We start from the raw sequence: 125,119 nt of genomic DNA on the forward strand, positions 1-125,119 counted from the left end.
GCAAAACGAGCAAAAAATGAAGCGTCCGAAAAGTGGTATTTTTTGCCTTCTTTAGGTCCTGCCGGGACCCCTGATTAATGTGTGGTGGGTTTTGTCCACTTCCCGGACCAGGAAGGTGTCATTTAAACAATTTTAAAAAAGGCGAAAAATCGACAGCCGCGGACCTGAAAAACGGGCAAAAAACGAAGCGTCAGAAAAGTGGGATTTTTTGCCTTCTTTAGGTCCTGCCGGGACCCCTGATTAATGTGTGGTGGGTTTTGTCCACTTCCCGGACCAGGAAGGTGTCATTTAAACAACTTAAAAAAAAGGCAAAAAATCGACAGCCGCGGACCTGAAAAACGAGCAAAAAAACGAAGCGTCCGAAAAGTGGGATTTTTTGCCATCTTTAGGTCCTGCCGAAACCCCTGATTAATGTGTGGTGGGTTTTGTCCACTTCCCGGACCAGGAAGGTGTCATTTCAACAACTTAAAAAAAAAGGCGAAAAATCGACAGCCGCGGACCTGAAAAACGAGCAAAAAACGAAGCGTCAGAAAAGTGGGATTTTTTGCCTTCTTTAGGTCCAGCCGGGACCCCTGAGTAATGTGTGGTGGGTTTTGTCCACTTCCCGGACCAGGAAGGTGTCATTTAAACAACTTTAAAAAAAGGCAAAAAATCGACAGCCGCGGACCTGAAAAAAAATGAAGCGTCCGAAAAGTGGGATTTTTTGCCTTCTTTAGGTCCTGCCGGGACCCCTGAGTAATGTGTGGTGGGTTTTGTCCACTTCCCGGACCAGGAAGGTGTCATTTAAACAACTTAAAAAAAAGGCTAAAAATCGACAGCCGCGGACCTGAAAAACGGGCAAAAAACGAAGCGTCAGAAAAGTGGGATTTTTTCCTTCTTTAGGTCCTGCCGGGACCCCTGATTAATGTGTGGTGGGTTTTGTCCACTTCCCGGACCAGGAAGGTGTCATTTAAACAACTTTAAAAAAAAGGCAAAAAATCGACAGCCGCGGACCTGAAAAACGGGCAAAAAACCAAGCGTCAGAAAAGTGGGATTTTTTGCCTTCTTTAGGTCCTGTCGGGACCCCTGATTAATGTGTGGTGGGTTTTGTCCACTTCCCGGACCAGGAAGTTGTCTTTTCAACAACTTTAAAAAAAGGCGAAAAATCGACAGCCGCGGACCTGAAAAACGAGCAAAAAAACGAAGCGTCCGAAAAGTGGGATTTTTTGCCATCTTTAGGTCCTGCCGGGACCCCTGATTAATGTGTGGTGGGTTTTGTCCACTTCCCGGACCAGGAAGGTGTCATTTAAACAACTTAAAAAAAAAGGCGAAAAATCGACAGCCGCGGACCTGAAAAACGAGCAAAAAACGAAGCGTCCGAAAAGTGGGATTTTTTGCCTTCTTTAGGTCCTGCCGGGACCCCTGATTAATGTGTGGTGGGTTTTGTCCACTTCCCGGACCAGGAAGGTGTCTTTTCAACAACTTTTAAAAAAAGGCGAAAAATCGACAGCCGCGGACCTGAAAAACGGGCAAAAAACGAAGCGTCAGAAAAGTGGGATTTTTTGCCTTCTTTAGGTCCAGCCGGGACCCCTGAGTAATGTGTGGTGGGTTTTGTCCACTTCCCGGACCAGGAAGGTGTCATTTAAACAACTTAAAAAAAAGGCTAAAAATCGACAGCCGCGGACCTGAAAAACGGGCAAAAAACGAAGCGTCAGAAAAGTGGGATTTTTGCCTTCTTTAGGTCCTGCCGGGACCCCTGATTAATGTGTGGTGGGTTTTGTCCACTTCCCGGACCAGGAAGGTGTCATTTAAACAACTTTAAAAAAAAGGCAAAAAATCGACAGCCGCGGACCTGAAAAACGGGCAAAAAACCAAGCGTCAGAAAAGTGGGATTTTTTGCCTTCTTTAGGTCCTGTCGGGACCCCTGATTAATGTGTGGTGGGTTTTGTCCACTTCCCGGACCAGGAAGTTGTCTTTTCAACAACTTTAAAAAAAGGCGAAAAATCGACAGCCGCGGACCTGAAAAACGGGCAAAAAACGAAGCGTCAGAAAAGTGGGATTTTTTGCCTTCTTTAGGTCCTGCCGGGACCCCTGATTAATGTGTGGTGGGTTTTGTCCACTTCCCGGACCAGAAAGGTGTCATTTAAACAACTTTAAAAAAAGGCAAAAAATCGACAGCCGTGGACCTGAAAAACGGGCAAAAAACGAAGCGTCAGAAAAGTGGGAATTTTTGCCTTCTTTAGGTCCTGCCGGGACCCCTGATTAATGTGTGGTGGGTTTTGTCCACTTCCCGGACCAGGAAGGTGTCTTTTCAACAACTTTAAAAAAAGGCGAAAAATCGACAGCCGCGGACCTGAAAAACGGGCAAAAAACGAAGCGTCAGAAAAGTGGGATTTTTTGCCTTCTTTAGGTCCAGCCGGGACCCCTGAGTAATGTGTGGTGGGTTTTGACCACTTCCCGAACCAGGAAGGTGTCATTTAAACAACTTAAAAAAAAGGCAAAAAATCGACAGCCGCGGACCTGAAAAACGGGCAAAAAACGAAGCGTCAGAAAAGTGGGATTTTTTGCCTTCTTTAGGTCCTGCCGGGACCCCTGATCAATGTGTGGTGGGTTTTGTCCACTTCCCGGACCAGGAAGGTGTCATTTAAACAACTTTAAAAAAAGGCAAAAAATCGACAGCCGCAGACCTGAAAAACGGGCAAAAAACGAAGCGTCAGAAAAGTGGGATTTTTTGGCTTCTTTAGGTCCTGCCGGGACCCCTGATTAATGTGTGGTGGGTTTTGTCCACTTCCCGGACCAGGAAGGTGTCATTTAAACAACTTTAAAAAAAGGCAAAAAATCGACAGCCGCGGACCTGAAAAACGGGCAAAAAACGAAGTGTCAGAAAAGTGGGATTTTTTGCCTTCTTTAGGTCCTGCCGGGACCCCTGAGTAGTGTGTGCTGGGTTTTGTCCACTTCCCGGACCAGGAAGGTGTCATTTAAACAACTTAAAAAAAAGGCTAAAAATCGACAGCCGCGGACCTGAAAAACGGGCAAAAAACGAAGCGTCAGAAAAGTGGGATTTTTTGCCTTCTTTAGGTCCTGCCGGGACCCCTGATTAATGTGTGGTGGGTTTTGTCCACTTCCCGGACCAGGAAGGTGTCTTTTCAACAACTTTAAAAAAAGGCGAAAAATCGACAGCCGCGGACCTGAAAAACGGGCAAAAAACGAAGCGTCAGAAAAGTGGGATTTTTTGCCTTCTTTAGGTCCTGCCGGGACCCCTGATTAATGTGTGGTGGGTTTTGTCCACTTCCCGGACCAGGAAGGTGTCATTTCAACAACTTTAAAAAAAGGCAAAAAATCGACAGCCGCGGACCTGAAAAACGGGCAAAAAACGAAGCGTCAGAAAAGTGGGATTTTTTGCCTTCTTTAGGTCCAGCCGGGACCCCTGAGTAATGTGTGGTGGGTTTTGACCACTTCCCGAACCAGGAAGGTGTCATTTAAACAACTTAAAAAAAAGGCAAAAAATCGACAGCCGCGGACCTGAAAAACGGGCAAAAAACGAAGCGTCAGAAAAGTGGGATTTTTTGCCTTCTTTAGGTCCTGCCGGGACCCCTGATCAATGTGTGGTGGGTTTTGTCCACTTCCCGGACCAGGAAGGTGTCATTTAAACAACTTTAAAAAAAGGCAAAAAATCGACAGCCGCAGACCTGAAAAACGGGCAAAAAACGAAGCGTCAGAAAAGTGGGATTTTTTGGCTTCTTTAGGTCCTGCCGGGACCCCTGATTAATGTGTGGTGGGTTTTGTCCACTTCCCGGACCAGGAAGGTGTCATTTAAACAACTTTAAAAAAAGGCAAAAAATCGACAGCCGCGGACCTGAAAAACGGGCAAAAAACGAAGTGTCAGAAAAGTGGGATTTTTTGCCTTCTTTAGGTCCTGCCGGGACCCCTGAGTAGTGTGTGCTGGGTTTTGTCCACTTCCCGGACCAGGAAGGTGTCATTTAAACAACTTAAAAAAAAGGCTAAAAATCGACAGCCGCGGACCTGAAAAACGGGCAAAAAACGAAGCGTCAGAAAAGTGGGATTTTTTGCCTTCTTTAGGTCCTGCCGGGACCCCTGATTAATGTGTGGTGGGTTTTGTCCACTTCCCGGACCAGGAAGGTGTCTTTTCAACAACTTTAAAAAAAGGCGAAAAATCGACAGCCGCGGACCTGAAAAACGGGCAAAAAACGAAGCGTCAGAAAAGTGGGATTTTTTGCCTTCTTTAGGTCCTGCCGGGACCCCTGATTAATGTGTGGTGGGTTTTGTCCACTTCCCGGACCAGGAAGGTGTCATTTCAACAACTTTAAAAAAAGGCAAAAAATCGACAGCCGCGGACCTGAAAAACGGGCAAAAAACGAAGCGTCAGAAAAGTGGGATTTTTTGCCTTCTTTAGGTCCAGCCGGGACCCCTGAGTAATGTGTGGTGGGTTTTGTCCACTTCCCGGACCAGGAAGGTGTCTTTTCAACAACTTTAAAAAAAGGCGAAAAATCGACAGCCGCGGACCTGAAAAAAAATGAAGCGTCCGAAAAGTGGGATTTTTTGCCTTCTTTAGGTCCTGCCGGGACCCCTGAGTAATGTGTGGTGGGTTTTGTCCACTTCCCGGACCAGGAAGGTGTCATTTAAACAACTTAAAAAAAAGGCTAAAAATCGACAGCCGCGGACCTGAAAAACGGGCAAAAAACAAAGCGTCAGAAAAGTGGGATTTTTGCCTTCTTTAGGTCCTGCCGGGACCCCTGATTAATGTGTGGTGGGTTTTGTCCACTTCCCGGACCAGGAAGGTGTCATTTAAACAACTTAAAAAAAAAGGCAAAAAATCGACAGCCGCGGACCTGAAAAACGGGCAAAAAACCAAGCGTCAGAAAAGTGGGATTTTTTGCCTTCTTTAGGTCCTGCCGGGACCCCTGATTAATGTGTGGTGGGTTTTGTCCACTTCCCGGACCAGGAAGGTGTCATTTAAACAACTTTAAAAAAAGGCAAAAAATCGACAGCCGTGGACCTGAAAAACGGGCAAAAAACGAAGCGTCAGAAAAGTGGGAATTTTTGCCTTCTTTAGGTCCTGCCGGGACCCCTGATTAATGTGTGGTGGGTTTTGTCCACTTCCCGGACCAGGAAGGTGTCATTTAAACAACTTTAAAAAAAGGCAAAAAATCGACAGCCGTGGACCTGAAAAACGGGCAAAAAACGAAGCGTCAGAAAAGTGGGAATTTTTGCCTTCTTTAGGTCCTGCCGGGACCCCTGAGTAGTGTGTGCTGGGTTTTGTCCACTTCCCGGACCAGGAAGGTGTCATTTAAACAACTTAAAAAAAAGGCTAAAAATCGACAGCCGCGGACCTGAAAAACGGGCAAAAAACGAAGCGTCATAAAAGTGGGATTTTTTGCCTTCTTTAGGTCCTGCCGGGACCCCTGATTAATGTGTGGTGGGTTTTGTCCACTTCCCGGACCAGGAAGGTGTCTTTTCAACAACTTTAAAAAAAGGCGAAAAATCGACAGCCGCGACCTGAAAAACGGGCAAAAAACGAAGCGTCAGAAAAGTAGGATTTTTTGCCTTTTTTAGGTCCTGCCGGGACCCCTGATTAATGTGTGGTGGGTTTTGTCCACTTCCCGAACCAGGAAGGTGTCATTTAAACAACTTTAAAAAAAGGCGAAAAATCGACAGCCGCGGACCTGAAAAACGGGCAAAAAACGAAGCGTCAGAAAAGTGGGTTTTTTGCCTTCTTTAGGTCCTGCCGGGACCCCTGATTAATGTGTGGTGGGTTTTGTCCACTTCCCGGACCAGGAAGGTGTCATTTAAACAACTTAAAAAAAAGGCAAAAAATCGACAGCCGCGGACCTCAAAAACGAGCAAAAAAACGAAGCGTCCGAAAAGTGGGATTTTTTGCCATCTTTAGGTCCTGCCGGGACCCCTGATTAATGTGTGGTGGGTTTTGTCCACTTCCCGGACCAGGAAGGTGTCATTTAAACAACTTAAAAAAAAAGGCGAAAAATCGACAGCCGCGGACCTGAAAAACGAGCAAAAAACGAAGCGTCCGAAAAGTGGGATTTTTTGCCTTCTTTAGGTCCTGCCGGGACCCCTGATTAATGTGTGGTGGGTTTTGTCCACTTCCCGGACCAGGAAGGTGTCTTTTCAACAACTTTTAAAAAAAGGCGAAAAATCGACAGCCGCGGACCTGAAAAACGGGCAAAAAACGAAGCGTCAGAAAAGTGGGATTTTTTGCCTTCTTTAGGTCCAGCCGGGACCCCTGAGTAATGTGTGGTGGGTTTTGTCCACTTCCCGGACCAGGAAGGTGTCATTTAAACAACTTTAAAAAAAGACAAAAAATCGACAGCCGCGGACCTGAAAAACGGGCAAAAAACGAAGCGTCAGAAAAGTGGGATTTTTTGCCTTCTTTAGGTCCTGCCGGGACCCCTGATTAATGTGTGGTGGGTTTTGTCCACTTCCCGGACCAGGAAGGTGTCTTTTCAACAACTTTAAAAAAAGGCGAAAAATCGACAGCCGCGGACCTGAAAAAAAATGAAGCGTCCGAAAAGTGGGATTTTTTGCCTTCTTTAGGTCCTGCCGGGACCCCTGAGTAATGTGTGGTGGGTTTTGTCCACTTCCCGGACCAGGAAGGTGTCATTTAAACAACTTTAAAAAAAAGGCAAAAAATCGACAGCCGCAGACCTGAAAAACGGGCAAAAAACCAAGCGTCAGAAAAGTGGGATTTTTTGCCTTCTTTAGGTCCTGTCGGGACCCCTGATTAATGTGTGGTGGGTTTTGTCCACTTCCCGGACCAGGAAGTTGTCTTTTCAACAACTTTAAAAAAAAGGCGAAAAATCGACAGCCGCGGACCTGAAAAACGGGCAAAAAACGAAGCATCAGAAAAGTGGGATTTTTTGCCTTCTTTAGGTCCTGCCGGGACCCCTGATTAATGTGTGGTGGGTTTTGTCCACTTCCCGGACCAGGAAGGTGTCTTTTCAACAACTTTAAAAAAAAGGCGAAAAATCGACAGCCGCGGACCTGAAAAACGGGCAAAAAACGAAGCGTCAGAAAAGTGGGATTTTTTGCCTTCTTTAGGTCCAGCCGGGACCCCTGAGTAATGTGTGGTGGGTTTTGACCACTTCCCGAACCAGGAAGGTGTCATTTAAACAACTTAAAAAAAAGGCAAAAAATCGACAGCCGCGGACCTGAAAAATGGGCAAAAAACGAAGCGTCAGAAAAGTGGGATTTTTTGCCTTCTTTAGGTCCTGCCGGGACCCCTGATCAATGTGTGGTGGGTTTTGTCCACTTCCCGGACCAGGAAGGTGTCATTTAAACAACTTTAAAAAAAGGCAAAAAATCGACAGCCGCGGACCTGAAAAACGGGCAAAAAACGAAGCGTCCGAAAAGTGGGATTTTTTGCCTTCTTTAGGTCCTGCCGGGACCCCTGATTAATGTGTGGTGGGTTTTGTCCACTTCCCGGACCAGGAAGGTGTCATTTAAACAACTTTAAAAAAAGGCAAAAAATCGACAGCCGCGGACCTGAAAAACGGGCAAAAAACGAAGCGTCAGAAAAGTGGGATTTTTTGCCTTCTTTAGGTCCTGCCGGGACCCCTGAGTAGTGTGTGCTGGGTTTTGTCCACTTCCCAGACCAGGAAGGTGTCATTTAAACAACTTAAAAAAAAGGCTAAAAATCGACAGCCGCGGACCTGAAAAACGGGCAAAAAACGAAGCGTCAGAAAAGTGGGATTTTTTGCCTTCTTTAGGTCCTGCCGGGACCCCTGATTAATGTGTGGTGGGTTTTGTCCACTTCCCGGACCAGGAAGGTGTCTTTTCAACAACTTTAAAAAAAGGCGAAAAATCGACAGCCGCGGACCTGAAAAACGGGCAAAAAACGAAGCGTCAGAAAAGTGGGATTTTTTGCCTTCTTTAGGTCCTGCCGGGACCCCTGATTAATGTGTGGTGGGTTTTGTCCACTTCCCGGACCAGGAAGGTGTCATTTCAACAACTTTAAAAAAAGGCAAAAAATCGACAGCCGCGGACCTGAAAAACGGGCAAAAAACGAAGCGTCAGAAAAGTGGAATTTTTTGCCTTCTTTAGGTCCAGCCGGGACCCCTGAGTAATGTGTGGTGGGTTTTGTCCACTTCCCGGACCAGGAAGGTGTCTTTTCAACAACTTTAAAAAAAGGCGAAAAATCGACAGCCGCGGACCTGAAAAAAAATGAAGCGTCCGAAAAGTGGGATTTTTTGCCTTCTTTAGGTCCTGCCGGGACCCCTGAGTAATGTGTGGTGGGTTTTGTCCACTTCCCGGACCAGGAAGGTGTCATTTAAACAACTTAAAAAAAAGGCTAAAAATCGACAGCCGCGGACCTGAAAAACGGGCAAAAAACGAAGCGTCAGAAAAGTGGGATTTTTGCCTTCTTTAGGTCCTGCCGGGACCCCTGATTAATGTGTGGTGGGTTTTGTCCACGTCCCGGACCAGGAAGGTGTCTTTTCAACAACTTTAAAAAAAGGCGAAAAATCGACAGCCGCGGACCTGAAAAAAAATGAAGCGTCCGAAAAGTGGGATTTTTTGCCTTCTTTAGGTCCTGCCGGGACCCCTGAGTAATGTGTGGTGGGTTTTGTCCACTTCCCGGACCAGGAAGGTGTCATTTAAACAACTTTAAAAAAAAGGCAAAAAATCGACAGCCGCAGACCTGAAAAACGGGCAAAAAACCAAGCGTCAGAAAAGTGGGATTTTTTGCCTTCTTTAGGTCCTGTCGGGACCCCTGATTAATGTGTGGTGGGTTTTGTCCACTTCCCGGACCAGGAAGTTGTCTTTTCAACAACTTTAAAAAAAAGGCGAAAAATCGACAGCCGCGGACCTGAAAAACGGGCAAAAAACGAAGCATCAGAAAAGTGGGATTTTTTGCCTTCTTTAGGTCCTGCCGGGACCCCTGATTAATGTGTGGTGGGTTTTGTCCACTTCCCGGACCAGGAAGGTGTCTTTTCAACAACTTTAAAAAAAAGGCGAAAAATCGACAGCCGCGGACCTGAAAAACGGGCAAAAAACGAAGCGTCAGAAAAGTGGGATTTTTTGCCTTCTTTAGGTCCAGCCGGGACCCCTGAGTAATGTGTGGTGGGTTTTGACCACTTCCCGAACCAGGAAGGTGTCATTTAAACAACTTAAAAAAAAGGCAAAAAATCGACAGCCGCGGACCTGAAAAATGGGCAAAAAACGAAGCGTCAGAAAAGTGGGATTTTTTGCCTTCTTTAGGTCCTGCCGGGACCCCTGATCAATGTGTGGTGGGTTTTGTCCACTTCCCGGACCAGGAAGGTGTCATTTAAACAACTTTAAAAAAAGGCAAAAAATCGACAGCCGCGGACCTGAAAAACGGGCAAAAAACGAAGCGTCCGAAAAGTGGGATTTTTTGCCTTCTTTAGGTCCTGCCGGGACCCCTGATTAATGTGTGGTGGGTTTTGTCCACTTCCCGGACCAGGAAGGTGTCATTTAAACAACTTTAAAAAAAGGCAAAAAATCGACAGCCGCGGACCTGAAAAACGGGCAAAAAACGAAGCGTCAGAAAAGTGGGATTTTTTGCCTTCTTTAGGTCCTGCCGGGACCCCTGAGTAGTGTGTGCTGGGTTTTGTCCACTTCCCAGACCAGGAAGGTGTCATTTAAACAACTTAAAAAAAAGGCTAAAAATCGACAGCCGCGGACCTGAAAAACGGGCAAAAAACGAAGCGTCAGAAAAGTGGGATTTTTTGCCTTCTTTAGGTCCTGCCGGGACCCCTGATTAATGTGTGGTGGGTTTTGTCCACTTCCCGGACCAGGAAGGTGTCTTTTCAACAACTTTAAAAAAAGGCGAAAAATCGACAGCCGCGGACCTGAAAAACGGGCAAAAAACGAAGCGTCAGAAAAGTGGGATTTTTTGCCTTCTTTAGGTCCTGCCGGGACCCCTGATTAATGTGTGGTGGGTTTTGTCCACTTCCCGGACCAGGAAGGTGTCATTTCAACAACTTTAAAAAAAGGCAAAAAATCGACAGCCGCGGACCTGAAAAACGGGCAAAAAACGAAGCGTCAGAAAAGTGGAATTTTTTGCCTTCTTTAGGTCCAGCCGGGACCCCTGAGTAATGTGTGGTGGGTTTTGTCCACTTCCCGGACCAGGAAGGTGTCTTTTCAACAACTTTAAAAAAAGGCGAAAAATCGACAGCCGCGGACCTGAAAAAAAATGAAGCGTCCGAAAAGTGGGATTTTTTGCCTTCTTTAGGTCCTGCCGGGACCCCTGAGTAATGTGTGGTGGGTTTTGTCCACTTCCCGGACCAGGAAGGTGTCATTTAAACAACTTAAAAAAAGGCTAAAAATCGACAGCCGCGGACCTGAAAAACGGGCAAAAAACGAAGCGTCAGAAAAGTGGGATTTTTGCCTTCTTTAGGTCCTGCCGGGACCCCTGATTAATGTGTGGTGGGTTTTGTCCACGTCCCGGACCAGGAAGGTGTCATTTAAACAACTTTAAAAAAAAGGCAAAAAATCGACAGCCGCGGACCTGAAAAACGGGCAAAAAACCAAGCGTCAGAAAAGTGGGATTTTTTGCCTTCTTTAGGTCCTGTCGGGACCCCTGATTAATGTGTGGTGGGTTTTGTCCACTTCCCGGACCAGGAAGGTGTCTTTTCAACAACTTTAAAAAAAGGCGAAAAATCGACAGCCGCGGACCTGAAAAACGGGCAAAAAACGAAGCGTCAGAAAAGTGGGATTTTTTGCCTTCTTTAGGTCCTGCCGGGACCCCTGATTAATGTGTGGTGGGTTTTGTCCACTTCCCGGACCAGGAAGGTGTCATTTAAACAACTTTAAAAAAAGGCAAAAAATCGACAGCCGTGGACCTGAAAAACGGGCAAAAAACGAAGCGTCAGAAAAGTGGGAATTTTTGCCTTCTTTAGGTCCTGCCGGGACCCCTGATTAATGTGTGGTGGGTTTTGTCCACTTCCCGGACCAGGAAGGTGTCATTTAAACAACTTTAAAAAAAGGCAAAAAATCGACAGCCGTGGACCTGAAAAACGGGCAAAAAACGAAGCGTCAGAAAAGTGGGAATTTTTGCCTTCTTTAGGTCCTGCCGGGACCCCTGAGTAGTGTGTGCTGGGTTTTGTCCACTTCCCGGACCAGGAAGGTGTCATTTAAACAACTTAAAAAAAAGGCTAAAAATCGACAGCCGCGGACCTGAAAAACGGGCAAAAAACGAAGCGTCATAAAAGTGGGATTTTTTGCCTTCTTTAGGTCCTGCCGGGACCCCTGATTAATGTGTGGTGGGTTTTGTCCACTTCCCGGACCAGGAAGGTGTCTTTTCAACAACTTTAAAAAAAGGCGAAAAATCGACAGCCGCGGACCTGAAAAACGGGCAAAGAACGAAGCGTCAGAAAAGTGGGATTTTTTGCCTTCTTTAGGTCCTGCCGGGACCCCTGATTAATGTGTGGTGGGTTTTGTCCACTTCCCGGACCAGGAAGGTGTCATTTCAACAACTTTAAAAAAGGCGAAAAATCGACAGCCGCGACCTGAAAAACGGGCAAAAAACGAAGCGTCAGAAAAGTAGGATTTTTTGCCTTTTTTAGGTCCTGCCGGGACCCCTGATTAATGTGTGGTGGGTTTTGTCCACTTCCCGAACCAGCAAGGTGTCATTTAAACAACTTTAAAAAAAGGCAAAAAATCGACAGCCGCGGACCTGAAAAACGGGCAAAAAACGAAGCGTCAGAAAAGTGGGATTTTTTGCCTTCTTTAGGTCCTGCCGGGACCCCTGATTAATGTGTGGTGGGTTTTGTCCACTTCCCGGACCAGGAAGGTGTCATTTAAACAACTTTAAAAAAGGCAAAAAATCGACAGCCGCGGACCTGAAAAACGAGCAAAAAATGAAGCGTCCGAAAAGTGGGATTTTTTGCCTTCTTTAGGTCCTGCCGGGACCCCTGAGTAATGTGTGGGGGGTTTTGTCCACTTCCCGGACCAGGAAGGTGTCATTTAAACAACTTAAAAAAAAGGCTAAAAATCGACAGCCGACCTGAAAAACGGGCAAAAAACGAAGCGTCAGAAAAGTGGGATTTTTTGCCTTCTTTAGGTCCTGCCGGGACCCCTGAGTAGTGTGTGCTGGGTTTTGTCCACTTCCCGGACCAGGAAGGTGTCATTTAAACAACTTAAAAAAAAGGCTAAAAATCGACAGCCGTGGACCTGAAAAACGGGCAAAAAACGAAGCGTCAGAAAAGTGGGAATTTTTGCCTTCTTTAGGTCCTGCCGGGACCCCTGAGTAGTGTGTGCTGGGTTTTGTCCACTTCCCGGACCAGGAAGGTGTCATTTAAACAACTTAAAAAAAAGGCTAAAAATCGACAGCCGCGGACCTGAAAAACGGGCAAAAAACGAAGCGTCATAAAAGTGGGATTTTTTGCCTTCTTTAGGTCCTGCCGGGACCCCTGATTAATGTGTGGTGGGTTTTGTCCACTTCCCGGACCAGGAAGGTGTCTTTTCAACAACTTTAAAAAAAGGCGAAAAATCGACAGCCGCGGACCTGAAAAACGGGCAAAGAACGAAGCGTCAGAAAAGTGGGATTTTTTGCCTTCTTTAGGTCCTGCCGGGACCCCTGATTAATGTGTGGTGGGTTTTGTCCACTTCCCGGACCAGGAAGGTGTCATTTCAACAACTTTAAAAAAGGCGAAAAATCGACAGCCGCGACCTGAAAAACGGGCAAAAAACGAAGCGTCAGAAAAGTAGGATTTTTTGCCTTTTTTAGGTCCTGCCGGGACCCCTGATTAATGTGTGGTGGGTTTTGTCCACTTCCCGAACCAGGAAGGTGTCATTTAAACAACTTTAAAAAAAGGCAAAAAATCGACAGCCGCGGACCTGAAAAACGGGCAAAAAACGAAGCGTCAGAAAAGTGGGATTTTTTGCCTTCTTTAGGTCCTGCCGGGACCCCTGATTAATGTGTGGTGGGTTTTGTCCACTTCCCGGACCAGGAAGGTGTCATTTAAACAACTTTAAAAAAGGCAAAAAATCGACAGCCGCGGACCTGAAAAACGAGCAAAAAATGAAGCGTCCGAAAAGTGGGATTTTTTGCCTTCTTTAGGTCCTGCCGGGACCCCTGAGTAATGTGTGGGGGGTTTTGTCCACTTCCCGGACCAGGAAGGTGTCATTTAAACAACTTAAAAAAAAGGCTAAAAATCGACAGCCGACCTGAAAAACGGGCAAAAAACGAAGCGTCAGAAAAGTGGGAATTTTTGCCTTCTTTAGGTCCTGCCGGGACCCCTGAGTAGTGTGTGCTGGGTTTTGTCCACTTCCCGGACCAGGAAGGTGTCATTTAAACAACTTAAAAAAAAGGCTAAAAATCGACAGCCGCGGACCTGAAAAACGGGCAAAAAACGAAGCGTCAGAAAAGTGGGATTTTTTGCCTTCTTTAGGTCCTGCCGGGACCCCTGATTAATGTGTGGTGGGTTTTGTCCACTTCCCGGACCAGGAAGGTGTCTTTTCAACAACTTTAAAAAAAGGCGAAAAATCGACAGCCGCGGACCTGAAAAACGGGCAAAGAACGAAGCGTCAGAAAAGTGGGATTTTTTGCCTTCTTTAGGTCCTGCCGGGACCCCTGATTAATGTGTGGTGGGTTTTGTCCACTTCCCGGACCAGGAAGGTGTCATTTAAACAACTTTAATAAAAGGCAAAAAATCGACAGCCGCGGACCTGAAAAATGGGCAAAAAACGAAGCGTCATAAAAGTGGGATTTTTTGCCTTCTTTAGGTCCTGCCGGGACCCCTGATTAATGTGTGGTGGGTTTTGTCCACTTCCCGGACCAGGAAGGTGTCTTTTCAACAACTTTAAAAAAAGGCGAAAAATCGACAGCCGCGGACCTGAAAAACGGGCAAAGAACGAAGCGTCAGAAAAGTGGGATTTTTTGCCTTCTTTAGGTCCTGCCGGGACCCCTGATTAATGTGTGGTGGGTTTTGTCCACTTCCCGAACCAGGAAGGTGTCATTTAAACAACTTTAAAAAAAAGGCAAAAAATCGACAGCCGCGGACCTGAAAAACGAGCAAAAAATGAAGCGTCAGAAAAGTGGGATTTTTTGCCTTCTTTAGGTCCTGCCGGGACCCCTGATTAATGTGTGGTGGGTTTTGTCCACTTCCCGAACCAGGAAGGTGTCATTTAAACAACTTTAAAAAAAAGGCAAAAAATCGACAGCCGCGGACCTGAAAAACGAGCAAAAAATGAAGCGTCCGAAAAGTGGGATTTTTTGCCTTCTTTAGGTCCTGCCGGGACCCCTGATTAATGTGTGGTGGGTTTTGTCCACTTCCCGGACCAGGAAGGTGTCTTTTCAACAACTTTAAAAAAAAGGCAAAAAATCGACAGCCGCGGACCTGAAAAACGGGCAAAAAAGCGAAGCGTCAGAAAAGTGGGATTTTTTGCCCACTTGCCCAACTGGTTATAATGTTGAGTTTGGGTGAGTGTTTTTTCCTGCAGGTACTCCGGCTTCCTTCAACGTGGCAGTCGCATATCTTCCACTTTTCATCAGGAACTCCAATCAAAGCAAGATATTTGAACATAATAGCGACGCTTCCCGGCACCTGAAACTTTTGTGGCCTGGTTGAAGCCCAGCTATCAACTGCAAGCGTTATTAAGCTGACTCGTCGGTTGTGTCGCTCTTAATATAAATAAGAATAATATGCCGAATCGGGTAAGAGGTTAACGAATCAGACGTGATATTGATCAACTGATTTGCAGCACGTGTCTCGTGTTGTGCATGAAGAAGTTTCGATGATCAATACACGGATAAGAAGCTGACACGTTCGACGCTCGCAGACATCTTTCTCCCATGAATTCCGCTCTAATTCATATCATTAGGCAAAGGTGCCTCCCTGCGTGGGAGCTGCTGGGAAGCGTTTTCTTTTTCCACCACCCCTCCACCAGCTATTCCTTTAAGCTCACTTTAAGCTCCGATCTCGTTTCTTTCCAGTCATGCAACATTAAGGGCACTTTCAAAAATCAGTAGCTTGATGTTCATTCTCACAAATTAGGACCACGGACGTCAGAGGCGTGCCAAGAATAACAACTCCTATTTCCATGCCAACGTATCTGCGATATTGTCGGAACCACACGCAAATTCGGAATTTCATGAGTTCAGCACTCTTTCGGCCGATGTTTACATGAACGGCAGCAGTAATAGTAGCGCGACGACTGAGCCCTCTGCTCAATAAGATTCAATTATGGTGTTTACATGAGCGGCTTATATAACGCTCCTTTCATAAGCTTGTTTACCTGTTACAGCCGGATGGACGTGATGCCCCCCCCGACATCACATTTTTAATGTACGCTTTTTAAAAACACAGAACCACACCAGCGATAGCTCACCTCACCTCTTGATGGAGTTCAAACCCATTAGTCAATTGTGTGAAAATGTGTGTAGTCAATTTGCCCGCAGTGGCATCGTAATCCGCAAGCTCGTGTCCGATGGAGTCTTTGTCCAATGGGCTGTCTCTACTGTCTCTACTGTATAACTTAGGAAAAGACAGAAGACAGAAGATGTGTGCTCATGTCTCAAAAGTTCCCCAAAAGTGCAATTTTCCATGAATATTCCATTTACCTTTATTGAAGACGCTTCCTGGGAAGATGGCGAGGAGCGGATTCTCATCAATGGCGACTTCTCAACACCTTCAAGCATTAGTGATATCTGTTTCTTAACATCTTTGAAGACAATGGCCTCCTTCATTTCTTCTTTCTTCACCGTGGTATGGTGGAAAGTATGGTAGGGTTCGGTGTTGGGCGTGTGATTCAAGATGGCTGAATGCACGCGCAATGCTGCAAGTATCGTCTCTACTCATCCTTATTTATACCACAAGTCACCATATAAAGGCAGTTTGCTACGTTACGCTTGCTAATGTAACATAATCAACATGTAACATGACGAAGGATGGAGGAGGAATGAGGGAATATTTGAGTGAAAATTTTTGTTGGTAACCCAATCATGCAAAAAAAAAAAGTTTGACTAGATTTGTAGTTAGTGTCGTCTGAAATTAACGTAAAAGAATTTATTATATAAATTTAAGATTATAAAATATTTGAAACAAAAAACTAAATAATAGTCTATATATATATATATAATTATATATATATATCATGCAAAAAAAGTTTGACTATATTTGTCGTTAGTGTCGTCTGAAATTAACTTAAAAGATAACCAATTTATTATATAAATTTAAGATGATAAAATATTTGAAACAAAAAACTCAAAATAATAGTCTATATAATATATATATATATATATAAATATAATTATGTATATATATAATATAAAATATATAAAAATAATATATATTATATGTATTATAATATAATATATATAATAATAGTCTTCTGCTTTTCGGCAATAATGACGAGCATAGCGTCATCTTCAACTTCTGCGCATCCCATTCACAAATTGAATGGTAACACAAAATAATGATGAATTACTCTCTTTTGTCATGAAATATATATTTTACATATTTTGCACTACAGCCAATTAAAGGATGAATTTTCAGTTTATAAGGTTATAATGTTCAAGTAAAGATGTCAAGCATGTACTTATGTATGGTTACGCACTTACACAATAGTTGTAATTATAAAATATATAAAATATAATGTAAAATAATAATATAATATAATTGTAAAATATAATTGCATAGGCAGACAGAATTTAAAAAAAAAATCCACATACACTCGACGTTTGAGACCGACTTGGTGGTTTCGGGGACTTTTTTGTTAGCATGCTAGCTGTTAGCGTAGATACCTTATGACAACCACCGGACAGTTGTTAATACGCTAAAAAAAATATTATATATCTGTGACATGTTCAGAGTACTTACCTTTATTATGCGGTCGGAAACAATAATGTAGAAAGTGATGTGATGAAATGAAAGCATTCCATCGATATAATGACACTCCTTCAATGCCCACTCACTTTAACCAGTGTTTTATTTCTACACAATAAATGACAGCAAAAAATGAACATGATACTCATCTTTATGACTCTTTCCTTATGAAAATATAGTACAGATCCGACATGATTTTGCCATGTAGCAGAGCACCAAAAAATATATATAATTGCAACTGTGAGAAACGAGACAAACACGGAATGAAAAAAAAAAAAAAGTCCAACTGGTTGTATATGTGCCTGAAAAAGTGCATACTGTAAAAAGAACCAAGAAGAGCGAGGACGCCATCAGAGAGACAACAGACGGCGTCCTTTACAGTGAAGTTCTCAGGAGACCCAAAGGCAAATTATGACTCATCCAGTCCAAAATGGGGGTGGGGGGGGGGGGGGGCAGAAACAATGCAGAATAAAAGTTGCTAATGAGGTTCCGCTTCGACCCAGAAAGGATCAAGAAATAATAAATACGACTTACTGTATGTAAAAAAAAAAAGAAATATATGCTGATGACGAGTGAGTGGGCGTGGCAAAGCATCTTCTTCTTTTTTCTGCTTTTTCGCGGTATTTCTGCGGGCGATACTTTGACACAATATACAATAACATCTCTTTGTATAATAGTTAGGATAAAAATCGATCCGAGAGCTACTCCCAAACAGTTAGTACATTTGTTTCTGCAAATACAATCATCATATAATATTACTATTTACATCTTAAAATATATTTGTTGAGCAATCGGGTACGAAACATTGCAGTAATACCACTAGATATCCACGGAATATGCAAATACACTGTATATTTTTGAAAAAAAAACAACAAAAATATGAATGGAGGGATAAGCCGAGAGCCCCGTGAGAGGTACTTCATGTGTTATAATACACAAAAAAAATGAAAATGGCACATATTTTTCTCCACGGAGGGGCCTCAAACACTTCATTTTTTTAACATGCAAATTAGAAAGTGTCAACTGTAAAAAAAAATCTATGGAAGGATATGAAAGCCTGTCATGGCCGAGCGTATGTGATAAGCCAGGACTCTTGGCCCAGTGTGTGTTCCTTCAAGCCTGGCTTCAAACGCACCTTTAAGCCGCCCAAACTTCCCCTGGACTTACACTGGCCGCCCTGTACCCGCCGAGCTGACAGTGACAGATGAGGCAGTGTGTCAAGGAGTGAGCGGGGGAGGGAGGAATGGGCGGCGGGAGTCCCAGAGAGGGTGGCGGCCATCCCCTCTTCGGGAGAAAGTCTGACTCATTGGCCCTTGCTACGTGTCGTGTTGCCTACCGCCGCCCCTGGGGCCCCCGCGGGGTCCGGCCCCTGTGAGTACACATCTTCACACCTGGCCAAATAGCGGCTCAGGCCAGAAAAAGCACCACGATGTGGGGGCGCGCTCTCTGTACTTTATGGTAGCTGGCACTGGGGCGGTGCCCTCTTGGAGTCCAATAATAACTCGGGGTCTTCAAAGTGTTGCAAGGTGAGACCCCGAACCCCATTCAGAGAATACACTACAGGTGAAGGCCCCCCCGTCCCCCGTCCCCCATGCCCCGAACCACACTTTTTCTGGCGTTTTCTCTTCACTCCAGTCTGTTTATTCCTGGCTGAATCGTGGCACAGGCCAGGGAAAAACACCTGCAAAGTACCTTTGCTGGCACCGGGGGGGCCTCAGGTTCTTGAAACATGCTTTTGAAGGAGGGTACAAAAGTGTCCAATAATCACTCCGATTATCTGAGAATCGGAGCCCCCCCATTCAGCGAATATAATACAGTTGAGGCCACGCCTTGTCCCCAAAACACTCTTTTTCCAGAGCATTTTTTTTTTAATTTTCTACTCACACCCGACCAACCGTGTACTGGGGGCCCAATAGTGGCAAGGCTAGGACAAGTCAAAGTACTCCTTTTCAACGTTTTTTTTTTCACCAAAATCAGTTCATTTTGCCAATCAAAAAAATTCGATTTTCGCTTCCACGGAAGTCCAATGGCTTTTGCCTCACACTGTGATAACCCCTGGTACCTGGAGTCCTCCATCTCCATCGTTTTCTTTGTTTTGTTTTCTCTCTCTCTCTAAAATATATATATATATATATATATATATATATATATATATTGCTGTTAATAAAAAAACAGGCAAACAAAAGAAAAACATACATTCTGGTTTTGACAGGAGAAGGATTAGCCAATGATTTCGTTTTTTTTGTTTGTTTGTTTTTTTGAGGGATAGTGACCAACAGGAGAATGAACAATAAGTAAAAAATAACTTACATGGACATTAAATATAACTTAAAAAAGATAACACTCTCAATAAATAGTTCTACTATGTACATCATTGTTATGAGAAGCAAAAAAACTATTATATATATATATATATATATATATTTATATATATATATATATATATGTATATGTTGAAGCAGCAAACATTACAGGCATGAGGTACAGCGAGGGATCCTGTGATAACAACAGTATCGAGGTGATGTTCCTTCTTTTGCATGTATGGCTTAAAAAATGACACCCCCTCCCCCCCCCCCCAAAAAAAAACTTCAGTATATTGAAGTTACGGTACAGGCTATAGAAAGTTCTATGATTTAAAAACCATGTGGATTTCTCTCAGATATGAATAAAGTATCTAACTTTCTTGAAATGATCAGCCCCCACCCCCCGACCCCCCACCGGTTATAGTTGTATGTAAAGCAGCCGTATATTACATATTTCATATTTCTAACAACAAGGTTTAGAAGATTGAATTTGCTTTTTCTTCATTTATGTTTTCCTTCTGTTTACCGTTTGTGTACCTTCAAAAATCAGGGCCAAACAAGACAAACAAAAAAAAAAATGTACAGTTGAGCCAGATGATATTAAAGATATTAAAATATCAAAAATACAGTGGAACCTCCAAAGTCAAATGTATCGAAAGTTGTACAGTTTTTAGTTCTTGAAAAATTAAAGAAAAATACGGCATAAGCACAGTTTTCCCCATACATCCATTTTTCTACGCTTATGCGGGTCGCGGGGGCGGCGGTCTGAGTAGACTTCCCGGTCCCCGGCCACCTCCTCCAATTCCACCAGGAGGACTCCAAGGTGGGAGACATAATCCCTCCAGCGTGTCCGAGGTCTGCCCCGGGGGCCTTCTCCCACCCGAACCCCTCACCAAGGAGGCGTCGGTGCGAGATGCCCAAGCCACCTCAACTGGCTCTGCGGCTCTACTCCGAGCCCCTCCTGGATGACCGAACTCCTCGCCCTGTCTCTTAGGGTGAGGCCAGCCACCCTATGGAGGAAACCCATTTCAGCCGTTCGTATCCGCCATCTTGTTCTTTTGGTACGGCGCCGGTATTACTGCAGTTTTCTCCTTTTTTAAAAAAAAGTTTGGCACTGGAACACATTATTTTAATTTTCATTGTTATGTAAAAAAATTAAACATAAAAAAATGCCGGCTTTGGAAGTTCCACTGTATACGCTAACGCCTCCACCTGTCATATTGTTGGTGGTAGAAATACATCAAGAGTTAAAAGTTCAGGTTCCTAAAACCAGCGCAGTGATGTAAGCAATGGTCTTAAAGCGGCAACACAGGTAGTTGGAAGGACGGATATAATACAGTTAGTCTGGCATCACCAATCCGACAATAGCAGCTTCTTCTAGCAGACACTTTTTGGAAGATTTAGCAACTAAAACCAAAAGTGCAGTAACTGAGGTCATTTACACAAACAACTAATTGAATATGACATTTGGTCAAGAAAAGACAAACCTGAAAAGACAGCGGAAATTATTTACATTGGTATGTTGTTTTGGGGGTTGGGAATAATACCTTCATTGCGTATGACGATTCCCGACACACATGAGGATGGCATGGAACGCTTATAGCAGCCTTTTGCCAGTCCAATAAAAAGTCACGCTGACTGTAACCACGGATGCGGCAGAGCAGCAACATTTGGGGGGGGGGGCTGGTAAGCCAAGCAGCAGCAGTGTGTTTGTAGTGGGGGGTGTGGGTGCGGGACTTGATTGGTGGGGAAAGACACACAAGAACTGCTATGTGTAGATGGGACAAGTGCACTTAACGTGGTGGCCATTTTGTTATGTGCACAACCGTGTCCATGGAAGCGTGATGACGTGAATAACCAGCCCTTGTACTGTACGTCTAAACGCCGCTACGCAATCATAGCGCTTACATTCCCAACGGAGCTGATTTGACTTCCAGTTAAAAGTACAGAAAGTTGGTACCGTGGTAAAATGGTAAAACAAAAATACACGCTGCATTGAACGCTTCAGTCCAAAGTGGAGAAAAAGGGTCTTGGGTATTTACTGCCGACTCGACCAAACACAAAATAAGATGTTACAGTTTGGTCGTGTGGTTAGCGCGCAGAACTCACAGCGAGGAGACCCGAGTTTGATTCCACCCTCGGGCATCTCTGTGTTTTCTCCGGGTACTCCGGTTTCCTCCCACATTCCAAAATTGAATTGAATTGAATTGTCCATAGGTATGAATGTGAGTGTGAATGGTTGTTTGTCTATATGTGCCCTGTGATTGGCTGGCGACCAGTCCAGGGTGTACCCCGCCTCTCGCTCGGAGACAGCTGGGATAGGCTCCAGCACCCCCCGCCCCGCGACCTTCGTGAGGATAAACAGTAAAAAAATGAATGAATGAGTTTTCTTTTTTGTTTTTGTTTTAAATCCCGCATAAAAATGTGACTGACCGAAGACAAAAAAGCTAAAGTGCAGAATCTTGGCGACACAGTAGCAGGCGTTGTTTTCATTACGCATTCTGTGTTTTCTTTCTAAATGAAATAAAAAAAACTAACTCCATGGGAATATTGTTTCTGCGGTTCCCGGGATGGTAATTACTCCGACAGTTTTCTGCCCCTATTTGTTGATTCCATGTTTTCTTTTGTGTGGAATCTATGGAGTGTCGATGAGAAATAGAAGCATATCGTTCCCCCCCTCTCCCCCACCCACCAAGCGGTTTTCTGATGTGCCGATGAAGAAACACTTTTTTTTTGTTGTTGTTGAGTAAAATTAAAAAGATACAGAATTGTTTGTGCCAAACCTCATGCCTTCAAAAGTGTCTGAGAAACATGTGTCTTCATTTCCTTTCTATCTGGAATTATTGATCCAACAACCAAACCCCCTCCTACAGAAACATTTGGAATTGCTTCTACCATGAAGGACACTAAAGTACATACTGGTCAAAAGGCATGCTACCGCCTATTGTCTCTGTTGATATATTTTGTTTTTTTTAAATTCTCTAGCAAAAGAAAATCTTTCTGGTTATACGTTTGATGATGAAGAATTATGACCCTTATACAAATGATGTTTTCCATGGAGTCCACTTGTCCTTTCCCGATCATTCCGGCTGGTTTTGGGGTGTAAGCGAGGATGGAGAGGTATACCTGTTCAAAGCAGCATGTGCAGGAAACTGGAGGATGAAAATGGAGGGGGTCGGCCTCGGCCACTCGGGCTGTGTGGTGTTGGAGTAAAGGTGTTTTGGGATGTTGAAAAGGGTTCCCATCCTCCTTCTGTGGGCTCGGTCACCCCAGGGAATGGACGCCTTCTTCTCTTTTGTTTTCCATAGCGTTAGGATCCCGACAGGAGCACTCATCTCGTATGTCGCAGGACATGGGGAAGGGAATCACCTGTGTGGACAGGAAGAATTCATCTCAGATCTTATCGATCCCCTCAGGACATTTTTTTATCCAAGAGGAGACTAAGGGCAGCAAGAGAATTTAAACATGCTTGAGTTGTCAGGGGAACATGCCGCACTGAAGGCATCAGTTGTAAAGACCAACCTTCTGCTATATTTACTTCTCTGCACAATTAAAAAATATATATTTTCATCCAAGAAGAGACTGAGGACAGCCAGAAAACACACCACTGCACCCAGAGGATTATCTATCCTAATGCTCCCTGTAGACACAGTTCATTATTTTGGCCAGATTGTTGTCGGTGTCCTTCAGTAACAGCAGAAGAGAACTCCAGGATCGGTAGCCATCGCTCTAGGCGTCCAACGTCATCAGATAAAACGTCAGGAATGCGTCACCGGCACCAGCTGCTATTGCTGCCACGTTGTCTACCAGCCTCTCTGGGGGTCAGCCTGCTTCAGCTGTTTGGGTACACAAAACGCCCCCCCCCCCCCCCCCCCCCCACCGTCCTCAGGCCAAAGCAGGAACACATGTGGTCCAAGTCAGGCAAAGGCAAACACAAGACCAAGGGCATAGCATTACTTTTTTCTTATTAGGATTGAAGTGGTCTTTTTAAACAATGCTCAGTATGCAATGTAGTACATGCTCAAAGAGTAGTAATCTAGTCTGACACTGAGCTAGCTGGGAAACCTTATTCGTAGCAAAGGGCATAGAACTGCAATAAATGCAACAGAAATGTAGTAAGAATGGAGGAAAGCAAAGCACATTATCCAAGAGGAGACTGAGGGCTACAAGAGAATGAAATATGTCAGATAGTGGAACAGAAGTGTATACATTGCACTATAAAGAAACTGTTTTTATGCGAGAGGAGACTAAGGGCAGCCAGAAGAGCTTTTCTTTATTTCTTTTTTCTTTATTTAATTAAAATATATTTTCTTTCTTTAACTTTTAATGCAAGGGGTAGCAAGAAAATTAGTACTGCAGTAAAATTCTGTATCCAACTTTGGCCATGAAAGCAAAGCACATTATCCAAGAGGAGACTGAGGGCTACAAGTGAATAGATAGTGGAATAGCAGTGTATACATTGCACTATAAAGAAACTGTTTTTATGGGAAAGGAGACTAAGGGCAGCCAGAGGAGCTTTTCTTTATTTCTTTTTTCTTTATTTAATTAAAATATATTTTCTTTATTTAACTTTTAATGCAAGGGTTAGCAAGAAAATTAGTACTGCAGTAAAATTATGTTTCCAACTTTGGCCTTTGTTAATAGCACTGGAATAAACACAGCAAAGATTTAGTAATGTTACAAAAACAGCATAATAAATATATACTGTATATTTCTTCTTGCTAATGTTGTTGCCCAACATGCCACATGTTTGCAATGACAATAAATAACGCTTGAACCCTGACCCCAGAGCTCAGAGGAAACCCCGCCAGTAAGTCATGAGAATAAACCATTTTGTAGACGGCAGGGGGTTGTAAAATAACATGAATGAGCATTGACGCAGGCTTCCCCTTTGAAAGGCTGTGTAATAGTCGCTGTTTGTGCGGCGGGCTAGCCTTCATGTGAGGGCCAGCAGAGCGAGTGGGCAGTGCCCTGTGAACCCTCAGAGGAAAAACGAGGCCTGCATGGGATGATTTTACAAGTCCAGGGGCCGGACTCACATCAGAAACAGCTGTCAAGAGCTGTGTTCCCGTGGCATTTTGAGGCCAAGAGCCCCCGTTTCAGTTTAGTTAGCGTCTTATATTCGTTTATCTTTCTTTCCTCCTCCCACTTCCCCTCCACACCTCACTCTCCATCACTCCAAGGCCGATTCTGTTTATCTCTCCATCTTGAGAATGACGGTGGGTGGCAAATTTGAACGGGTTTCCTCATGACCTTGACCCTAAGGGTGCTGGGGGCCAGCTGCCACATCTGGCCCCGACCTCAGGGTCTCTGTCTTCAGGGTGGCTGGGAAATGGCTGGCTGGCCTTGTGGGCCCAGGGGCCCTCATGCTGCCCCGTATCCCATGGCTAAATGGGTGGGGGTATAGGACACCCACTAACTGCTACATGAAAGACCTTCTGAAGGTTGTTGACCTTGTCAGAGCCTCATCCTTCCATCACAGGCGCAGGTCAAAATAACACAGTCTTCCTCTCATTGCTGTTGAGTTTGTGCGTGTCAGTCATTGCTAGGAGGGTGGAAGGTATGGAAAGTCTAGTCTGGTGCTGCAAACCGGACTGGACTAACATATTTCTAGACAAATGAATGCTGCTTTCAAGGACGTGCGTAGTCTGAGTTTCAGACCTATTGGTTTTTTCCTATAGCTTAACCTTTTCTGATGAGGCTGGAGCCTATCCCAGTCAACTATACCCAGGACTAACTGCTTGATGAATGGGAGGTGGGGGTGATATTCCACACAAAGAATTCTTTTATTTTCAACACTGTTTATTATGGCCACAAGGAAGCTGGGGCCTACCCCAGTCTTCACCATGGCATGAAAGTCATGCAATCATTAAGGAAAGTAATTTCTTCAAGTTTTAAATTGTGTTATATTTTCATTCATTCATTTTCTACCGTTTATCCTCACGAGGGTCGTGAGGGTGCTGGAGCCTATCCCAGCTGTCTTCGGGCGAGAGGCGGGTGGCCAGCCAATCACAGGGCACATATAGACAAACAACCATTCACACTCACATTCATACCTATGGACAATTTGGACCACCAATCACCAATTACCCTAGCATGTTTTTGGAATGTGGGAGGAAACCGGAGTACCCGGAGAAAACCCACGCATGCACGGGGAGAACATGCAAACTCCACACAGAGATGGCCGAGGGTGGAATTGAACCACTCGACCGCCGTGCAGCCCTTGTGCTATATTTTTTCATAGTAAAATTAGGGTATCTAGAAATACCCACAGGAGACCCTTGGCATCATTACAAGTGATGCATTCAATGACGCATGCACTAATCACTAAGAATGTTGGGGCATTTTAAAGCGAAAAGGCTGTTGCCCCATTCTGACAAGAGTTGAGCACTTCCAAAAATACATCGAAATGAAACTGACAGAAATGAAGAGAGAACAAGATTTTAACTTTGAAAAAAGTGCCCAAAACTTATGACTTGTTTGTCTACATAAGCACTAGCATTTAACATCAGCAGAGTGCCAGAATGTTAACAAACAGAGGCCGGTGTGTCCTCCACCTTTGCTCAGCTGCAGAGAAAAGCCCCGGCTCCTCCCGCCACATTATCCCTAAGTCCCGTCCTACTTTTTTTTTTTTAAACGGCGTCATAGCCACCAAAGTTGGCATTAAAGTTAACTATGGCGAGCTGCTGTTTATTCAATTGTTGGCAATTACTGGGAATTGCAGTAGCTTGACAAAAACAGGGAAAGTGAGAAAGTAGGAAAGCTGCCCTGGATATTATTACAAGGAATACCAACTACCGTGTACTATGTGCGGTCGCTGACTTGAAAGTCAGCGCTATTGACCTCTTACCACGTAAGCATATTCAATAAGTGAAGGCAGACAACCAAAGTAGATGAAATGTACACCGCCCCCGCCCCCACCCCGCACATCATAACATACCCGCTATCTGTAACGTCAGTTGTATGAAATGCTTTAAATGCTAGGTGGTCAGCGCTGGCGGCGGCTGACCATCAGCTTGGACACAAACATCAGTCATGACACGTTACAAATCACGTATTGAGCGTGATCCTGTGCCAGACTCTGAAGAGCCGTAAACAGCGCGGAGAGAGACTGGGAGGCAACGAGAGAGCCGACGACCACCAAAGCAGACAGAAAAACATATAGTCTCATTTAGCTAAAGTTGTTTTAGAGGGGCCAAGCCATATAACTATGTAATTGCTGCCCTCTGCATACTGCTCCAAGCATCCAAGAGAGGAATTCCTTCCAAAATTGGGATGTAGGAGGGGAACTGGGAAGGGGGGGCGGGGGGACCACTAGCGCACAAGGCATTACTCCATACGCTTGCCTACTCTCCTCAATGCCAAAGCCGACTGACAGCTTGCAACTATTAAGGCTGGATCCAGAGGTGACCTTACATGCAAGTAGACCTTACACCCTCAAAGCTCCTGGGGGTGGAATAATACACAACAAGTCATCCAGAACTCATGGGGGGAGGGGGGGCAGTGGGGGAGTCTGAAATTGTAATCCAATACATGTTTTGTCAAATCCAGGAATATTTCCTCATGATCTGTTAGCTGTCCATACTGAGTGTGCACACAAAAAAATCAAACAAAGTGGCTTGGACGGAAAGGCACAAAATAGTTTCCCGAGCCAATCGCTTGCGGGGGGCGTTCGTGCTCATGTAATGCCTCTGCTGGCGACTCGCCGTCTTCCACGTCCTCGAAAAATTCTCCTCCAAGCAAAAATCGAATGTAAATCGGCATTTATTACACTGGCGGCTTGCTATATACATATAAATATTACACTTGGCAGACGTTGAGTATGTTTGATTCTTCTGGCGCTGTCTTCAAACTTGACGTTATGTCACGATCCTGATGAAGGTGCACTTGCAAGCCTATGTTTGAAAAGGTTCTTCATGACTCTTGTTTTTGATTGGACTTTAAATGAGGCATACCTCAGCGGTAAACTGTGGTACTATAGCCCCCCTCACACCAGACGTGCAAGAGGAAGCGAGGGCTTAGCGTGAGCTAAGCAAACAGCTAAAGGCTATGGTTCAAAGCCCACAGCCTGGAACCTTCCCTCTCACACACATTTAAAGATGTTTATTTGTGAAATGAGGGGAGAAAATGAACATGGAACGCCACCCATGTACTGCAGAACCTCAATGGCATTTTGACCTGAATATAAGACGACCATGCATATCAGACTTTTTCCATGTAAAATTAATTTTCTACCGCTTTTCCTCATGAGGGTCGCGGGGGTGCTGGAGCCTATCCCAGCTGTCTTCGGGCGAGAGGCGGGGTACACCCAGGACTGGTCGCCAGCCAATCACAGGGCACATATAGACAAACAACCATTCACACTCACATTCATACCTATGGACAATTTGGAGTCGCCAATTAACCTAGCATGTTTTTGGAATGTGGGAGGAAACCGGAGTACCCGGAGAAAACCCACGCATGCACGGGGAGAACATGCAAACTCCACACAGAGATGGCCGAGGGTGGAATTGAACCCTGGTCTCTGCGCTCTAACCACTCGACCGCCGTGCCGCCCCTGTAAAATTAATATCATGTAAAAATATTTGGGTGTCTACAACAGATTATTTCCGATGACCTTGGTTTCCGTACATTTCAGTTTTTGTTGATCATCATTACTTGCGTGGTTTATTGATGATGTCATCATCAACATCATCTGACCGTACCATGTACTGGGGGGTTTGTTCGTTTTCTGATGATGGGGGGGGGTTGTTTGCAACCAACAGTGGGGATTCCATGAAGGATTAAAAGCCCCCCATAGGTGCAGCAGGGGTTAGGTAGCGAGGGCCTTTTGTTGATGTATGGCGTCATGACGCCGTGCTGATAAAACATTAGTTCACGTTTTTGTTTATGCCTTCCATTTTTTGATATATTTCTATTCATATGTTTGAGGCTACCTTGTGAACAAACACGCCACGTGTTGGGAAACAACAGTCTGCTTTTCCTAATTTTTCCCAGTCCTTGGACACCACACTTCCAACATTAAGTAATGTGGATAAGATTGTTGCAGTTTCCAAACCCTGTTCCATTTCAACGGCGATGCTTTGGGTCAGTCACCAGAGAAATGTGCCTTGCAGTATTTGCACATTACTAAAGTGGACCGCGGTACGATTGTCCGCTGGAATTCTTGAAGATGTTTCTTGTACATCCTAATTCACTACAGGCAATAAAGAGGCTTCCCAGTCAGACAAAGTGAAATATCCAGGGAGACGCATAGACTGCTGTATAAATCCAGCCAGACATACAGATGGATATGCCAGGAGTACAACTAAAGACCCTTGCCAGATTCAGAAGCGGAGGCCAAACCAGAGAAGCAGATGTTGCAGCGCAGAAGCTTAAACTACACTTGCAATCACGCCATTTGCCAACGACTGCTAAGTGTGATCCAGACGAAGCCTGTCGCTACACGAACACCAACCACTGAACACTTTGCTATACGCAGCAAAAACTTTAAAGGGGACCTATTATGCGCATTTTTCGGCCTTTGTATTGAGTTGCGGACTCCTATAGAGCAGCTACACACAATAACCAGCATAGAAAGCTTTATAGGTCTTCCAGAATCTGCACCTATTCAGTTGGATTTCTTTGGATTTCGTGTTTCCTGCGAAAACGGTTTTAAAGTATTGCACTCATTGCTCGCCTCCAGACACGCCCACTCCGTTGTGGTTGGTCACACCCCCCAGTAGCTTAAAAGGACTTCTGGTTTGTGCCGCTAGCTGCAAACCCAACTTTATTATTTTTATCAAAGGAGTTGATAATAAACGGCTATGTATCTTTTTAAAATGTCCGTTTCTAACGTTGTGTTGTATCCCGAAGACGTTACTTCAAGATGTCTCTCTATGGTAAGTAGCGTCAGCATTTTAGCGTTGGGTTTTCTACAGGATCGGCACACCACCGACATTTTAAAACGCATGCAGAGGTAGATAATGCTGCTGGATGCTAACAGCTGGTGATGCGTCAGTGCATCCACTTTGGTGGAGTGAAGAAAAATAAGTACATCAGGAAAGTATCAACGGCCACAGATGTTAATGCAATTATGGGATATCAGTAGAGTTCCATGCCGTGAACTTTGTTGCAGACAGGGTATGAACTCAGAGTTGTCTTCAAGTGCCAGTATGGTATTGATAATGATTGTTGGCAACCATCAATAAGGCTAAAATGACTCTACAGAGAGTGAAGACTTGAATTTATGGGCATTAGAGTTCTCATTTAATGTACTGCCTCCAATATATTTATGTTTTAAGCACTTTATATTATTTATGGTTGTTAAGGCTTGCCAATGGTAACATGTCATCTCGAAAAAAAAAAAAAAGATAGAATGGTGTGTCTAACCTTCTTGGTCTTGACAGTGGATTGGCAGCAGTCTCCTCCATCGTAGTTGCAGAAGGCTCGGTTATTTACTGCATCACAGTAGTTGTCTCCCATGAATGGCTGTTCCAAAAGACGGCATGTTAATGGGACGCTCCAAAAAGTCCTAAAAGTTCATCTTCTATGCTGTCTTATTGACATTGTCATCTAAATAGATAGCAACTGTCCAAGCAAAGTAAACATTCTAATTGTAGTTTCCTGTGAGCAATACATTTTACATTTCCTTCATCTTCTAATGTGATTTTTTTGGGGGCCTTGGTGGACCAGAATCGTAAATCTAACTGAGAATGCAATAAACTATTCACTACAGAAACTAAAAAAAAAAAGGAGCTCCAATGAGGAGATTTATAGGGTTGGCCCGACCCTTTCCACTTGGGTTAACAATGAGGATATCCAATTGGTCTTAAGTGCGCACATAATATAATTCTTCCATACAGTCGAGGGGAATTCCTTCACACGTGATTGCGATGTTTGGCGAGGACAGACAGCGTTTGATCTTGTGACCCCAGTGTGACCTACGAATAAACTAAGACTTTAAAAGCAACCGGACTACAGATTAATAGGACAGTTTTATTTCTATAAGACATCTGAGGGCCATTCACTTGCTTTATTTTTAACCCATTTTGGCTGTGGTGAAAACAGTAGGTGCAATTTGTCGTACGATATTTATTTACTGAATTATCATATGTTATGAGAAATTATCCCAATGAAAATAACATTTGTGATGTCACGTGTATTTGAACTAAAATAATAGCATCCTTCATGTCCAGCCATCCATTTTCTCGTTAGCACACGGAGAAAACCCATGCATGCACGGGGAAAAGATGCAATTCCACTACCCGACTGTGAGGCCAACATTACAACATTTATGTTAATATTTTCATCTGGACTACCAGCTATCAAATTGTAATTTCTACATCTGTCCACCAGATGGCACTACATTTCCCCATTCGAAGCATGTAAAAAAATGTAACTTCATTCATTTTCTACCGCTTTTCCTCACGAGGGTCGCGGGGGGTGCTGGAGACTATCCCAGCTGTCTTCGGGCGAGAGGCGGGGTACACCCTGGACTGGTCGCCAGCCAATCACAGGGCACATATAGACCAAAATGTAACTTATTTCTTATTATTATTTCTTTGAAAAGGTTAAATCCCCAAATATAATGAGTATTTTATAAATTTATTTCAGGCTGATAAAGGTATGAATGTGAGTGCGATTGGCTGATAACCAGTCGAGGGTGTACCCCTCCTCTTGGCCGAAGTCGGCTGGGATAGGCTTCAGCATACCCCGTGACCCCAGTGAGGGTAAGCGGCATAGAAGATGGATGGGTGAATGTATTAAAACATTGGCCTTTGTGAGGATATTAAAGGAAGTATGTCAAACCTCATTCTGCCAGGTTATTAATGCATGCCAGTTATCGCATATCTGGTATGGATATCATTGAAAATTGACTTGAGTTCCGCTATCTACTGTATTTGTGTTTCCAAAGTATGGGGAGCCCAGGGGCGTAAAAACAACCATGAAACATTTACTCTCCAGTGTTGCTTTATACTGGTAAATAAAGCAGTGGTTCTTATTATTGTTTTTTTTTTTTTTACAATTGATTTGAATTAGAATGACATTTTTTAACATGTTGTTATCATTCTTTAGTAGTAGTTTTTAGTACTATTTTTCAGGGTATTTGGAGGTTGGCTAATGTTATAAATGAGGCAACTGTTTTCTCTCTATAAATAGAGGAGCCGTCTTACCTCACATCCTTTGATGCAGTGGAGTAATTCTGGGTGCGGATACCACTTAAGTCCCATTGTACAGACAATGCTCTGCAACACACATTTAATAACAAGGTTGGATTAATGAAGAAGTTGAGAACAGGAAGTATACCGTCAATACAATTTATGATGTTTTGAATTTTGCCCTTTGACCCGACAAGTCAACCTCGAGACCCGGACTAAAGTTGCTCTGCAGCGTGCACGTGAAAGCAAACACACGTGCACAGGAGCGATGAAAAGGTCTCATGTGCTGCTCATTCATTATGTAGCCGCCTTTCATTGATGCCGTCTCGGAACACGACCGAAAAGAATGGATTTTGACGAGATATGACCTGATGATAGCTGTGCTTTGCCACGGGGATCGACGCCTGAGGTCAAGGAACTGAGCGGGAGGAACACACCAGCAAAGGTAAAGAGCGCAATGTTCTCAAATATCTTCCTAGAATGTGTGGAATCCCATCCCACTGTGCTCTTCTTTAGAATGCAGCTCAAAGGGGGCGTGCATGGAATGTCTGTGTGTCCGTAAGTGTTTGTCAGTGTGCCTACCAAGCGTTCTCCATCTGTTTACATCAGTTGCATTGCAGGGATGTGTCAACTGCATGGAAAGAGTAACTTCTCAATAGCTAACTGTAGAAAGCAGCCAGGGAAGGTATTCACTTCCGGCATCGTCCGGCGAGTACTTGTGGCACGATCACAGGAAGAAAAGTTAACGCTGTGCTACGATTAACCATCAATTAAAAATGAATAAATAAATAAAGACAAATCCAAATGATTTCCAATGTTGTTACAAAGTGTGACCTCCACACCAGAAACACTAGTGTCGGACTATAAATCCAATGCATCCCAATAACTGTCTGACCTCAAATAATACCCCCCTATAAGAGCCCCCCCATGTGTACCGTTATCTAACACAGTTGACATGGATTTCTTTTGTTGCTGCAAACTAAGCTATTTTTCATTTCAGTGCTGTCAGTAAATCGATGCTTAGGAGAAGAAGATGGAGGGATGGACCTCCAGCACCTAAGGCCCCTCCGGCTTACCTTGGGATGTGGGGGAGGGGGGGGGGGATGAAGCACCTCATTTCATCTTGAAACTTTCTGCACCTACTGTACATTCCACTTTTGCCTCTAATGATGATGTCATCCAGAAACTCCTTCCCCTCCCCTCCCCTCACTGACTCCTTTTTCCTCTCTCAGAAGGGCCGTAAATCAAGATAATCCATGATCGTTGCCTGGCTTCACCCCTCACTATGTATGTGATCCTCACCCTCTTCCAAGCCTCCCGGGGCGCTGATACCACATAAAAATAGATCCCCATCTCAGCGCCACCTTAGACGACGTAATGTCATATAGAAAATGAATAATTCCACTGGAAGCCCGACAGGCTAATTTTGCTGATAAAGGGGAAGGCGGGCGTGTTGGGGGCGGGGGGGGGAGGGAGTCGTTAGCGATGGAGGGACAAGAAAAAGACCAGGGAAGGAGGGATGTCTAAGTGGGTCATAGTGAGAAGTGAACCACAACTGGTTTAAAGCAATAAATCATCATCACTTATTAAGGTGGGCGACATTAACCTCCAACTGGGGAAAGCAGAACTAGATTGAATATGCGTTTTGCTGACGTGAATTCTACCTATAGTGTCCTCGCCGAGGGGCAAATGTGCCACTGAGTTCATGTGTCTGTACAGTGGAACCTCAAAAGTCGAAGGGAAACTCGTCAAACCTTGATTCATTTGTGTTTTGTAAGACTAGGAATAGAACCTGTTCCAGGGTGAACCTGCACCCCTGACACTGATTTTTAGTGACCTTTTTAACACTAGTCCAAATGCTGGTCTAACTCAGAGATACGGATGCTGTATGTGCCCGGCTGTTGAGTCTACGTGGATTAAAACTGCTCAGTTGTCACTAGATACCGTATTTTCCGGACTACAAGTCACACTTTTTTTTCATAGGTTGGCTGTTCCTGCGACTTATACTCCAGAGCGACTTACAAATGAAAGAAATGTTTATGTTACATAAACGCTGGACACCTTTTCTGTTTGTTTATTTTTTGTGTAGCTGAATAAGCATTGTGTTAGCATATCTTACACCTATTCAGCCTGTTCTCTATTCTTTTATTGTTAGAACTTGCCTTCCAAGATGATGTAATGTCTGTTTTGGTCAAGTTTGTAAAATAAATTACCGTATTTTCTAGACTATAAGTCATTCCAGAGTATAAGACGCACAAGGCCAAAAATGCATAATTAGGTAGAAAAACATACTTAAGTCGCACTGGAGTATAAGTCGCATTTTTTGCGGGTTATTTATTTTATGACCAAAACAGACATTACGTCCTCTTGGAAGGCAAGTTCTAACAATACAATAATAGAAAACAGGCTGAATAGGTGTAAGATATGCTAACACAATGGTTATTCAGCTACACAAAAAATAAACAGAAACAGAAAAGGTTTCCAGTGTTTATGTAACATAAACAGTTTTTCATTTATAAGTCGCTCTGGAGTATAAGTCGCAGGAACAGCCAACCTATGAAAAAATTGCGATTTATAGTCCGGAAAATACGGTACTTGAAAAAATGTGACTTTTACTCAGTGTGACTTATGTATGTTTTTTTCTACCTAATTATGCGTTTTTGGCCTTGTGCGACTTATACTCCGGAGCGACTTATAGTCCAGAAAATACGGTATTCCTCTTGTATTATTCATAAGCCTTACTGTACTAGCATTCTGAACACGTCCATTTTTCTCATTCGTGCAAGAAACCGACGTCACGTCCAACAAAGGCCTATTTTATTTTTGATGAAACGCCAAAACGTAGGACTTTTAGGGTCTTTGGACATTAGGTTCCACTAAATGTGGACATTTGAGAGACTGGGATCAATATTTAATTAAAGACAAATGACCAAAAAGAAATTGTGTACTCTCAACCTTCCTCCGCCGTCTCTTTACGGACTCCGGTATACTTTATATGCGGTCCATTGCGGCGCCCTCCGACAGTACAGGCACGAGTCTCAATTTACCACTGAGCACAAATCATATCAATTACGCACATGCATGAAAAACAGATCATTTAATGTCCTCGTGGCCCGGCCCGCTGCTGACTCAGCGTGACTCTGAAACCAAACAAAAGGGGGGTTGCACAAAGTGTAGCTGTAGTGATTCTTTGCTTCTAGCATGACTTTATTTTGCTACTCACCCTCAGCGGGATGAATACATTTAGTCTGACTAGTCCGTGCAGCCCCCAAAATAGACCTCGATATTAGGGCTAGAGTCTCGCACCATGTTCTCAAAAATGTCTGAGGGGTTGCCATGTTTCTAACCAAAACATTTGGATGTGGCGGGACATAAAAGGGCGGCGCACACACGTTCCGCAGAAGTGAGGATGTCGGCACCAAGCGGGAAATTCCTGAAGGAAGAGTTGTGGATCGCAAGGCTTTGTCAAGTGCGTCTGCCACGACGGTGAGGCGGGCAGGAAGACGTACCTTGACCTTGTGTGGGTTCCTCCAGTGCTCCTTGAGCATGCCCTCCACGGTCATGTTGCTAGGGAGGATCACCACGTCGTTGTTGCTCTCTCGGCACGTCAGCTCGCACTCCTCACCTGTGTTTGTGGAAAAGCAAAGTCAGCCACCACGCCCTGGGCTTTACATCAAAGGTTTTGCTAACTTGAAGGCCAGGTTGACATTTTGGACTTAGGTCAGGGCTACCATCTTCTATCTTGCTCTTCAAAATTCCTCTTATTTTTACATTTTGAATTTAGATTAGTTCAGCAGCCATTTATAAATAAAACCCCCATCAAGAGTCAATGTAAGAATAGCTGATGACTTCTTTAGACAGCAAACTAGTTCAGAGGGAGTCAACAGCGCCTCTGCTGGTTGCGGCCAAGTAGTTTTCGTCAATTTTATTGTAATGGTAATGGTTTTATTTCATTTGAATATGCATCATATTACTGGTACTTTTACAATCAGTAACTGTTACATTTGTTCACTTCCTGCTTTCCTAATATAGTTTAAGTTTTTTTTTTTATTTTATTTTTGTCACGTACCGAAGTACGAGGTGATATGACCATACAATGACATAATCACATCCAAACCAGTCATGATGTGCTATATATATCACTATATTGACAGTTACTATGGTACACATTATGTCATTGTATGGTCATATCACCTCATACTTTGGTACGAGGTACATTATTAAAAAAAGAAAAAAAAACAAAAAAAACCTTAAACTGTATTATGGAAAGCAGGAAGTGAACAAATGAAACAGTTACTGATTGTAAAAGTACCAGATGGAGGGGTAGGATTTAATAAGCTTTGCTTCTTCCTACTCCTTTTGGACATTTGGAACTGTGGACTGATTATGGGATGCATGTTCAAATGAAATAAAACCATTACCATAATGGGTACCATAGTAAGTGTCAATATAGTGATATATATAGCACATCATGACTGGTTCAAGACTCTTCATCCTTGTATTTAGCAAACATCAACTGCTTGTATTGTTTCTTGAATTGGCTCATCGTTGTGCATTGTTTGAGGGTCTTACTCAATTTATGATTATTAAATCACTTTGCCAACCTTGTATACATCTAGAATGATTACAAAAAAATTTTGTACATTTTCTTGAATGTCTGCAGTGAATAATGGCCACATCCAAGCATATGCTGGAGTATAGCTTGTATTGATGTTGAATCCCCAAGTAACACTTTTTGGCCTTGGCGGAGGCTGTGCTCATTGTAACTGATGCAAACCTAGGTTACTTTGGGGGTAATCCATGCTATGGGAATGAAGTCAGGGTTTTCAAAGTTTTCTTAAGCTACGCCTGCCTTGAAATCTTCTGGCTTCTCACCTGATATAAGAAATAGTAGTAAAAAAACACGAGCCATTATACCCACCTATGCCATGTCCTCGCTTGCATGAGTACTGGAGGCTGTAATGCAGATTCTGAGGTAAAGAACACTGGCCTTTGCTGTTGGGGCACAGGCGGAATGAACCCGTCCAGTTTCCATCCTTCCTACAGCGGATCACATTGGAGCCGGCACCCTGCATATAACACGTACATGGACACGCTCATCAAAACTAGCAGAGCAAGGACACGTTACGCTGGCATCCCCTTGCAAAAAGAGACAGCGAAATACAATCCAACTTTTTAGCAGGCGTCCGAGCTGTGAGGCCTGAGAGGCCGAGTAGATTAAAAGCTGTATACATTTCAGAATTCTGTGGCCTGTCGTGGAAATCAATCGCCATCTGATTAGCAGAGGCATCAAACTGAGGAGGGCGAAGGGAGCAGGGGAACCTGAACGCATTGTGAGAAGAGGACCTGATAAAAGCGTGTTAGGCCTCATTCAATTTCTATGTAAGGATCTTATCATGAACTATTTATAGCACCAAAACAACCATGTTTACATGTCGGTTCCTCCACACCAAACTTAACCAAAATACGCTTAAGGACTTTATGGACTAGGCACTGATTTTAATTTCTAGGTATATTTCTCTTACTTTTCAATGATTTTATGTTATATTAAGACATATATTGTTAAAGCCTAACAACTCCAAAACATTAAGAAGAGCAGAGAAGGGACAGAGGTAAGATCTACAATGACGTATAGGAGACACACATACATAAAACAAAAAGTCATCATGAGGAAGAGGGAAAAGAGAGGAAAGATATGGACAGACCTGCTTGCATGGAGCGTGCAGCAGCCTCACCGTGTGGGCGGAGCCTCCTGTGACGGCATTAGCGCTATTACCGGCGGCATCGGTCGAGCAGTTGAGGCGGCAAACGCTGTCAAAGCGGAAGCCGTCGGTGCAGTGGTAGGAGCCGTGGAAGATGGGGGGCGGCGGGTCACAGGTGACCGGTTCGCACGCACCCTCCAGCCAGCTGCCGTCCTCTGTGCACTGCCGCTTAAACGCACGCCTGAAGACAGGTTCAGACTTGTAACGTGGGACAAGGTGGGATATCATAAATAGGGGTCAGCAACTCACGGCTCCAGAGCCGTATGTGGCTCTTCAGCTTCTTTGTTGTGGCCCCCTTTGCAATGCTCGAATATTTTTTGAAACAGCCCATATAGGGAAAATGCACGTCTTTGTCATGACTTTAAGAAATCCAACTTTGTGTGCGACCATGAATGCATCCTGGCTGAGTTCTGGTGATTGGATGATGCTTTTCAGTTCTCTTTCACACAGGTAAACATGGAGGAAAAAATGTCATGTGACATTTCTAAAAAAATAAATTAGAGATCATTACAAAATAGCGGCATTGGAACTTGTTTACGCCTGTGTAAACAAATAATGGAAGTTTACAGTAATTTATTTATTTATTATGTATTTATGTAAGTTTATCTCCAATACTAGCAAGAGTACTTAATCAACTCGTCTTTTCCTATCTGAACGACTTTGATACCCCAAAATTTCCTCCAATTTTGATGGCCAAAACTGTGGGAGACTCATAATTGGCTCAGAATGTGAGCCAACTATTTGTCGCTAGCTAAAAGAAACCAAGATGATACCATGATAACCCAAATAGTTGGCATCCGCTACACATTCTATATGTTCTATTCTCTTCTTAGAGTTTATAAGACCTTGTTTTAAACCTAAGTTTAGCAGCTCTAGGCTATTTTTCTTTAGTGGGCAAGAGGGTAAAATGGCCCTTTTCATAGTAAAGGTTGCCGACCCCTGGGCTAAGCAATCAACCCGCTTACCTCTTGGGTTTATTAGTCACATGATAGCCCGGCCTGCACTTGTACTTGCACAACGTCCCCACTTTCAGGCCCGTCTCGTTGCAGCGCTTGGTCTGCAGCACGGCATTGGGCACCGGCGGAGGAGCTGGGCAGCGAAGCTCACATAAAGCCTCGGGGAAGGACCACAGACCATCCTCCAGGCAGGTCAGAGTGTTGTTTGTACCTGGCCAAGACACGTGGAACATAAGATTTGAGAGGTTAGTGAGCTATAAAAAGAAAAGGTGTGTATTGAAGGAGCGCTCAGTTGTTAAGTAGCCTGTAAAAGTCATGTAATCTTCTTTGTATCCCCCCAATGTGATGCTAAAAGATGCATAGCTTACCAGGATCCTAATGTGCATGAAAGTTTAAATATAAAAACAATGTAAGAGAAGACATGGGCTTTCTCCCAAGAGGGAAGCAATAGATTGCACTTAAGCTTGTGTGTTTTCAGCAAACCTTGCGGTATTTTAAGGGCAAGTCCTGAAAATAAACATCCATGCGAGGCAGTCAGCTCACCTACAAGCTGGGCGGGTTCACGACACTGGAAAGTGCTCTTCCTGCCGTAGGTGGTGCCCTCCGGGAAGTTGAAGTGGGCCGGGTGGACGTGGTATTTATCGGGCAGGCCGCAGTCGACTGGCTCGCACGACACCTGTTTGTTCCACTTGCCGTTTGCACAGGTGATGGTCACCAAAGAGTCGGACTGAAAAGGAAGGATAGGTTGCAGCTCAGAAAAACAAATAATGTCCTAGAGATATAATTACTGCTATCCTGCCTCCAGGACAGATTTCTCTGTGAAATCAAGGAGTTGAGGTATCTAGCTTGGGTATGCGGGACCCAGTTGATGCGACTTTAGCATCTCGTCCAGATGCCTCCCTGGTGAGGTGTTCTGAGCATGCCCAGCCAGGAGCAGGACTCACTGAAAGGACAATGTCTCGCAACTGGAAGGGGTGGTTGGGGACCAGGAAGTCTGCAGAGACTGCTGACCCGGATTAGGGGAGGAACATTGGATGAACATTTGGTAGCTAGTACCTAAACTAGCAGCCACTCCAAACCATTTCCTGTATGGAATATCCTGACAACAGGGAGCTGGAGTCTATGCCAGGTGACTTCAGCTGCTAACTACCACCCAGGAGGGCAAGAAGTGGGTTGGAAGGTGTTGCAGCTTTATGTGGTAAGGTTCTTTTTTGGAGGCGTCCGGGAGGCTCCCTGGTGAGGTGTTCCGGGCATGCCCAGCCGGAGAGACTATGTCTCACAGCTGGCCTGGGAACACCTTGGTGTCCTCCCGGTGGAGCCGGAGGAGGTGGCCGGGGACCGGGAAGTCTGGGCTTCCCTACTAAGACTGCTGCCCCCGCGACCCGGACCCGGATAAGCGGAGGAAAATGGATGGATGGTTCTTTTTTGGAGTCGTTGGGTCATTTGTCATTGGTTCTTCACAGATCTTTTCAGGGATGGTTTCTCTTGAAAGAAAGAACTCTATTAATTTTGAATACCACCTGACACAAGATTGATGAGGTAGATTCAAAGTCCTCAAAGGTCACATGTATTTTTACCAATCGACCTGGCAAGTCTTCCAATGTCGAACTCGCGGATACCCAACGTACTGATGTCCACAACGTCTTCTGTGAGTGTTTACCTCAGCGCTGATCAGCATGTCGCCTAACAATGAGTCTTAGCTTACGGTGTGCCAGCGAGCAGCACGGGCCACTCAGCATCTCAAGTAACCTTGGCGGAGAGTTTTATGAGGGTCGGTATTGCCACCCAGGACAACTGATATCAGAACAAGTGCACAATCAGCCATAACACAACGGGGGGTGGCTTGTGTGGAAGTGTGTCAATTTCTGGGAAACAACAACAAACACACACACACACACACACGGAGGGGGATGTTTTGCTGGAGAAGTCCTGAGGATAATATTTCATTTCCTGTGCCTTCAAACCAAGCTTGTTGACAGATTGGTCACCATTTATTTGTGAGGCAAGGATGACTCTTAGGTGATCGAGCAGGTTCATCTTTTTTAGCTTAGCTGCAAGATTTATTGAAAACGATCAATTAATTTTGCCTGTGACTCTCCATCCAAAGCTGAAAGTCAGGCAGATTGGTTCTGAAATGCTAAAGGCCACCGCAACAATCGACATGTGCAAAAAAAAGTAACAATAAAAGTGATTGGGGATGGTATTCACTCAGGGGCAAACAATAAAACTTCAGTAAAACTGCTGTGACTACAAACAAGTATGAGTATGATATAATAGCTACTATAAAAGATTGATTTCTCTTCCATAGCCACTCTGTGTTTTTGAACAAAAACAGTCCCTTTTCATAGCGTCCAAACTAGCAACCAATCCATTTCTTCTACGAATGGCACATATCCCAGCCGACTTCAGTTTCCAGGTCGAAGCTAGCGCTATGGCGCTACAAGCAAAAGCGTATGATATAATAGCTCGTATAAAAGATTCATGTCATGCCATCACCTGGAATGGGAACAGTCTTTGTTCTTATAGTGAAGGATTCATATCTAAAAAGACCAAAGACTAAACAGTTTTTAGCTCAAAGGAAAGAAGAAGAAAAGAATCAAGTAGAATGTTTTCAAATATTTCTAAATTGAATTTTCTGATCTCCGGCCTATTTTGCTATTAGAAATAGCTGCGATTCCTGCAAATTATTTGGCTTGTGGTATATTATTTGCAGAGATGAGAGCGAAATGTGGAGCGTCATCCAAAACCTCAAGTGTTTTCATCCTTTTCTATTTAATAGCAACATGTTACACAACAGGAATGGCAACAACGCCAACAAATCTCACAACAAAGCTGAGAAAGTTTTATCATTCTGACACCCCCATCACCCCCCCTCCAGACTAAATAAAGGAAAATTAGTGTTTTTAACATAAATTCATCCATTTTTGTTGCTTTCAAGAGGCTCCAAACATAAACGTCACAGATTCTTTTGCAATACAACCCCCTCGCTTTCCCTGCCGTCATTACTTTCAAGCTTTCATCTTGATCCCAGCATATGACACCGCATAACGCCGCATAACAGTATCAGGTTCACTCAAAATAAATAAACTTCCATCGTGATTGGTGACTGGCGAGGAAACACATGCGACCCATGTGAACATCTGCTATAATAAAGCAGTCATTTATCTCTTTACAGCTAATATGTTTACCAAAAAGCATGCAAGCGAAGTTCATCAAAGTTTGCTCCGTTAAACACACAAAGATGTATTATCCTGTCACCAGAAAGCTGCTCATCATCCTGTGAATAGAGAGCTGGAGCCTATCAGACGAGGTTTCCACCTTTCCGGTGTTGGTGCCCAAACCACCTAGGTGTCCATCAGTCAATTTTCTATGTGGATTATTGCATCACCAGAAACCTGGAGCCGATTGCGGCCCACCGAAGATGCAGAAGTTGCACCAAAGCGGTTGCAGTGTTCGTGCACAAACTAGCTGCTGCACGTTGACTGCTGATGCAACACACGTCCCCAGTCCACGGCAAAAACCAGGTTTCAAAAGTCTCTGTGTGGAGTTTGCATGTTCTCCCTGTGCATGCATGGGTTTTCTCCGTGTACTCCGGTTTGCTCCCACATTCCAAAAACATGCTAGGTTAATTGGTGACTCCATATTGTCCATAGGTATGAATGTGAGTGTGAATGGTTGTTTGTCTATATGTGCCATGTGATTGGCTGACGACCAGTCCAGGGTGGACCCCGCCTCTGGGATAGGCTCCAGCACCCCCCACTACCCTTGTGAGGATAATCCAATTCTCTCCAATTCCTATGAAGTTATGTTTACATGAAATTAGAACTTGAATGGTTCCTTTATATTAGTCTGTAGTAACAGATTAAGAATATTATTCTGGATTTAGAGTAAAACTGGTTTTACTTGGGAACGGACTCACACACCAAAAATCTACATAAAGATTTGCTGATTTTGGACTCGCCATAAAATCGGATTAATTTTGTATTTAAGATGTTTTTCAGTAAACACAAGCTAAATGACTATTGAAGAAAATGTTGCAGTTTCTGAGTCTAACAACCAGTGAAAAAAGACCGGTGAACTATATTTTGGAGCGATCAACCTTTTGTGTTTCATTGAGTTCAGCTCGTGAAAGCTGAGAGCAAAACAAAGCGCTGCTTTTATATTTTGGTTGGGTGTATAAGGTCGAGTGCCTCAACGTGTGTAAATTTGTGAGAAGTTTCCCCTGCGTTAAGAACCTTACAGCTGACTAGCGTCTCCGGTAGCCGCTTTTACAATGTTTGGCCAACTCTGCCTAATTCAAGCCAGGCAGCCTATTAGAGAAAAGAACCAACAGAGCGACGGCGTCTTCATTCAAGCCAGAACCTTTCCTCAAGCAGCACACAAACACGTGAGCACATGCCAAAAGGCATGGCAAACACCGCCATTGTATGGCTGTTGGCCCGTGAATATGTCCTATGGAAGTACCGCATAGGAATGTTTATTATGGAAACAGCCATACGTATATTATTATTTCAATGATTGAAGGCATTACAAGACAAAGAAAACAGATTTTCGGACTTAAGCGAGTACTGTACAATAAAAAAAGGTCTCCCGCTAGGCAATTCGCCGAAGGGTGACTTGATGTTCAGCCAACGACTACTCAAAAAAATGATTTGTGAGAGAAAAATAATAAGGATTTGGACGCTGGCAACAATATAAGCTCTCATTGTAACCTAATGAATGAAAAGCAACCATTGAAGGATTTCAGCACACCCAAACCTTTTTTGGTTATATAATCAGCAAACACGTTATACACGGTTACTACACAAAGTTGCCCGTTTATGTCATACGCAAAGAAAGGACCAGAGTGTTTCGACTCCATCTCATTTGGTCAAGTTTTTAGGTTTTGCTTACAGGCGTAAAAAAGTGAAGCCCTGTGCAGAAATTCTATCACTTCCTGGCAAGAGGACAAGGACGATGAGGTTGAAGTAGAACTTTTCCCTGAGTTATACTTTTTAATTAGTGTCATCCAATTTGGCCAGAGGAAAGACAGGGGTCAAAGGATTTGGATTCTATAGGAGATGGATCATTCATAAAGAAGAATCTAGAAGGGCTCAGAAAAAAAAGAGCCAAGCTTGTAGTGTAAACCCAAATAATAATGCTAAATAAATGTCACATTATCTTATATTGCTTATTAAAATGTGAAAAAGTAATTTTACCCCCAAAGGAAATAATATAAATCAAATTAATTTATTCCAGACACCCAAAAATATGAACAAAAAATATGTTATTCTTCAGGATGGTACTTATTGTTGAGCTACCCCAAACATCCTGCATGGATGCTATCTTTAGTTCATGATGACATATTTCTTGAATCCACTAGTGGTATTCACTCTTTGGAATGTCGAAAAACTGTATGGACAGAAGTCATGAAGACAAGAGTCCATTGTTTTGGCCAATTTCATGTCATGTATGTGTGCGACAGGCTGCCATCGGCGAACTAAGTATGGCAAGAGTTGATCACGCCCGTGATCCAAGATGGCTACGTAAACAAACCAAGCCCCTCATATTGCATAACAACCAAGCGGGTGAACACAAGGCAAGGCAAAATATTTGCAAAAATGTTGGATGTTAACCAAAAAACAAGGTGGACATTTACCAAGATAAAACTGTATATCCAAGTTTCATTTCATTTGTGTGAGATACTGTAAGATAGCTAAAACGTTGCTATAGAGTGAATACAGATTTTTTAATAGTAAAAGTTTGACTGTGGAGTGGATTACTTCCAGTGTTTCCCATGGCAAGGAATCGGAATGTACAATATTCAACCTCAGAGGTTCCACTGTAGCCCAGTTCACATTTCCTATAAACTTCTGAAGAGAACATGTTGTTCATATCGAGAGTACGTGTGCAAGTGTGTCTGGAGATGAATTGACTGACTGCCAACTCCTAATGCCCTTTAAATAAAATGATGTCAGTGTCAATGTGGCTGCTAAGAGCCCTTAAATCTATATTGGATGTAATGGCCTGTGAGACGCTCCAGCGACTACACAGTGGCCCCTCACAGGACACACACACAGAGAGCAAGGACCACTACCCGGATGAGACTTGGGATGGTCTTTTGGCCACACTCTAATACGGAGTCGGGGTGAGTTGATCACGGCGGTAATTTAGCTTGCTGAGCACTTTACCGTTGGCGTGCTGTAGTTCATGGCGGACAACAGGTCCGTGGGGCCCATTAAAGGCACCACATACATGAAAATCTGTGCAATTGGCCCTCACACTGGAGGTAGGGTAGTTATGGCCATGACCCTAAAAGCTTCGCTTCTAACCAAAAGCACTGACTTCCTGTGTCCTTCCTTTATACGAGTGGCTTTTCAGACTTTGGGCAGGTCCATCTCCATTTTTGTCTTAGTACTTCCTTTTACATAAAGTCATAATATTACTAAAAAAAGTACATTTTACAGGGATATAGTTGCAATATTATGAGAAACAACTTTGCTGCACGACGGTCAAGTGGTTAGCACGCAGACCTCACAGCTAGGAGAACAGGGTTCAATTCCACCCTCGGCCATCTCTGTGTGGAGTTTGCATGTTCTCCCCGTGCATGCGTGGGTTTTCTCCGGGTACTCCGGTTTCCTCCCACATTCCAAAAACATGCTAGGTTAATTGGCCACTCCAAATTGTCCATAGGTATGAATGTGAGTGTGAATGGTTGTTTGTCTACATATGCCCTGTGATTGGCTGGCGACCAGTCCAGGGTGGACCCCGCCTCTTGCCCGAAGACAGCTGGGATAGGCTCCAGCACCCCCCACAACCCTTGTGAGGAAAAGCGTTAGAAAATGAATGAATGAATGAATGAAAGAAGTGCTGCCATGACTAAAGTATAATATTTTACAATTTAGCATCACCCAACTGGTTATATGTTCTATCAAATTAATGCAAACCCGACAAAAACTTGTGGATGAGTTCGACGTTAAAGAAACCAGAATGGTCAACATGGTGCTTAAATGATCGCCTCAAACCAAAAATGGTATTGGTTTAATTTCATTTGAACATGCATCAGATTACAATTGAATGCATCACATAATCAGTTCACAGTTCCACATGTCCAAAAGGAGTAGGAAGAAGCATACATTTGTTCACTTCCTGCTTTCCTAATATAATGTAGGTTATTTATTTAATTTTGTCAAGTTTCGAAGTACGAGGTGATATGAGCATCCAATGACATAATGGGTACCATAGTAAGTGTCAATATAGTGATATGTATAGCACATCATAACTGGTTCAAGACTCTTCATCCTTGTATTTAGCAAACATCAACTGCTTGTATTGTTTCTTGAATTGGCTCATCGTTGTGCATTGTTTGAGGGTCTTACTCAATCCATTCCATAGTTTGATTCCACATACTGAGTAAAGATAAAGGTAAAATGTTGATGTTTTTTTGGCCACACTCCAACCTAGTGGCCCTAACAGGTCACACCTCGAGAACAAGGACCTTTACGCCAGACGGTGATACGACCCTCGTGAGCCTAAGCGGTAGACAAGGAATGAATGAATGAATAATACGGAGTTGTAATTCAGCTTGCCGAGCACCGTCCACTGTACTCTGGTGGACAACAAGCCTGTAGGGGCCAATAAAGGGACTGCCTACACGGAAATGTGTACATTGGGGCCTTGCGGTGCCAGTACTCTGTGTTCCCCGTCTGCTTGAAAGAAACAGTAATGGAAAACACACAACGTATGCGTAGAAATGAGGGAAACAGATTCAAGGTGAAGGTGTTCTCAGATGCGTTTTCGCATCGATGGGTACAAGTGGCTAATAGACGAAGGTAAGAGCGCTCCCTGCTGAACTTTTCAACTTAAGCGCGTGACAAAGCACAACTGTGACAATCTCATGTTTTATGTTGTTGTTGAACTTCTCCTGACTGTACAGTGGAAAGATGACTAATGACTCCCCCCCGGTTTTCACACAAGGATGTCAAATGGGTGTTGCCAGTGTTTGCCTTAAATCTTGTTCATGTTGTTTGTCCGATGTTAAGACACCCCCCCAACTTAGTCATGGAAACCACATCCTGCCCCACTCAGCCCCTCTGGATTCTATAGAGTAATTATAAACACCATTCAGTCAGCACGTCTACTTTGCAGCATCAGCTTTATTATCGGTGACATGAGAGCCGAGTGCGCTGATTGATGCGCCCCGAGTGACAGGATAACGCTCATTTAAAATCATTTCAATTCATGTCGACGTTTTTTGGCAGATAGATGTCTGTCTTTCTCGTACTTAAAGACCGTACGTGTAGCCGAGGAGGGAGTTGATTGAGAGACGTGGATCGTCATTGAAACGATTATCAAAACCAGATTAGCGCCTTTAACGTGATTAATAAGTTCTTCATTGATGCATGAATCTGACAAGTTGGACGACTGCGGCTCGTGTACTGAATCACGCCTGAGTTAACTGGGAGGTCTTGAAGAAATATCATGAAATGTCCTTGTATGAAGATGTAAATGCTAATAGTTTGTTAATCCTGTGAGAAAAAAACATCGCAAAATGTTATAATTCAATGAAAATCAAATGATAATGTTAGTCGGAAAACACTGACTGTTCCCCAACATCAATGCTTCTTAAATAGTGGGGGCACAGTGAACTAGGAAGCGGGGGGGTGGGGGGGACTCTCAAAAAGGCGATTCATTTGGCCTGTAAATTGTAATGACAAAGAAGCAATTTTAAGAGGGCCTTCGGACCGCAGTACAGTATTTGCTGCTGGTTTTCATTAAGCAGCCATGTTTTTATCACTTTTCACAAGTAGGATTCACACAACAAGTTTTCCACATATTTTCACAGAAGGGTGCGGCCATGAAGCAAGGAAAGGCCCTTTAAAAATATGGAATTTTGCAATAAATGTATGATAGTCTGAGTCCACGGTGTACTGTTACCTCCATTTTCGTCCCTGCTTGTTATTAAAGGCACTGGAAAAAAACCTTTGTAAGTAAGAGTTCTTTGCTAATACTTTGTGGGTAGGTGAGTAAAAGATGTATGTAATGTTGCAGGGGGGCGGGGGGGTCCAGTTTTTGCTGATATTCCAAAATGGAATATTTTTGGACAATATATGAATGAATAATGCATGTTTTTCTTTCAAAAAGTGACCGGATGACAATGATATTCCGAAATGTCAGGTCCTATAAATGACCTAGTATCTACCATGACCCCCCGCCCCCTCCAAAATAAAGGACAACAATACCGCGCGCACCCCACTGTCTCTTTTTCCTTCTTCTCCACTTTCTTCCTGCTTCCCTGAAAAGCATAATTTAGCACTAAATGAATTGGCATTGATGAATTGCCCCAAAGTGGCCTGTCAATCACAACCTAATGCAATTAAGCAGGACCCAGGGTGGGGGGGCTACTGTGTTTTTGCTTGTGGATGTATTGTAGATGTGCTTCTGTGCACGCCACACTCAATGGTGTAATGATTCCCATGTGACAGTTTACGTGCACGTACAGCATGGATGAGGTCATTTAGTGGAGGACACGGGCAGGCTGAAGAACAGAACGCCATTTGTTTCGGACATGCTTACATGTTTACATTTGCACAATTCATCGTGTCCGAAAGGAGTAGCGAGGAGCAGAGAGCAAAGAGGAGAAACACCTCTGCTCCAGTTCTTGTCTCTTTTCTTATTAGATTGTCTTGCAGACTGCTTTACGACGCCATAGCGAGGGCTACAGCATTTATACGGCCTTTACGGCATCTTGGAGCCAATCCAGTAGCTTTACGACGTGGCGTCAACTCACCCCCCGTTTGTTTGTTTACTTGCGAAGTGCACACACATGTGTGTGTATGCGGTTTATGCAGGGCATTGAGTGCAATTTCCCGTATAGCGCGTCGATTCCAACATGCCTTTTATGTCGGCGGAACGGTAGCAAATCTCTGCCCTTTAACAGTGGCTTCAGTGTGTGTGGAAAAGATGGAGGGAGGAAGGAGGGGGGGCGGTGGGAGCAGACACTATGCAATGATGTCATCGTCCCGGCGGAGAGGCAGCCACACAAAGTGACTGTTTGAGGTGATGGCGCAGCATTCTCGGCAAGGGACTAAACGGGTATGAGGCGGCGGAGATGTCCGCCACGGCAGCTCCTCCGCCTCCTCCTCCTCCTCTGCTCCTCAGTGCCGCACTTTGTCTACCTGGATGATGTCATCCCCCTTCCCTACCCCCAGCCACCTCTGGGGACTGGCGGCTGTGGCGCTTGCAGGTGACAAATAAGTGCAGAAGCAAGCAGAAGGAAAAAGGATGCTGTTCCCCTGGCCATTTGTGTGCTGGAGTTTGCATCATCGCACATGCATTCACGTTGGCACGCACGTACCCATGTGCTGCGCGGTGCTTGGCATGGATACGTTCACGCTGGCCATTTGTCTGCCTTTTTTGTTCTTGACGTTATTAATGGATGACTTCACAGCGCTCGGTAGAGGCAGTTTATTTGCATTAGCAGTCATTGACATTTTTTTCATAGGTTAATGAAATATGTTGTATTATTGTGTATATACATGATACGTATTTTGTGTTATACTTCATGCATTTTATTTATTTATTTATTTATGCATTTATTTGCATTTATTATATACTATATGCATTTATATTTATTGTTTATTTTGACTCATGTGATTATATTTACTTCTTATATATTGTATACATTCTTAGCATTTTTCCAGATTTGTGCTGCTCTGTGTGTGATTCACCTGGCTCTTGATGATGTCATCATCCTGGTGGACTTGCAGGACGTAGCCCGAGTTGCAGGAGATGGTGCAGCGGTCTCCGTTGTAGAAGTGGCGGCCGGCGTTGCTGCACTTGAGCTCTGCATTGCGGATTAAGGGCTCCTGGCAGTCGATGGCTTCGCACGAATAATGTACACAACTGCGAAAGGAAAGGGGTGGGGGGGGAGAAAAAGGAAAGTGATGAAAAAAGGCCACATGGAAAAGTTACAAGCGACACAAATGGAATGAGTGAAACAACACTGCAAAGCCGGGAGTAGCGCATGTGAAAAAGCCGAGCGACCACATCCATCCATCAATGACGGCTTTACATGTCGGATCAATAAACCACATGGAGACAGGAGATGTCGGCTATTGGCGTGAAGGGAGGGCGTCTGCATCAGGACACGGGGCAGAGGGGCATACGGGGATGAGGAATGACATGTTGCAATGACCCAGCCAACATTTAGGCTTCTCTAATGCACACAAAGCGTCAGCGTCTGTCAGCCGTTCCACAAAGTAAAAATGATATCTAAAATTGTATCTTTTTGTTCATTTGTGTTTTCCGCCTCTCTTGTGGCCGTAATATTTCTCCTTTAAGTGCTTTTCCCTTCAAACCATTTTATGGCCTGCTTATGCAGGCACCTTATGGCCTTGATGTTTTCATGCAGCCATTACAATCATCATAATTTAGTGGTAATTAAGGAAATTAGGTCAAATAAAATCAAGGCCACCACAAAAATACATAAATCTCCATTTGAGCTGTTGAAAAAAATCAATCTACTTAAAAATGCCCTCCATTGCAACAGGTGGCGCTATAACGCCGCACTGCCACTCTCGCTAATTTATTTTTGTATGGCATAATAAAAACGGCAATAAATTAAGGCAGAGGGGAATTAAAAGGAGTTATAAAGATGAAGTTATTAAATAAATGAAAACAATGTCATATATTTAAAATTTTGTATAAATTATGAATAAATAAAATTCAGTGGCCAAGTTTGCATTCATGAGAATGTGATTTAAAAACAATAAGCGTCAATATAGACTCTAATAAGTAAACACATTAGTTTGTGACAAATGAATGAACATATAGTTATGAATGTGAGTGTGAATGGTTGTTTGTCTATATGTGCCCTGTGATTGGCTGGCCACCAGTCCAGGGTGTACCCCACCTCTCTCCCAAAGACAGCTGGGATAGGCTCCAGCACCCCCCGCTACCCACGTGAGGATAAGCGGTAGAAAATGAACGAATGAATGAACATAAAGAGAAAATGGTGATAATAACTAAAAGAAATAGCAGAACCCACACATTAACATCTACAATATAATATTAAAATTTAAATTAAAAAATAATGATAAAAACATTATATTCAACAACAATTGATACTAATCCAAAGGAATGCCTTAAAGGAGGCGAGGACTGCCAGTCAAAAGCCAGCAAGTGATGTTCCGTATCAAGTGTTTAGGGCTTTTGGAAAAATGGCTGCTTTTGATCTGAAAGGTCTGTGCTTGTCAAAGTGGAATTGTGAATTGAAATATTGAAATGGAACTCCCCAGGAAGACCCCCCCCCTTTTGCAAATGATAACACAACACACAAATGAAGGCTCGATTGGGACAAAAGCAGCACACAGGAGGGCGGTGTGACGTTTAATAGCCCTTGATGTTGTTAACAACTGGGGTGGGAAAGGGGGACAGGGGGAGGGGGGGGGCTTTAGGGTGTTACAGGAAATGTGTGTGTGAGGGAGGTAGCAGTGGAGTTGGAGGCACCTAAAGGGGAGAATTTGGAATGGACGTGGCAAAGGGGGAGAAGGAGAAGACAGATATAGACATTGAATGTCTGAATTTGGAACGCAACCAACAATTTGGGGGAGGGAGGGAAATATGCCTCAAAATCGACAAAAAGACATCAATAAATCTTGCAAGCTTTCAGCAAAGTAAACATTTCAAACCATCGGCAAATGAGTGTTGCTTGCATGATTTGTTTGGCTCATTATTCCAGACTTAATATTCTTCCTGACAACGCTCACATTTATCCCGTCTTTATCCGAGGAGACTCACCTCCCAGGCACACATAGTCATCCTAAATTCAGAGGTGTGTTACATCCATTCATCCATTTTCTATGCCGCTTATCCTCACTCGGGTGGGAGTATGCTGGAGCCTATTCCAGCAGGCGAGAGACCCTGGACTGGTCGCCAGCCAATCACAGGGCATATATAGACAAACAACCATTCACACTCACATTCATACCTATGGATAATTTGGAGTGGCCAATTAACCTAGCATGTTTTTGGAATGTGGGAGGAAACCGGACTACCCGGAGAAAACCCACACATGCACGGGGATGCCCAAGTTGAGAATCGAACCATTCAATCATCATCACAAATCATCATCACAAAAGCAAAAATAATTTATGTCAAAGTAAAAGTTTTGCTTGAAAAGTATCTTTTCTTAAAAAGCTAATATCTTCTAGTTGGGAACTGATATTTTCCTGAAACTCACTCATGTTCTACTGCTGATTACTAAAGAACAGAAAAAGATAGAAACAAGTGTTTTTTTCTGTCAAAAGACCGGAGTCTAGCCTTTCTTTTGGTAGGTTCCATGTTGATATATCCATAAAACACAATATTCCGTGTGCCTTGAAAGATCAGTCAATATTATCAAAATAAACGGTGCTGAAGGGATTGTCTTTGAAAAATGGCTGGGATTGAAATGTTAATAATTAAAAAATCTTACTTAAGATTCATGATTAAAGGTTTCATGATGATTCTGACCAAGAGTGTGCGCATATACGCATCCGATGCAGATAAATAGCCGTCTTAAATCAATTGAGGTGTTCTTGAACGTGTCCCTAGCACATGACAACAGCCACAAACAGCTCTATCGTCTATCGCCAGCCGCAGACCCCCGCAAACAAGCGTCCTTTGTCGATTGCCATGTTTGCCTGTAACATTTGGCGTTTGCATGCATGACAGCAGTGTGGCAATCGAGTAAAACTGTGACTTCTTTTTTTAGTGTGCATGCGGTCGGATGTCGTGTTATTTGTGGGGAAGTGACTTTTTGGATTCATAAGGTACCAAAACTCCGAATGCACACATTTTATTGCTCAATCTCATTTGGTGGTCCAATAAACAAGTTTAGAAAAGAAATGACATCAGTAATTGAGTCGCTAGTGTTTTACTTTGATTTAAATGCTGTGTTGGCTGTATTGCATGTTGGCTACTCACAAAGAAAAGGGTGAAAATAAATATGGATCTATTAGAAATTTGATCGAACAAACCAACAGCTAATGTGCAAGATGTTGAAAAATACAAAAAAGAAATATTTTTGGCGATTTAATCACATTTATGCAGCATTCTCACATAAGAATTATGTAGATAAAACATTATATACGTACAAATAATTAGTATTGTTGCAATATATGCATTAATAGCTCACATTTATGTATTTCATTGAAAAGCATTCCCAGTCATTTCAGTATATAGTGAAATTCTGCAGTCTAGAATAAAGACATCTGCTCTGTTGGACTAATCCTTTCTGGTCAGAGGGAATTTGTCAATTGGGAATGTATAAATAAACTTCCCAGTGAACACAGACATTGTTTAGCACATTCACAAATTGATTTGGGATTAAATGAAGCATATCTGATTCCTGTGGTATGGCACGCTATTAATTACTATAAACACATTTTTAGAAATTGTGGTAATTCATCGCAGTAAATGATGGCGGTAATAATGGCAGAGTCTAACAATATGTTTGCACTAGCACTGTATGTGCAAAAATTGGAGCATATTTTGTGTCCTCACCTCTGGCCCGTGGGATTGTAAATTTCATTGCTCTGGCAACCGCTGATGGTGATGGGGTCGAAGGACTGGAAGGAACGCAGACCAACCCCGGAGATGGCCACCAGGCGAGAGGCGAACATAACCAGGATGGCCTTGGTGTGGTAGAAGGCCACCGACAGGTCATGGCTGACCGGGATCACCAGTGGGTTGGTACGGCAGCTCAGTCGCCACTCACCTTGGAAGGAAAGACATAGAAACAGTTCAAATAGATAGAAAGTAATAAATAGTCAGTCAGTTAGTGGTATATTGTCCAATAATATATTGAAGTGATAAGAAGTGATTTGCTAGTGATGGTGTCAAGCTGAATACAGAGCTTCAAAAGCCCCTTCTGGCTAATTATCTTCTAGGTGTTATTATTGCGAGCATGCTGATGTTAGCATGCTAGCATTTTTAGCGAGGGCAGACACATATAATGTATAAACATTTACTGCTAATGTTAGCATTAAAACCGCTTACACAAAGGCTAATTAGTACGATGTTTTGCATTGTCATCCCTTACTACCGGATCAAAAACGATGACGTACCGAACTGCAATTATGCTGAAGCGTTACACCCTAATGCAGGGGTCTCAAACACGTGGCCCGCGGGGGACACTAGTTTGAGGCCTTGATAAGAAAGTTTAATGTTAGTGCGGCCCGCGCAAGTTTGATATGGATGTTGTATGGTATCATGTATCCAGAAAAAATTATTTACGTTTGATTAATGTTCATGTTAAAAGTTAAATAACTGTTAATAGTTATCCTCCCTATCCGTGTGGAAGTGGTAAGTTTTTGGCTATTTAAGTTTAAAGGAAATAACATGAAGACTACCGTTTAGGTCGCTAGCTCTCTAGTTTGCGAGTTAGCATGTGTCTCAAGACCCTGCAGTTGGAATGAGTTGGAGAACAGTGGAATGTTTTATCAGAGCTTTTATTGTAGAAAATCAGAACCAAAGCACTGAAAAAGTTTGTATATTTTTCTGTTTTTAATAAATGCGTTTTTTTTTTTGGTGGGGGGAAACCTGATGCGGCCCAGCCTTGCCCAGACCTTAGCTCCTGTGGCCCCCAGGTAAATTGAGTTTGAGACCCCTGCCCTAATGTGACATAATGCGGTTCTCACCCAGGCTATGGATCCCCTCTTTGGTGTCCACCAGCTGAACGGTGATGTTACACTGAGTCTGGTCGATGTATTCCGTGCCGTCGGCCGCCAGGTGAATAATCACCGCTGCCGCCACCATTGGATGAGAGAAGTGGGCCTGGGCGAATAAAAACAAAGAAAGCTTCAAAGTCAACTCTGATCCTGGGCTATCACCAGGCTATCCAATTTGGTTATTTTTCCCATTAATGAAAGTTTCATGAAAGAATCCACCCTCCATTTTTATACAGGCACGACAGCGCCAAATTTTTATATACGTATATGTCGACTAATACATTAAATATATTTGGTACTACCTTGAGCCAGTAGTTTGGGTATCCCCATGAAGTCTTGTGGGCCTCACGACAGGGGAACCATGCATATTGGGACACCCCGTCAGAAAGGTCAAATACCTTGGACTGACATGTCTAAAAAGGAAGAGAAACACACAATTTGTAGTAGTCCTTCATACAGATGAAAACAAATAATAAACACCAATGAAACGTCATCCCACACCTGTCCACCAGGAGGCCTCAGAGGGTTTCTCCTTTTTCTGTGACAAAATTTGCTGACGGCCGTTTTATAATGAAGGAGGTCAAGGGCTCCACCTTGTTTCACATGTCAATATTTGCTTCCATAGGAGATGCGAGACACGTCAACATAAAAAAAAGGTGACAAATGGACCAGACACAAAGCTGAAGGAGGGCACATACCCCAAGGACGGCCGGTTTTCGCCCGCTGTCCTGAGCTAGTGAAATACGACACCGGTAACCGGAGAGTTTTGCTACTGTAAGACTCTGCCCCTGTGGAAAAACTGTCCCGACCACCTATCCGCCCGTATATCTGTCCCTGAATCTGTTGACATGGCCTCTCTGCTCACAGCTGATGCAGCAAAACGACAATTCCTGTGAGAATTTTTGCGGGTAGAATCCCATGACGGTGTGATGCAATATGACAGTTTGTTGGTTGTTGGATAATTGTTCCTCAACCTGTTTGTTATATTTTGCCAAGTTGTACATGTTTATGTAATCTTAAAGGTCATATGATGCAGAAATGACGTTTTAATGATCTACGTGTTGACGGAGCTAAAAATCGATCAGTCTCTCACTCTTGGTCACTACTTTTGAAAAACAATGAACTGGTCGCTTTTGGAAAAAAAAAACGGAACAGTCCGTCATGGACGCAAGAGACTGTCACCGCTCATGTCATACTGAGCTAACAAGTTAGCCTCCAAAACATACCGCTTCCACACTTCCACTCTATCATGTCAGATACGTATCCCATGGCTGACTCCATGCAGTGCTAAGGTAATGTAATGTTAGGTAATACCTCAACAATACTGACAAAGCGTGACCAGAATCCTACATACGACTTGTTTTTCCAACATTCCGACTAATAATAAGCTACAGTCAACCACATTTATGAGCGATGTTTGAACCGCGATATAGCGAGGGACTACTGTTTTCAGCACCATCGGGACCTCACAGTGTCTGCCAGATTTTGGGTCCTCGGACAAATGTATTGGATGACCTCTGGAGTAGACCTTCCTGCCAGTAAACCCCCCCTCCCTGAAATACCACATCCTACAAAATATTCTGACAGTTACTTTTGCCTCCATGGGGGGCCCAACTGGTCAGTATCGATACAGTTTGACTGTGATAGAGCACAAAGCATCTGGTTTTCATTCAACCCCGTGTACTTTTCCTCCATTTTCTCATTTTAATTGAGTGGAGTGGAGGACTCATGGCGAGCGAGAACCTGCCTCAAATTTGTCAATAATAGTATTAACTAAGCAGATGTTTGTCCAGTGTTGCAGACTTCCAAATTGGTTGCCGTGGAATATTATTTATAATTGTTTCCATGTGGTTTATTACTCAACGTCTTATAAAGTGACTGTTGTGAAAATGTCTACAGTCATGTCCTCTCCTTGATGCATTCACCAACAAACGTGTATTTTAACATCCCCGGGGAAACATTTTTTGGGAATGCGTCCACCAGTACAGAACATAGGATAAACACTTTAATTAAATAATAAAAAGAATAAACAAAGAATGTTTCTCCGCAGTCATAGCTACTTAAGACACAAATGCATCAAAGGAAGCTGTGAATGTATTCCACATTTTGGTTTAGCCCGTAATTTCCAGATAAATAGTTGTGTAAATGTCAGTACCGCGGTTGTAAAATTGGAGTTTTGGTCCATTGATGGCCCATTTAACTGATTGCAATGCCAGTGAGTCAGTCTTGCTAAGACAAATGTTGCACTTACCGCTGTGGAATTTGATGTTTTACTGGTTGTAGGTGTTTTATAAGCTCAAGTCTTCGATAGCGAGGACTGTTTCTCATCGAAAACCTGTGTATTAGATGCCGACGTGGCATTTCCAAATGTCTGTTTGGCTTGGCCTGAGGCAAATGTGGTTTGTTGATGTCATGTGGAGAAAAAGATCTGTCGGTTTCAGCTTTGTGTGTAAATCATGATATATGCGGTATCTGTATATGAGTGTATGTGATACCCCCCCCCCCCCCCCACACACACACACAGTGGTACTTTGGTTAGAATTGTGAATGGTGGTTACACCAGACACTGACTGGTATTCTGACCCCGCCCAATACAGTAAAAATCATTTTCAAGAGGCCTTTTATTATGGCCAGCCTAAGGCACACCGGTGCAACAATCATGCAGTTTAATCAGCATCTAACCGCGTTTTTTTGCGCTTGCAGGCCACTCACCCGAGACTCGTCAGTTAATTGTAGCATTTGCGGTGACCAGAATATGGTTTGCTGAAAACTCAACAAAACCCATTTTTAGGAAAACAAAAGACACCTCAAACCACTCTCAAATGGGAAGATATCGACAACAAGCAGAACCCAGGATACTGTATGTCATGAATCATTTCACAAAACAAATTCAACAAAAAAAAATCTGAAAGTTAACCTTGTTCAAGTATAATTCCTCTTCCGCTAAAAGATCAACTTAGCCAGGACTTAGATACCAAAATTAAGGCACTACATGGCACCTCCATAATACATACAGTACCTAAGAAGTACTTCATGTTGATGTAAAAGTGATTTATGAAAACGTTGGCACAAACAGCAAACAGTCTAGTTAATATATGACAGCAAATACCCTAATTATTGACTTTCTTAGGCGTGGCGTAGCATTCTATAGAGAGGGCTTGCCAACAGGAAAACAATCTCTTTCATCCAGAACTGTGTGTCGCTTATATAAAGTGGAGACATTAAACACATAAATATGATGTGCCTTGAACCCGAGGCTTCATAATGAGAGTAAAAGTCATGCGTGGTTAATTTTCTAGCTGGATGCAGCATATCACACAGCATGACCCATTGTTACTGTCTTCACTAGCCATGGTCCTCCCTTTCATCTGCAGCCCTGCGCTCTAATTATGCACTTATCTATGCACAGTTTTTCTGCTCAACTTCCTCTGCTTTCGATTCCCCCGTTTTGGCTCCACATTAACGCTGCTGTTAGCGAAAGTGGTGTTTAGCAAACACCGGAGGGTGCCTACAGACTTAGTAGGTATACGTTGTCAGAGCGGCCAGCAGCTGCGAGAAATTACGACCACATGTGAGGGTTTTTTTCACAGCAAGTGGACACGTAAAGTTGTGTGTTTGATATGATATTAGTACTTTATGATAGTCTAGAATTTGCCGCAGGAGCATAATTGCAGAGATGTGTGCAGTTGTTGTAAATACAGTAAGTAAAGATTTATAGTTGTTGATTTCGGAACATGCGGCCAGTAGTAGAGGAAAAAGAACTTCCACATCCGCAGTTAGTCACGGCAACGGTTTATTTGGACGCTGATGAAACAATTAAGACAGAAGAGAGGCACTGAAATGGGTGATAAAATGTGGCTCTTCCATTCATAATGCATTCATTGATAGTGTAGTGGTCACTGTCGGAGAATACTCCAAATAATCTGGTAATGTTCCTGACTATATACTCCATGCACAGATATATTAATATTATTCAGGCTCTGAAATTGTACTTTTGTCATAATTCATGCCGTTATTTTGTTTTTCCTCATTTTCTCCATAATGTGTTCTGAAAATGTGTTCGCACACAACTTATAACAATTTTTATTTTTGTTTAAAAACATTGACCTAATATAAATGAGCATGGCTTAACGTGAATAAAAGCAGGTTGTGACTCCATGACCATCGAAAAGTTCCAGGATGACACCATGAGAACCTCTACAACAGGGGTCTCAAACACGCGGCCCGCAGGCCAAATGTGGCCCACAGGACACTAGTTTGAGGCCCCCGTCTTGATATGAAAGTTTAATGTTTAATGTACCCAGAAAAAATTATTGCGTTTGATTAATGTTCATGTTAAAGGTTAAATAACTGTTAATAGTTATGCTCCCTATCCGTGTGGAAGTGGTAAGTTTTTGGCTATTTAAGTTTAAAGGAAATAATTTGAAGGCTACCGTTTAGGTCGCTAGCTCTCTAGTTTGCGAGTTAGCATGTGTCTCAAGACCCTGCAGTTGCGTAATATGTTGTAAATAAAAAGAGTATAAATGTGACAATAGTCGTGTTTTGTCATGTCTACAGGGCTCTAATAATGCTTTGTTCATTTTAATCTGAAAAAAATAATCTACCCACCAACTATATGTGGTTTCTTAAGATTTTATTATTTGCCGTTTTATTAATCTTATTATTATATTTATTTAATACTGATTGATTGTCTTTATTCTTGATTTGTTTATTTATTTTCATGTTATTTTGTGTAGAAAAATAAAAATTAAGATATTTGAGAACAGTGGAATGTTTTATCAGAGCTTTTCTTGTAGAAAATCTGAACCAAAGGAAAGTTTATTCATTTTTCTGTTTTTAATGAATGCGTTTTTTTTTTTTTTTTTTTCGAAAACCTGTCTCACCCAGACCCTAGCTCCAGTGGCCCCCAGGTAAATTGAGTTTGAGACCCCTGCTCTACAACCTGCTTAAGGCAGTGTTCTTCATCTAATGTTCTTCCGGTTCCTCGGTATCCTGAACCCAAGTGTCCCAAGTGTTGTCCCTCCATGATACATCACGGGCATAGCAGTTTTAATCATGCATGTCTGCTGACTCCTCCCCTTGTCTCTCCGCAGCAGCCTTGCAACAATAAATATTCTGCCAACCGACTGCTCCTGCTGCGATATTACGACTGTTTTAATCAAGCAATCAATTGAAAGGTCTGCTAGCGGTAGGAGGGAGTATTTTGTAGTACCCAGACAAAAGGAGGGTTATTAGGATACTTTCTTTGCATAAAACTTTTTTTTTAACATTATGGCTTATGTTGGTGTTATTGACAAACTACTGTGTAGACCCCAGGTCTTCAACAGGCAGCCCGCAGGCCCTCCACACATCATCAAATAAAGGAACCATTCATTAAAATGAAATACTTATACAATAGCGCGGTGTACAAGTCACAAGCAAGCAGCACAAGAAGAAGACTACTTGAATTTTCCACCTTTCTGACCCACAAAGATGGATGAAGTCTTGAACCAGTCATGATGTGCTATATATATCACTATATTGACACTTACTATGGTACCCATTATGTCATTGGATGGTCATATCACCTCGTACTTTGGTACGGGACAAAAATAAATAAATAATCAAATACATTTTTAAAAATATATATTTTTTTTATGATTTTTTATATTATATTATATTATATTATATTATATTATATTATATTATATTATATTATATTATATTATATTATATTATATTATATTATATTATATTATATTATATTTACATTACATTATATTATATTACATTATATTTACATTACATTAAGAAAGCAGGAAGTGAACAAATGTAACAGTTACTGATTTTTATGATTTTTTATAATATATTATTATATTATATTATATTATATTATATTATATTATATTATATTATATTATATTATATTATATTATATTATATTATATTATATTATATTATATTATATTATATTATATTATATTATATTATATTTACATTACATCATATTATATTACATTATATTTACATTACATTATATTATATTACATTATATTTACATTACATTAAGAAAGCAGGAAGTGAACAAATGTAACAGTTACTGATTGTAAAAGTATCAGATGGAGGGGTAGGATTTAATAAGCTTTGCTTCTTCCTACTCCTTTTGGACATGTGGAACTGTGAACTGATTATGGGATGCACTCAGTTGTAATCTGATGCATGTTCAAATCAATTTAAACCATTACCATTACAAATGTTCAGGCAAGAAAGCTATGGAAACACTGCAGAAAGGAGGTGCAGAAACCAGAAGATCTAGAGAGGTAGCATAATGACTGGACTAGAAAATATACAGTTAGCAACAAAAGACAGTGGGGAAGCCACTTTGTAACAAAGTAAAGGAGGAATATGACCTGCGGAGGCACTTTCAGACAAAACATCACAACTTTGATGTAGACTTTTTTTTTTTTTAGTCTTCCGATTCTTTCCAAAAAATATGAATTTAAAGCATGAAATAAATTTGGAAAAAGAAAGAACAAGCAACAAAGTACCCCCAGTCTCCGAGCACTGTGCCCTGGTTCACCGGATTGCTGGCCTGTGAGGTAATGTCCTGTGTCACCCTGTCCCACCCTGAGCTGCTGAGCTTTACCATCTCATTGGAGCGAGGGGGGGGGCTAATGGCGGTGACGTCGGTGGCGGCCTGCTGAGAGCGAGGCCGTTAAAGTGCTAACGAGTGGGCAATTATGCAGTTTACCTATGCCCGTCTCATCAGGAGGGAGACTGGGCGGTAGCGAGGGTAGACCGCAATCCAACGTATAGGGTGAGCATGCGATGGCGGCAAGTTGAAAACAGATGGGTCTGCTGAGAGGATAAACGTCCCTCAGTCAGTGGTCCCCCCCCTCCCCCTCCTCCTCTCTGTTGAGCAGAACAAGGCCAAAACCTTGCATATTAACAGCTTGAAAATGTTATGTGGGGTCAACAGTGCCGCGAAAAAAAGCACAGCGACCGCACTGAGGTTTGTGCATGGCAGAGCCACAATAATAATTGAAACGGGAAAAGCAAAAGGGGGAAAAAGGAACGCCATCCCAGAGGTTTTCTTTTTAATGTTACCACACGCTTATGTCACTGGCACGCTGCCTGACGAGGTCTGTGCGGTTTGAGGGAATGTTGGCGAAGGGAGGCCGTGCCAGAGGAGCTGGCTTTCCTCTCCCGCTGAAAGCAAGCAGCTTGGCTACTGTTGGCTTTTTTTGTGTGTGCGTGTGTCGGAAATGTGAGTATGTGCTCCGCAGTAGCCTTTATGCAGGACTTCCGCTTGCTTTTTTTGGGTGCTGCAGGACAAAAGTGGGCCACCTATTTTCTTCCTCGGCTTTTCATAGCCATTTGTTTGCTTGTCTGTTTTGTCTGGATTGCACACAAAGCCTCCAGGCAGCTTTTGGTGAAGGTCTACCTTCAAGTGATCCTGGATGCACGTGAAGTCACGTCGCCAGTTTTGGAACCGTTCCCATGGAAATATTAATATTCATCCAGGTTATTGTTTACTCGGGATCATCAGATTACAATTGAATGCATCACATAATCAGTTCACAGTTCCACATGTCCAAAAGGAGTAGGAAGAAGCAAAGCTTATTAAATCCTACCCCTCCATCTGGTACTTTTATTATCAGTAACTGTTACATTTGTTCACTTCCTGCTTTCCTAACATTCATTCATTCATTCATTCACCGCTTTTTCCTCACAAGGGTCGCAGGGGTGCTGGAGCCTATCCCAGCTGTCTTCAGGCGAGAGGCGGGGTACACCCTGGACTGGTCGCCAGCCAATCACAGGGCACATATTGACAAACAACCATTCACACTCACATTCATACCTATGGACAATTTGGAGTCGCCAATTAACCTATTGAACCCTGGTCTCCTAGCTGTGAGGTCTGCGCGCTAACCACTCAACCGCCGTGCCGCCCGCTTTCCTAATACAATAAAATAAAATTATTCCAGAATACTTTGAGATAAAAAAAAAAACTGCTACAGAACATATGTCCAGGTCGGGAGGTCTGGAAATAAATAAAAAAGTTCTGCATGTTTGCCTACGTGTTGTTTGTCCTTGTTTTTCGCCGACTTTACGTGACAATATGGCATTTTATCCCATCCGCATCCTCCTCAGGACAGATGAACTTCATATAGAAACACTTTCTGACAGCGTGAGAGAACTCAAATGTTATCCCCTTCTGTCGCTTATGTATAATTAAAGGTAACGTTCTCGAGGGGCGCCCGAGGGGTTGCGTCAGAGATTGCCTGGGCAGCAAACATCTCAGGAGAAATCACCTGCCTTGCTGCCTCATCTTAAATTTGAATGCACATGAGCCTCAAAGCTATACATGCAAACTATACACAGCAAAGGCACACATTCGTCATCGGGGTTGCTATATTCCAGTGTACGCTGGGAGGAGGACATTGTGTTCTGCTCCTTGAACACAACGCTACAACATGTCATTCCCCTGTGGAGCTGTTCTATAACCTTGCATGGTGTGTTTGAGTGCGTCTTTGCTAACAATACAAACCACCTTACTCAAAAGGTAGACACACAAGATACTGGTTTCGACATCATCCGTTTAAGGACATCCATATAAGGGCATTTTACGAACAAGAGCCTCCCACTAGCGTTTCGACTGCAGCTTTTATTCAGTGACGTTATTGGTTTCCACCAAAAACAGCAAGGACTGTCAGTCAAACTAATTCCGCTTACAACCACTAACCCCATCTGTGCCTCCATCTGTCAGCAAGTCTGACTCCCTGCATTATTCTCGATGCCATTTCAAATGCATCATTCCGTCCTTCATTCACAAATACCAACCTTTCCTGAATATTGCCCTTTAATCACCTCTTGGCTTTTACTTTCAGCAGGTACTGTTAGATTAACTGGTACTTAAAGGGCCGGTACAGAACGTCTTTAACATTACGTAACAGACAGTACCAATCACATCAACAGGGAGAGGACCAAATTAGACTATTAGCTTATTAGTCTATACCACCCCCCCCTCCCGCGCCCCCCAACATGTGCAGTAAAGTGGTGTTAGTCCTAAGTAAATATCAAATATTGAATATATTTTAGCGCGCAGACCTCACAGCTAGGAGACCAGGGTTCAATTCCACCCTCGGCCATCTCTGTGTGGATTTTGCATGTTCTCCCCGTGCATGTGTGGGTTTTCTCCGGGTACTCCGGTTTCCTCCCACATTCCAAAAACATGCTAGGTTAATTGGTGACTCCAAATTGTCCATAGGTATGAATGTGAGTGTGAATGGTTGTTTGTCTATATGTGCCCTGTGATTGGCTGGCCACCAGTCCAGGGTGGACCCCGTCTCTCGCCCGAAGACAGCTGGGATAGGCTCCAGCACCCCCTGCAACCCTCGTGAGGATAAGCGGTAGAAAATGAATGAATAAATTAATCCACAAAAGACAAGGGGCCGCACGGTGAACAAGTGGTTAGACCACACAGATCGGGAAGACCTGGGTTCAGTTCGTCGCATTTCTGTGTGGAGTTTGCATGTTCTCCCCGTGCATGTGTGGGTTTTCTCCGGGTACTCCGGTTTCCTCCCACATTCCAAAAACATGCTAGGTTAATTGGCAACTCCAAATTGTCCATAGGTATGAATGTGAGTGTGAATGGTTGTTTGTCTATATGTGCCCTGTGATTGGCTGGCCACCAGTCCAGGGTGGACCCCGCCTCTCGCCCGAAGACAGCTGGGATAGGCTCCAGCACCCCCCGCAACTCTCGTGAGGAAAAAGCGAAAAAAATTAATGAATATATTTAAATAAAATGACTTTAAAAGTGCATCCATCCATTCTTTTTCTATGCCGCTTATCCTCACTAGGGTCGCGGGAATGCTGGAGCCTATCCCAGCTGACGTCAGGCGAGAGGCTAGGTGCACCCTGGACTGTTAAGGCAGTCTTAACTTAATTAGTTGGGACTTTGATAAGTTGTCTCTGCACCATTGACTGTCCTCGGCGATGCTCAGCTGCACGAATAAAGACGCAAGCTATCACGTCAAACTTCAATAATTAAGATAAAGGGATGTGATCCCTCATCGATTCGGTTGCTTTAAAGTCAAAAATGTTGAACAAACATACTCCGACACACACACACACACTGCAGTGGAGATTTCGTGCCGAGACACCATCTTCTTTTCTCCTCAAGTGCCTTCTTGTGCTGTTGTTGCCTTTCTTGCATCCGTAAAGATTCCTATCACAGCTGCCCGCCTCGGCTGCTCGCTTTTTTGCCGAGACACACACACACACACACACGGCATCAACACTGTCCTGACGGGACATCAAACGCAACTGATCCACAAAAGCCCACGACGGGACTTGTTTACTAGATGGGAGGGAAATGATGTCCCATCCTCAACAAGCTCATTCAGAATATAAAAAGACAAAAAGGAAAACGTGCCGTCCCGTATCAGGACATCTCTCTGCAGGCGTTTATCAAAGAGCTTTGAAATGAATCCACATGGGATGAAGCGAGCTATTAACAGGACAGGTGACGTGGTGGAGGGAAAAAGAGAAAAAGAGCCCGTTTTTCAAGTGGTGCTCATCCACCAGGTAGAAGAGATACGGATAGAACCCGAACACCCAATGGCTGTCCGTTATACGAAAACAAACATGATACATGGAGAGGGATGCAGGGAACGTTTTCACCCAGCTTTGGAATTACCTTCATTTTTAGTCAATTTACTGCATTGGGATTAGAATGAATTCCAATCTGATAACAATTCATTTATTCATTCATTTTCTACCGCTTTTTCCTCACGAGAGTCGCGGGGGTGCTGGAGCCTATCCCAGAGAGGCGGGGTACACCCTGGACTGGTGGCCAGCCAATCACAGGGCACATATAGACAAACAACCATTCACACTCACATTCATACCTATGGACAATTTGGAGTCGCCAATTAACCTAGCATGTTTTTGGAATGTGGGAGGAAACCGGAGTACCCGGAGAAAACCCACGCATGCACGAGGAGAACATGCAAACTCCACACAGAGATGGCCGAGGGTGGAATTGAACCCTGGTCTCTGAGCTGTGAGGTCTGCGCGCTAACCACTACTCCGCCGTGCCGCCCCTAATTCACACTAATTATTGACACTTTAAACAACATGTATTGCCAAGTATTGATACAATGATGGCCGGCACGGCGGTGGAGTGGTTAGCGCACAGACCTCACAGCTAGGAGACCAGGGTTCAATTCCACCATCGGCCATCTCTGTGTGGAGTTTCCATGTTCTCCCCGTGCATGCGTGGGTTTTCTCCGGGTACTCCGGTTTCCTCCCACATTCCAAAAACATGCTAGGTTAATTGGCGACTCCAAATTGTCCATAGGTATGAATGTGAGTGTGAATGGTTGTTTGTCTATACGTATGTGCCCTGTGATTGGCTGGGTTAGGCTCCAACCCCTCCCGTGACCCTTGTGAGGAAAAAGCGGTAGAAAATGAATGAATGAATGATACAATGATACAACAGGATGCACAGTGCCTCCTCGGAAGTATATCCAACTTTCATGTACTACGTGCATACAATGTATGATTACTTGAGAAGTTACTGCCACATTGAATAGTGTGGAATCCCTGTTTGGTTGGGACACCCTGAAGGCTGGAGAGGCTGGACAATGAGGAGAATACGTAAGGAGCCCAAGGAGATGGTTTTATGTCCTACATTTCAACACTACCTCCACAGCACGTCAGGCTTTTGTGTCTACTTGACGTATGCGTCAAAATAATGATTTGTGCCATCGGTCCCTCTTTTCCACGTTGCAGCGGCAACAGATCAATGCTTCCGCCACTCTCGGGTGGAATCAATGGCGTCTTGTCCCGTCTTGAAGAAGCATTACTTTAATGAGAGCGGCAAATTTATGCATCCGTCACAAACGGGAGGAGGCGGGGGGAATCTAATTAAATGCCCCAATCTTTGAAATGACTTAACTGGCAAAGCGGCAAAAGGAGATGTTTGGGGGGGGGGGGGGTGACGTCATTTATGGATTAAAATAAGACGGTTGGTTGATCGAGCAGAACACGCTGCATCTTACATTTTTAATACAATTCATTATTTATATTTAATCTATTTTCCCTATGTATTGTTTTGATTGTGTATACATGCCAACATACGCCAGCCGGTAGAGGAAGTGGGGTCATCGGAGGAGTTGAGAGTGAGTCGTACTTATAGAGCAAGTGATTTGTGACAACCACGTGTTTGTCGCTAGCCCTCCGTACAAAAATTGAATGTCAGGCCCCTTTACCTTTTTTTTTTCCATCACTACATAGCCGTCGAGCTGTTTTTTTGTATTTCTCCGTTTCTCTTCGTTTCGAACTTCCTGCCCCTTTATGAACATGTTGAATAGTGCAACATGTGCTAATTAGCCACGTATACATGGACTTAAATATTCCAATTCCATTCGGGTTATTTGCTCAAACGGAAAGAATGTAACCTTTGTATACACCTCATTCCGAAAGAAAAGTGCCAATCCGAATGAATATATAATCGGATTCACAGGGGTGGAATATTCCTTTCCCCAATCCGATTGAGGTATCTTGTAGCCGCTCAATCGGAAAGTTGTCAGACTGCGTTCTTCTTCGTGGTGTTTTTCTTCTTCTGTTGTTTTTTAAGCAGCTTTTGTGTGCATTAGCGCCATCTGTGGAACAGAATCTAAACCCTTCTATACGCCATTCTCAAGTCCAGTTTTATTAAAAAAGAAAATACATATCTATATAAAACATGTGCCGAGCTTAATTATAAAATATTAGCAAGATTGAACTTTATCTTTTCCTGTTCCCGGGTGCGTTCTTTCAGCGAATGCTGAGATATGACGTAACACGCAGCTCCAGATGTTCTTCGATTTAAAAAAATGGAGGCGAGTAATCGGCACTGGATTGCTGTGGAAAGTTTGTTTTTGATTCAAACTAAATTTCAAGACAGGACGAAGGAAAAACTGGCAACATGGAGTTATTCCAACAAGTGAAAGAAAGTCGGTATTCCGTCATGTTGGTGTTTACGCTTTACTGGGCATGCCCCATTGACTATTCTGGTTGATTATAGCGGCGCATGTAGACACACAATTGGAATATTCCTTTCCATGTATACCATTGCTTTCGGAAAGGTCATTCGGAAAGAGAAAAACCCATGTAAACGCGGCTCTTGTCAATGGAACGGTCTTGCATGTCCCAAACCAAGACCGTTACCACAGGATATCAGGCCTACCTTGGTAACAGCAGGGTATCCAGCAGCCACCTCACCGGAGCAGTATGGTTTCTTCTCATGGGAAACATCTACACTAGAGGCCCACTGGTCCAGGAAACCACTCGGGGTGTAGAGCCCGCAGTCTCGAACGCCAATCTCTCTTTCAAAGTCCTCGCAAATGCCGTCACCATCGTAGTAGTAGCACATGCTTGGCTCCTCTGCGGCAGACAAGAGAAGACATGAACCTCTCATCACTACGGTGGACCATATCTCTATTCAAGATGTGGAGCGAGACAACATAGGAAAGAAACAACAGGAATGAATTATAAGTGGAGAGTGATAACACAAGGGAGAAGAATGCCAAGAAGATAAGCCAATCAGTCATTTTTGCAGACATCCCACCCGTGGTTCTGGTCTGGAACTGGAGGCCTGTGGTGCTTGGAGGAGAAAAGGCCACACTTGCTCCCAGTCTAAAGTTGTATCAGACGGCAGGCTTCCATTAGAAGGAGGTGGGGGGGGGGTGATCTGTGCCAAGACGGCCAGGGCCTCCTTCCCAAAATTCCAGCCCTCCAAGAGCATGGCCAAAAAAACCAAAGGGGCTACCGAGGGGGCATACCGAACAGAAGGAAACAGCAAGAGGGAGACAAGAGGAAGCTCAGAAAAAGACTTACAAGGACTAAAAACCGAACCAAAAGTGACAGTTCCAAAAAGCAGACCTGTAACCAGCAAGACAAGGGGAACATTGAGGGAACCAAATATGGAACCGAAACAAAAACTGCTACAACCAAAACCTAGTCAGTAAACTGAAACTGAAAGCTAATGTAATCAAAGAGCTATGGTAATGAAAAATAGTTGGTAGAGTAGCAGGGATGGAATCACTTTCAAGTTGGATACCTGGACCAGCCAGGACACCTCTTATAATATCTGCTAATGGATCAAGCTAATAACTTTTAGCACTTTTAGTGAATTGGTCTCACCGAATTTCCACAGTGTAACCTCTAAAGGTTGTACATTCTCAACCAGTTCAAACTATCCAAACTTGGAATTCTTAGCATTCCAAAATTCAGCATTCCTGAATTGCAATTTTTTCCACAATGCTGCATTTTCCATTGCAAAATGAACAGAGTGGTTTGACTTTAGAAGTCCCCCAGTATGGATGGATACAAGACTGCCTTTAATGTGTAGCAGCATAGTAATAATAATAATAATAATAATAATAATAATGGCAAAGTCAATCAAACGGCACATCTGTAGAGGGAGTGGAGGGGGCAGACAGAATGTGCCATCACTATATTGTCCAAATCGTGCGCATGACTACAAAAACACACATACACACCCCCCTCGGTGGAAAAACAGCACGGCCGATGCAGTCAGCCAACAATCCGACAATTCACAGAGGCTCCTGCATGCATGTGCGTGCTTGCATGTTGCATACAAGCAGAAACGCACATGCGCGGTCACAACAGGGGCAGACAGACGTGGTGAAAGGCGGGAGAGGTTTTTATAAGGGGGGTGGGGGGGGGGGGGTCGGAGCAGGAGAGTACAGGAAAATCATCCATCTATTGGTGAAGAAGAATGTCGGATATGCCAGTTGCTCAACTATGTAAAATAAGATGAGTCACCCTTTAGGAAGCATAATGATTTCCAGACTGGTTAAAAGAAGGGCAAGGCTCTCGGGGTGTTTGAGAGTGGATGGACTTGAAAATATCAACATTCATTGGCTTACCGACGCAGTTGAAGAAAGCCTCTTTCTTGCACTGACTGGAGCATCCATCGCCATTCATGGAATTCATGTCGTCGCACTCCTCTCCTTTGGAACTAACACATCAGGAGGCGGTTAAGGAAACATCCAGACGGAGACACGCCAAACAACATACAACACGTCATGGCGGCGCTCTCTGTATATACACAGGCCATAACACAACCACTAGGAAAACATTGTTCAATTAAAACCAAAACGGAGGTTTTGGGCTCTCTTTAGATGAACTTTTAAAAACCGACTTACACGTGGTGGCATAAATTGGATGGTAAAATCATTATAACCGCCACAATTGCTGGAGCAATCCTAAAAAATTATGACAATATGTAAATATTAGGGTTGGGCGCTGTGGACCTTAGCATATATCATGATATTTTTGGGATGAATCAAGATATGATGATAAAACTATAAAAGCAATCTTCACTCGCTGAATGTACTGCAAAAAAAGGTTAGTAAGGATAATTCATAATGCCGCCTACAGAGAACATACTAACTCCTTATTTCTAAAATCACAAATACTTGAACTTGCTGATATAGTTCATCTTCAAACAGCTAAAATAATGCATAACCAATTAGCTAAAAATGTCATCCAATACTTCTCTACAAGAGAGGAGAAATATGATCTCAGGGAAGAACTACATTTGAAACACTTATATGCTAGGACTACGTTAAAAAGCCATAGCATTTCAGTATGTGGAATCAAACTATGGAATGGATTGAGTAAGTCATGATATGCTATATAGATCGCTATTTTGACAGTTACTATGGTACCCATTATGTCATTGTATGGTCATATCACCTCATACTTCAGTACGTGACAAAAAAAATAAAAATAAAAAATAAATTATATTAGGAAAGCAGGAAGTGAACAAATGTATCAGTTACTGATTGTAAAAGTACCAGATGGAGGGGTAGGATTTAATAAGCTTTGCTTCTTCCTACTCCTTTTTTGGACATGTGGAACTGTGAACTGATTATGTGATGCATTCAATTGTAATCTGATGCATGTTCAAATGAAATAAAACCATTACCATTACCGAATATATTTTTTTCCACTCAGAACCCTGTAAAACATTCCTTGCATTAAAGCTGTGAAATACCACACAGTGAAAATACACTCATAGAGCCGTGTTTTGCAATTTTTCCGTTTGGAACAGTCGGCTCGGAGTAGCATGTTTTTAACTTCAAACTGCGAAAACGACACCCAAACAAATTAGTCAGACATGCAAACAGCAATGAAAGAATGAAAGTTCTCTTGGCAACAAGAAAACTAGACAGTGAAGTATTTGTGGTGCCCCTTATGGATTAGACCAACAATCAAGTAGGTGGGCATGTTTCCACAAATGTTCACCTCATACTGCATCTCCTATCTAAGTCGAGGTTACCTCTGGATCCGTCCATCCCCACAATAGGCTGCCCCAAGTTCATGCACCAGAGGTGGGGACGGCTGGCTCTCGCTGCGGCTGGAGATGGTTTGGACCTGATAGGTATACACCACATGCGGCTCCACATCCCTGGAGAGACAGGAGAAGACGGCAAGATCACAAACATGTTTACAAATTTCAGGGAAACAGGAAGCCTCGGAGAAAAGTCAGAGAGAGAACCACAAAATAGAAAAAAGATTACAGACTGATGTGAAGATACTTGGACGAGTCTGGAGGAAAAGTGAGGAGCGCTTGGGGGAGCGCCGTGTGTTGTGGCAGCCTAGACGTCCACCAGCCAAAACACAGAAATCAACACAAGGTTCGCTCCCCTCCTGCGTGTGCATCCTCTTATCGCAGCGGGTCAAAAAACCATCATGATGCATTCACACGGTGGAATGGTCGGGATTATTGAGGACTATTCACATCACAGGTGAATGTCGCCATGATGGTTTCTTGAGTCGGCATGATAAGGAAGACTGAAAACAAAAGGTTTGAAAGGAAAAAAAAAAGGAAAAAAACAATAACTTCAATGAGAAAACGCAATAACCAGAAACAACCCAAAAGAAAAAAAAGGTTCACACGGTAAATAAAAAATGAGGCGGACAAGTGTAAAATTGGAAATGATGGTGCTGTCATGGTTCTGTCGTAGAAAATAGCACTTATTATTTATATAACAAAAACAAATGCAAACAAAGACACAAACTGCTAATTATTTTGCACCCCAACTGCAATGACGATTTCCTTCTAGTTGTTTATCATATAGCTTAGTCAGAATTTGTAGTTTGGATGACACCATTTCTCATTTTTGGGGGGATTCACAGGCTTTCCGAAAACTGATGGGGCTACTCAGTAACAAAATAGCATATAATAATAATAATAATAATACATTTTATTTGTATAGCGCTTTTCAAAATACTCAGACACTTTACAGAAGAATGGAGTTGAATAAAAGCAAGTAAACAGAGTAAAAGATACATTAAAATACAACATTAATTCGTTTATACACAGTTAAAACATGAGAAAAAGCGGGGGGGGGGCACAGCAGTCAGGTATAAAAAGTTAGACATTAAAAACAGATTTAAACAGGTGGGTTTTTAGTTGTTTTATGTAAAAGACTACTACTACTGTGTAAAAATGATTTAGACTCAATTTTCTTATATGATCCCTTCTCTGTTTGCCATCTATTTTGATTAGATTAGATACAACTTTATTGATCCCCTGGGTGTGTGCCCTCAGGGAAATTAAGGTTCCAGTAGCAGCAACATTGTATACGTTATACAAAACGATGATAATAGCAGCACAGGACCAGTAAGCGGAGGCTGGTCTGCACCCTGATGGCGGTCTACAAAGGGTGGCTGGCATCATCTGTGGTTGCCAGCAGTTTGTCTCTACATCCGTCACTGGGGGAGTCCAGCTCCCTGCCAATCACAGAACCAGCCTTGTCGAGCCTGAAGGAGTCCTCTGAGGAGTTGGAGCCCCTGTGCTAATGATCACCGTATCAACCGTCTGTCTGTGAGGTCGCTGGAGATCCAGGACCTCAGACAGCGGTCTACTCATGCATCTTGATATTGTTGTCCTCCAGCTTCAGCTTTTTTTCTGTCAGAGTTCTTGGCCTCCTTGAGACAGTGCTTCACCCCCCTGCTGGGATGTTTTTACCGCCTTGGCTCTGAAAAGCCGCCTTCTTCTTGTGTTATCCACGGTTTGTTACTAGAGGAGCACCGAGCAGTCTTGGGGGGAGAATAAGTTGAGATAATCCATCAGAGTGTCAGCCCCTAGATGTCCTCATCCTGTGGGTTCAACAGCACCTCCCAGTCTGGGGCTTCGAAGCCGTCTCTCGGCGCATCCTTCACTGCAGGAGAACGTTTTCTGAAGACGCGTTGCTGTATGTTGCCTTGGAACTAGGGGGTGTATTACGGTTGAAGGTGGACCAGGATGTGATCCAACTTCCCTGATCCCTATCCCATGCCCCGTGTCTTCATCCCAAATTGACTATTAGCATACAGTAGGTCAAATGTCCTGTCTCTCCTTGTGGGACAGTCAACAGCCTGGTGAAAATTAGCCAGAGACCAGCCCGGGGTGGCATGATCAAATCCTTCAAAATAAATATGGAAGCTGTGCTGTGACTTACAAGCAATTACAGTTTGGTAAAATGTAAACAGCTAAAGATAATATGACGGGATATAATATTTGGACTAACTACTAATATTGCTGTGATAAACAAAATGACAAATGAGGACAGTGTGTTATAAAAAAAATTCAACTTAGAAAAAGTGTTTCAGGCATGTATTATTGTTTTTTAAGAAGACCCTGTCTCCTGCATTTTATTCGCCCAACAGTTGTGGTGAATTATTAATATTTCTATGGATTTGACAAATGCGTATGCTGTAAAATTCTGTAAAACAATCAGTGTGTAAAAAAAAAAAAAAAAGCCCAGACAGCCCAGTGTGCGTCAGCCATGTTTTGCTATGGTTGTTTTTAAAGGTATCCTGTTTCTTGAGTTCTATTCATCAGATATGACCTATTATTCATATTTGTCTGGATGAGAACTACTGGAAAATGTAAAATCATCAGACTACTGTGTTAGACCCGGTGAAAGTGTAGTAGGCGTGTATTGCTATTTTTTTTAAGAGGATCCTGTCTCCTGCGCTCTATTCGCCCAGCTATTTTGATGAATTACTAATAATTCTATGGATTTGATAAATGCATATGTTGGAAAATTCAGTAAAACAATCAGTCTTGTAGGTCTGGCTGTGTTATTTTTCCTGGGTTTCTTAGTCATTTGCCAACTATTTTGATATATTGCTAATATTTCAGTGTGACAAATGCATACGGTAGAAGATGTTGACCCGGTCTACTGTCTAACTGCTTACAGTTTCCGACTCAGTCGGCCTGTATTTTGTCTGTATTATTGAATGCATAACAGGAGACGAATATATACTGTATATGTTTTGTTTAATCATCACAACAGTATACATGGCTGGGTGGGCAGCGTTTATAAATTAGGCAAAATAGGGCCTATGGATACAGTAGATTGTTTCATGTGGACCATCAAGTGTTTTTTTTTCTAGAAATGGAATATCCTATGCAGAGCCATGCAGTTCCAACAAGACGCAGTTAATGTTTAAATGTGTAACAGACTTTTGGGTACAATATGACATCCCATCTCAGCCTCATTCAACACATACCAGTGAAGTTAACGAGTGTCTGTACTATAAAAATATGAAGTTTCACACTGAAAAATGATGTTGTGCTATTAAAACAGTATGCTTCACCCCCAGGGCCCTCCTCTATGCATCAGCATGTCCTGTTCTGTTGTATAGACGTGTGGCGGCGACACTCAAGTCGGAATTAGTTCAGCATCTGGAAAAGTCAAGCTGAGGGTGACTTTGAGGCAAGTAAAAAAAAAAAAAAAAAAAACAGAGATTAAGTGCCAAAAACGAAATAACAAGCATAAGCCAACACAGTGACACAGGCTTAAAAAAAAATAATAATAAAAAAATGGTCCCTAAAACCGCAGGTTTCCGGTTTTAATTCAAGATTCGTGTCCACACTGATCAGCTTCTGTGATGCCCAGAAGCTTTTCCAACAATACAACACAAGTCAGATGCCCACTGGGTCATGACTCACATCCTGGCTTTGACCACAGGCAGCCAGCGCCACCTCCATCACAATCTATGATAGCCACTGTGGCTAGCAACGCTTCACACGCACACTAAACTATAATCACTTGGATGAGTCAATCAGAGAGTCCCACAGAAATGACCACAATACATCCTGTCCTGGCAACATGGAAGAGTTGATGGAAGACAAACAGGGAAACAATAGGCTGTAGCCAATGCGGTTTTGTCAAGTTGAAGTCTTTATTTCACGGTCTTTGACTGGAATTACTGAGAGTACAGATTGACTGTGGGATTGTGATTGTGCTTGGGAATTTTGGCCTTCCAGAATCTCCTAAAAGTGAGTACACCTCTGACATTTCAACAAGCATTTTATTCGACAGTATCTTTCATTCATTCATTTTCTACCGCTTTTTCCTCACGAGGGTCGCGGGGGGTGCTGGAGCCTATCCCAGCTGTCTTCGGGCGAGAGGCGGGGTACACCCTGGACTGGTGGCCAGCCAATCCCAGGGCACATATAGACAAACAACCATTCACACTCACATTCATACCTATGGACAATTTAGAGTCGCCAATTAACCTAGCATGTTTTTGGAATGTGGGAGGAAACCAGAGTACCCGGAGAAAACCCACGCATGCACGGGGAGAACATGCAAACTCCACACAGAGATAGTCGAGGGTGGAATTGAACCCTGGTCTCCTAGCTGTGAGGTCTGTGCGCTAACCACTATACCGCCGTGCCGCCCCTCGACAGTATCTTCTCCAGGGAAAATGCCATTATTACAAAATTAATCTTGCATCTAGCATAGATTCACCGTCTAGCCGTTATTGCCTGAATAGAATGCACCTCCAAGTGAACAAACTGTCCAAGGTGTTTATTTAGTGTCAGCACCATTGTTATCTACCTTCATATCTACCTTCATCAGTTATCATCACCTTCAGCTGTTTCGTCCTCGTGGAAGTCACCACAGCGGCACAGGTTGTTCCTTACAGGCTTCCTACCGGTTTGACATTTCAAAACTCCACACTTTTCCCAGATTCCAAAAATAGATGTGTATCATTGCAACAAAAATCAGTGAACCAACCATTATGTGATTATCCATTTAATCAACAACTATTTTGGTATTTGATTATAGTTTTTTTTATGTAAAGATCCTCTTATTTCAACCTATTAAAAGTAGACCTAATATAATATAAGATGTTGTGGGCAGGGGTGTCCAAAATGTGGTGCAGGGTCCATTTAAGGCCAGCATTTTATTCGCACTGGCCACAGTCTAAGAATAGAATTATGCAAGAAAGCCATAAAAACAACAGCAAAAATTAAAAAATATGACTCATTTTCTGACAATAGTTTTTAAGCAACAATGTCTGTGGGTTGACTCGTTTTCAGTCCAATTTTCAATCCAAGTTTCATTTTCACTATAATAATTTTTGTGTTATACTGTAGTACTATAAATACAAATCTGATTGAATATCCCATAAGAAAAGCACAGCCTTACTGATTAGAGGCTCTGGTGCAGTCAGCTCCTACTACAAAAAGACCGGTTGAAGTTGTGATGAAGCAAGCATGGCAGGTTTATTTATATACTGTACTGTAAAGTGCAGGCTATTGGAAGGCAAATACATTACACAGAAATAAAGATAATATGACAAGTCCATCAACTGCTGTAGCGTATCCATTCGAACGTAGTAGAAAGATCCCGGTTTCCAACCTGGAATAGCACTTTAACAAAGCTTTGCTGTTAGAACGTAGACTACTGATCAGTTGAAAAATTGCAAGAATTTACATTTTGCACTGTTGGATAAGGGATGTTCTAAGTAGACCTTGGTAATGGTAATGGTTTAATTTCATTTGAACATGCATCAGATTACAATTGAATGCATCACATAATCAGTTCACAGTTCCACATGTCCAAAAGGAGTAGGAAGAAGCAAAGCTTATTAAATCCTACCCCTCCATCTGGTACTTTTACAATCAGTAACTGTTACATTTGTTCACTTCCTGCTTTCCTAATATAGTTAAATTTTTTTGTTTTTCATTTTTTAAATTTATTTTATTTTTGTCACGTACCGAAGTACGAGGTGATATGACCATACAATTACATAATCGGTAACTGTTAATATAGTGAAAATAGTGACCTTTGAAATGCAAAAAGAGACATTTCTTTCACTGGTGGCTTCTCAGGCAAACCATTGCTGAGGTCGGATGCAGTAAGACACTTGAAATTTCTTAAAATAAAAAAGTCAAGTGATCGACCCAAGAAAACCTCACTGGCCCTGAACCAGACGATCCCGTCAAGACACAGAACGATCCTCGACCCAAATGAAGGTCATTACTGGTGGCGAGTGTTGTCCAATGACCACCAGAAGACGTTTGCGAGAGAAGTGTTTTAAGAACAAAATACATCTCCAAAGGCCACCTTCAACGCCACAAAATTGCCTACTCTTTGCACAAGAGCACCAAATATGGGACATTGAAAGGTGGAAAGAAGTTTTAATCTTTGATGAGGAAAAAATGTAACCTTGATGGTCCTGGTGGCTTTCAACGTTACTGACTGGTTTCTTCAACCGTTCACAAAAGACGTCTTCCAGAGAAATAACCTCACTCTTTTGGACCGTACCGCATGTTCCTCTGTTCTAAATCCAGTTGAGAACTTTTGGGATAGATAACAGGGAAAGACTGTCTTCCAAACGGTGGATGGTTTCCGTGAAACCACCTTCTTTAGAGGGCAAAATGAATTCTTGCAATTTGTCAATCGGTCTTGAACTTTTGATCAGGAGTGCAGTGTTTTGGGGCGCTTGGGGCTTTCCATTATGCTTTGTGTCTGTTACAGATTGACCACAACATGAAGAAGTGCGGGGGGGGGGGGGTTAAGCTCCTCCCCTCACCATTCCCCATGTGACTTAACCTTGCCACAATATTGAGTCACTATAACCATAGTCAGCTGAAAGATTTTAGGAAGACAGGCGGTTAATTGGGCGAATGTCAACAACAAGCAAGACCAGCATGTGTCATTAATAACTCACAAGATTTTGACAGATAAAAATTTGACTAGTTCGACACGAATGTTAGCCACTCTGAATGGCGCATTACTCTCACACCAAAACTCACTGGATATAAAAATGAAAAAACAACCGTTTATGATTATGACTCATGTTACCTTTGACTTAGTTTCATATGAACAAAGTCCCGTTTTTTTGGTTGTCCATTGTTTCATTGACATGATTTCAACCAGAAATAATGACGCTACGACTGAACAACACATTCATCCACGCGATTTTCAGAATCAGAATTGGGATCCAAAATATCTTTTTTATTGACTGTAATCTTTCAAGTGGCATTCAACAACATACTATGTTGAACTATGAAATTTTTAATAATTTGTGGCAAAATGTTAACCAGTACCAAACAGAGTCACCTTATGTTCCTTTGCTCACTTTGTTCAATAAAAAGTAGATTCACACCAAATTCATTCCAGTTTTTCCAGGGTCCAGCTTCTGCTGAAAGCATTCTAATTGATTATTTTCATCAGAATTTTTTTTATCGTTTCTTCTGTTTTTAGACTTCCACACCATCTTACATACACGGGATTTAAGAGAAAAGAGGACTTGTTGGTGAAAACAAATACTAAAATGTCCTTTTGTTGGTCGCATACCAGGATGCATTGTTGATGTCGAGTGGGTACAAGTCAATCCAGTGAATCAGTCAATCAATCAAAGAACATCAAAAGGTTCTCAGATTTCCCCGAGACACTTAATGTGCATGATCGTTATTCAGTTCCGGAACGTCAGGTCTTTTTCTAAGCCCACACAGCTGGTGTATTTAGACGAGGGAGACGTCTTCCACTGCTGCTGCTTACAGTAATGTTTAGGGGGAAGGTATGGATGAAAGGTAAAACAAGCCACTTGTGATACGTTTACATGCCTTTGAAGACTTGATATGATATGATTTTATCCTTGCTCGTTGTGGATCTAGACATTGTCTAGGGGTTTTATCTTCCAAGGTGAAGGAATATACCTTGCAGTGTTTTATTTCTGGTTTCATGTCAAATGACGTAGTAATGTGTCCAGCAACTAAGATTGTTATCATCGTGTCGACCTTTTCTGGAGGCTCTCAGATGACAAAAACAGATGAGAAAAACACTTAGAAAAACATTTTTAGTGACTTTAAGAACAACAAACAAGGTAACACATCTTTTATCCATGCGGGAGCAGATAGTCATCTTCGGTCTTTCCGTGTTAAACGGCCTCTATTTACCCTGTACTGCATAGCACTATCGCATCGTTCAGACTAACTACCTTCACATTTCTGTCCTGCCATGACAGCGATGCCTTCCGTCGTCCTCCATCTTTTACTAACTCTGATCCATTCCTACAGAAGGTAGGAAATATATGAAATATAGAAACAAAAATAGAAAAAATAGATGAAAATATGAGCTGGAAACCTCATATTACAAATAAGGTGGCCAGAAATATTTCAATATTGAACAAAGCAAAATTTGTTCTCAATCAGAAATCACTCCACACTCTTTATTGCTTTCTGGTTCTACCATATCTTACTTATTGTGTGGAAATATGGGCTAATAACTATAAAAGCTATCTTCACTCGCTAAATGTACTGCAAAAAAGGTCAGTAAGGATAATTCATAATGCCGCCTACAGAGAACATACTAACTCCTTATTTCTAAAATCACAAATACTTCAACTTGCTGATATAGTTCATCTTCAAACAGCTAAAATAATGCATAAGGCTAAAAATAACCAATTACCTAAAAATGTATCTAATACTTCTCGACAAGAAGAACTACATTTGAAACACTTATATGCTAGGACTAAAAAGCCATAGCATTTCAGTATGTGGAATCAAACTATGGAATGGATTGAGTAAGACCCTCAAACAATGCACAACGATGAGCCAATTCAAGAAACAATACAAGCAGTTGATGTTTGCTAAATACAAGGATGAAGAGTCTTGAACCAGTCATGATGTGCTATATATATCACTATATTGACACTTACTATGGTACCCATTATGTCATTGGATGGTCATATCACCTTGTACTTCGGTACGTGACAAAAATAAAAAATTTAACTATATTAGGAAAGCAGGAAGTGAACAAATGTAACAGTTACTGATTGTTATGATGTGGAACTGTGAACTGATTATGTGATGCATTCAATTGTAATCTGATGCATGTTCAAATGAAATCAAACCATTACCATTACCAAAACGCTCTGAAAACAATCATCCGAGGCCAAACTTACAACCCCCACGTCTGCAACTGACTGACAGAGCTTTAGGATGTGTAGCGAAGCCAGGACATTGAAAAGCAACTGTAACATTTGGTCCTCATAAACAGGCTCTAGGCACTACTAGGACTCTCTAGGACTCTCTAGGACTCTCTAGGACTCTCTAGGACTCTCTAGGACTCGCTAGGACTCTCTCGGACACATACAACCAAATTACTAAAGAATTTTACAGAGTTGGGACCCGAAGCCAACTGAAGGATACATGCTATGGGAAAGAAGCTCTACCCCAATTACAGAGAGGGTGGCGGGGTCGATGGGAGAGTTTCTCCCTCCTCTGGGAGGTCTCCTCACATCAGCTCTGAGATAGCCTTTGACCCAATGACAGCTCTGAAACTCACATCACTGAGGGGATTAGTCCACTGGCAGGGGTGCCTGGGGAGGTCACAGCAAGCCTATCCCCCCCTACTCTCTCTTGGTGCTTTCACGACCCCCTAATGTTCTCCTCCATCACCTATTGCCCCTCTGCAGAGCCTTGCAATTGATTTAATCCCAAATAGTCCAACCTTCAACCTCACGCATCGCCTCTTCATTTCACACATCTTCGTTTTGCGCCATAATTCATCTTCTCGCTTTGACCTTCCTGCACTAGGTCATTCCAAACAAAGCGCCACCCATGAACGCAGAGCGAGAAATCCAACTGCTCCTTCTGCTCCATTTGACCCGGCTCAGGTAAAGGCCGGCGGCCTGACAGTGAAGATCAATGACCCAAGAAGAGACTTTGTGGTCTATGCTACTCACTTTTGGATGATCTTTCTGGAATTCCTTTACATATGTTCTGTTTTTGTTGTTGTAAACTTGCTACAAACTGCCCTCCTGACCAGCGACAACATTCCATATGTACTCAGGAAGGTAAACAGTCTGCCAGTGCCACCGACCTCGACCACGGGAATGCAACCGCAGCTCATGAAATCCACCGCAGCTTTTAAACGACCTGCAGTTTGTCAATAATCACAGAAATATGGCAAAGCCTGCCCCCTCCAATAAAATGGAAATGCTTTTATTTGTTTCGGACATGCTAACAAGTTACCGTGAAGTACATCACATGTTTACACTTCTATATGAAAAGGAGTAGGAAAAAGCAGAGCTTATTATCGTACTCTGAGCGATTGCTGATTACGTACGCCCTAGCTTTAAATCAGGGGTCTCAAACACGCGGCCCGCGGGCCAAATGTGGCCCGCAGGACACTAGTTTGAGGCCCCCGCCTTGATATGAAAGTTTAATGTTAGTGCGGCCCGCGCAAGTTTGATATGGATGCTGTATGGTATCATGTACCCAGAAAAAATGATTACGTTTGATTAATGTTCATGTTAAAGGTTAAATAACTGTTAATAGTTATCCTCCCTATCTGTGTGGAAGTGGTAAGTTTTTGGCTCTTTAAGTTGAAAGGAAATAAGGCTACCGTTTAGGTCGCTAGCTCTCTAGTTTGTGAGTTAGCATGTGTCTCAAGACCCTGCAGTTGCGCAATATGTTGTAAATAAAAAGAGTATAAATGTGACTATAGTCGTGTTTTGTCATGTCTACAGGGCTCTAATAATGCTTTGTTCATTTTCATCTGAAAAAAATAATTTGTCTACCCACCAACTTAGGTTTCTTAGGTTTTTATTATTTGCCGTTTTATTATTATTATTATTATTATTATTATATTTATTTATTTATTACTGATTGATTGATTTTCTTTATTCTTGATTTGTTTATTTATTTTTCATCTTATTTTGTGTAGAAAAATAAAAAGTAAGATATTTGAGAACAGTGGAATGTTTTATCAGAGCTTTTCTTGTAGAAAATCGAAACCAAAGCAAAGTTTATTCATTTTTCTGTTTTTAATAAATGCGTTTTTTTTTGGGGGGGGGGGGGGTTGGAAAACCTGTGTTTTGAGACTCCTGCAAACTCCTGTAAATTGAGTTTGAGACTCCTGCTTTAAATGGTGTAATTTTCTAAATAAAAGGGAAATAAAAGAATAGAGAGTTTGCAACAATAGATGGACAAAATAATGATAAATTAAAAAAAAGTATTACTACAAAAAAAGCATCTTACTTTGCCTTTGGAGGACCTTGGCTGTCCAAACTAGGAAGTACCATGGCTCCGTCTTGCGTAATCACATCTTATCAGACCCCCTTTTTCCTTCTCATGCGACCCACGCCGCTGCGAGGTGGCACAACACGCCAACCGGTGCCACGAATGGCAGAAAAAAATGTCTTTGAAGAGTCAGCACATTCCACGGGAGCAGAGCCCGAAACTCTCACCGCGGCGTGCACATAATACTCTCAACAAGCCATCTGTTTGCCCTCGCTTCACGGAACGGGGAAAAAAACAAATGTGGGCAACGAATGACCTGCGAGTTTGGAAATAAAAGTTGAACCGCAGGTTTGAAAGCAGCGGTGGTGGCTTGAAAAGGATATCTGGTATGGCGAGAATATGTTTGTGAGGGTAATAAACAAACACCCACTCGCTGTCAGCTCGAAAAATCCCTAATTAGCAGGCCTTTAAGAAAAGAAGGAAGAAAACACCAGCCCCGTTTCCAGGGATACCGTTACCCATTCCAGGAATTTTTACAGGTACTAAATTTGGAGTGGCTGTAAACAAAGCATTGGTGTTGTCCAAATGTTTGAAAAGATTCGTCAAGGAGAACATATCACACGGACAGTTGACTCAAAATGTCATTTACCTACCAGGTCACTCACCTGTCTGTATACCGCCGACTGGGTTCGTTGAAAATGAGCCCATGTGGTGCGTGGGTGAAGGGCGGCTGCCTCAACAGGCGGTAACGCAGGGGTTGGCAGTCGCTGCACAGCGAGCAGTCGGGTTTGGATGCTAACAGGGTGGCATCTATCTCCAGGTGTTGCTCCATGGTGAAAAACTGGACCCCGTAGACTTCCTCCGCTATGTCCAGCTTCAGAGTCAGCGCTGTGTCGCAGAAGACGTTGCTGGGGCCCAAAGAGATGTTGTTGCCGCTGACGGTGAGGAGGAGGATGTTGTGGATGGCAGGAAGGGCCGTTTCTTCGGGGCTGAAGAAGGTGACCCAGACGGTCAGCGAGTCCGGCACCAGCGGGTAGGGGAACTCCAGCTGGAGCATGCAGCCCTGGAGGGGGCACTCGGACAGGCCCACGATGCCCTGCTCGATGCCCGCGTTGGGGCTCCACGTGCGCACACTTGGCTCGCAAGCTTGCTCCACATCTGGGGGACCTGTGGGGCAGATTTACCCAAAAAAAATATGAATATAAAATTATTAAAATATATTATTTTAGTTTTATCTATAAAGTATGCATACCAATATAATTATTCTAAAATATGTAAAATAATGTATATATATATATATATAGTATAATATAATATAAAGTATTATATATAAAGCTAAATATATTCATGTATATATATAATTTTTGTTATATATTGAAAATAAATAAAAAATGAATATATTTAGTTTTATGTATAAAATTTATATATAATATTTTTATATATAATACTTTATATTATATATAAATATATATAATGTATGCATTTTTAAAATATATTGAAAATAAATAAAATATGAAATCAAAAATATGAAAGAAAATATATATATATTGTATACATTTTTTAAATATATTGAAAATAAATAAAATATCAATATATTTAGTTTTATAGATAATACTTTTAATTATATTATATAATACTAAACATATTAAAAATACAAAAAACTATACAAATATTTTTAAATGTATATTCAAGTACAATAAAAAGGTAATTATTGAAATATAACGTGAATTACATTATAGAAATATGCTAAAGTATGAAGACATTTTTTATAAATAAATCAATAATAAATAAAATGTGGGTTCATGCATTCAGTAGCAAATTCATATTTCAGATGGAAATAGAAGCGTAACCCACGTTTATGTACCAGAGGACGCCATATATCATATATTGTTCGAAAACATAACGTATGTCTCTCCGAGGTGCTTTTAGTCATACTCCATGTCCGTCTTTAATTTTAGTGAAGTTATGACATCCTTTCCCCCTTATAAAAATATCCATCATTCAAGCTGATCTTATGATTTGTTGCCAAACAATGCCGAGTGGGATACATTGTGGTCGTTTACGCCCTTGGATATGTTGGAGAAAATGTTCGGTCCTGCATGCACCGGCTCTCCTGAGATGCCAAGTGGGATACATTGTGGTCGTTTACACCCTTGGACCGTCTCTCCTGAGATGTGTGATGATGAATAGACTACATAACGATACAAGACGCTGAAATCCTGAAAACACGATGCCGATGTGCAAGTTTCGGGCGTCACTACGTTTTCTTGGAGTGCACCTCCCGCACGCTGAAGGTGGAGGTGAAACTGAGAGTTCATTGTGAGTTCTCATGCAGAGAGAGCGAGAGAGGTGTGCACGTTGCGAGAGGGGGGCCCACGGTAAGGGCTCAGCAAAGTCATTACAAGCCCAAACAGTCACACTCGCTCCATATTTGGAGTCACACACACACACACACACACACACACACACACACACAGCTAACTTGCATTATCCCAAGTGACGTAGACTAACATTCATCAAGTACTTTGAGAAGCCAGTGAGTGGCAGACACTATGTTCTCCCCCCCGATTTCCTTTTGTGCACTTCCAAGCTGGCAAGCGTGGAAGCCATTTGCTAACCTCATTTCTGGGCATCGTGCAAAATTCCACTGTTTAATCAAGTGAACACTGAATATGCTTTCCAAGCCACATTATCTCAACACATTTATTATTGTACTGTAACTGCGTGTGTGGCCAGAGTGGAGGTAAATGAAAGAAAAAAAAAAAAAAGAAGAAGAAGAACGTGGAAAAAAGACAGAGAGGCTGGTCGGGAATGATCTGCTGAAATACTCTAAGAGTAGGTTTTTCTTTTTTGGTTTACTCTCGGTGACCTCCTCCTGCAGGTCGTGCTTGATTGAATTTAGCATGTAGAACAGCCACTGAGAACACTTACTTCAGTAAAATCAGCTGTTATGGTGGGCTCCACTCCTGCTTTGGCACGCCGATTTACTGATTTAAGGCTCCGCTTTCTTTGCAGACCTTCAGTACATTCCTGCACCACCAAAGCGGGAGAATGACCCATTCATTAACAACATATATGAAGTATGTTGTTTTGATCTTTCTGTTATTTAGCAAAAAATCTAATATTATAATAATAATTTTAGAAGAAATTTGGACTGTCTACAAGTTCATGTTGGATCAGTTTTCAATCAATTTCCAAAACTGAGAACATTTATGATGCTTTTTAACTTTTTAATGTTAAAACATGTATGTTGTCATCTTTGTTTTTTATTATAAATTTATATTCATTCATTCATTTTCTACCGCTTTTTCCTCACGAGGGTTGCGGGGGTGCTGGAGCCTATCCCAGCGGCGAGAGGCGGGGTACACCCTGGACTGGTGGCCAGCCAATCACCGGGCTCATATAGACAAACAACCATTCACACTCACATTCATACCTATGGACAATTTGGAGTCACCAATTAACCTAGCATGTTTTTGGAATGTGGGACGAAACTGGAGTACCCGGAGAAAACCCACGCATGCACGGTCAGAACATGCAAACTCCACACAGAGATGGCCGAGGGTGAAATCGAACCCTGGTCCTCCTAGCTGTGAGGTCTGCGTGCTAACCACTCGACCGGCGTTCAATTCCACCCTTGTGGAGTTTGCATGTTCTCCCCGTGCATGCGTGGGTTTTCTCCGGGTACTCCGGTTTCCTCCCACATTCCAAAAACATGCTAGGTTAATTGGCGACTCCAAATTATCCATAGGTATAAATGTGAGAAAACAGCTGGGATAGGCTCCAGCACCCCCCGCGACCCTCGTTAGGAAAAGCGGTAGAAAATGAATCAATCATTTTTATAATTTTTTTTACAATTTTTACAAAAAAAAAAAATTACCAAAAAAAAAATTTGCAAAAAAAACATTTTTTTTCAAATGTATCCCGTAATGTAATATTATACTCTATACAGTATTGTATACTGTTATCGCCAGTACCAGCCTGAATGTTCCATAGTGCCGTATCGAAAAGGAAATCAATGGTATCAGTCTGTTTTTTTGCTAATAAACTTTCAACCAGCCAAGTGAACCAGAACCCATGGATGGATGTACACTGGTGCCCGTCCACCATACCATCATAACCAACATCCTGACCCATATGCTGTCCAGAGAGGCAGGAGGCTGAGCAAACCCAGAGGAGATATATCCAGGCCGGCGTTATGCTTTCTAAGAAAGGCCACTAAGAATTGACGACTTGAAGACCCCGTGGTACCTAAAATCAACGTATGGTTCCAAAATCTGTGCGGTGTTACACGAAGCAGCTAGAGAAGGGAACCTATGCCACACTTGAGAGTGCTTGTAATTACTCGGAAAGTTGATTCTGAGCCTCACTGGGACATTTTTTACGCCCCACACATCGCAGTACATATAGAGTACATAGTGTGTGTTGCACACTGCTGTTTCCAATCAAGCCAGTCTGCTTACTTGTGAATAACGCTAACCACACACACAAGTCTCTCAGGCTGCGGTTCTGTACAAAAATTGAAAAAGATATACTTGCTGAACACTTTGCTGTTGGGTAAAGAACATATGCATAAAGTGAGGATTTGATTGGTCAGCTTTCGGGACGAAATCCTTGATATTATATTACGTGTAATGCTAAAAGGACGTTTCTAAATAGATTTTTAAAGAGCACCGTGCACAAAGCGACAGATCACAGCACTTCCGATGCGTTTTTTTCTTACATTTTCTGATTTTTCTCTCATTTCTGTTTAGTTTTTGCTGAACCAAACCTCTCAGGTTGCGTTCGCGCTTGTCATGTTTGCTTTTGGTTGAGAGGACCTCAGCTAGTTTGGTTTCCTTTCTGGGAGCTGCTTCTCAGAGCTTTGGTTTCCCACTGCCATGGTTCCCTGTCGGTTCCAACTGAAGCTGACGTTTTTTGGTTTTTGGTTGGGTTTTGGGTGTTTGCGGTTTGCCGAACCAAAAGGTGTCTGGGCCGAGTGGGCCACCCGTTTGCATAATGAGGTGGGCACCTCAAAAAAAAAGTGTGCAAATTACCTCCATCTTTATTACATTGCATTGTAAACTAACAAAAAAAAACATCAGGGAAGAACTAAATTTGAAACACTTATATGCTAAGACTACGTTAAAAAGCCATAGCATTTCAGTATGTGGAATCGAACTATGGAATGGATTGATAAGACCCTCAAACAATGCACAACGATGAGCCAATTCAAGAAACAATACAAGCAGTTGATGTTTGCTAAATACAAGGATGAAGAGTCTTGAACCAGTCATGATGTGCTATATATATCACTATATTGACACTTACTATGGTACCCATTATGTCATTGGATGGTCATATCACCTCGTACTTTGGTACGTGACAAAAATAAAATGAAAAAAATAAATAAAAAAAACTTCATTAGGAAAGCAGGAAGTGAACAAATGTAAAAGTTATTGATTGTAGGGTAGGATTTAATAAGCTTTGCTTCTTCCTACTCCTTTTGGACATGTGGAACTGTGAACTGATTATGTGATGCATTCAATTGTAATCTGATGCATGTTCAAATGAAATACAACCATTACCATTACCAAAACGCTCCAAAAACATGGAGACCAGAGGAAGCCCACTGTCTCTTGTCGCATCCAAAACCCTGGCGTGCACCAACGGAGCTGACCCAAATCGATGGAGAGATGGGTCTTGAAATGTGAATGCGACATGGACCAGTGTGTGTGGCAATGGTTCTCTTTAAAAGCATATTTTAGAAGCTTTTTATGAAACTTAAGATGGTAAATATAGCACCAGAGTTCCTTTTAACCGAAACATGAAAAGTGTGAACGCACCCTTTTTTATTTTACTTCTACGGCACACAACCTCTTCCTGTATCGCTCCTGCAGGGGAGGGCATTTTCTTTTTTTGGTTTTCCCTCCAGCCATGTCCCTCCAAGGGCATAGAGTAGTAAAAATTTATGAGAGGTACTCGATGACCCTCTATGAGAAGTGCTGCCATGAGGTGCCAAGTGCATGCATGAACGCTCATCTCATGAATGCACACACATGCAACTTGCTTATTTCCCATATACTTTAAATGCAAATGAATGCTTATGCGTGCATTAGAAGTGAGAAACTACTGCAGACCACCACCACTCCACCACTCCACCCCACCCCCGAAAAACCCCACACACAAAAACCAGCAGCTGCGGAGTCCTCCGAGATGCCGGGGCTGGGGCAGAGTTAAGAGGAAACGGGGAGCTGACACAATCAGGGAGACCTTCCAAGAAGGAAAATTGAGTACAGTTTACACACGGAGCACGTTGGACAAGCCCAGACTTGCCTCTGGTACACACATTATAGCCGATGTTAAGGCAAGGTTCAGTGACTTTAAATAATCTATACATCAAACACACACACACACATGGGATAAAACGTATTTGGTTCGTCTGTTTGGCAAAGTGCCTGAAGGACTGCGAGCATCGAGTTGATATGTGGAAGAGGGCAGCTCCAAAGTAGTAAATAGGTGTAATAAGGCATGAGTAATAGGCCCCCGGCTTGTATACTATCACTTTAAACATTAACAGCATCATCACGACTACTTTCAATCTAAATATTCCTCATTTACAGCTACACATCATTAGGACTAAACATTAGGACTAAACTAGTCCATCCATGTTCGCAGAAATGTGGTCAAAGGACCGACGTGGAACTCACTCGATTTTACTTTGGGGGAAAAATAAGCATGTTTATTTTTGATTACACACTGGACTGGTGGCCAGCCAATCACAGGGCACATATAGACAAACAACCATTCACACTCACATTCATACCTATGGACAATTTGGAGTCGCTAATTAACCTAGCATGTTTTTGGAATGTGGGAGGAAACCAGAGAAAACCCACCCATGCACGAGGAGAACATGCAAACTCCACACAGAGATGGCCGAGGGTGGAATTGAACCCTGGTCTCCTAGCTGTGAGGTCTACGCGCTAACCACTTGCAGCCCACCCCGAAAACATAATAGTTATTTATATGTATCATTACACAGTATTTGATTGCAAGTGTGTTATGAATTATTATTATTTGATTTGAATTGAGATTAAGACCCCACCAAAAATAGTAATCTAGTAGTGATTAATGATGATTATAAAATAATTCAGGAATGTTGAGATTAGTAGTGATGAAATTGAACTGAAAGGGTGGTGGTGGTCTACGCCACTGTAGCTCATAATAGTGAGCCAAAATGCTTGATGCTAGCATAGTGAAAAGCTCAAAGTGCTGCAGCAGCGCACAGATGGGACAAAAGTATTTTAATAACATAAATACCTCATCCCTGTAAAGTTCTTATAATCAGAGCACCAAAAAATGTCTCAAATCCCACTTCTGTCAGCTTTTATTGCACTTACATCCCACGCAAAGCGGGGAATTCCATTTCTGACATGGGAGGTGGGAATAGTGGTACCTTAAATCTTGATCCTCATGAATGAGTGCGTGTTTTGGAGATGAGTCAGTGGACCAAATGTTTGCAATGTTGGAGCTTTGACTCATAGAGCCAACAAAGTTAAACCTCCATTCGGTGTCAGCATATTTGGCATTGTGAGGTGCGGCGTCTTCATAATGTATTTTTATTACAATCGGGAACGCTTGTACAGGACGGAGGACACGCTACCTTCAGCCTCGAGCGGTGACCAGTGACCAGAGGGAGCGCACGGTCGTGGGGATGATGAGTTGGAGGCGTACTGCAGTAGAACTCGCCCCTCGGTGCATTTATCGCACACTGATCCCAATTCTCTAGGAAACCAACAGACAGGCACAGCAACCAACTTAGATATAGGCCAAACGCACGTCATGCAGACTATATCAATAATAATAATAAGAAGAAGAAAGACCTAATATTTCCAAGTTGGGAAGAAATCTCAGGAACAAAGTCAGAATTTGCAATTCCAGTGGACCTTGTTATAGCTTGTAAGAAATCGCTACATACCCCCAAAAGGTTAACATTTATGTTGAGAAAAAACACATAGCGTAAATTCCGGCGTCTAATCCGCATCCACTAAATTCAAGAAAAGCAGATTTGTTCTTATATAAGTTACTGGCATAGAAGGTGCATGGGTCCACATCTTAAAATGGCATCAGGTGAGGACCAATCAGCGCTTTTCCTGGACTGGAGCCAATCATGAGCTATGAAAAAACTCATGACAAACATGTCAACCCACTCCAAATTGCAGGAGGTCATTCCTCAATATTACAGACCGACTCATGGTTTCATCTTAAACATTAACATTAAATTCATCACACAGCACCTTAACACTCACACGTTGTACGACAGAAATATAGAAACGTGTATCAATATGTGTTTAACATGAAAAAAATGTTTTTAAGTTTTCACATACTGCAAATCATTTGAGAAACCATTTCATTGGAGGATCTGAAGCCCAAAGCCCAAAGGGAAGCTGACGTCATTGCAGAGCCCCAATGAATGTGTTGCTCAGACACAATGCCATTATGGGAAAACCTTTTTTGTGTGTGTGTTTAACATGGAAAAAACATTTTTAAGTTTTCACATACTGCACTTCATTTAAGAAAACAATTTCATTGGAGGATCTGAAGCCCAAAGCCCAAAGGGAAGCTGACGTCATTGCAGAGCGCCAATGAATGTGTTGCTCAGACACAATGCCATTATGGGAAAAGTTTTGTTGGTTTTTTTTACTCAAACTCTGGCCTCTTTGTATATTTGTATATCCATATTTTGAGTGTTAAGTTGTTGTGTGATGAATGTAGTGTTGTTAGTACATTCTTCTTTGAAAAATGACACCGTCAGTCAAACTGTTACAGTATGTTGTTATACTGCTATAGACCTATAATATAGTATAATGACCTCCTGTGATTTCAAAGGGTTGACCAGCTCATTACGTCCACTGAAAGCTCATGATCGAGTCCTGCCAAAGAAAGAGCGATTGTTTCCTCACTGACTCGTGAGCGAAAGAGTATTTATTAGTAGTACTTCTGAAATCACAGAGATGTCACAATTCTAGTAGTTAGCCATAAATTAGCCACATCACTGTATAAGTCGTAGGGTTCAAAGTTGAAGAAAAACGTAGTACTTTCATGGAAAAATATTTTATAACAAAAACAAAGAATTCAAGCCTATCCAGGTAATTTCACCTGTCGTAAAAGTGTCCCGAGATGGGTGGGAACCATTCCAACGTGAAGGAGTTGTGATGTTGCTCCACCACCTGTGGAGGCATTGCCACCGGAGGGGGTTTGGAGTTCGGTTGCCAGGTCTGGTAAACCAGGTCCAGGTAGCAGTGCATCCGAGCCACTTGGTTGAGGGTGAAAGAGTCGGTGCAGGAATCATCTACAGGGAAACAAAACCTCAGGTTGCCGCATTATTTCTACGACTTGTCGTCATGAAGACGTGGCAAACGGGGCACGTCCCTCACCTGCGTAACTCATGTAATTGTTAAAAGGCGTGTGAGTGAAATGCGGAGAACCGCAGGTTTCGTTCCCCGGTTCTGGATCGTGGCAGCCTTTGAACTTGGACGTGGGATTAGTGTCTGCACACAGATCTCCGGTCTCCATGGAGGGCTCCGTTTCCAAGCACGCATCGTTACAGGATTCGATCTCCGAGATCCCTCGGAAAACGTGGTAGAGTCCCAGACTGTGGCCGATCTCGTGCACCATGGTGTCGGTGTGGCCGAAGGTACCGTAGAAAGATGGGTTCAGCACAATTCCACCTGAGAGGGGAAATGGTTTCTCACATTGAACCGCAGTTCCGGCAGCACTCATGCAGCCCCGGACCATCACCGTGTTTGACATTATAATGTTGCTACTCACTTGTGTAGCAGCATCCATTTAGACAATAAATATTGAATTGATATTGCTATACAAGCTGTACATAAACTACTCTAAAGTATATCCAACATATGGTCCCTTGAGAAGATCAATAAGTAGCTAATGTATTATTCACAGGCCGCATGGGCTTCATTATAATCTTGATAAAGACAAGACGCTGCTTGGGGCTCCGACTATAATTAGCCCAAATCAAGAGTGGATATTTGCATCATCATGCATGCCGTGTCTTCTATACCTAAATGCGTGAGGGCTTCTTTGTCCCACGGCCAAGTGGCAACCCCTGCTAGATCTTCATCAGAGGAGTTGGCAAAGAAGACGTTCAGGTGAGTGGAGCCATCCAAGTGCAGGATCTCTTTCAGCTCTTTCACGTCCAGATAGGCTCTGGGAAATGGAAACAAAACAAACGCAGAGAAGAAGAGGCTTGTTAATACTAAACATGTTTAGTTTGGAGGTTTCCATTCGTGAGAAGACATCAAAAACATACACTAAGGAGAGAGAATGTTTAGTAGAAGGACAAAAGTTGATATTTTAAAAGAATAAAAGTCAAGATTTTACAAATATTAATTAGCAACACAACAACAAAAAAAGGCAGAATGTGGATGGAAAATGGAAGTCTATCATCTATCCTCGCTATCTTTGTACACATTGCCCAACTCATGCACAGGATCTCAACAGGGACGTACTTCAGCTAACTTGTTAGCCTCTAATTGATTTGTTATAAACTTAGACAGGGTTTGAAACTGAGTGGGGAAAAAAGGGCAAAGTAAGAAACCAAAAAAGTACCACTTCCACACAGTATGGGAGAAGTGAATGTAACGTAATGTAACCTAATGTTTCATCAATGTAACATTTTACAGCATACAAATTTGGAGTTTCTCGCCATCATAACATCACTATTCTTGAAATATATTTTTTTCCTCAATATTTATTATTATATATATAATATACATATTATATATATATATATATATATAATACATATTATATATATATATATATAATACATATTATATATATATATATATATATAATACATATTATATATATATATATATATATATATTATTTTTATGTCAAAAGTTAGTCAGACTTTCATGAGACTTAATTTTCAGACTTAATTTTACAAAAAAAATTTACTTTATGTCCCTTAAAAACATACAAATAAAAAAATATTTAATAATGTGTTTTATTGGCAGCAAATAGTTTAAATTATGTCGTGACACTTGTACCACTTCCACACAGTATGGGAGAACTCAATGTAATGTAACCTAATGTTTCATCAATGTAACATTTTACAACATCCAAATTTGGAGTTTCTCGCCATCATTACTTTTTTTTAAATATATTTTTTCCTCAATATTTATTATGATATATATATATTATTTTTATGTCAAAAGTTAGTCAGACCTTCATGAGACTTGCACATCATGAGAAAAAGTAATTTTACAAAAAAATTTACTTTATGTTCCTTAAAAACATACAAATAAAAATACATTTTATTTTGTCAGACCTTTTAATTTAATAATGTGTTTTATTGGCAGCAAATTGTTTAAATTATGTTGTGACACTTGTAAAATCCTTTTTATGACTTTCTTGTCAAAACATTAGCTCAAAGATAATCTTATACTCATAAATTGATCATTATATTCTAGCAACACTGTGACTAATTTTTTTTTGGAATGGGAATATGAACATAATAAAAAAAAAAAAAACAGACTGACGCGGAAAACTTCTGCCCAAGTAGACCAGATCAAGGAATAGTTTGCAGGAAGGAAAGATCTTCATAAAGGGAATTCCTCGGAACACGGCAATGCACTTTCAATTTGAAGCCACTTGAACCATTTGTCATCGTTGCTTTTAAATCCTCGCTATTGCACCCTTGTGTAATCGAGAGGAAATTGAACCATGTTGAGGCTGTTGTCTAGGAAGTGCCAGCGACCAATAAACAGTAACCCAAAATGCAAGCGAGGGCCTTCATTTCCCTTGTTTGTAGCAGCGCTGATAGCCAAGCCGCAATTCCTTGTGAACATCATGGCGACACATGTTTTATGTTGGGAAGACAACCAGTTCAATAAAACATTTGCTGCTATTATTCCGTTTGATTGGGATCATCTCCTGAGGCGTTTATTTTCAACAAGCCCGCCAGTACTGAAGCTTTTGTCTTCCGATGTGGGGGCCGAGCGCCGGTGGGCAAAAGGTGGCACACTGCTAACCGCATCATCACTCAGCGCTACGAGACAGTCAAACTGTCATTCATTTCATGAATAAATTAAAGCCTGGCCGGTGGCCCTGGCAGACGGCGTCAGTGAGAGCAGCCATCTTTTCAAAGTGTCAATAAATGGAATCGTTCTTGCCTACGAAGCTGCGGAATGGACACCAGACCCAAACATGGCGTCCATGACACAAATTATCAGCTGTTTTTATCTACTTCAGCCGATTATGATGTAATTCTATGTTAAACAACAATAAGTTGCTACATGGAATCATTTCCACCCAACAAATTTGTTCATTACGTTGACTTACTGCCGTGTCCTGTTATTTCCTAGCCCAGTCTTCATACCGCAACACCCCCAGTATCATTTATTCCATTCAACGCTCTAAAATGGCAGCCGCAGACATGCCAGCGTGCTTTTGAGTGAATAGTTACAAAAGCAAGTGTCTGCATAAGATATTAGAATCCAAATGTAAAAGCAAGCTGACTGGCGGCGTATGTTCAATGTCACCTAGAGGAAGCAATTTAAAAGTGGCTAACAGTGGTGTTTGGCAGCGCTTTTTTTACAGGAAATACGCCCGTGAGAAAATTGTCCCTCCTGGCAATTGGGTTAAGGTATTAGCTAGTATTTAATAAATAAACTCCACACAAAGTTTTGATGGATAAATCTGACTGCAGCGCTACATGGATGGCCATGGAAGGGCTCCAGAAATAAACAGTAGGCTAGGTAGTAACTTTGGCAGTTTTACCAGAATAAAGTCCTACTTTGTCATTTTAGGTTTAAGCAGTAATGACATGAGTGAAAAACACAAAGGTTGACCCAACTTTATGAATATAAGTTAGCCACTTTAACATGAGGGGTGTTGACATTGTTGCGCAATACCATATCTTATTACTGACGTGGAACTTTTACAACTTTTCCAAAAATATCATTAATTATTACAATAAAGTCATACTTTCTTCACAAAAAATGACCTAAGACAAGTAGTCTATAAGTGCCCTGCGATTGGCTGCCGATCAGTCCAGGGTGTACCCAAAGTCAGCTGGGATAGGCTCTGGCGTACCCCCGCGACCCTAGTGAGGACTAGCGGCCTAGAATATCAATGGATGGATGGATGGATGGATGGATGGATGGATGGGTGGATGGATGGATGGAAGGAAGGGTGGGTGGAGGAAGGACAGATGATGGATGGATGGAAAGATGGATGGATGGATGGATGGATGGATGGATGGATGGAAGGGTGGATGGATGGATGGATGGAAGGGTGGATGGATGGATGGAAGGGTGGATGGATGGAAGGAAGGGTGGGTGGGTGTAGGAACAGATGGATGGATGGAAAGATGGATGAATGGAAGGACGGAAGGAAGGGTGGGTGGATGGATGGAAGGACAGATGGATGGATGGATGGATGGAAGGGTGGATGGAAGGAAGGGTGGGTGGGTGGAAGGACAGATGGATGGAAGGACAGATGGATGGATGGAAGGGTGGGTGGATGGAAAGACAGATGGATGAATGGATGGATGGAAAGATGGATGCATGGAAGGGTGGGTGGGTGGACGGATGGATGGAAGGACAGATGGATGGATGGATGGATGGATGGATGGATGGATGGATGGATGGATGGATGGATGGATGGATGGGTGATGGAAGGACAGATGGATGGATGGTAGGGCGGGTGGGTGTTTGGATGGATGGAAGGACAGATGGATGGAAGGAAGGGCGGGTGGATGGAAGTACAGATGGATGGAAGGCCAGATGGATGGATGGAAGGGTGGGTGGGTGTATGGATGGGAAGGGTGGATGGATGGAAGGGTAGGTGGGTGGATGGATGGATGGATGGATGGGTGGGTGATGGGGTGGATGGATGGATGGGTGGGTGATGGGATGGATGGATGGATGGATTTTTTTTTGGATGGAAGAATGAGTGGCATAACCGTAAAGCATTGGCATTGCATAATGATGACTATTATACTTTCATAATCAATGACTTGGAAGTGTATAAGAAATATAAAGTCATCCCACAAAGTATAACGTCATTGCCCGTATCAGAGGACAGAAAGACAATAAATTGGGTCAATTTCCCAATGAATTCAGGAATGTCCTTGTTTTCCTTAGTAGCTTGGGTTGGCTATAGAGTTGGATTCTTAAGCGCGTCTCATTGAGTCCAACTGATGAGGCCATCAAGGCAACAAGGCATTAGCCGGCTTGACACACATCTTGTGCTTTTTGCAGTGGGAATGATTTAAGCGTCCTGAGCGCACCTCAGCGTCTGCATAAGCTGTAGATTTACAAGCGTCGTCTCGATACTCTTGCAAGAAAAGCAGCTTTGATCAGCTGCCACTTGGGCATGTCTGTAGAAGTGTTTGTGTAGCATGAAGCGTTTGGAGGAGTTGACTGCGTCTTTGTGTCTGTCCATTCACATCTTTCTCAAAGATGGGCGCTAATGACCCTTTACTCGGGTTTACCCCGACCCTGTCACACTCCTCCTCTGAACTCCGTCACATGGTTGCGCCTCACCACGCCTCCGAAGCTCACATCAGACGGCGGGGAGGGAACTATTTTGTGTGCGTTTAACCGCGACGCTTTTCAGCAGCTTTTTTCAATGGAGAATTGGAAAGCGTAAAGGGAAAAGGTGGCGGAATCTGCTAGAGGTTGACTGAAACTGCTGCATTCATGCTTTTAAAAGGGAGATTATGACTTAATCCATTTACACCCATGTATAATTCATATACAGCCATAAATGTGCCTCGTATACATTCCATCCAGGAAGCGCGGGCCAGCGCTGAGGGAGCTGGCGTGGCAATGACACACTGGCGGCCAATAGAACTTCAAGTGGGTTAACACCACAGCCCCTAAACCCCATCGTTCATCTTGGCCTTTATTGCCAGACTTGGGTACTTGTCCTCAACCAAGGAATGGTAGCGCTCCATTTAACGGGAAAACAAAATGTCATTTTGCTGGAGAGATGGAATTGTAGGATACAAAAATAAAAGTTGTAATATGATAAGAAAAATGCCATCATTTTACAAAAACTCTTCCAGGAAATGACTCTGTTTACAAAACATTTTCATTTTACAAGAATGAAGTCAAATATTACAAGAAAAAAGACAATTTTAGCTGAAGGAGGTCCGAATATAACTAAGGCAAGTCATAGTTTTATGAAAATAGGAAGAATTAGAAACTTAGAAAAATCAACCATAATTCTGTGGCAATGCAGTCAGAATATGCCAAAAAAATGAGTCACACATTTGCAATATAATGAAGGAATAAAAATAATTTTATGAGGAAAAAAAATCACAAGTATAAAGTTGTAATATTCCAAGAAAAAAAATTAGAACTCATGAAAAAAGTCCCAATTTTACAAGGACGAAGACGTAATATTATGAGGAAAAATAATACTAGTATACTATAACAAGAATAATAAAAGTCATGATTTTATGATAGTAAAATTATACAAAGTAAGTCATTGTAGGGTAAGTATTTTAATTGTAATAGAGTATTACAAGAAAAACTATAGAATGAAATCATAATATGACAAAGAATTTCTCATTTTACGGTCATAAATTAGTATTATAAAAATCTGATTTTTACAAGAATCTTTTTCTAATAGTACGAGAAAAAGTCATGAAAGAAGACATAATATTTTTTTTTAAAAAAGTCTGTTAATATTTTTGGCTGCAATGTTGTCAGCCTCCCTCTGGTCTCCTCTGGCTCCTCTAGTGGACAGAGGCAGCATTGCAGCCCCCCCAGCATGCAAGAACCAATGAAATGCATTATGGGATGAAATTAAAATAGCTCTTGCTCTTTATTTTCAACTCGTTTTGGTACTTAACCGATATATTTATTACCTAGCTTTGAGAGTTAAGTTACTGTGTGATGATTTTAGTGATTTTGAATTAGCCGCACCGCTGTTGAAGCCATAGGGTTGAAATGTTTAAGTATATCTATATTATATATATACTATATATACGCATATATACATAGTGGGTTGACAGCCCCTAAACCCTGTTGTTCATCTGTGCCTAGACGTGGACACTTGTCCTCAAAATTCCAGCTTTGCAAAGGAATGGTGGCGGATTCTGATTCAGAGTGAAGTTGGGAGTAATCATAATAACAATAATAACAACCAAAAGGATTTAACAGGACAATGGGGCCCCCCCAATTCCCTGAAGTGGATGCTCTTAATCGGGCAGAAATTTGGCAACATCCTCATGGCTGCCTTTCTGCCAACTTAACGACCGCCATCTCACCAGGCATAAAGCGGTGAACTCCTTGGTGTAACATACTTAAAAAAAAAAAAAAAAGATATAATCTGACAATCCATTATCCCATCTGAGTAGGCTAATGGCCTCGAATGCACAGGTGAAATGTCGACAACAGGTGTTTTATAAGTGCGCTACGGCTTTAAAGGGGAAGTGCAAAGTCCTGGTATTTACGAACAAGCACTCCATTATGTTTTATGGGACAGGGCTTAATGGTTTAGACGACTAACTGTAAAACACCCAAGTCAAGGGCTCGGGAGATTAGCTCCCTCCGCTGAGCTAAATACGACGACGGCGGTGGCGGCGGCGGCGGAGGTGGAGGGTCCAAGGGGTGGAGGATGGAGAAAGGGTGGTCCATCCATCAATGTGCCACAAGAGAGCTATTGACTCATGAGAACCAGAGACGGGGGCCAAGGAAAAAGGGAAGACCTATTAGCCTCTGACAAAGCCTGGCCAGAACTGCATTTCCCAAAACATATCGCGGCGTAAAAGGTTTATGTGGCCATCATGCAACAGTCCATAAAGGCTAGCCTGGTACATATATGGCATATTTCATCGTCACTATAAATTATTATTTATTAACATTTTTAATGAATAACTACCTATAGTCCATCTCTGTGTGGAGTTTGCATGTTCTCCCCGAGCATGCGTGGGTTTTCTCCAGGTACTCCGGTTTCCTCCCACATTCCAAAAACATGCTAGGTTAATTCATTCATTCATTCATTTTCTACCGCTTTTTCCTCACAAGGGGTGCTGGAGCCTATCCCAGCTGTCTTCGGGTGAGAGGCGGGGTACACCCTGGACTGGCACATATAGGGCACATATAGACAAACAACCATTCACACTCACATTCATACCTATGGACAATTTGGAGTCGCCAATTAACCTAGCATGTTTTTGGAATGTGGGAGGAAACCGGAGTACCCGGAGAAAACCCACGCATACACGGGGAGAACATGCAATCTCCACACAGAGATGGCCGAGGGTGGAATTGAACCCTGGTCCTCCTAGCTGTGAGATCTGCACGCTAACCACTAGACCACCATGCCATTCTAGGTTAATTGGCCACTCCAAATTGTCCATAGGTATGAATGTGAGTGTGAATGGTTGTTTGTCTATATGTGCCCTGTGATTGGCTGGCCACCAGTCCAGGGTGTACCCCGCCTCTCCCCCCAAGACAGCTGAGATAGGCTCCAGACCCTCGTGAGGAAAAAGCGGTAGAAAATGAATGAATGAATGAACAACCTATAGTCACCTTTATATTTGTATTACCTACTATAGTAGACAAAATAATATGCCATTTAAGACATAAGTATAAGACATAATGTGTTGCTATAAATGGGACCCGACTGGCGTGTGGATAGGAAGTGGTGTTGGGGTTTACAGCTGCAACAGTAGTCTGTGTTTTGGTTAGCGATGATTGTGCCTGTCGTAGTAAGATCATTCAACCCTGTAATAAAAGCCTGTTGTTATACTGTAAATTATATATGGTAGTAGTATAACAGAGTACAGTACGTACAGTATTTGACTGTTTTCCAGACAAAGGAATGTCTGACAAAACTGCTGAGAGAAAGCATGAAAAAAAAGAACAAAGAATTGTCAAAAAGAAAGGTCCGGGACAACAATGGCCGACATACAAAGTGCATTGTTCATGCAGCACTCCACAAGCGGGGAGTCCAAAATATGCGTGTAGTGCATACCATTGGCATACCATAATCAATGCAACACAAGCAGCCACTTGAGGATGATGATCTGAATGAGACTATCACCCTGTTTTTCTTTCTTTCTTTCTGGTATGCTTCAACACCCCCACGCCCATCTTTCAAATACCACGGAGATTTGGACACTGGCAGCCAGTTGTTGACGGCTAAATCAAGCAGATTCTCCCCAGCCGCTTGATGAATGAGCTTCGAGCGGTGATGACTAAGCTGGAAGGGATGTGAAACCCACCTGCTTTTGCTCTCCGGTGTTGTTAATTAAATGACATTATTTTTGCTATTTAGCCATCATTTCAAACAAAAAGGGATGTGGCGGACTGACAGCACTCCCAAGCTTCGGTCCTGATTGAAACCAGCCACTGTCGTTTCTCAATTTATGCTATCACATATCAACATTTTATACAAATCACGTCCACTTTCAATAAATATCACAATAGTGGATTGGAAGTATGTTAAAAATGTATCCTTGATACTGGAATTTAGACAGTTTAAATGGATTTTAGTTCCATGCGTCTGTAGCTTTAATGCTAATGAGCTGTGTTTGTGTATCTCCAGGAAATGCTACTCGATGATGAAACTTAGAGTTTCTACCTCCAAGGCTGACTGACAGATAGTTGGCAAAGCTCCAGGATTTATTTTGAGATGTGTAGCAAAGCCTGTTGGGCTCACCGAGCTAAGGACTGGTCAGAGGCTGCATCATGTCCACCAGGAAGACATTTTTCATTCAACGCATCATGAAAACACTGATAATACAAAGTGGAGCAAACAATAAGGGAGGTCATGGATTTTTCTCACATTTGGCACTCATAAACTGGCGATGGGAACACAAGGTTAAGCGTGTCTGAAACTAATAAACCATGACCATGACATGCTACTGTGAGAACATCATTAAAAAGTCCATTTTGCATAATACGATGATACAAAACCCTGCCGCAGCCCCCCCCCCCAGCATGCAAGAACCAATGAAATGCATTATGGGATGAAGTATGTATGTATGCATAAGTAAGTATGGGATAAGAGAGTATTACAAGAAAAACTATAGAATGAAATCATAATATGACAAAGAATTTCTCATTTTACGGTCATAAATTAGTATTATAAAAATCCTATTTTTACAAGAATCAATTTTTAATATTATGAGAAAAAGCCATGAAAGAAGATAACATTTCAAGAAAAAAGTCTTGTGTTAATTTGTGTTAATATTTTTGGCTGCAATGTTGTCAGCCTCCCTCTGGGCTCCTCTGGCTCCTCTAGTGGACAGAAGCAGCATTGCAGCCCCCAGCATGCAAGAACCAATGAAATGCATTATGGGATGAAATTAAAATAGGTCTTGCTCTTTATTTTCAACTCATTTTGGTACTTACCTGATATATTTATTACCTAGCTTTGAGAGTTAAGTTACTGTGTGATGATTTTAGTGTTCATTATAAGATGACACTGTGAGTCAGACTGAGTAATGACGTCCTGTGACTTTCAATGAGTTGACAGGCTCGCTGTGTCTTCATCTATAGCTCATGAATGGCTTTTGCCAAAGAAAGAGCTACTGTTTTCTCACCCACTCGTGAGCGGCACGGTATGTAAATGATTGGTAGTAGATCTGAAGTGAAGGAGATGTCACGAGGATAGAACGTAGCCATAAATTATCCACACCGCTGTCGAAGCCATAGGGTTCAAATGTATATCTATATAAGTATATCTTGGTGGCGGATTCCGATTCTGAGTGAAGTTGGGAGTTGGAAGTTGGGAGATTTTTCTCACATTTGTCACTCATAAACTGGCGATGGGAACACAAGGTTAAGCGTGTCTGAAACTAATAAACCATGACCATGACATGCGACTGTGAGAACATCACTAAAAAGTCAATTTTGCATAATACGATGATACGAAACCCTGCCACGTTCTCAGTCAATGCTACTGTGGCTTGTGTACCAAAAACAACAAAAATGCCGAAGACTGCTGAAGACACCTCTAGGATTGAAAAGATCCATCATCCCTGTCAGCTTTTACTCATTATTTTCAACCACAATGACAATGAAACAAAAAAACTACAATCGATTTATCAAGGAGCCACATTGAACACCACAATCCACAATAATTCACCTGAAAGAGGAATGGATCCTCACAGTTTTCTCCACAGTTTTTCACTGGAAAAACTCAGCCTAGCCATGTTTAGGGGACCCTCACCTGCCTCCCAAGGAAACACGTCTGTGCGGTTTCCTGGGGAGAGCAGCATGTCTAGAATAATTTCCATAGCTACAAGCGAAAAAGCCATTCTGCTCTGACCTCTATTTGCTCTTGCACTGTTTACAATCTCACTCTTTCCGAATCAATCGCCGCCTCCAATCAAGACTGCTTAATTAGTACCACTGGCCACAGGATACAAAGTAGAAAAAGGTTGGGGGACTGGGGGTTGAAAAATGGATCCAAAAAAAAAAAAAAAGATCAGTCTTCCTTGCATATTTGCTAGTCGGAGAATCATCCTGTTGCATTTGTTGTAGCCCCGCTTCAGTGTGGAACACTGATTGAGCCAGGCCGAGGGAAGATTGGACTAGCTACCCCCCGGAGGATTTCCCGGGCCACACAGACTGGGAGTTGAGTTACAAGTCAGCCGCAAACCAAATGGTCAGGAAGCAGTGTGACTAGACTTCCAAGTCCATCTTGCGGGGCCGCGTACATGGAAAGATTTGTTGTTTGATTAATGGAAGAAGGCATGAGAGGTGTGGTGTTGGTTTACTGGAATTGCTTTGTCAAAAAAAAACAGGATGAAATCAAGCGGAAAGCAAGGATTTTTCTTACTTGTGTGGTGAGGAGCGGTTGAAGCACGTCTTGGTCACATCCGTTACGTCGGGATTGCAACAGTCGCCGAGGTCGTAGAAGAAATTCTCCCAGTTACATTCCGCATCGCATACGCCGTTACCCTGCTTGCTCTCTGGGCAGCGGCTCCGGTGCCCCGATACGCAGTCACCGGCGTCGTACCCGGTGAGCGGGTGGTTGCACTCTGGGTTGCAGGCATCATCACCCACTTTGCTAATGTCGCAGTTAGCGAGAATCAAGCGGTTCCTCAAGGAGGAGTTGGTGACATTGTGGATGCTGAGCTCCCAGGTGATGTTATAAGGGCTGAAGGCGTCGTTAAGCTGCTGGTGCTGCAGGATGATCTGGTGGTCCGACACGGTCGGCTTGGTCCGGGTATTGTCCCAAATGTTTATCACACGGTATCGCACCTTCTTGGGCCGACGAAAACTCCAAAGTTGATTATAGTGTTTGATGACCTCGACGTTGTCGCAGACAGTTTGACCACAAGCTGGAGGTTCCAACGTGGTGTCTAATAATCCTTCAGCATTTCCTCCACCTATCCGTCCACTTCCCCTCTGCTCCGGCTGAGGGAAGCTGCCATCTTTCACAGTTAGCCACTTCCTACCCGGGTGCTCAAATGTTTCCCGTATGACCAGCTGAGGTAGATCTTGAGGATCCTCGTGGCCCTGCATATCCCTGATAATATGCCTCTGACCCCGAGCCTGCCTCCATAGAGCCACCCTCTCTACCGCCCCCCGGTAGTTGTGATTCAGAGCATTCCCACCAATCATCAGGACTTTGCACTTTTTAGTGAGATGGCTGAAGACATCGCCGGATTGCTCCCGACTCACACCGACTTGGGCGCCATTGACGAAGAGCTTCATGTAGATGCCGTCATACGTGACAGCTAGGTGAGCCCACTGATTGGGGCCGTAGCGGGCGTTGGAGTGTATGGTGGTCGCCTTGTGGGCACGATCCGTTTTCAGGGAAAAGAAGAAGCGAGGGTCGCGGTTGCCGTGTTCGCTGACGGACTGGATGCCAAGCAGCCAGCCTCGGTCGCTGGATGCGTAGAAACATTTGTCGTAAAGACCTGGAGACAAAAACAGAACAAGTCCGTTAGTATGACTTCAAATTAAACCTTGAGGCAAAGGTACCTGGCTTTGTCATTAAAACAAGCTCTATCTAGTTCAGGAAGGTACCAAAAGGTCCCGTGCGCTGATATGCGAGACAAGTTAAAAAAAAAAAAAAAGGACTAAAACTAACAGCAGCTGCTGTGGATTGACAAGTCAAGAAAACTTGAAATATTTGGCACCAAAACAAGGCAGTAAGTCTGTTAGCCGGTAGGAATGAAGAGCGGTACAAATATGTCTCGGCAGGCAAAACGTGAAGCACGGCAAAGATTCCATGCAGATTTCTCAACATAGAGAGGTGGATTTAGTCAGATATTGTGGTCTTGTCTTATCCGTCACGCAACGAGTTCTTGCAGATTCTTGGCCAACATGTCACAAAATGATATGCAGCTAACATATCCAATACAAGTGCTTCAAAAGTCCGTAATGCTTTCTTTATTATTATCAATTTAGGAATACCAAGTAGGATCTTGAATGCAAAAGCAGCAGAGCACACCAGCTTGCCAAGGAATTTCCCCACACTGTAGCTTCACCATAAATATTCATTTCAATCCTATACATTTCAAAAATCTAAACTATGCTAGACGCCACACTCTGGTAAGTGTTATTTCCAGCTGTCCAGATGGGAGAGCTGATGCATAAATATGATTTATTTTTCTCCTATACGTATATCTGAGGGTGTGTCTTGCTGGAAATTGGGTTGAAGTGCATGTTTGTCTAAGGGAAACTCCATGGAAATCTCTCTGTATAGGCTTCTCGTGAAACACTGGGCGCATTTAAAGTTGTTAGTGTAAATGTCCCTTGCCAGCTAAGTAGCCAGAAAAAAAAAGGCCGGTTTTTCTGCTGAGGCCTTGTTTTTGTAGAGGCACCAAAACACCTTTTTCCTGTTTCACTTGGACCATGTGTGTCAGCTCCAGCATGGTAATGTGTTTTCACTTCTTAGGGGATCTCTGAATGCTAACTGTTTGTTTGTTTAGTGTTTGTTGAGGTACGTATGTGCCGGCGCACACGTTCGACTCCACGAGGGTTTCAACGTCAATGCAAGTTTGTGGCCGGTGATGCAGGACACATTTACGCACTCTAAGGCTAGTTTGGAAAGAATCAAAAGGCACCTTGAAATGTACCATATTGGTGGTGGATGATTTTACACATAGAGCACCCCCCCCCCCCTCCAAAAAAAAATACCTATACTACCATTGGCTGTCTTATCGGTAGTAAAATTTGCTAAAAATGGTTGGCTAAGGCTAGATTTCTGAGCTACTATATTAGTAGTCTGTAGTCTGCTAGCTACCAAAACAAATATCCTTCCTCTTTATTGTTACTGTACTTTATTCAAATGAAGTTTTTGTTCCCTCATTTCAAGTATTAATTGGCTCAGCGTGCTCTTTTAAAACTACCACATATTGGTCCGGAAAAGTTAAAAATGCTAGTTTGTTGTCTAGAAAATGATGAGCTAATGTTAGCTTTCCAATAGCTAGCGTTTGTCATGAAGAATGAAGGATTAAAATACGTCCTATCTTTGTATGTCCAACAATTTTAGAAATTATTTGCTAATGTTAGCTTTCCAAGCTATGTTAATCCGATACCTAGCGTTTGTCATGATGAATGAAGCATTAAAATACGTCGTATCTTTGTTTGTATGTCCAACAATTTTTTAAATGTTTTGCTAACGTTAGCTTTCCAAGCTATGTTAATCCAATAGCTAGCGTTTGTCATGATGAATGAAGCATTAATATACGTCGTATGTTTGTTTGTATGTCCAACAATTTTAGAAATTATTTGCTAATGTTAGCTTTCCAAGCTATGTTAATCCAATAGCTAGCCTTTGTCATGATGAATGAAGCATTAATATACGTCGTATGTTTGTTTGTATGTCCAACAATTTTAGAAATTATTTGCTAATGTTAGCTTTCCAAGCTATGTTAATCCAATAGCTAGCGTTTGTCATGATGAATGAAGCATTAAAATACGTTGTATGTTTGTTTGTATGTCCAACAATTTTAGAAATAATTTGCTAATGTTAGCTTTCGAAGCTATGTTACTCCATTACCTAGTGTTTGTCATGATGAATGAAGCATTAAAATATGTCGTATCTTTGTTTGTATGTCGAACAATTTTAGAAATGATTAGCTAATGTTAGCTTTCCAAGCTATGTTAATCAAATAGCTAGCGTTTGTCATGATGAAACATTAAAATACGTTGTATCTTTGTTTGTATGTCGAACAATTTTAGAAATGTTTTGCTAATGTTAGCTTTCCAAGCTATGTTAATCCAAAGCTAGCGTTTGTCATGATGAATGAAGCATTAAAATACGTCGTATGTTTGTTTTATCGCCAACAATTTTAGAAATGATTTGCTAATGTTAACTTTCTAAGCTAAATGTAAGATTGCAATGATTACAATTGAAATTTAGAGAAGTGCAAATGGTTGAAAAGGTTTGCTAACATTTTAAGAAAACCCATTGTGTTCAAGAGTCCAGCGTTATTGCAAGCTAAGTGGCATAGTAATAGGCGGACGAGACGACAAGTCGGCTAAAACTTAGACGTGAGCGCCCCAGGATGCATTCATTAACTGCTTAATTCAATGGACTAATGTTCAAAAGGACAGCACCGGCCGGGTTCAGTGTCAAGGTCAGCGTCTTAGGTGGATGACGTATGCAGGGAAAGGAAAAAGCCCTCCATCTGTCAGCTAGTGCACTCAAGGCTAAAAAGTGTGCTCAAATGCTCACTGGGCTCCTCGTGTAAACAGCTGTCATAATTCTGCCATGCTCAATTAATCTAACACACTATACTTTTCCAGAACCTGCCTTGGGACTGTCCTGGCTCACATAGAAATATATATAGGTTTAAGAGCAATATATACAGTGATATGTATCCATTTGTGTCCGCGTACATTAAGGGATTTGCATGTGTTCCAAAGGCCACCGTCCATTTGTCTTCCTCCAAGAAAAACACCCTCAGGAAACAAAAGAGGCTTGAAAGCTGCATTAGCACAAACACTACAAAGAAAAATGTCAGAATGACTTGATAAAAGAACTGTTTGCTCCCTTGCTAAAGGACTTTTAAGCGACCGTAAAGTTGATGGAAATTTCCAGTGATATTTAAGCGAAAAACTGATGCTTAAAATGTCATGACATCACATATTGAGACTTTAAACTTTTAACTAGGCTGTCAAGTGCTGAATAGGTCCACTACTACCACTTCTTGGACGCCGGACTTTGGAGTCTGCCAATAGATTCAGTTTGCTTTTATTGTGACACGGACATCCCATTAAAGGTAGTTGGCGGAGCTCATGCTCGCTCAGTGGTCGGACTAATAGGAGGGTTCAGGTTGAGGTAATGATCGCTAACGATAAGTGTGACACTTGTACTCCAAACAATCACGCTTTCGTGTAGTTGAACGGTCCTTTCCTGTGGTTATCCAAGCCGTTTGACAACATTGGCTAAGCTTACACGGTTACGTGGACTTGACAATGACATTATTATTATATATTCAATTTGGTGTCACGGTATATTTATATCCACTTCCAAGTATCTGATAACATCACTACATGGTTCAAGTGACTCCATTCTGGTTCCAAGGGAGAACTCCCACTACTCGGCTCCATCCTTCAGGCTTCATTTGCCAATGCTGTATTACTTTCTGGACTTGAGCTCTTTGGTCTATTTCCATTATGCAAGGCGGTGCTTATCATTGACAACTAGAGATCATAACAATGAATAACAAATTTGATGTGACAGCGTACCTGTGCATCATATGTGGGCTTTCGGGATTCTTCAGAGTCTTTCAGTTGATTTCTATGAAGCTAGCTGGTGGTTATCATTAATAATTGGCAGGAGGAGCATTCATTACAGGACACATAGGTTTGCGTGTGTGTATGTGTCCATGCATGAGTGAGCATAACATGGGCATTAGGTTTGGGGTGTATTCCAGGTCTGTTATTTTCATAAGGCAAGATGACAAGTGTGTGTGTGTTAGCATAAAATATGATTTGTGATTTCACAATAATGACATGCCATGTACAGTACATTGCACGCATATCTGGGAGAATCTACCATCGTTTTTGACTTTACGGATTATTCCAAATCTTTCCCATTATGTAAGATGGAGGTTGTCATTGATAACTGGCATTTTCGGACTCTGTCACCGTGCATTTTGGCGTACATAAAGCAAATTCATTCATTCATTCATTTTCTACCGCTTTTTCCTCACGAGAGTCGCGGGGGTGCTGGAGCCTATCCCAGCTGTCTTCGGGCGAGAGGCGGGGTACACCCTGGACTGGTCGCCAGCCAATCACAGGGCACATATAGACAAACAACCATTCACACTCACATTCATACCTATGGACAATTTGGAGTTGCCAATTAACCTAGCATGTTTTTGGAATGTGGGAGGAAACCGGAGTACCCGGAGAAAACCCACGCATGCACGGGGAGAACATGCAAACTCCACACAGAGATGGCCGAGGGTAGAATCGAACCCTGGTCCTCCTAGCTGTGAGGTCTACATGCTAACCACTCGAACGCTGTGCCGCTAAAACGAATTTCGAAGAAATAAATTGACCGAATGTCAAATTGTGATGTCACGTTTCACAGGTTTTCCTCCCCCTCCAAATAGCCAACCGAATCAGCCAACGCACAAACCTACAGCCGCTATGTCAGCAAATATCAGCTAACATCTGCACGGAATGCTCCCCTTTACAATTTATTGTCGTTTTCCTTTGATGCAGGACCCGTATACGGGGCTGATTGGGCACAACAAAGTTGGCGTAACATTTGGACACAGAACCTGATGTTCTGATATGTGAGACACAGACAGTGAGGAGAGGGAAGAATTGTTAAACCTGGGATCAATTCTGACCACATGGAAGTATCACAGCAGCACAGAAAACGTCTTGCTGGAAGCTTAGGAGTACAAGACGTACTCTGACGTCTGCTGACTTGTTAACTGATGCCTGCTGACAACGTTGAACCAGGAAGAAAAATGACCTCCCTCTGAATAATCCAATAGCTTTAAAAGATACAGTCATGCCCCTTTTTGCAACGCTCTGCTCGCTACTGACACGTTTCCATTGGCAAAACTACCAAGCACTATTTCTAAACCAACACAAATACACATGCTAACATTAGCTTAGCCAGTTGCTGTGTCTTGGCTCTAGGTCATGTTCAAATAATCCATCTATGGGACTTAACGGTCATCGCTGTTGTACGTTCGTAGTTCAAGGTGTAATCTTGTTCACCACAAAAGGTGTCCCCCACTGCCCTCAGTCTCCTTCTGGATAACTAAATACAAGAGACCCTTATTCTTCTCCGTGTGACTGATGCAATCAATGCAGTTTTTTCGAGTTTCCTATGACCATATATGGACACACGCGTCGGGACACCGATACAATCCACTACAGTACGAGACATTAGTCAGCTCGTGAGGTCGGAAGTCACAAGATGTGGTATTTTGGAAAGAAAGTGAGAGTGCATTTTTGTTTGTCATCATACTAATTGAAGCAAGCCTGCCTTTTTTTGGGGGGGGGGCAAGTACAAACCCAGCACTTTGGTGACGAACGCCAAGAGAAACTCTCTCTGCGGAATGAGTGGTGGCTAGTTTAGGTAGGTTTGTTCCTCGTTCACTTAAAAGCCATTTGGGTACCCCGCTGTAAAGTCATTTTGGGTACCTTACTGTAAAGTCACTTGGGGTACCCCACTGTAAAGTCATTTTGGGTACCTCACTGTAAAGTCATTTTGGGTACCTCACTGTAAAGTCACTTGGAGTACCCCACTGTAAAGTCACTTGGGGTACCTTACTGTGAAGTCATTTTGGGTACCTTACTCTAAAGTCATTTGGGGTACCAAACTGTAAAGTCATTTTGGGTACCTTACTGTAAAGACATTTTTTGTACCCCGCTGTAAAGTCATTGTGGGTACCTTACTGTAAAGTCATTTTGGGTACCCCACTGTAGAGTCATTTTGGGTACCCCACTGTAGAGTCATTTTGGGTACCTTACTGTAAAGTCATTTTGGGTACCCTGCTGTAAAGTCATTTGGGTACCTTATTGTGAAGTCATTTTGGGGTACCTTACTGTAAAGTCTTACCAATACAACTTGGGGTTGCAACTACTGATTATTTTCTAAGTCAATTGAAGCAAGCCGGCCTTTTGGGGGGGGGGCAAGTACAAACCCAACACTTAGGTGACGGAGGCCAGAAGAAACTCTCTATCGGGCAACCGTCGGCCTTAGCCAGTTTTGCAATGAGAGGCAACGAGAGGTGACTCCCAATCCTTCTACCCACAGGACCTAAGAATTGCTCAAGGGCGCTGAGGTGACTTGTTTGTTCTGTCTGTCTGTCACATCACGCACGGCTTCCCCAACTTTCCAAAACGTACCAAAAAAACAACAACATAAGTAAACCGGCCAAAAATAAGAAACTTTAGAAGACTGCATGGGTGGAATAAAAAAAAAAAAAACACAGGAAAAGAGAAACTACAATGGTCAAAACAAGTCAGGCTACAAAACAGCTGCTGCAAACAAGCCAGTGGATCAAAACAAGAGGATGGGATTTTTTTGTGTGTGTTTTAGATTTAAAAGATTAAGCTTTTACTGGGAATGTTTGGGGCATCTTATTTGCTCTCTTTGGGGGTCACTAAGTGAGGGATGACCACAAACAATATCGGTGTTAAGTTTAAAGTTTTGTCCTGCACTGCTTCTTAGGTTTGTGTTTGTACTGTGTTATTGTCATTAAGACACTCTTACAATGCCCCCACACCCCCCACTCCCACCCTCTTTTTTATGCCTTTGCAGAGCATCTCCCTGCCAACTGGCTGCTCTATAAAGTGTGCTCGGCAAACAAAACACACACCACACTGATTATTTAGGCAAATGTGCGAAGGCAGACAGATAGATGGAAATAAAAAAGCAGCGAGTAAATTTGCTCATATGGTTGAGTTAGAGCCCTCCAGTATGTATGCTTTGAGGAAAAGGGAGCGGGTTCATTCCAGTTCAATTCGGTTCAAAGGCAAGCAGCCATTTGCGCAACACGAGCAGGTAACGTGAGTGCAACGCTCCCTGTCGGCGAGAAGAGGCAAAGCATGTTGTCGTGCACCGTAAATTGGTTTAACACCTCTCTCTCTCTTTCTCTCTCTCTCTCTCTCTCAGTGCTGCTTTTACGCATGGCCGCAGACCCCAGTGGACGACCCACTCAAGCCCCCTAAACCACGCCTCCTTACCTCTATGCATCATCTGTATGTATCATACACTTGATTTAATTAACACCATTACGAGTCTTGCGGACGGAGGAAGAAACACTTGTGCGTAAAAGTGCGCACCTTGGTCCTATATCCTGCAGGAATAAATGTGTCAAATGTCGCCGTAGGCCCATGCAGGCGCACGACTCAAGCAGCGAGGTTTGAGCGCCACCACTTCTGACGTGCTGGAAACGTCCTGCAAACTTTTGGCCATTACATCATAGTTTTAAAATAGCCAAGTGGGGGCTTTTGGAGAAATACATTTGAACGCACCAGCTGATGCACTAAATCTGGTACATCCTGGCCGGATGATGCAAGGAAATCAAAGCGCACCGCTCAGTTGTAAGAATGAAGTCCAACATAAAGCATGCATGACATCATTGGGCAAGCGCGGAGCGAGTGGCATAAAAGTGTAAAATGCGTGGCAAAAAAAGGATTTCAAATGGATACCTGCGATAACAGTCGGCGATCGCTGACCCCCCTCCGGCTTGATCCACATCTCAAGTGTGAAGTTTCCTCTGGGGATCTCCACGCCAGGCTTCAACCGGAGCTGATCGCCCCTGCCGGTGAAATAAACAGCCTTACCCCGCTCGGGGGAGCTCACCTCCGGCTGCGAGGAGCGCCGACGCTGCCGGAGCCCCCGGCGCTCCAAGCCGGCCAGGGAGCGCTTGCCCCGGGGCAGACGCGTCGCGCAAGCCCCCGGGATGGTGGCTCTGGCTTCCCTCAAACGCACCAAGTCCCTTTTGGATCTGCCTTTCCTCCGGACTGTCCCGCACTCTGATGCAAAGCAGAGGATAAGAATCACCAGGCAGGACAGCCAGGGTGATGCCCAAAGTTTCATTTTTTGAGAATGTGAAAAATGCCACTCAAATGTGACATAAAAATGAAAAAAAAAATATAGTCCACACTTTCTCTTCTTTTCCTCTTCTTCTTTTTGTGGTGGAAAAGTGGCTAAATAAACCTTCCTTCTCTTTATATTGCTAAGCCACGACCCCCTCTCTTCTTAAGCAAAACTACTGTGGAGACATTGAAGGGACACGGGAATATTTGATTCATGTATGTGTTCCACGGTGCCTTTTCAATGGGTCCCATTTAGCCAAAGGGATGACTAATAACTAATCAATCAAGGAGAGGGGGGTACTGGCCGATGCCCCCCCTCATCCTTCCCCCCTTTTGGACGGTAGTAGGAGTTACTTGCGGAGATCCACAGTTGTCACACCTTCTTTCTCCTTTCCCGCTCCTCTTTTATCCCACCCTCAAAACCGAATAAGACATTTCGGCAATTAAAAGGCGTGGAAAAGTGACAGCAAACCGACCTCTCATATTTATTAAAAAGAAGTTCCAGCGGGGGGGGGAAAAAATCCAAACTTCCTTTAGGGATGCGTTGCAGAAAAAAAGTTGCAGCGAGAGGGAGAGGGGGCACAGAGCTGCAGCATCGCCGTCCTCATGCGCGCCTAAAGCGGACACACTTGTGCGCACTAGTCGCTCCTTGCTCGCCAAGCTTCCCAAGTGTGTGTGTGTGTGTATTGTGAAAGAACAACTCATGTTTCAAATGTTCCGGGTCTGTGTGTGTGTGTGCACGTGCGCGCGCGCCTGTGTGTGTGTGTGTGTGTGTGTGGTTTTATTCCCCCCTTCCATTCCTCAAAGTGGGAAGTCACACGCAGACACGCACGCTTGCACAGACACACACGCGCACACTCAGGCAGGCAGGCAGGCAGGCAGGCAGGCAGGCAGGTAACTACTGTCCACTGCATGCTGAGATATGGTGATGTTTACTCTGTAGGCGTGTGTGTTGCATCCCCCTAGTGGTTACAACCTGAACTTCCTTCAGTAAAAAAAAAAAACATTCAATTTCTCTACCATGAATACTCACATTTCCCTCTTTTTAAAAATTGGATTTTAGACACTTTTGCAAAGATTAGTGATTAGTATAAGAATAGTGCAAAAGTCTCAGTCCACCGCTGTTGTTTATTTAATAGTGCTACAGTGTATTACTTCTTTATTAGTGCTACAGTATATTACTTCTTTAATAGTGCTACAGTATATTACTTCTTTATTAGTGCTACAGTATATTACTTCTTTAATAGTGCTACAGTATATTACATATTTAATAGTACTACAGTATATTACCAATACAAAGTGGAATCATTTTAGAATACAAAGGTCTCACTTGACCATAAGAGACACAAATATAGAGTAGTTATTGAGGAACTAATGAAGAAAAGAGTAGTTACTGAGGAAGTAATAAAGAGCTAACTACAGTAATGAGTGGTGGTTATTTTAGGTAGGTTTGTTGCTCATTCACTTAAAAGTCATTTTGGGTACCTTACTGTGAAGTCATTTTGGGTACTTTACTGTGAATTCATTTTGGGTACCTTATTGTGAAGTCATTTCAGGTACCTTATTGTGAAGTATTTCGGGTACCTTACTGTAAAGTCATTTTGGGTACCTTATTGTGAAATCATTTTGGGTACTTTACTGTGAATTCATTTTGGGTACCTTATTGTAAAGTAATTTTGGGTACCGTACTGTAAAGTCTTACCAATACAACTAAGGGCTGCAACTAACGATTATTTTCTTAGTCGATCAAACTGAAGCTCGATTCCTAACCAACCACAAACAGTTGGTGGTTCGGTCCGCCACATATGAGAAAAGATGCAAACATGTCTATCAATGTCTTCATGATGTCTGTGACCGAAAAAAACCAGATGAATCGCATAATCGATTAATCATTGATTAACTGATTAGCGCCTGTTAATGGAACTAATCCATTGTGTGGTCAAACTGTTGCCATCACAGAAGAAATAAGTCATGTTTGAGAATGTAAAAGCATGAAATGTTTCATCACACGTATGAAGTCTTAACTTACCTTAACTTAGCTTAGCTTAAAACCTTTGTTGGGGACGGCACTTGCGACCCTTTTGGAATAAGTGCTGCAGAAAAACAGAGAAAGAGGACAGGATACACAAAGTCAATCCTTCACAATATGATCAATATGACCAATGGATGCAACGCGATACGAAGGTTGTAGCTTTATCGACACAGATGTTATGTTTGGTGTCTTTTCCACAGCCTTTAATGTCCAATGGCGGTATCTGGAAAGACGCTACATGTAGTACATCACGAAAGACACGTCTGTCAAATTTGAGCAAAATCATGGCCACCATCAAGTACAAAGACTCATCAACTAATTTGTCCACCAGCCATTGAGAAGAATTTGAGGATGTGTGTGCTACATCCATGCTAGCTCGTCTTCCACAGCATTTTGCCCACAACCCAGTGGGAGCGCTGCAGATGTCATTTCCAGTTACATGGCTTTAGTGTCTTTCCACTGACTTTACATATAGTGTCTTTCCATAGCCGTCCCACGTCTTTCCACGGAGACCGTCGTGTGGAATGTGTCTTGCTGCCGTTTGTGTGCAAATTGTGTTGCCACCTACCATGAAGGCAAGAGGGAACAAACAGTCAAATATTTACCTTCTTCCTTTCTTGCCTTGTTGTGACTTTGGCCCACATATTTCCCTTTTGTGTCTTCAGCTAGGGTGGGTGGATGGCGGGTCGTCCTGGGCGGAGAGAGGGGGGGTGTGACATATTGACATATTTAGAAGGTATCTGACCTTGGAAAGGAGAAGCCTACTGAGCTGGTTTTCTTGGGTTAAGATCTCATGATCTTGTGCGAGTGTATGAGATGTTAAGTGATGATTGTCATGCAAGGAGATGGTTTAGCTTTGCAACCAGCCTTGACCGCTAAAATGGCGTCATTCCATAAGATGATCCCGGTTATTTTATTTTAAGACATTGACAGTCCAAGGTGGGGGCAACACTTTTAACCTAAAGACCTACAAGTGTTCAAGGCCACGAAAGCCAAGAAAGCAGCCATCCTGCTTCTGGAGAAGCCGCTGTGGTTAAGACCCGTGATGCGGTCATTGCTCTCACTTGGTGTTTAGAGGAAAGTGCTTGCGGCGGCACGGTCCCAATAATCCCACTGCGTCATCCCAGCGAGCCACTGTGAAGCAGCAGCAGATAAATAGGGAAAAAAAACACGCTCCCATAATCCATTAATACACTGAGCTTAATCTGTGACTGTTTTAAAAGCGCAAGCCTAAATGCTTTTCCCTCCTTTTTTTTTTTTTTTTTAATTGTGGATGATCTTCCAAGATTTACTCCCAAATGTCAACAAAGTTAAAGAAGAGCGGTGGTGAATATTGAATATTTGTGTAGGAATTCCATGAGGGCTGCCAGGACCTTGCAAGGGCTCCTCTTTCTAAACGTAATACCCATTGAGAATAACCCATTAAAGCTCTTAAGAATATAATCCCACCTACAAACTCATCGCCGGCTCAAAATTTAGCCATTCCGTGAAAACTGTCACGCAGGACCACATTTTTTTTTCTTTTCTTTGGACATTTTTTTGCTGAAAAGAAACCACTTAGCGCTCTCCCCGAGCACCGCAGAGGTGTTGTTTGTTACTTTTAATCAAATGCCGAAAGATTACGGAAAATGTATACATTCGCATAAATCGGGTTTAATCTTTTCTAATGCTTTGGACAGCTGTCATTTTTTTATGCGCTTAGCATGAAAGGGCAGCCAGTTGAGACGTAACACGAGTATTTATATACTCGTATACACGCCGGATGGGCCAAAGAAGAGCAGTGATGCTACATAACGCGTCCCGCCGAGGTGTCCTGCTTTGAGGTGCCCTCAAGAAAGAAAATGAACAGATTCCTCCAATTATCCAAGTGGCCGACACGTCGAGTGGCCGATAGCAAAACTACGGATTTGCTAACACATTTCATCAAAACAAAATTAGGGAATGGTGACGCATGCAACGAGCGTTTGCTTGCCGTCTAATGGAAAATTTAAATAATCCAAATGATTTTCAGTTTTTTTGCATGGTGGTTTGGTTCTGAAAACAATCAAAATGATGGAGAAAAGTTGGACGATTCCTGACTAGAAGATTTTCAATTGGCGTTCCTTGGTTGTCTAATAGAAAGCACATCTTTCCAAAACGTTGCAGAGTTACCGTGTTTGTGTTAAAAGTAGATGAAGTACATGCTAGCACGTCTTGCGGAAAGAAGACAGTTCCTCATTCACTTAAAAGTCATTTCGAGTATAACTGTAGTAATTTCTGGTCCCTTACTGTAAAGTAATTTTGGGTACCAAACTGTAAAGTAATTTTGGGTACCAAACTGCAAAGTAATTTTGGGGTACCTTACTGTAAAGACATTTTGGGAACCTTACTGCAAAGTCATTTGGGGTACTTTAGTGCAAAGTCATTTGGGGTACCAAACTGCAAAGTAATTTTGGGTACCAAACTGCAAAGTAATTTTGGGTACCAAACTGTAAAGTAATTTTGTGTACCTTACTGTAAAGTAATTTGGGTACCTTGCTGTAATGTAATTTGGGGTACCTTACTGTAAAGTTCCTCATTCTCTTAAAAGTCATTTCGAGTATCACTGTAGTAATTTCTGGTCCCTTACTGTAAAGTAATTTTGGGGTACCAAACTGCAAAGTCATTTTGGGGTACCAAACTGCAAAGACATTTTGGGGACCTTACTGCAAAGACATTTGGGGTACCTTACTGTAGACATTTTGGGAACCTTACTGTAAAGTCATTTGGGGTACTTTACTGCAAAGTAATTTGGGGTACCGAACTGCAAAGTCATTTGGGGTACCAAACTGCAAAGTAATTTCAATTGGCATTACTGTAAAGTAATTTTGGGTACCTTACTGTAAAGTAATTCGGGGTACCTTACTGTAAAGTCATTTGGGGTACCAAACTGCAAAGTCATTTTGGGTACCTTACTGTAAAGTAATTCGGGGTACCTTACTGTAAAGTCATTTGGGGTACCAAACTGCAAAGTCATTTTGGGTACCTTACTGCAAAGTCATTTTGGGTACCTTACTGCAAAGTCATTTTGGGTACCTTACTGCAAAGTCATTTTGGGTACCTTATTGTAAAGTAATTCGGGGTACCTTACTGTAAAGTCATTTGGGGTACCAAACTGCAAAGTCATTTTGGGTACCTTACTGCAAAGTCATTTTGGGTACCTTATTGTAAAGTAATTTGGTGTACCTTACTGTAAAGTAATTTGGGGTACCTTACTGTGAAGTCATTTGGGGTACCTTACTGTGAAGTCATTTGGGGTACCTTACTGTGAAGTCATTTGGGGTACCTTACTGTAAAGTAATTTGTGGTACCAAACTGCAAAGTAATTTGGGGTACTTATTGTAAAGTCATTCTGGGTACCCCACTGTGAAGTCATTTGGGGTACCTTACTGTAAAGTCTTTTGGGTACCTTATTGTGAAGTCATTTTGGGGTACCTTACTGTAAAGTCTTACCAATACAACTTGGGGTTGCAACTAAGGATTATTTTCCAACCAACACAGCTCATCTGCTCTAACGCTACGGACACAAAGAAGGCGGCTACCAGAAGGTATGAAGAGCGTATTCAAGGATGGATGCAATAACCTGCCATGTGCAACGTACATCACAGGGAGGAGAACAACACATCATCTCCCATTCTGGACTTGACTGATGTCTCCCATGAGCGTTCCCATCACCGCGCCATGATATATTACATTTTACTTTTCTGTATTTCATCCCTGCACCCCGTACCTCACCCCGGTCAGCCACTTGATCTTCCCCCGGTCCACGTGCTCCATCATTCATTCATCCGTCATAGCTTCCAGCTGCGGAGCAATAGACGGCGACCGAGGGGGCAGGATGCCACTGTTGTTATTTGAGCAGCACTCCAGCCGCGGAGGCGGGACGCAGGACGCGGGAGATGCAACCCAAAACTTTGGGGTCTCGAGTGTGTCAGACGTTATACCAGGTTTGTTTTGCTTTTTCTTTGTTTTTTTTGGAAGGCCACATTGTCAGGAGACGGGACGACCTGGGTTGGAATCTCCACTCTGGCATCTCTGGGTGGAGTTTGGGAACGGTTGTTTGTCTACTATATGTGCCCTGGGATTGGCTGGCCACCAGTCCAGGGTGGACCCCGCCTCTCCCCCCCAAGTCAGTTGGGATAGGCGGCATAGAAGATGGATGGATGGAAGAATTAGCGGCAACATGTGTTAGCGTTACAACTTTGCCATTCATCTTTAAAAGCTCGGACTGCCTGTTTTTTATTTTACTCTTCTTTTTACACTTACACGACCAGGATGTTACTTCCATTGCTTTCATTATTTCTGGGGTAAAATTATTTCAGGTTTGGTACCGTAAGAGTGGTTAGCGTCATTCTACACTTTTATGTTAAGAAGTGAAGTTTTACATTTGACCTTTACCAGGTTAGCATTGTTGTGGCATATATCCTAATAAGGAGGTCAGAGCAGGTTTCTATCGGCATACTGTCTGATGGAAATGGAGGCTTAGCTTCTTTTTACACTACACAGTAGATGAATCCCTTGTTTATTGCTTCCAGACCAACTGTGATCAGCAAAAGTAGGATTTATAAATCATTATTTCTGTAGTTAAAGTAGTTTATAACCTTCTAAATACATCTTTTAAAATTATTAGAGCCCTCTAAACATGACCTATTAGATGGTGATAGATGGATGGATGGATGGATGGATGGATAGATGGATAACACAGCAGTGAAATTGCCAACGAAATGTTGTTGCCTGGCTCCCGTATAATAACAAATAATGTTATTATTATCGAATAAATAGATGACATCAAATATGAACAATGTACAGCGTAAACAGTAATTTACAAATAATTAAAATAATTTAGAATAAATAATAATAATAATACGATTTAAGGCATAAATAAGGCTCGGGCTCACGTGTGTTGCTGTAATGTGTTCCCTCGGGGAGCTGAGCAGGGGGCGGGCAGGAAGTGGTGTCGGGGGTTCAGTGTTGAATTTTACCTTGGTAGGGGTTACAGCCTTATCAGGGATTTTTATTAGGGATCATCCAAACAATAACAACCTAAAAATAGCCATAAAAGTCTGGTGTCTGAATCTGCTACTGCAGAGCGCGAATGGAAGCTAGCTGCTTTAGCCTTTGGGTGACGACAACTTCCTTCATGACTAGTACAGGCGTTACAGTTGGGGAGATTTAGTTTGCCAGATTGTTACCAATAAATGCACGTGCTGTACCATTTGAGGCAAGTGTATTTCATGATGTGGATTAAGCTTTGTAGACATTTTATTTGTTTATATCGTCATCGTGATGCATACTAAAATATATCCTGATACACGGTAAGGTCCTTATTATTCACAGTGTCTTTGAATGCACCTTCTGAATGCCTTATATTTGTGTTTTAGCTAATGTACATTGGCGAGGGATAACTGTGTCCGTAACAATAACATCCTAAATAAAAGAAGACTTGAAGGTTTCCCGATGCCGACAGTTCGATCCCATCGTCATTAGTTCCGACAGAAGGTGCGCTTCTTTTCGGGATAACGTTATGCCTTTGCCATGTTTTATTTCATAGCCAAGCCCTTGCATGACAGGTAAGAATGCTGATTGAAGATGTGACAGTTCCATTTTGCTAATTGGAACACGCCGACCAATTAGGATGTTGAAGTCCCAGAACGGATGGTGTTTGACTTTGGAGCTTCCACTGTATAACGTCAGGTGATAAATGAGTCAAAATCTTTCATTTCCTTTCACACTAGAGTTTAAGAGGTATTTTCCAGTGAATGAGTATTTTTGTGCTGGTTCATTACGAAAATGAATGAGCTCACAAAGTTTATGGCCACTCCCGCATGGTTAAGTAATATAGACGAAAGCATTAAGGTGCCAGTCTTTATGGGACTTTTTGAGAAGATCAATTGTTTTTTCAAAAAAGGAGAAAGTGTGATGAATTAGTTGAGCGGCTCGAAGGCCTCAAAGTTGCCGTCATCCCCACATCCTGGAATTTGGCTGCTGTCGCGAGGCGTGTAGTAAATAATATTAATCCATTATGGGTCCCCCGACCACAACCAAGGCTGTTTGGCCCTCCTTGTCATTCTGCTGCTTGTGGGGAAGAATTATATGTGCCGAGTACGACGCAGTCAGCACACCGCTGCTCACGACCACTACTGCCCCTCCGTCTAGACGTTAGGAAAGGTCCATATGGAGATGTTTAAAGCGCTCATTAGCCAGCCTACTTGAAATACACTTGCAGTGACGCTTGTCCATAAAAACACAAAGCCGAGTGGTTTGTGCAGCCGTATTAACCAGGTTGAGGCATCCAGGACTGACAAGCATTTGGCACCAGGCTGCGGCGTTGCCAAGCATGGGCTGGAGGAACACGCTTTCCGAGGAAAGAAATGATTCCCTTGGAAGATTTTTTTGGAGCTCGTCTGATCCATCTGGGTGAGGACGAGTGGAAAGTGTCTGCTAAGGTGAATGGGATACGGCCCATTGGAAGAACACACAAAAAAGTTGGGTCACGGTCGACCAAAAGGGAGGGAAAGCATTTCCGCTTTGTTGCTACCGCATTGTCCTTTTCCAGAAAACTACAGCTAGCTTGACTTTACCCAATGGCTGCATCTTCATTCTAGTCCTCAACATTTGGAACTTCTCACCTCAAGTCAAGTCAAGGTCCTGAATCACAAAAGAGCCTCGAAGTGCTTAACAAGCAGGCAGCGATAGATGATAGACGATCATAGACCATAGAGGATGATAGACGATGATAAACTATAGAGGATGATAGATGATGATAGACCATAGACAACCATAGATGATGATAGACCATAGACCGTAGACGATGATAGACAATGATAGACCATAGAGGATGATAGACCATAGACCATGATAGACAATGATAGACCATAGACGGCCATAGAGGATGATAGACCATAGACCATGATAGACCATAGATTATGATAGACCATAGACGGCCATAGAGGATGATAGACCATAGACCATGATAGACCATAGATTATGATAGACCATAGACGACCATAGACGATGATAGACCATAGACCGTAGACGATGATAGACTGTAGACAATAGAGGATGATAGACCATAGACCATGATAGACCATAGACGACCATAGACGATGATAGACCATAGACCGTAGACGATGATAGACCATAGACAATAGACAATGATAGACCATAGACCATGACAGACCATAGACAATGATAGACCATAGACCATAGAGGATGATAGACCATAGACCATGATAGACCATAGATTATGATAGACCATAGACGACCATAGACCGTACACGATGATAGACTGTAGACAATAGAGGATGATAGACCATAGACCATGATAGACCATAGATGATGATAGACCATAGACGACCATAGACGATGATAGACCATAGACCGTAGACGATGATAGACCATAGACAATAGACAATGATAGACCATAGACCATGATAGACCATAGACCATGATAGACGATGATAGACCATGATAGACGATGATAGACCATAGAGGATGATAGACCATAGAACATAGACGATAGACCATAGACGATGATAGACCATGATAAACGATGATAGACCATGATAAATGATGATAGACCATAGACCATAGACAATGATAGACCATGATAAACAATGATAGACCATAGACCATGACAGACCATGATAAACGATGAGAGACCATAGACCATAGACGATGATAGACCATGATAAACGATGATAGACCATAGACAACGTCCCCTAATCCGGGCAAAGAAAAACTTAAAACCCATTTACCAAATGCCTGGTTCCCTCTTAACTCCATCTATGTAGTTTTTAATTAATTTTATTTCATTTAAAACTCCATGATTGGAGAACCCACAATGCAAACTCCTGACAAAGTCGTTTTGTCATGCATAATTATGACGTTTGTCTTTTGATTTCTAACTTCAATTATCAGACTTCATTTGTATTCCATCGTCATCATATACCTTGACACACGAGAGCTACGAAAATGTGACAGTCGTGTAAACGTGATTCTTTTTGAAAATCTCGATATTCAATTTCGTTTTTCTATCTTGGCTTCCCTGGAGACTTATTTGTAATGTTCCGTCTACCTCCACAAACATAACAACGGCCTTTTTTATTTCTTAATACATCAACTTACTTCTCATGATTCGGATTTGTAAACTTAAAGTTTCATTTGACGTCCCGTCTACTCCTGACAGACTAACATGTTGATACAGAAATGGTGGCTGGCGTGAGATGTCACCAGCGTTAAAAATAGAACAAGAACGTCATGTGCCGGCTGAATGTTTGCCGACCCATCCCAACATAAGAACTCGGTGACCAATTCAAACGCCTCTCTCCTATTGAAGCGAGCCGTATTGCTCAATGCCGCAACAAAAGCATATTTACACCAAACCTTGATCACGCCTGTGATTCAGAGCGGCTTGTTTGAAGGGGCCGAACATGGATGCTGATGGATGTCACCTGACCGCAGCCGGAGCCAGATGCAAGTCAAATCTGGGGAGGGACGTAAATAAACGCTGTTGAACTTGCTAGCAGAAAAATGTACTTGTACTGTAAAAAAACATGCAAGCTAGCGTCATTGGTGACCCCAAATTGGGGGCGAGTGTGGCTGTTTGTGCCCTGTGATTGGCTGGCGACCAGTCCAGGGTGAACCCCGCCTACCGCCCAGGCTCGGCACAACCCCGCGACCCTAGTGAGGATAGGCGGCATAGAAAATGGATGGATGGATAGTCAGGACGTTTTCTTATAATATGAGGGGAGGGGCTATATAGAGGTGATCATTAAACAGAGTAACATACTCACTTAAGTTAACCCATCACATAAATCAACAATTAAGAGTTAAAAATAACACGTAAGCTAAAAAAATGCTATTTGAAAATGCCTGCAAGGCATGCTGGGTAGTCCAGCTGCAACCACAATATGATGAAACATTGGGTATTGAGTATTACTTTTTTGACTACCTCAATATTTTGCCATCATCATGGCAATACGGCTAAATGTCAGAGAAAGACTACCACAAGCTACCCAGCATGCCTTGCGGCAAGACTACAGTACATGGGTGTTTTGGATGAGTGTGTGTATGCCCACATGGTGCAGTAGGTGGGTTACCGACTCTTTTGGCCCCACAGTGGCGTCATGTCATGTCATGTCATGTCGCCGGCTACACTTTCCGTGGTAAAGGTTTATAACAAAGAATTTGGAAACGCCTAAACGCTTGGTTTGCCCACCCCCGGTCTAGAAGAACGCGTCCAACAAACAACACAACGCAAAGAACCGATCCACTTATGCGGGCGTGTGGTAAATACTCCAAGCCGATTGTGTCAACAACATGGTATGTGTTGTTGACACAGCGCGTCGCGTAGCTGTAACGTATATATGAAAGCGCAGGACGGGGGGGGCGAGGAGGGCGTAATGCGTTTAGCGCCATGCTTAAAAGTCAGTATAAGCTGGAAAACACATGCTGCGGCATAAGTAAACAATGCAGATGAGCAAACAATGGACGCATGCTGATTCGCAGCCGACAATGCAACGCCGCACCTTAATGTGTCTGAGCCAAACAATGCGGAAGCCGATTATGCAAATTGGGGTTATGGGGGGCATTGCAATGTAACAATGGCGCCAAAGTTGATGGAGCTGCATTGTATGTGTGTGTGTGTGTGTTGGCGTGTGTCCCTCGGGGACCTCCCCAAACATTTCTATCCTATAGTTTCAACGCCGAGGCCTCATTATAGCGGCTGGCGTCCATCAGAAGGCAAAGGGTCATGCGGATCAATAACCTGATCAATCAGCTGATCTTTTAGAAAAAAAGGGGGAAATCATTAGCGTTTTGAAGGGCATTATCAAGGATGCAGATGATGTGGAGCACCTGGACCGCTTCGGAGACAACACCTCTTATTCAGGCGTTGCCACAGAGACCAAACACAACGGAATACATCAAATAGTTCGGCTAACTTCCATTTGGCTATAAATCATCCCATGTATCCAAATTGCAAGCTCATTCCCTTTATAGGCTTTGGAAGGATTGAAATGATCCATTAGCTCTAATTATCGCGGCTAATAAATGGCTCATTTTTCAGCATCCTATCAAATCAAAATTGCCCAATTGGCCCCCGTGCCAGGGAGTTATTCTCCCACAGGAGTAGCCTTTGCCAAAAGTAGCTACAAATCACGGAAAATGACATGAGAGAATATAGAAGAGAAAACGGCCGTGGATGGTAAATCATTTCATTTCGATGAAAGATGACTCGTTTTTTTTTTAGTATTCATATTCCTTTATACGTTCTTGTATCCCACAATGCATTTGTACCACGTTGGCCGAAATGTTAGTATTTATTTCCTTCAAGCAAGATAGGTGGCGCTCTATTCCGTGTCTGGACTCTAGACATTTCTACATGTAAAGCCAACAACGACACCGAACTGACGCCATGCAGGTCAGAGCTTTTCTTCTCGTCACTCTCACACAGTGCGACTCAATGATATCCTTGGGATGCTTTTTTTTTTTTTTAAGTTATTTGTATTCAGTCATAGCAGAGCAGAACAATGGTGCCAGTGCCGAGTAAAATAAAGTACGGGGGGTGGGGGGGGGGTGATTTATTGTCACAGCGGTGCACCCCCGGCAGAGTTGTACTGTACTATATTTTTTAAAATAAAAAAACATGAAATAGAGGAACAACAGGATGAACAGACGAGGAAGAGACTTTAACTTTCAACATTCATTCATTCATTTTCTACCGCTTTTTCCTCACGAGGGTCGCGGGGGGTGCTGGAGCCTATCCCAGCTGTCTTCGGGCGAGAGGCGGGGTACACCCTGGACTGGTCGCCAGCCAATCACAGGGCACATATAGACAAACAACCATTCACACTCACATTCATACCTATGGACAATTTGGAGTGGCCAATTAACCTAGCATGTTTTTGGAATGTGGGAGGAAACCGGAGTACCCGGAGAAAACCCACGCATGCACGGGGAGAACATGCAAACTCTCAGCAAGAGAGAGTGCTGCCAATGTGTGTGTGTGTGTGTGTGTGTGTGTGAACACACCATCCTAAATCCAAGAGTGGCCAACCCAAGCGCTATTTCAGCCGGCACGGAGCATCCGGATCATGACAGCGATGAATAAATGATGACAGTGAGATTTGCGGGACTGTTTATAATTTAACCTTGACCTCCTTTTACGCGGAATAACCACCCTTCCTGGAGTCACTTTTTCACACTTTGTCACATAACGCGATATGAAATATTTAAAAGGCCTCGGAAAGTCCCCATCATTGGCCTCACCTGTGTGCCTTCATGCAATAAATCCAATTGTACTGTCAAAGCTAAAAGCGCTGGAAACGCGCCACTTCCTGTCTCGAGTTTTCATTAACTCCGCAATCATCACACAGCAGCTTGATTTACGTCTGCATACGCTGTAAAAAGGTAGATTGGACTACTCGCTCATGCATGAGTCCAACACATCTGTGGTCTCCGTACCGCTATTACAACATTGGTTGTGTTGCTGCTGTGGGGTGTCTTGTATACCTTTAATATGATGGCTGCACCTCACGGGGGGTCTTCAGGCTGCAGATGAGACCTGGCATCCTAAAAAAAAGTAGAAGAAATACATGCAGTATTACCTTAGAAGATGCAAAGGGAAGTACTTCATTACACAATATTATCTGCATTCACTCATTGGCCTTACTGGCTTTCATATATACATAGGGGGCGGTGGGGGGGGGCTGCCAGATGCATGCAGGCGGGGGACAGGCCTGTAAGGTCACAGCCTAGGTGGAGTGTTAGCGGGAACGACACCTGATGGCGGCCCCGGCGGATGCGCCCTGGCACTTCTGTACGTTCGTGTCACTCCCGATAAGAGTCAGCTCCTCCATACAGGAAGGAGGAGAAAGAGGAGGACACTTCCTTCCGCCCGTCTTTGCTCAGTGAGCAGACGAGGTAGGACAGACGGGGCGGCCGCTGGGCAGGTAGCAGTGAAGGTGGCGCAAGGGGGAAACACGGGGGCTCCTCTTCGTTAGAGCAGGCAAGGCACCGAGACCCTCACAGCGAGCTAATCCTAGTTCCCCTCTCTTCAAACAGTTATGGCTT

At 42.7% G+C, this 125,119-nt stretch overlaps 1 protein-coding gene across 2 annotated transcripts; it reads right to left on the bottom strand.

Annotated features, from left to right (window-relative positions):
• Window positions 1-16,884: 16,884 nt before the first annotated feature.
• Window positions 16,885-111,673, bottom strand: pappaa (pregnancy-associated plasma protein A, pappalysin 1a). 2 transcript variants are annotated; one of them, XM_058065038.2, is made up of 22 exons: window positions 110,605-111,673; window positions 101,795-102,881; window positions 91,041-91,186; window positions 90,394-90,687; window positions 90,116-90,308; window positions 88,620-88,741; window positions 81,640-82,141; window positions 69,992-70,120; window positions 68,574-68,665; window positions 66,869-67,065; window positions 53,955-54,065; window positions 53,623-53,758; window positions 52,487-52,700; window positions 48,670-48,844; window positions 38,504-38,687; window positions 37,970-38,171; window positions 36,978-37,185; window positions 36,164-36,311; window positions 34,752-34,867; window positions 31,258-31,329; window positions 29,474-29,572; window positions 16,885-22,471 (listed from the first exon to the last, which is right to left on the bottom strand). In XM_058065038.2, the coding sequence occupies exons 1-22, from the start codon at window positions 110,993-110,995 to the stop codon at window positions 22,367-22,369; spliced, it is 4,923 nt and encodes a 1,640-aa protein (XP_057921021.2). In that variant the 5' UTR covers window positions 110,996-111,673; the 3' UTR covers window positions 16,885-22,366. The 2 variants fall into 2 exon arrangements, with proteins under 2 accessions (XP_057921021.2, XP_057921020.2); XM_058065037.2 differs by having other exon boundaries at window positions 36,948-37,185.
• Between the last annotated feature and the right edge of the window lie 13,446 nt (window positions 111,674-125,119).

The sequence above is a fragment of the Doryrhamphus excisus genome, linkage group LG10 (assembly GCF_037039965.1).
Source record: "Doryrhamphus excisus strain RoL-2023G ecotype Guam linkage group LG10, RoL_Dexc_Guam_v1.1, whole genome shotgun sequence".
Classification (NCBI taxonomy): domain Eukaryota; kingdom Metazoa; phylum Chordata; class Actinopteri; order Syngnathiformes; family Syngnathidae; genus Doryrhamphus; species Doryrhamphus excisus.

Bases quoted from the DNA above. Each gene is read 5' to 3' on its own strand.
- pappaa (XM_058065037.2), bottom strand. From the start codon at position 110,995: ATGAAACTTTGGGCATCACCCTGGCTGTCCTGCCTGGTGATTCTTATC. The intron at 38,688-48,669 runs GTGAATCACACA...CTTCCTTTTCAG, and splicing joins ATGACATCATCAAGAGCCAG to TCCGACTCTTTGGTGACCAT. The intron at 37,186-37,969 runs GTAAGCGGGTTG...ACCTGTCTTCAG, and splicing joins GTGACTAATAAACCCAAGAG to GCGTGCGTTTAAGCGGCAGT.